At 37.3% G+C, this 144,179-nt stretch overlaps 1 protein-coding gene across 1 annotated transcript; it reads left to right on the top strand.

Annotated features, from left to right (window-relative positions):
- The first annotated feature begins 47,235 nt into the window (after positions 1-47,235).
- Positions 47,236-136,263, top strand: EMB1345 (Transducin/WD40 repeat-like superfamily protein). Its single transcript, XM_089384378.1, has 10 exons — positions 47,236-48,058; positions 62,290-62,436; positions 62,505-62,723; positions 62,871-62,935; positions 109,028-109,093; positions 109,230-109,301; positions 132,421-132,483; positions 132,814-132,892; positions 135,623-135,706; positions 135,840-136,263. Exons 1-10 carry the CDS (start codon positions 47,843-47,845, stop codon positions 135,927-135,929), a joined length of 1,101 nt encoding a protein of 366 aa, XP_089240504.1. The 5' UTR covers positions 47,236-47,842; the 3' UTR covers positions 135,930-136,263.
- The last annotated feature ends 7,916 nt before the right edge of the window (positions 136,264-144,179 follow it).

Raw genomic sequence — 144,179 nt, 5'->3', positions numbered from 1 at the left:
TATGGTTGTGCCTAGCGGCATCGGTAGTCTTTAATATTTCAAAAGAAACGACAACAAAGGGTTTAATGTCCGCATTGGCCAAACTATATGAAAAACCCTCAGCCTTAAATAAGGTATTTCTTATGAAGCGTTTACTTAATATGAAGATGTCAAAAGGTGGATCTGTTGCTAATCATTTAAATGAATTTAATATAGTTACGAGTTAGTTAAGTTCTGTAGGGGTGACTTTTGATGATGAAGTTAGGGCTCTGTTATTTCTATTCTCATTTCCAGAAAGTTGGAATGGTTTAATTATGGCCATTAGTAATTTTGTCTTTGGATCTAGTACTTTAAAATTTGATGATGTTGTCGGTGTAATCCTTAGCGAGGAAATGCAAAGACGGAAAAGCTCAGGTGAGACATTAGGTAACGCTTTAACTGCAGAGACTAGGGGAAGGAAAATGGAAAGAGGAAAGAGCCCAAGATATTGCAGTAAGTCAAGGAAAGATAGATCCAAGTCCAGATCGGGGATAGTGTGTTAGAAATGTGGGAAGAAAGGACACCTGAAGAAAGACTATAAGTCTTGGAAGGGAAAAGAAGGAGATGCACAACAAGCAAACAATCATGAAGCGAATGTGACAAGTGATCAGTTGCAAGATGCTTTGATTCTTTCATTAGAAAATATTATTGATGCCTAGGTGGTAGATTCAGGGGCCTCATTCCATGCCACACCTAATAGGACACATTTTCATGATTATGTTCAAGGATATTTTGGACAAGTTCGATTGGGTGATGATAAACCCTGTAAATAATTTGAATGGGTACAATTTTCATAAAACAATAGAATGGAAATCAATGGTTGTTGAAGGAGGTAATGCATGTTCCAGATATGAAGAAAAATCTAATTTTAACAAGGCAGTTGGGAAGTGAAGGATGTGTAACTACTTTTACAAAAAAACCTAGAAGGTCACTAAAGGAGCCCTCGTAATAGTAAAAGGAGAAAATGTTGGTACATTGTATTTATGCAATGCTATTTCTAATTATGTTAATGTTTTAACCTCTACATGAAAGATACGACATTATAGCATCATAAGTTCGAGCACATGAGTGAGAAGGGGGTGCATATTCTTCACTCAAGAAATTTTTTGCCAAGTTTGAAGCATGTTGGTTTGGAATTCTGTGAGAATTTTGTTTATGGAAAATAGAAGAAAGACAGATTCCTCAGAGTTGGGAAAGAAAAGAAGAGTGAAAAATTAGAGCTCGTGCATACAGATGTATGGGGACCTGCTCAAGTACCATCTCTCAGTGGCTCTCGTTATTATGTTACTTTTATTGATGATGCAACCATAAAAACCTGGATTTATTGTATTCGAAATGAATATGATGTATTTGATACTTTCAAGAAATGGAAAGCTTTGGTTGAAAACGAGAAGGAAAAAGGTTGAAGTGTCTCATATCAAACAATGGAGGTGAATATTGTAGTAAATAGTTTGATAGGTACTGTTTATAGAATGGGATTCGCAGAGAGAAGACAGTTCCAGGAACACCACAAAAAATGGTGTGTTAGAAAGGATGAATAGGACAATCATGGAGTGTGCAAGGTGCATGAGATTGCATGTAGGATTGCCTTTACAATTTTGGGCAAATGCAATAGATAATGTTGTTTATCTAATAAACATAGGGCCTTCAAGTTCCTTGGATGGTGGTATTCTAGAGGAGGCATGGATAGGTAAAAAGGTAGACTACTCATTTTTAAAGACTTTTGGTTGTGAAGCCTTTGTCCACATTAGTAAAGAAAATAGAACAAAGCTTGAGGTAAAATCAATGAAATGTACTTTTATTGGATATGGTGTTAATGATTTTGGTTATCGCTTTTATGATTATGAAAAACACAAAATCATTAGGAGTGAAGATGTCATTTTTAATGAAAAGGTTTTGTATAAGGATCATATGCAAGAAAAGAAACAGGAAAAATAAAACATAGAATACACAGTGCTTGATGAGATCACAGAAAAAGTGAAGGTGCTTGAAAATCATAATGATCAACAGCCAGAACAACAACATCAACCACAACAGCAAAAAGCACCTCAAACACCTGAAAGTGGTGTTAGAAGATCTACCAGGATAAGTAGACCCCCTGAACGATACTCTCCTTCATTATATTATGTATTGTTGACTTATTATGGTGAACCAGAATGTTATGAAGAAGCAATGCAAGTAGAAACCAGGAAGAAGTGGGAGCAAGCCATGAAAGAAGAGATGGACTCCTTAGTACATAACCAGACTTGGGACTTAGTCAGGTTTCCTGCAGGTAAAACAACATTGCAGAATAAATGGGTTTATAGGTTGAAGGAAGAAGATGGAGGTAGAAAAAGGTATAAAGGTAGACTTGTGGTGAAGGGGTTTGCACAGAAAAATGGTATAGACTTTGATGAGATATTTTCTCCTGTTATTAAAATGACTTCAATCAGAACTATTATAAGTCTATTAGCAGCTGAATATTTGCATCTTGAGCAGTTAGATGTAAAGACGACCCTTCTCCATGAGGATTTGGAGGAAGAGATGTATATGCAACAACCACAAGGATATGAGGTAAAAGGGAAGGAGAAACTAGTGTGCAGGTTAAAGAAGAGCTTGTATGGCTTAAAACAGGCTCCAAGGCAGTGGTATCTAAAATTTGACATGTTTATGTCTGAACAAGGTTATACTAGATGTCACTCTGATCATTGTGTTTATCTCAAAAGGAAAAATGATTGCAATTATATTATATTGTTATTGTATGTAGATGACATGCTTGTTGTAGGTTCTAACGTGCCGGAAATAAATGTGCTCAAAAGAAAATTGGCAAACTCATTTGCAATGAAGGATTTGGGTGTTGCAAAACAAAACCTTGTATGAGAATAACTAGAGAGAGGAAGAATAAAAAATTAACATTGTCTCAGAGTGAGTACATACGAAAGGTGTTGAAAAAAATTAATATGCAAATTGCAAAACTAGTTAGTATACCTTTGGATAGCCATTTCAAACTAGGTAAGGAGACGTGTCCCAAGACTCGGGAAGAAATGGCTTATATGTCTAAAGTTCCATATGCATCAACAATTGGAAGCTTAATGTATGCAATGGTCTGCACAAAGCCTGATATTGCACATGCAATGTGTTAGGATATTCCGACACATAGGAAATAGTTAAGTACAACTTAGTCTAGTATAGAGTTAGGTAAAGTGTGTTTCTTTACTATGTACATTTTGTAACTTACAATCCGACGGTCACGATATGTAGTGATCTGATGGTTCATTCTCTCCTCGGTATTACCGACACTTGATCCGTGGCTTAACACTCGATTGGTCCATGATCTATATTTAAAGATCATGGAGGGTCATTTGTAGGTTAACTATGCATGAGAGAAGCTTATATAAATTTTCATTCTTTTATTATAAATTGCCTGAAGTGGCCGCGTTGGCTCAGGCCGTGGACTGTTTCCCTCTTTGAGGGTTTTAACCACGTCAAAAGTACTGGTGTATTGATCTATGATCTGTTGTGAGCGGTGTCCTTTTGGTGTTCTATCTGAGGAACTTACCCTGTAAATTCCCACATGGTATCAGAGCTATTTGAGGGTCGCGTCCGTTGGTGATCCAAATCTGAAGCTGGTAGAACTGCATCCGACTGCCGTTTCCTAAATCTGCTATTTCTGACTGCTTTCGGGCCAAGAGGACTGCTCTGTTGTGTTGGGAGCATCTGTTCCAGTGAGGAACCCCTTTTGTTTCACGCGAAAAGGTTTCTGGTAGCCCTAGCTGTGTCATTTTTAAGATCTGGAGGTATACAGTGTTTATTTGCAGTTTACAGTTATTTTCTCTCTGTTTATTTCGGTTTCGGTTTATTTAGCTTTTTTTATTACCGGATCTATACCTTTCATTTCTGTGTATGCTCTTTGCCCTGCGACTCTGTGCGATCTGGGCAAATCAGAAACAGAAAGGAAGGATTTTTCTCATGCGTATGCTCTTTTCCGCTGCGCCTTAGTGTGATCTCGGAAAATCAGAAACATTGAGGAAAATATTTAGTTTCTGGCTAAAGCTAACTTCAAGCCGTAAGGTTCATTTTTTTTGTATGTCCGTGTTGGGTTTTGTGTTTTTTGTTTTGTAGGGAAAAAGATATTTCTCAAAGCAAGCACGCAACCCAAAGCATCAACCCCCCCCCCTCTCTCTCTCTCTCTCAAACTTTTTGTATAGCTCACTTGGTGCAAAGCTAATTTATGAGAGTAGAGGTCTTGGGTTCAAGTCTCCATTTTGTGGGGGCGGATTTTTCATTTCCGCACATTCCCGCACTTCGTCGGCGACTTCATCAAATTTTCTTCAAAAAGCCATAACTTCTTCATCCGGAAGCCGTTTTCAGAACCGTTTTTTTTTTTAAACAGCCTAATTTTTCGAGATCTTTCCATTGAAACACTTAGTTTCAGCATCTATAGCTTCAGTTTTTTTTTTTAAATGGAAATTCCATGCCAAGTTATTCTTGACAGCACCAACTACTTCCAATGGTGGTCCTACATTGTGGATTTACTTAGAAGTAAAGGTCTTTATAGAATAGCCATAGGCCAAGAGACCAAACTGAAAGATGAAGACAAGGCAGCTAAATGGGAAAATAGGCAAGACCAAGCACGTGGGTTGATAGGGATGTCTATTTCTCCAGATCTTATATTCCATATTGCAGAACTTGATACTCCTGATGAAGCAATGAAACAGATTACTAAAGTCTTTGGAATTAAAAATGAACTTAAAGCCCATCAACTTGAAAATGAATTGCTTACATTGGACCCCAATAATTTTTCTTGCATTGAATATTTTTTGTCCAAGTTCAAGACCCTTAGACTTCTCTTGGAAGGTGTCAAGATTAAGAAAGAAGATAGTAGCCTTATCTACTCCATTCTTACTAAGTTGGGACCAGCCTATTCTGTGTTTGTTTCTACCTTCCATTCTACAAGAGAAGCCTTCATTTCTCAAGGACAAACCTACAAGTCCCCTTCCTTTGATTCCTTTTGTGATTCTTTAATAAGAGAACAATAAAAACTCTTACACCTTGGTCTTCTTCATCTTGGAAACTCTTCTAAGAAAGCGTTAGCCGCCCAGCAGCAACCAAATTCAAAGAATCCTAAGAAGTTGTATCCTAAAAGGAATGGTCCTAAACCAAACAAGGGTCCTAAGCAATTTCCGCCTCAAAATGAAAAATCATTTCAACAAAATAATAAGACAAATAAAAACAAATGGAAGAAGACTGATAGACATTGCAACTTTTGTAATCGAGATGGCCACTCAGAATCCAAATGCTTTAAGAAAATGGAAGCCTTGGAAGCAGCAATGAAGAAGCATAACATCCATTTGGAGCAATCTTCAACTTCAACTTCATCTTCAGGAGCATGGCACTTATCTGCATGAGTGGCTCATTGATTTGGAGCTTCTTATCACATCAAGCCATCTCGGTGATGATGATCTCTTAGTGTTGTAACTGTTCATCTAGACAAGTCAATTTAATGATGTATTATGTGTTCCAACCTTATCCTGCAAATCTTCCCATTCAGGTGAAGGTAAAAGTCACGATGTTGTAATTTTCCTAGACATAATGATGAAATAAGACTTTGGGCAAACTGATTGAGCAAACTTTGGCATGAGCGATTTGGTCACTTAAATTACCGCTCTCTTCAGAATCTATGTAAAGAAAATATGGTGACAGGTCTTCCAATGGTATCTTGCAGAGATGGTGTTTGTTCCGGATGTGTACTCGGAAAACATCATCGGGACAGTTTTGAAAAACGTGCCTCTTGGCACGCCTAAGCCCTTTACAGCTCGTGCATAGTGATTTATGTGGTCCACTTCCAGTTGCTTCATTCTCTGGCTACAAGTATTTCTTAACTTTCATTGATGATTTCTCCAGACGCACTTGGGTATACTTCTTAAAACTCAAGAGTGAAGTATTTAACATGTTCTTGGCCTTTAAGGCCTTTGTTGAAAAACAGTCTGGACATCAAATTCTTAAGCTAAGATTTGATAATGGCGGAGAATATGTTAAAAACACATTCATCAAGTTTTGCACTGAGAATGGAATTCAAATGCAACATACTGTTCCATATACTCCACAACAGAATGGTGTAGCTGAAAGGAAGAATCGCACCTTAAAGGAAATGGCTAATTGTATGCTTCAATCTAAAGGACTTAGTCTTAATTATTGGGCAAAAGCAATTAACTGTGCAAATTACATAATAAATCGCACTCCTACTAAAGTTTTAAAGAATATCACTCCAGAAGAAGCATGGAGCTCAATCAAACCAGATGTAAGTCACTTTCGTGTTTTTGGAAGTGAAGCATGGGCCCATATTCCAGATGAGAAACATAAAGCTTTAGAACCTAAGAGTGAAAAATGTATTTTTGTTGGATATTCTAAAGATGTCAAAGGATATAGACTTATTCCACTTAAGTCCAAAAATGTTATCATTAGAAGAGATGTAAAGTTTGCTGAAAATATATCGGCCTGCGAGCCTAGTTCGGCGGATGTGCCACCTCTCCCTATCTCTTCTACTTTTGAAAATATTTCTTCTTCAGATGATGAAAGTGAGGATGAAAATCCTCCCCCACCTTCTCAGGATCCTCCTTCAGCTCCTCAGCTTCCAAAATGGGTCCGTGCTACTCGGGATGCAGCAGGTGATCTTGCCGGTGATCCTACAGATCAGCAACGTACACGTTCTCAGTTCAAGAGAGCCTCTTCTTTACTGGCTCAAGCTTCAGTGAATTATGATCCTGACACCTTTGCAGAAGCTTCAGGCCATCCAGATTGGGAAGCAGTTATGAATGAAGAATATCATTCATTATTGGCAAATGATACATGGGATCTTATTCCTCTACCAAAGGGACGAAAACTTGTTAGATGCAAATGGGTTTACAGAACCAAGTATGGACCAGATGGGAAAGTTGATAAACATAAAGCTCGTCTTGTTGCTAAGGGTTTTTCACAAGTTGAAGGCATTGAATATACTGAAACCTTCTCCCCTGTTGCCAAAATGAACTCTATCCGCCTTGTTCTTTCCCTTGTTGCCTCTTTCAAATGGGAAGTCCATCAGATGGATGTTAAATTCGCCTTCTTGCATGGGGACTTGCATGAAGAAATCTATATGGAACAACCTATTGGCTTTATACAAACAGACTCCAGCCTTGTATGTCGGCTTAAGAAATCCCTTTATGGTCTCAAGCAAGCTCCTCGAGCTTGGTATGCCAAAATGGATAACTTTCTCTTAGAAAATGGCTTTTCTTGGTGTCATTCTGACAATACTGTCTACACCAAGAAAGTGGGAAAGTCTCTTATCATTCTTGTTCTTTATGTTGATGATCTTATCCTGACTGGTAGTGATCCCAACCTTATAAACCATGTGAAGTCTAGCCTTAAAAGGAAGTTTGAAATGACAGACTTAGGACACTTACATTATTTTCTTGGTCTTCAAGTCTTGCAATCCAAGGAAGGTATTTCCCTTTCCCAATCCAAGTATGCCTGTGATATTCTACGCCATTTTCACATGGAAGACTGTAAGCCAGCCCCTTCTCCCTTTCAGTCTGGAGTCAAACTTTCAGTCACTTGTACTTCTCCTGAAGTTGATGCTACCTTATATCGTCAACTTGTAGGAAAACTTTTGTATCTAACCCATACTCGTCCTGACCTTTCCTTTGTTGTTGGCCTTGTTGCTCGGTTTATGCAAAACCCACATGAAAGTCATTGGAAAGCAGCTAAAAGAATACTTCGTTATGTTCGAGGTACAGTTCAGTTTGGGATTCATTACAGTGCCGAAGCAACTCCTCTATTGGTTGGTTTCACTGATTCCGATTGGGCTGGTGACCCTGATGAACGGAAGTCTACTGCAGGTTATGTGTTCACTCTTGGTTCAGGACCTATTACATGGGCTTGCAAGAAACAAGGTGCCATTTCTCTTTCTTCAGCAGAAGCAGAGTATTGTGGTGTCGTAGAAGCTAGTAAGGAAGCCTTGTGGCTTCGTCAAATCCTGTCAGAGTTTGGCTTTCAGCAGCAGCATCCGACTACACTTTGGTGTGATAATCAAAGTGCCATTCAACTATGCAAAGATCCAGTCAACATCAGCGCAGCAAACACATTGAACTGCACATGCACTTCATCAGAAAGCTCATTCATGACCATGTTCTTGAAGTGCAATATTGTTCAACAGATGATCAAGTTGCAGACATCTTTACAAAGGCTCTCACAGAGGCGAAGTTCACTAAACTTCGATTTATGGTTGGAGTTCAGGAAGTTGTCACTAAGGGGGGATAGGCTCTAGTGCCTCCTTCCTTCTCCTATTGTGTCATATTTTTAAATCCTTCAATCCTATCCCAAGTTGTTCTTAAGGGGGGATGTTAGGATATTCCGACACATAGGAAATAGTTAAGTACAACTTGGTCTAGTATACAGTTAGGTATAGAGTTAGGTAAAGTGTGTTTCTTTACTATGTACATTTTGTAACTTACAATCCGACGGTAACGATATGTAGTGATCCGACAGTTCATTCTCTCCTCGGTATTACCGACACTTGATCCGTGGCTTAACACCCGATTGGTCCATGATCTCTATTTAAAGAGCATGGAGGGTCATTTGTAGGTTAACCGTGCATGAGAGAAGCTTATGTAAATTTTCATTCTTTTATTAATAAATTGCCTGAAGTGGCCGCGTTGGCTCAGGCCGTGGACTGTTTCCCTCTTTGAGGGTTTTAACCACATCAAAAGTACTGGTGTATTGATCTGTGATCTGTTGTGAGCGGTGTCCTTTTGGTGTTCTGTCTGAGGAACTTACCCTGTAAATTCCCACACAATGGGAGTTGTAAGTAGCTACATGAAAAATCCAGGAAAAGAACATTGGATGGCAGTGAAGTGGATTATCAGGTATTCGAGAGGTACCACAAATAAAGAATTATACTTTGGTGGTTCAAACATTGCTCTACAAGGATATGTTGATGCAGATATGGTAGGTGATAGAGATAACAGGAGGAGCACCACAAGGTATGTGTTTACTGTAGGTGGAAAAATTGTCAGTTGAGTTTCAAAACTACAAAGTTTTGTTGCACTCTCAACGATAGAAGCAGAATATGTTGCTGCTACAGAGGCTTATAAAGAAATGATTTGGTTACAAAGGTTTCTGGATGAATTCGGTAAGAAGCAGGAATTGGGCAGGTTATACAATGACAACCAAAGTGCCATACATCTTTCAAAGAACTCTACATTTCATTCCAAGAATAAACATATACAACTCAAGTACCATTTCATACGATTAGTGTTGGAAGATGGACAGTTGAAGCTGGAAAAGAGATACACACTAGCCAGAATCCTGCAGATATGTTAACAAAAGTTGTAACTAGGGAGAAACTGAGATTTTGCTCGGCTTCAATCGGTATTCAAGTATGATTATGAAGTTGAGAAACATCCAGGTCCAAAGTGGAGTCATTGTCCAGCAAATGAAACATCGGTGGAGTTGCTATAATTAGTCTCCAAGTGGGAGATTATTGGGTGTGAAGCCTGATTATCTTCTTTATTCAAAGGTATCGCCGCATTGAACCCCAATTCATAATGGGGTGGCAACATCGCCCGTTATTTGCACTGCAAAGGGGGTCTGGGGGGGAAGCGATATTTAGGACCCCCGCTCCCCCTGCTAAAAATAGATGTAAAATTTCCTTGTAAAATGTTGTAATTTCGTAGTCAATCGGGGTCGTTCATTAGGCGGAAATCTGACGATAGAAGTTATGTTTAATTTATGGTTTTTTTTTTCCCTAAAATACAACCCTCGCTATATATGAGGGAATTATATTGTGGCCATGTAGATGTGTATTCTGAGCGAGGAAGAGAAAAGAGATTGAGAGCGAAAAGGGAATTACACTAGATCTGATGTAGGTTGTATCTCTTCATTTTGTTGGATAATATAAAAGGAAAGACTAGTTGTTTCTCTGTGGATGTAGCCCAAATTGGGTGAACCACGTATGTATGTGTCTCTCTTGTTTTATGGCTTTCCTGTGTTTATATTTCTACAATATATTTTATGTGTTCCATTACTCTGTAATATATAATTTTCTAACACCAAAAATACATACAACCTTATCATATATGATCCATCTTGAATAGTGTTAAACAAAAAAAAATAAACAGGATCCATTGTAATATGACATATTCCGTTAGTCAAACATCACCAATACTTGGGCAATCAAACTAAACAGGCCCAAAACTTCCTGTCCAAATTGGTCCATCATATATCGAGCATAGTATGACATAATATAACAAACATTAACAAGATCCCTTATTGTTCAACATATTCCCGTAGCTGAAACTACGTTGGCATGTATGAAATCAGAAGGAGCAGGTCCCATAATTTGAAGATACATGTGTAGTCGGTCTATATATGACGACCAAGTTGTTCGTAATAATGTGCATAAACAAATAATCAAAAATTAGTCTATATATCTTCCCTAATTACACAAGAAAGAAAAAGTTTACATCACCGAAACCATCTCGAGTGGCAGTGTCAAATAATGGAAAATTACTTGTCCTCTAGATAATGTTGTTGGCAATGTATGTGAAATGAATCTCTCTGAAGGGAAGTGTGAGTCTCTCCTTAGACAGATTTCTAGATGTACCATTCAGTTCCCTGTGTACATATGAAAAAGTCATTATTTGGAATTGTTCTATAAGCACCCTAATTCTCTTCAACCAATTAATTAATAGTGGAGGGTAGAAGGTTGCTTTCTCTAAGGTCCGGTCCACCACCACTTGTGAGTCACCATTAAGCCAACGAGCACAAAATAATACTCTCCATAGGGCCAATACCTTGGCTTTGGTGTTCTATCCATTACCTCCAAACCATTTGAAATGATATTGCGTTCCAGGTTGAAAAATAATAAAAGCATGGAAACCACACAATTCATTTTTTCAGATACGTTAAAAAAACGCCGAGGAGAGTAGTATGCTGATGATATAGGGCGGATCTGCCTCATCGAAGAAATACCACCATCATATCTAGCTTCACTATATAATGCCACAATCTGATTACATGTATCTATGATATTTGGTGATTCATCTTTAAATAAAAATGTGATATAACATTTCCATATGCCCCATTTTCTGTATAGTGGGAGTGGCCCATATTATTTCTAGTTATATATTCAATCTTGTAGATAGTCATCGAGTGATATGGGAATCGTGTCTGCGTTAAAATTTAGAAGATACATCACACCTACCCAAATGGATTTTGCGAAGGTGCACTGCAGAAAAAGATGTATTGAATCCTCAAGAGCATCTACACATAATACAGATTAACCAAGACCAATGAAGCCCCTATGAGAGAGATTGTCCCATGTCAATATCCTATTATTCTAGACCAACCAGCCAAATACCTTGAGCTTGGTCGGAATATTCCACCGCTAAATTTTGAAGAACCAATGACTTGACTTGAATGTATAGGGGAAGGAAATATATACCAATATGCATCCTTAACCTATATCTGCCCCCGTGCCAAATTAACATCCAAGAAAAAAATGTCATCTTGATCATATAAAGAAATGACAGTCAAAGATAGATCTTAGACATTATTATCCCATCGACTATTAAGATCTCCATATAAGTCAATGTCTGAAGCCTGCATCTAGATAAGATGGAGAAGGTCATTGTTGATAACAATCTAATTGATATAGTAGATTCCAAGATTGTGAATTTGTCTGAGAAGATCCACCGATAGAGTGAGGTCCCCCCTATAACCACATATGGGATTAGGTATGATCTCTACATTAATCTCATTTCCAACTTGCCATCTGATGCTACTCATAAGCCAAGGTTTAACTTTCATAAAACTTCTCCATGTATATGAAATGACACATGGAATATATGACCCCTGCTTGATCCACTGCAAACATGGTCTATTTTTTTTAGATACTTAGTCTTAATAATGTGGTTCCATATACCATCTCCATTTATTAGTCGCCATAATCTCTTCATAAGAAGTGCCTATCTTAATCTTTCAAGGTCCTTGATGCCCTAGCCACCCTATTCCTTCCTCTACATTAATACATCAAGGTAGGCCAAGTGGAACTTATGTTTATTAGATTTTCCAGCCCATATAAATCTAGAAATAATGGAGTTGACCCTATGGATAATGTGTTTTTGCAGATAATAGAGGTGTAGCCAATAGACAAATATGTTGTGTAATATTGCTTGTACCATAATTAACCGACCCCCAATTGAGATCCATTTGTGCAACCAAGTAGTCAATTAGTGTTGGAATTTCTCAATCATAAGACAATTAGGTTAAAAGTAATAAAATTATTAAAAATTTAAATCTAACCACTTCCCTTTAAACCCGCAATACCTCAATATTGAATTAAATTAGGGTTCGTTGAGGAATGAGAGTGGCTTGGGGCTCTTAAATGTCATTCATCATGAGTGTCTTAACCCAACTCACTATTAATATCCAATTTGTTCGTTCTCTTAATCTTACGTCGTTTTTATTCCAATAATCACAATGTGCTATCATTGAAATTGTATTGTGAATATAGAAGCAAAATGTCAAAGGGAGTAGTTTAATGGTTTTGTCATTGGAATTAGCTTTTGAGTACCAGAATAGTTCACCTTTTTTTTTAAAGTCCTTACAACATTTATCTAAAGTTACCCACTTAAACTTATAAAATTTCTAATTAAATTTTAAAAATCAATTAAATAATTTAAATAAATTATTACAATTCAAATACCAAATATCATTTTATTTATAAAACAAAAAAAAAAAACAAAACAAAACAAAACAAAACAAAAAAAAACAAACAAACAAACAAAACAAACCAAGGGTAGCATATCTCTCTAAAAAAATTAGTCAATAAAGAGAATCAAACATTTATTTATTTATTAAAAGTACTTGCAATACTAGTATTCCTTATCAAAAATAGTTGAATTTGTTCCATAAAACAAAGAGCGCTAATTTACTATCCAAAAAACAACAAAAATAAATTAACCAACTCTATATCTCTTGTACCAATTAACATACTTGATTTAGTATGGAATCTAAACAAAATGTATGTTGTTAACTTGGTAAATTGATTCAAGTTTATAATATGTAAAATCTTATACAAACTATCCATCTTTAAAATTTAGGTTAAACATCTACGAATTCCAAATCCACATTAGTTTATGTGAAGTTTTCTCTTCTTTTTTCCACAGTGGGAAAACCTATCATAAACTAACATTTGAATAGTCGTCATTTGCTTCTATCCACCAATACATGCTGACTCATCACTGAAATTTGTATTTAAAAGAAAAATTATAAAATGGGGTGTATTAACAAAGGGAAAATAATTAACAATATGTTATCAAAATCTTTAGAATTTACAAATTGCATAACTTGACTATGTATAATTAAATATAACCCTTTTTTTTCCCTAGTTTCTTGTTTTCCAATTTTACCTCTTTCTCTTCTAGTTCTAGTTTCTGATTTATGCATGCACTTATATATACTTCCATTTTGCCAAATCTTCATAGTCTTTTACTTTAATTTAGTTATATTTAAACTAAGTGGCAGGTACTTGCTACTATGTAGCTTGTTTATAACAAAGTAATGAGCTAAATGAATTGAAAAATAATAAAATATTAATAACCAAATCAAAATCTAGTCGTTATGAATACTTTATTATATTTCTTGGAGAGACAAAAGATATTCAAAATGGTCAAATATTTTTATTTAGGAAATGGTTGAAGTAATTGACAAAAAAATGATTTATTAATTATTTTGTGAGAATTAAGAAAAGTGTGAATTTGAAATAATTATTAAATAATGGTTTAACAATTATTCCAAAAATAAGAATAAGGAATAATAAATAAATAGTGATTTATTTAATTATTCCAAGGTGATTTAGTCAAATGTGACAAGGAATAATTATCAAATAATAATTTAATAATTATTCTTAGAGAATATTAAATAAATGTTGATTTATTTAAATATTCTTACGAGGTTTTTTAATTTTAATCAAAGATTAATAAAAATGGTTTACTAAATTATTTCTTATGGTGAAAGTGAATTTACTATGGTAAAATTAATCTTACATGGTGTATTTCGACCCACCTAATAAGAAATAGTTAAATAATCATTTTTAGGTGATAACACAATTGCTTCTCCAAAATGACTAATAATCTGTTGCATGTACCTCCATACATTCCACCATGGACATATTAAAGTAAAGTGCTTACTTTTATATGTAAAAGGTGTAAAGTTCAAATCTTTCTCCTTTATTACTAGATTGAGTATTTGTACCTAGTTGATGTGGAGTTGTTATTAATAATTTCGAACCAATCAAATGAAAAACAAATGATTGATCTAAAACTTTATGTTGTTACAAATAATTATTTTACATGTGAGACTTTGAAAATAAAAGTGGTGACCACTCAATCATGAATTGATGAAAGTTATTTGTTTAGAGGAGATATATGTTCAAACAACTTAAAATATGTGTTAAAGCAATAAGACCAAATAAATGTAATTTATACATTATTAATAGAGTGTGAAGTATATAACTTGTCTATATTGTAAAGGCTAGTGTGAATATCGTGGATGTACAAACTTAATGTGTCTTAATATATGGAGTGTTTACCTCCATTCCACCATGGACAAATTAAAGTAAAGTGCTTACTTTTATACGTAAAGTTCAAATTTTTCTCCTTTATTACTAGAGTGAGTATTAGTACCTAGTTGATGTGGAGTTGTTATTAATAATTTCGAACCAATCAATGAAAAACAAATGATTGATCTAAAACTTTATGTTGTTACAAATAATTATTTTACATGTGAGACTTTGAAAATAAAAGTGGTGAGCACTCAATCATGAATTGATGTGACGCAAGGCTACCTGGAACAGGGTTACCTGCGTGTATTAGTCTTCAAACCTTTACGGTTAAGGCCCCTTTAAATAAACCCCGACGGAATGAATTCATTACAATAGCCCAGTTTTATAAACCCTCATAAACCTTCCACTAACCCTTATGCCGCATATATAATCAGTTCCCACATTATCTTATGATAAGGTTGGACTTACACATAAAAACATGTATCGGCGCTTTGTTTCATTATAAACCCTTTATAAGGGAAATACACATAAACACATCTTTTATGCCTTCTTCCGCCTATTTCATGGCTCTTGCACAATTCTCGAGGCTCCTTTATCGCTAATCGCAGTCGCCGTCTCTCGTGGGTTCCTTTAACACATGCCTCTATCGCTTCGATATGTGATAACACAATAACAGATTTCAAATCCCATTAAACTGCGTCTATATATTATCGGGTCCACCTTATCGCTTGCATCAATACTCCTCCGCCGATAAACACCATTAAATGTTGCGATGTGATCACTCCGATGATCGCATCGGCATTCGCCGACTAAATCCCGTCAATTAAATCCCCGTCGTTGATCCTCCCCACAGATCCAACGGTCCTCGCTCTATCGCTTGATCGCAATCGGTGATCGCCTGAGGTCGGGGTTATTCACACCCTTTTGTGTTCCTCCGATGCGATAGTTAAAACTCCGCTCATTCTCCGCGATCAGATCTCAACCGTTGATCTGTTAGATCCAACGGTCCCTGAGCGCCACTTCCTCAATCTTTCGCTCCTCTATTATTCGGGTCTTATAACACTTTCCGCTATGCCGCGAGCAATTCTTCTCTATGTATTCAATCTCCTCTTTGAGTCCGCCGAATTCACCTGCACATATATATATGGTACAGAAGCTCTGATTCACATTGAATTCATCATTCAATCATTCGAAACACACATTTATATTGATTTGAATTTATCTTTGCACATAACAAATAAACAAAGGATACATATTGAGACTCTGTCTCTCTCTATGGCCTGCTCTCCTAATACCAGTGGCCTCTTTTACATTCTACCCGTAGGCTTACAATCATACTCTAATTCGGCTAACTCTCTACTCTTCTCTCTTGTTTTCCTTTTCAATACATCATTAGCAATTTCTTTTACAGTTCGAGGAACTGTTCCTCAGTTATGAAACAGTTGCTCAACAGTTTCTTCAAACAGTTCTTAACTAATCCTAACTTAATCTGTTTGCCTAATTTAAGAACTAACAATGGCTGAGTTAGCCTTAATTTTAAATAAAACAAATTAAAACAGAACAAAAATATTTCCCAGTTGTCGCTTCTTCATTCGGATGCTCCTGCATCATGATGAAAGTCATTTGTTTAGAGGAGATATATGTTCAAACAACATAAAATATGTGTTAAAGCAATAAGACCAAATAAATTAACCAACTCTATATCCCTTGTACCAATTAACATACTTGATTTATTATGGAATCTAAACAAAATGTATGTTGTTAACTTCGCAAATTGATTCAAATTTATAATCTGTAAAATCTTATACAAACTATCCATCTTTAAAATTTAGGTTAAACATCTACGAATTCCAAATCCACATTAGTTTATGTGAAGTTTTATCTTCTTTTTTTTCACAGTGGGAAAACCTATCATAAACTAACATTTGAATAGTCATCATTTGCTTCTATCCACGAATACATGTCGACTCATCACTGAAATTTGTATTTAAAAGAAAAATTATAAAATGGGGTGTATTAACAAGGGGAAAATAATTAACAATATGTTATCAAAATCTTTAGAAATTACAAATCGCATAACTTGACTATTTATAATTAAATATAACCCTTTTTTTCCTAGTTTCTTATTTTCCAATTTTTACCTCTTTCTCTTCTAGTTCTAGTTTCTCATTTATGCATGCACTTATATATACTTCCATTTTGCCACATCTTCATAGTCTTTTACTCTAATTTAGCTATATTTAAACTAAGTGGCAGGTACTTGCTACTATGTAGCTTGTTTATAACAAAATATTGAGCTAAATGAATTGAAAAATAATAAAATATTATTGACCAAATCAAAATCTAGTCATTAGCAATACTTTATTATATTTTTTGGAGAGACAAAAAATATTCAAAATGGTCAAATATTTTTATTTTAAAAATGATTGAAGTAATTGACAAATAAAATGATTTATTAATTATTTTGTGAGAATTAAGAAAAGTGTGAATTTGAAATAATTATTAAATAATGGTTTAACAGTTATTCCAAAAATAAGAATAATAAATAGTGATTTATTTAATTATTCCAAGGTGATTTAGTCAAATGTGACAAGGAATAATTATCAAATAATATTCTAATAATTATTCATAGAGAATATTTTTTTTTTCCCATGGAAAAAATTCGTGATTTCTATTAATATAAAGAAATTACATTTTGTAGATGCCAAATGCATATTAATATGGAGGCTAAGAAGCTTGACGAGTTCACAATCTATAGATCGTAAGGATTGTCTGTAATGTCTCCACGCAGGGAGTCCACAAAGTCTGTACTAGTTGTAACTGAAAAAGTAGATCAAAAATTAAGTCCTGCTCTACGCAGAGAGCAACAAAAAAACTGTACGTTACCAAAAAAAGAGTTGTTACTCATGTCCAAGTAGTGGATATATATACATGATAATACAAAAACAGTTATTGTTTATATGTGGGCCTTATAGCCCATTTTCTATAGGATCATCAAAAGGTCTATGATAATGCTGGTAGAAAGTTCTGTCTATCTCCTCCTATATCAACTAGTCATTTCCTTGTCTGTGCGCTGCCTCTTTGGATAGTTGATCTGCATCTGTGTTTTGTTCCCTGTAAATGTGTCGACAGACAAATGATTCAAAAGATGTAATCAGTCTTTTAGCTTCATCTAATATATGCCTCAATGAAAATGCATAGCAATGTGATGCATCATTCAGCCAGTTGCAAACAATTTTAGAATCTCCATAAAGTTGCAGGTGTCTGCACTGTTTTTGTAATGCAAAGTGAATAATATGTTTTGTTGTGCACAGTTCAGCAAAGTTATTGGTGCCTCTGCCTAAGTTAATTTGGATCTTGTAGCAGTGCGTTTCATTGAGGTAAAGGATGGCTCCACCCCCACAGCCTGCTTCCTGAGCAGAGCCATCAAAATATGCCCAGGGCTTAGATTTGTCTATGATTTCAGGTCTGATGGTGCGGGGGGGGGCACTGGTTTCCACATCTGGTAGCAAGTCAAAATCGGCGATCGTGTGGTGTAATATGACAGGCCAATGGGAGGTCTTTAAATTGAAGATGGCCTGGTTACGCGCAATCCATAATGCCCAGCATATAAGCAGTGGAATACTAATGAATTTTCCTGAGTGATTTTGACACCAAATGTTCCAAGCATCCATGAGATTGTGCCCTTGCCAGTTTTTAAGATAGGATAGTGAGTGGTGATGGATTGCCAAAATTCCTTAGTTGTATTACATTTTAGAAAAAGATGCTATGTACTTTCTTCTTCCTTGCGGCACAAGTGGCACCAGAAGGGACCATAAAATGATCTCTTCATTAGGTTGGTCCTGGTAGGGATCTTGTCGAAGAGGATGTTCCACATCAATAAGCGTGTGCGAGGAGCTGCCTTGAGCTTCCAGAGCGTTTTCCAGGTTGGGAGGATGTCCTGTGGCTTGTAAGATTCCATAAGCCTTATATAACCTTGTCTCGGGGTGTATACTCCATGTTTTGCAAAGGCCCAGATTATCTCATCCGGTCCATCTATGAGTCTGATATGTGCCTGGGTAAGGGCATCCGTGTAATCCTACCATTCGTGTTGCCACTGAACTGGTATCTCCAAAAATCGTGCTAATACCCATGCCTACTGAAGAAAGGAAGAATTGTCGTTGTCGCTGATGTGCTTGATGTGTGTTACTCCTCTGTTGTGTAGGTATCTTAAAAGGCTTGAAGATAGTCTATGGGCATTGCCAAAGCCTACCCATGGGTCCAAAGCGATTCGAACATCATTGCCTTCCTTGATGCGCCATGTAATGCCTTCACGCAGAAGTGGTAGTGAGCCGATAACCACTTTCCAGATATTAGATATGTTATGTCTTGATTCATGCTGCTGACGGAACCAGTCCATTAGATTCAATGGCTTGATGTATTTCACTTGTGCAACTCGGGACCAGAGACTATTGGTGGTGAGGATTTTCCAACCGAGCTTGGTCGATAATGCTCTGGAAAATAGATCAAGCCTCTTTATGCCCCACCCTCCCCAACTTTTGGGTTTTGCAATGGTGTCCCATTTAACCCAGGCAAATAGCTTCCCTGGTTGGTGTCCTTTCCATAGAAATCTACAGCATATACTTTGTAATCTACTCAAAATACCTTTAGGTATCCAGGCCAAGGTCATCCAGTAGACTAGAGTGGCTTCAATTACTGCTTTAATGAGAATCAATCTGCCTGCCCGAGAGAGATATTTATGATACCATACCTGTAGTCTTTTTTCCACTTTCCCAATGAGCCAAGTTCAATCCATAATCCTGTAACCGAGAGGCTTTAGTCTAAATCCCAGGTATTTTATACCTTCTGCCAAGTTCAAAGAGGTGAACGGGAAGCGTTGTGTTGCGAATGTGAACTCATGTTGTGTGCATCTGACAGTAGTAATCGTGGATTTACTGTCATTTATCATCATTCCTGTGGCTTGTTGAAAAAGAATGAATAAGTTCTGAAGGGTTGTGGTGTCCCCAATACTGCCATTTAAGAATATCAGAATATCATCAACAAATAATAGATGAGTGAGATAAAAAAATTCAGCGATTTTAATGCCAGTCAGCTAATTTCTATCTCGAGCAGATGTAATAATCCTACTTAATCCTTCCATAATAAGTAAGAATAGCAGGGGCGAGAGAGGGAATCCCTGTCTGAGGCCCCTCTCCGAATTGAAAAAGGATGTAGCTTCGCCATTGAGAAGCACATTGTAAGATACATCAGTTATACAGCTCATTATCCATTTGATATATTCATAGGGAAAGCCAAGATGAGTCAACAGTAGTCTGATGTAGAGCCAGTTTGTTCTATCGAACGCCTTGGATAGATCCACCTTTAGAATCATTCCTTTCTGCTTTTTGAGCTGCATTGAATGCATGAGTTCTTGTGCTGTAGCAATAGCTTCATGAATCTGTCTGTGATGAAGGAAGGCAAATTGCTCTGGAGATATATGACGAGAAAGAATAGGCTTCAGACGATTGGCTATGATCTTAGCAATGATCTTGTATAGGCAATTACAGAGGGATATGGGTCGGAAATCATTGAATGAGACAGGATTGTTCGATTTAGGGATAAGTGCTATGAAAGTGGATTTGATGGCTGAGGATATTCTGCCACTCCTTCTGCAGTTCTCCACAATCTTGAGAAGGTCATTCCCCAGGATTTCAAAAAAAGCAATGTAAAACTCAATGGTCCACCCATCTGGACCTGGGCTTTTATCTTTTTTAAACCATTTTATAGTTGCCTCCAATTCTTCCATAGTTACTTCCTTCAGTAGATCTTCCGAGTCTTCTTGTAGTACAAACCTGGGGAAATGTTTAGCCACCCGCATGATCTCCATGATGTTTACATCTCTAGGGGCTTTGTATATACCTCTGAAGTGCTCTGTTGCTAGCCTGGCCAGATTCTTCTGAGATGAAACTGTCTGTCCCCGCTCATCCCGCAATTCCCAAATAGTATTAATGGTTTTGCACCCATTGGCAAATTTATGATAAAACTTCGTGTTATCATCTCCCTCGGTGAGCCATATTGCCCTGCTCCTAAGCCTCCAACTTTCTTCTCTTTCCTTCAGAATATGTGAGCGCTTCACGATGAGGGAGGAGTAATGTTCTTTGCTCTCAGGAGTGGGGAAGGTGCCATCTGATGTGTCCTCATGCGTAGCGATGACCCTTTCAGCCTCCCTCAGAGTATTGTCATCACGGATACGCTTCTGATGTGCCCAGTTTTTAGAGATACTCTTAAGTTCAGATAATTTCCTTATGAAGCCTTCAGTATGACCCTCATCTTCCATAATAGGGTTGGTCTGCCAATAGTTAAATACCAACTGTATGTATGAAGGGTCCTTTAACCAAGAGAAATTAACTTTGAAGGGGCTCTTGATCTTATGATTAATGTCGGCCATTTCCAAGAAAATTGGTCGATGGTCGGATATGCCACCAGTTCCAATCCATTGACGAATGCGGGGAAGTCTGTTGAGTAGTGACTCCTTGATAAGGAACCTGTCAAGTCTTCTGGCTAAGCTTTGTTCTCCACTGCGGTTGTTTGTCCAAGTATACTGTAACCTGGCAGAAGGAATGTCCACCCACTGATGATCCTCGAGTAGATTGGAAATAGTGTCTGATAAGGAGTCTACCTGCGCCGAGTGCCCCCAAGATTCACAGAAACCCATTGAAAAGTTTAAGTCGCCTCCAAGTATAATGTTATCTGCCTGTAGAAGGTCAGATTCCAGTAAGGATCTCCAATAATTGGCCCTGTCTGCACAAGGGCCATAGACATTGATGATGCGAATGTCCATCTCAATGGAGTGAGAAAATATGTCCAACCCAATGAAGCCTCTACCTCCCCAAATATTTCTGATCTCCATTGCTTTGTTATTTATCCCAATAGCTGAACCTCCTGATCTCCCGGACGCATCCAATGCATGAAAGGTCCAATTGGGCAGCCAGGAGTTGAGAGTATGGATTAGAGGTTCAGCTGAACAGAGGGTTTCTTGAAGAAATATAATATCCGACTGTGACGAGATGAGCAATCTCCTGAGTGCTAGTTTTTTGGCCAAACTAGCAAACCCTCTGCAGTTAAAGGATATGATCTTCATGTAGGGTGAAAGAGGGGGCCATTCTTTGCTCTAAGGGCCCTGAAAATGGTTTGCTGTCGCCCAAGGGTGACTTCTTCGTCAGCAGTGTGTCTAGCTTTGGTGATGCGAGAGGGTCGGCCACGAGAGTTCTTATGAGTGACAGGGGCGGCTTCAGAGTCCAGACCAATGGCATCGAACCCTCTATCCTTCGATCGGGATCGAAGAGAGTACCGGGGAGATACAGGGGGGATGGGATGGGGAGAGATGCGAGAGAGGATGATATCAGAGATGGCAGGCAAGGGGATGTAGCGGGAGGGAGCAAATGAGGGAGGATGGAGGGGTATGGCCCTGGGGTCTATGCAAAACCACAGAGGTCAAATGTGCCGATAGTGGAGACGTGCAAATGATGTGATGAGATGCAATGCCATCAGATATGCAAGATACAGGAGGCAAAGGAGAGGGGGATGAAAACAACATACCCGTCGTCATGATGTCCTCCTGTTCAGTCGCTGAGTGTACTGGAGCTGGCGAAGGTGGGAGAGAAACTGAGGTTTCTTTAGCAGCTTCGGCATTATCGGGTGGACCTTGGGGTTCTCCAGCGACTTTTGCTTGCTCCTCTTGATTCTTCTCCGTATTCTGCCGAGGAGGATGGTCCAAGGGATGCTCGGACTCCCCTTCCTGAACATTTTCCCTGCTTTTTCGGAGGAGTGGACAATCCCTGTATAGATGTCCCACTTTGTGACATCTACGGCAACGATACGGGATACCTTCATAGTCGATAATTTGTTTGCGAGCCGTGTCCCTCCATTGAATGGTGATGTACTCTTGTAGTCCTCCCCTGGTATCCAGATTGATAAGAATCCGAGCGTAAGCCATCATGCCTGTGTGCTGGTAGGACTTATCATAGTCCATGTAGGAGCCAATCGCATTGCCAATCCGCCTGAAGATGTCTTCTGACCAGTACTGTAGTGGTAGGCCTGGGAGTCGAATCCAAACAGGTCCAATGCCAATCTGCTCTGTCTCGGGGTCGAATAAGGGAGTCCAACGCTTAAGGAGCACCGGGGCATGTTCAAAGTGCCAGTAAGAGGACAAGACCCAATTGGTATGATCAACACGAGCGAACCTCAACGCGAACCATCCCCTCACGAAAGTTTGCACGAAGGGGATGTCCACCAGATGTTGACCCCAAACTTCAGTTGCCCAGGTCTTCAAACGTGCTGCCGAGTAGTTCCGACCTCTGATACGCCCAACCAGTACCCTATCTGCAAATTCCATTGTCTCGCCCCACTGTATGTCCTCCTCTAGCCTGAGAAAGATGTTGTCCGCCTTTGATTTGAAACACCTGTACTTCTTTTTAGGGCCCAGTGGGGGAGGTAGGTTATGTGGCCGGCCCGGGGGAGGGGCAGTAACAATCGGGGGGGGAGGGTTAGGGTACGAGGAGGAAGGGTTTTCGATGCCGCCAGTAACAGGGGGGGGGGACCAGAGAGCAGTGGAACAGTGGTGAAGCTTCCCGACGGAGGACCGTGTGACTTGGTGAAACCGGCCGAGACAATGGGCAACGAAGGGGTAAAAACGGCCGGGAAATGGTACCAGACGCCGAGGTATCTAGTCCAGGGTTAGGGTTCAAACAGCCGGAAACGAAACCGAGGGTTGCCGGAGAGTGGGGGGGGGGGGTAGAAAACGCAGGCCAGGTAGGAGGCACATCCGGGAGGACCACATGATATGACCGCGACTGTTCCCCAAGAGAATACGAAGTGTAGTTCTCGGTGAGGCCAGAACTGTACATACCTTCTGATGTGGAGAAGGAGGAGCGCCAGATGGATACCCCCTCCAGCGGGTCTTCAGAGTAATCAACAGCTTCGAGGTCCTCCATGACGCCAGCTGCTTCTCGGAACGGCGGACACCTCAGATAGTAGTAAAACCGGAGAGAATGACAGTTCTCAGGAAAACGGACCGAGCTGGGTAGGTAAGTGAAACCGTCTGCGGGTTGTCAACCAGGAGATGTGGCACAGAAACCCTTCGTTCTCCCAAAAGGTCAACCAGCTCGAAAACGATGGAGAGGCGTCAGGCGGTAGATGGTAAACGGCAGATGTGCTGTGCGGGTGAACGGAGGTCCGGCGCGGTCTAAGTAAACTGCAGAGGGTTCCTGAAACCCTAACCCAAACCCTTACGTGCCTTCTCCCGTCCGGAATCCGCCATCCTCGTCATGTATCGTCTTAAAATATAGAAACTTACAAACAAGAAAGTCTCTATTCCTAGAGAATATTAAATAAATGTTGATTTATTTAAATATTCTTACGAGGTTTTTTAATTTTAATCAAAGATAATTTAATAAAAATGGTTTACTAAATTATTTCTTATGGTGAAAGTGAATTTACTATGGTAAAATTAATCTTACATGGTGTATTTCGACCCACCTAATAAGAAATAGCTAGATAATCATTTTTAGGTGATAACACAATTGCTTCTCCAAAATGACTAATAATCTGTTGCATGTACCTCCATACATTCCACCATGCACAAATTAAAGTAAAGTGCTTACTTTTATATGTAAAAGGTGTAAAGTTAAAATCGTTCTCCTTTATTACTAGAGTGAGTATTTGTACCTAGTTGATGTGGAGTTGTTATTAATAATTTCGAACCAATCAAATGAAATACAAATGATTGATCTAAAACTTTATGTTGTTACAAATAATTATTTTACATGTGAGACTTTGAAAATAAAAGTGGTCACCACTCAATCATGAATTGATGAAAGTTATTTGTTTAGAGGAGATATATGTTCAAACAACATAAAATATGTGTTAAAGCAATAAGACCAAATAAATGTAATTTATACATTATTAATAGAGTGTGAAGTATATAACTTGTCTATATTGTAAAGGCTAGTGTGAATATCTTGGATGTACAAACTTAATGTGTCTTAACATATGGAGTGTTTACCTCCATTCCACCATGGACAAATTAAAGTAAAGTGCTTACTTTTATACGTAAAGTTCAAATCTTTCTCCTTTATTACTAGAGTGAGTATTTGTACCTAGTTGATGTGGAGTTGTTATTAATAATTTCAAACCAATCAATGAAAAACAAATGATTGATCTAAAACTTTATGTTGTTACAAAAAATTATTTTACATGTGAGACTTTGAAAATAAAAGTAGTGAGCACTCAATCATGAATTGATGAAAGTCATTTGTTTAGAGGAGATATATGTTCAAACAACATAAAATATTTTTCAAATCATTGACCGGAGAATCCACAGTATGAGAATTTTTGTACCAACGTTTCAAATCCCAAATGGGATCCATCATCAGGGTTTGAGAATGATGATAAAAGAAGAGCAGAATGGATAGAATAAATTCTTAAGAGGACAAAATTTTTAAGGAATAAGACCAAATAAAGCAACATAAAGTTAAAATATGACCAAATAAGACCAAATAAATGTGTTAAAGCAATAAGACCAAATAAATTTAATTTATACATTATTAATAGAGTGTGAAGTATATAACTGGTCTATATTGTAAAGGCTAGTGTGAATATCGTGGATGTACAAACTTAATGTGTAGCAACATATGGAATGTTTATCCTTAGTTGAAGTATAGAGAATAAAGATAAGAAATTAAAGAATAGAAGTGGGTAAAATTAAGTTTGAAGTGGTAATTAAATAAAATCTAAAACTTGGTGAGGAAAAGTAGTGATTTGAGACAATGAAGAAGAATTAAAGGATATTTTCATAAAAAAATTAAAGTGAAGGATTTAATAGAGAAAATAATATTATATAATCTAACTTGGTTTCCATAATGTAGAAGTGGAAGGATATCTAAATTTATCATTTACGTACTCTTGAACAAGAGTAAGAAATATTTGTGGTACTTTAGATAAAACTGACTAGCTTAGACATGCAACAACAATATGAATGTGATCTATAAGCACACTACAAGAGTCACTCAAATTAGCTAATGTGATAATTGATACACATGTTGAATACATGATCGTTGATGTTAATGAGGACATCAAGGAATCTATCAAGTGGGGAGTTCTTTTGAACCCTTGTGTTAATGTCTAAGCTAATATTTTATTAAAGTTGGTCACCCTACCTTATCCCCCTTCCTCAACATTCTCTCCCATGTCATGTTCATGGCACATTAAATTTTCAACCTCTCGAAGATCCTAGAAAGTGATGTCAACCCCAATTGAGGTTTTATCAAACTACAACTAGACACGGGGTCTTCAGAGTCCATTGCATATCAATTGAACACACAAATTCTAAATAGTTAAACACAAGGGATGGAATTCTTCATAAAACCTCTAGCAAATCATGTTAAATCACAAAATATTGAATTCATGTAGTCTTAGTCTTAATGGAATTTCATCCTTTTGTTGCAAAAAAACAATTTCTTGGGCTTGCTAGTCTCAGTCTTAGTTGGGCTTTTCTAATCACACTCCCCTCCCAACAATGTTGAATAGCTCCTCGCAGATTCTATTTTTTATGCCTCGGGGGATAGTTGGAGTGCTACACTAGCTTGTAATTTTTTAAATCATGATAACCTAGCCCATTGACCATCATGTCATCTATGACAATCCATCAAAAAAAGGTTGATTAAGTCATGACCATCCATCCTCGCTTTGGTGATCTAATCGTTGTAGCTTCATACGAGGTCTACAATTTTCGATTTTAATGTAATCTCCCTCTCCAAATGGATTTTGAAGCAACAATCTTAATGATTTCCTGGCCATCCACATCAACATTTACTTTATTTATTGTTGATTGATTTTAATTAAGAAGGTAGGTGAGTTTGCATGAGAGGGAGAACTAGAAAAGACACAAGACAATTTCAAGAAAATGGATAAAAATATTATTACTCCTAAAGACAAGAGAAACTTAAAAAAGAAATAAGAGAGTAGTAGCAAAGAAGAATTGGGTGAAACTCAACATAAAGAAACTCTTGTTATAAATTTTGTCTTGAATTTGTGAATCATCACACTTCCCTCCCACCAACGTTGAAAAACTCCTTGCAAGTTTTATTGTTGATGTATCTAGGGATAGTTAGAGTGCCACCCTAGCTTGTTTTTTTTCAATCAGGATAGCCTAGTCCATTGACCATCATGTCATCTATGGTTTTCCATCAATCAAAAGGTCACGACCATCCATCCTCTCTTTGGGGATCTAATGGTTGTAGCTTCATAGGGGGTCTCCAATTTTTTACTCTAATGCAATCTCCCCCTCCAAATGGATTTTGATGTGACAATCTTAATGGTTGTCTGGCCATCCACATCAACATCTACATTGTAGAAATTCCCACTGTAGATCAACAGATTATGAAATATCCTAAAGCAAAATACAAGATCTACTTCTACAATAAACTTGCAGAAGCTTAATCGAATTTGAGCAAGATCAAATAGAACACATATAACTCAGAATGAGAAAGTAATCACACATGAACACAGAAGAATACTTTGGGGAAAGCCTCAGCCTAAAACCCCGATCTTTGTAATATCATACAAGTGGAAATATGTCTGGATTACACAAAGCATTAGCTCACAAGCTATCCTGCTCTCAGTACAATCCCTCTGTTGCTCATAGACAGTCAAAGGCTTCTCACAAACCTTCTCCTCTGCCCTCCAAGCCTCCTATTTCCTTGCGCAGTTTTTCCTGGGGTCCAGTGCTTCCACTTGTGTGAATTCCCACCTCACACTACTCACTTGGCTCAGTAGTAACTGCGCAATCCTAAAGGAGATCATTCCTTCTGCATGGATGAGTTTCCTATACAGGAAAAATCCTCCAACTGATAGTACATTGTCCCTTCCTCTGATCTCAACTGGGTCTCTGACTGAACTGCATGCATGAGTTATTTATGAGAGAATATCCAGTTATCTCAAGAGCAACTATTACATGCATGCAAGCATTAACTAACCGAACTCACAATTAATTCCAGAAACTGTTGGAACTAATCTAACTGGACTTAACTCAGTTAACTGAGCTAACTAATTACAACTCAAAGTACAACTCATCCTCATCTCCTTAACTAAGGGATAAATTCCTCAATCAATGGAGAAATTGTTGCATGTCTTCACATAGGCTTCATGTTTGATTTTCTCCAACTAATTAACTCAAGATGAATTAATTAATTATTAATCAAACAATTGCTAAGAACGAATTTGAATTTTACTTCTCAATTTTAGTTCAGGGACTAACTAAAATTGGAATCCATCCCGAAATGCTATTTATAGCAACACTATTTTTAGCACTTCCATTTTTTCATTCCTTGTTGCTATGTCCAACACTAGTACCCGAACTGCTATTTATAGCAATGCTAATTTTAGCATTTCTTGTTGCCATTTTCAACATACATTATTTATTGATGATAGATTTTAATTAAGAAGGTAAGTGAGGTTAAGTGGGAAGGAGGATTGGAAAAGCTAGTTCAATTTAAAGAAAATGGAGAAAATATTATTACTCCTAAAGAAGAGAGAAACATAGGGAAGAACTAAGAATTTAGTAGAGAAGAAAAATTGATTGCAACTCAACATAAGGCAACTTTTGTTCAAAACTTGTCTTGAATTTGTGAATCATCACACTCCCCTCCCACCAACGCTAAAGAACTCCTCATAGGTTCTATTTTTTATGCCTTGGGGCGATAAATGGAGTGCCACAATAGCTTGTGATTTTTTCAATCATGATAACCTAATCCATCGGCCATCATGTCATCTATGATCATCCATCAATCAAAATGTCAATTAAGTCAGGACCACCCATCCTCTCTTCGATGATCTAATGGTTGTAGCTTCATAGGGGGTCTCTAATTTTCGACTTTATTGTAATCTCCCCATCCAAATGGATTTTGATGCGACAATATCTATGGTAGCATGGCCATCCACATCAACATTTACTTTATTTATTGGTAATATTTCTAAATAAGAAGGTGGGTGAGTTTGTTTGAGAAGGAGGATTAGAAAAGACATTGGGAAATTTCAAGAAAATGGAGAAATATATTATTAATCCTAAATAATAAAGAAACTCATGGAAGAAATAAGAGAGGAGTAGAGAAGAAGAATTGGATGCAACTCAACATAAGGAAACTCTTGTTATAAAATTTGTCTTGAATTTGTGAATCATCATAAAGTTGTAGAATCCCATCTAAGATTGAGACCAATGAGCCCAAGAAATTATTTTTTTGAAGCAAGGAGGAAAGTCCATCGAGACTAAGATTATGTGAATTCAATATTTTGCCATTTAACATGATTTGCTATTGGTTTTATGAAGAAATTCACCCCTTGTGTTTAATTATTTAGAATTTGAGTGTTTGGGTGTTCAATTGTTGTGAAATGCACTTTGAAGACTCTATGCCCAATTGTAGTTTGATAGAACTCCTCACTGGTTCTATTTTTTATGCCTCGAGGGATAGTTGGAGTGCTACACTAGCTTGTGATTTTTTCAATCATGATAGCCTGATCCATTGACCATCATGTCATTTAAGATTATCCATTAATCAAAAGCTCGATTGAGTCAGGACCATCCATCTTCTCTTTGATAATCTAATTGTTGTAGGTTCATAGGGGGTCTCCAACCTTTGACTCTAATGCAATTTGCCCCTCCAAATGGATTTTGATGTGACAATCTGAATTGTATTCTGGCCATCCACATTAATATTTACTTTATTTATTGAGGATATTTTTTAATTAAGAAGGTAGGAAAGTTTGCATGAGGAGGATTGGAAATGCCATAGGACAATTTCAAGAAAATGGAGAAAAATGTTATTTCTCTTGAAGAAGAGATAAATCTAGGGAAGAAATAAGAGAGGAGTAGAGAAAAAAAAATTAGGTACAACTTATCATAAGGAAAGCCTTTTTCTAAATTTTGTCTTGAATTGTGAATCATCATACTTACCTCCCACCAACGTTGAAGAACTCTTCATAGGTTCTATTTTTTATGCCTCGAGGGATAGTTGGAGTGCCACAATAACTTGTAATTTTTTTAATCATGATAACCTAGTCCATTAATCATCATGTCATCTATGATCAATCATAAAAAATAAAAAGAAGAAGAAGAAGAAGAAGCTCAATTAAATTAGGACCATCCATGCTCTCTTTAATGATCTAATGGTTGTAGCTTCATAGGGGGTCGCCACTTTTCGACTCTAATGCAATCCCCCCCTCCAAATGGATTTTGAAGTGACAATGTTAATGATAGCCTAGCCATCCACATCAACATTTACTTTATTTATTGATGATAGTTTTTAATTAAGAAGGTAGGTGAGTTTGTGTGAGGAGGATTGGAAAAGATATAGACAATTTCAAGAAAATGGAGAAAAATATTATTACTCCGAAGTGAGAGAGAAACATAGGAAAGAAATAAGACATGAGTAGAGAAGAAGAATTGGGTGCAAAAGGAAACTCTTATTCTAAATTTTGTCTTAGATTTGTGAATCATCACACTCCCCTCCCACCAACATTAAAAAACTCCTCATAGGTTATATTTTTTATGTCTCGGGGATAGTTGGAGTCCCACACTAGCTTGTTATTTTTTCAATCATGATGACCTAATTGTTGAAAACACACAAGAAAATCTAGTTTTGACTTTACCTTGGTCAAACTAGATTAAAATTCGAATTTCTATTTCAACATACTTGGAGGTAGTTAAATGAGGTGACATGGATCTTGTCACTCGGTTAACTGAGTAAATTTGATTTGGAGACACTTGAGTTTAATTCTACATGATTGATTGCTAATTTGTAGCAATCTATTTCAGATAATTTGAGTTATTGTCAGCGTAACTAGTTTTAAATGTCATAAGAACTAGTGGAGTTCAAGTTGTGGATGTGGAACTTCAACCACACTGAGTGATCAACTAGTTAAATGATCAATCAGCCCAAAATAATTGTTGCATGCAAAGAATCTGAGTTACCCAGTTGAGATGGAGATTCCAAGGCAATGTATTATCAGTTGTAGCATATTGCCATGTGTACAGGTGGTGCATGCAGTCAGAGATTGACCTAAGGCTATTACACAATTCCTTGGTGTGAAATTCCTAAAAAATAGGGGAAATTCCCAAGGGAACTATTAGTGCCTGTCAGTCATGTCAGTCACCAGTGATCAAATATGCTCTTTCAAAGTTTTTTCTAGGGTCTTAGGTCAATTTTTTTAATGGTTTCAGTAGGTCCTCAAATAAAAATTTGATAATTGGTTGGTGTGTCTAGGTCATTACTACTCTCTCCATTTTCATGGTCAATAAATGCTATCACGGTCAGGTCATCATTTCTCAGTAGCGTGTCTTGGTCATCATCAAAAGTATCATGAGAAAATCTCATGGGTCTTTTGAGGTCATTTGTTGCACATAGGGACAATTTTACTTCAAAATCAGTTTTTGAAGTAATGGACATGAATTTTACAAGAGTGAAAGAATTTTTTGTTAGTCACAGAACAAAGAACAAAAACCTCCTTCAGTTTATGCACAGGAATTATGATTTGGGAGATATGCAGTGATATTTGAGGCTTATGTTCAAAAAATCAAATTTTGAATTTGTTTTATTGTTTTAGTAATTGTTTTTTGGCACGCTTTTCTAACAGCGGGAAAGGAATTTTAAGAACCCAAGGAGGTTTTTGTCAAGAACAATAAAATAGCAAAAACCTCTTTCAGTTTCTTCACAGGTGTCGTGGATTGGAATATTTGACTGGATCTTTACAACCTAGTTTTATAAATTTAAACATTTAATGATTTCATGTTTTAGACATGATTTAGACATGATTTTGAGGCACGTATTCCGAGGATATGGAGATGAATCTACGAACACTAAGAGAGGTTTCTCTAAAAAACAATCCAATCTACAAAAACCTCCTTCAATTTTGTAATAGATGTCATGATTGAAGAGATACGAGTTAATATTTGACCCCTATTTTCAGAAATTCAATCCCTATTCCTAGCAGGGAGTGCCAAATTTAATGCAACTGTTTCTATCTTTAGGGAGATGGTTGAGCTCGACTCCCTTAGTTCAAGGATGAGCTAATTGTATATGTTTCATGAATTTCATAGTACAAAAGGTTGGAAATGAGTGGGTAGAACTCTTGGAGCTTGTACGTCATCACTTTTTACAAGAAATCAAAGGACAGTTGCAACTATTATTCAGGAATTCTTGTGTTGTGAGTTTGTGATAATGTTTTCTCTCTGTTATAGTTTTATATGAATGATAAGTTCATCTTATTTCCATATCTATGCTTTTCAGTGACTTTCCTAAGAGGTTTTAAACATAATTCTTAAGTTTAAGCTATGTTTTGTTAGGAACTTCATGTTTACATATCCTCTGATAAATGAATTCATGCTTGCCATGCTCATTTTGAATCTTTTCTTTTCCACCCTACACTACATCGACAAAACCCCAAAGCATCACAAAGGCATACCTACCCTTCTCTTTTATATCTCTTGCAACTGAAACCTTTGATCTTTTGACCTAGTTCCCTGATTTTCACTCCTAATCCAACAAAACTCTAAAGCTGAAAATACCTAGCCTAATATCTTTTTCCCACTCTAGTCATCATTGGATGTGAGCTCATAGAGATATCCCTCTCTGGTTTGGCAGGGCTAGCTACTAAACCCTAAGTGGATTGAGGTTACCTCCGTTGATCTCCTTTCTCAGCCTTGGGATATTGTGGAGGATAATAATAACAATGCAAGGAAATAGGAGCTTGGGAAGGCTTGAAATTGGTTAAGTGTTGGGCCAGGTTCAGTCAGTCAAGTAGAGGGATAGACTATACACTTGCAGGGTGTGCTTAGGCTTGAGAAAGTATTATATTTCTTCTTTGTTCTCTGATTAATGAAATATAGATAGCAAGGGGTTTTGAGCAGTTGCTTTACCCTAGATAAATATTTGTGCATTTGTGATGTTTCCTTTTGCATGTCTATGATTCTTGTTTCAGATGGTGAATTAACTTTCATAGATGAGTAGAGTAGCTTCAAGTCTTGTGATTTAGTAAATTTCATGAGAAATATTGAATCTACATGTTATTAGAGAAGAGATTTCAAAGTTGTCATTGCAAGAGATTAAAATTTGAAGATCAATGTTGCAGGTTTTATTCAGGATTGAGAAGATGGCTTTCAATGGACTCCGGCTCGAGTATGCCTTGAAAGGCACCTCAAACTTTGTTACATGGTACGACCACATGGAGGCAATATTGGATGACAATGGGCTTCTTGAATACATCAAGACATATGTAGAAAAATGTAAAACAATCAAGGAGGATGTGGCCAAAGTGAGGAGAATCATATTGGAGGGAGTTCAAGGTCATATTGTCTTAAATCTCCATAGAAAAGAGACTTTATTTGCGATGTGGAAAGCACTGACAGAATTGTTCGAGAATAACAGTGACCACATGAAGCTAACACTCAAGGACAAGCTTCGAAGTATCAAGATGCAAAAGAATGACACAATTCCATAATACCTGAGCAAGTTTACACAGTGTCGTGATGAACTTGGTGGGGTCGGTGTTAATGTCCCTGAATAAGACTTGGTAGCTCTATCCCTTTTGGGCCTTCCCAAGAGCTGGCATAGCTATCAAGATTTAGTAAATGGTAGAGAGAAACTACCAAGTTGGGAGTGGTTATGGTATGATCTAGTGCAAGAAGAAATAAGGCGGAACACCAAAGGTGAGACCTCATCTGAGGGCGCAAGAAGAAAGACTTATCCAGAATCAAGTGCTTTCATTGTCATGAATTCAAGCACTATGCAACGAAGTGTCCACACAAGGAGGTAAACAAGAAGATCGTAGGAGGAACAACCGGTGAAGCTTTGGCTTCATAGTTCGAAATTGATTATACCCTCATTGCATGCATGGAAAACATAATGATGGGTAATGTATGGTATCTGGATAATGGTGTCTCATTCACATGACGAGGAATAGAGAATTTTTCGTGACTTGGAGGAGAAGGATCTCCAGATGCACATCGATATGGGAGATGATGGAAGTCATAACATGACTAGTATTGGTACAATTGCTTTTCAAAGGGAGTCTAGCTCCCCTCTCAGGCTTAAGGATGTGATGTTTGTACCAAGTCTGAAGAAGAATCTAGTTTCCATAGTTGTGTTGGAAGACCATGGCTACAATGTGATATTCATTAAAGGGAAGGCTTTCCTGAGACACATTGCCACAGACAAGTGAAGTAGATCGAGTTTCTAGTGAAGAACCTCTACCAATTAGATGTGGAAGACTATGCAACATTGAACACAAAAGCAGAGAAGGTGCAGAGCTGATATGTCAGTGAATTATGGCATAGAATACTTGGTCATTTGCATCATGGTTCTTTCAATATCATGCAGCAGATTTATACAGGCCTCCCCAAAGGAGCACTACAGTAACGAGATACATGCAAAGGGTGTATGTTGGGGAAGTACACAAAATCCACCTCCAATGATCATGACAACAAGGCGCGTGCAGTCCTTGAAAGGATCTACTCTAATGTCTGTGGACCTTTCTCGATAACCTCCAATACGAAGCACATGTATTATGTTGTATTTGTAGATGATTTCTAACAAAAGTGTTAGATCTACTTCATGCAAAAGAAAGACCAGAGATTCTCCAAATGTGTTGAATTTAAAGCACTTGTTGAGAAATACTCTTGAAAGAAAGTGAAGGCTCTCAGGAGTGATAACGAAGGTGAGTACGTGTCAAATGAGTTTTTTTTTGTGCAAATAAAGGAATTCGACGGGATTTGACAACACCCGATAACCCATAACCGAATGGGGTGGCTGAGAGGAAGAACAAAAGTATTACTGGAGCAACAAGGGTGATGTTGCATGACCAAGGCCTACCACTGCACTTGTGGGTTGAAGCATGCAACACAACGGTCTATTTGCAGAACAAGAGTCCTCACAAGATTCTTGGCATGAGTACACTAGAGGAAGCTTTTTCAAGGAAAAAGCCAGATGTGTCACACTTTGTTAGGTCCCTATAATACTAGTGTATCCCCCTTATTATTATGGAAAGTGCCATAATATCAAGCTAACCGTGGGGGAATATGTATTGAATAGTCCAGTGCTTTCCATTCCAATGGGTGGTGTTGATGTTGTACTAGGAGTCCAATGGTTACAATCTTTGGGGATGTTAGCTTTCAATTTTCAGGAACACTTCTTGATATTTTTTGGAAAGGAAAGGAAGTTGAATTAAGGGGTATCACAGGGAAACTAGGAAAGATAATCAACTCTAATGGCATGACAAAACATCTAAAGAAAGAACAACAGGGCGTAATTGCACAATTATGCTCATTAGGGTTTCAAACATCGAAATCATCTATTTCTCCAGATCTCCAAAAGGATTGGAAAATCATTCCAAGCTGTTTGGGACTCCCAAAGGCCTCCCACCTATTTGTGATCATGATCATGCGATTCACTTGATTCCAGGAAGTGTTCCTCCAAACATCAGGCCTTACAGATATCCTTATTCCCAAAAGAGTGAAATTGAATGTATGGTTGCAGAAATTCTAGAGCCTGGTATAATTCAACCTAGTCAAAATTCTTTCTCTGCTCTAGTAGTATTGGTGCAAAAGAAGGATGGATCATGGCGTATGTGTCCAAATTATAGGGAGCTCAACAAGCTCACTATTAAAGATAAATTTCCCATTCCTGTCATTGATGAATTGTTGGATGAATTACATGGAGCAATTTACTTCACCAAGCTAGATCTTCATTCAGGATATCATCAAATTATAATGAAGACTAAAGACATTCTAAAAACAACATTCATAACTCATGAGGGTCATTATGAATTTTTGGTCATGCCTTTTGGCCTTACTAATGCACCTTCCACATTTCAAGGTTTGATGAATTCCATTTTCAAACCCTTCCTTAGAAAATTTGTGTTAGTATTTTTTGATGATATACTAATCTACAACAAGTCTTGGAAGGATCATGTTCAACATGTTAACAAGGTGCTCAAACTATTGGAGGAGAAATAATTATATGCAAAAACCTCCAAATGTTTCTTTGGAGTACAGGAGGTGGAATATTTGGGTCATATTGTATCTCATGAGGGTGTTAAGGTAGACCCTAACAAAATTAAATCCATTAAGGAATGGAAAATCCCCACAACCATAAAGCATCTTCGAGGATTTCTCGAGTTGATGGGGTATTATCGCAATTTGTTAAGAATTATGGGAGAATAATAACACCTATAACATCATCACTAAAGAAAGATGCATTTTGTTGGACTCCAGAAGCAATGAAGGCCTTTGAACATCTTAAAGAGGCAATGTACCAAGGACCCGTCTTAGCTACACTAGACTTCACAAAAACTTTTATTGTGTAATGTGATGCTTTAGGAAATGGAATTGGTGTTGTTTTAATGCAAGCAGGAAGATCCATTGCTTTTCAAAGTCGTCCAATCAAAGGAAAGTGTTTACACAAACCTATATGAGAAGGAAATGTTGACAATACTACATGAACTAAAGCAATAACGATCTTACCTAATGGGAAGACACTTCAAGGTAAAAACAATTCATGATAGTCTTAAATACTTTTTGGAACAAAGATTATCTTCAAAAGAGCAACAAAAATGGGTGACAAAGATGTTGGGTTATGACATTGAAATCATCTACAAAAAAGGGAAGCAAAATGTTGTTGTTGATGCACTCTCAAGAAAGGATGAGGATGTGGAAGCATTGCTTTGTGCCCTTTCTATTATCCAACCTGAGTGGATACCTGAATCAACAGATGAATGGAAGAATGGTGAAGAGGTGTGGTCACTCATTCAAAATTTGCAGCAAGATCCCAATACATCTTATACATTTAGCTGGAAAAATGATTCATTACGGTACAAAGATCGCTTATATCTTTCTAAGAATTCCCAACTCAAACAAAAGATTATTTTGGAATTGCACACCTCTCCCTTAGGAGGGCACTCGGGATTTTTAAAACTTACCATAGGGTCAAGAAGGAGTTTTTTTGGGATGGCCTTAAATATGATATGCAGAAATTTGTAGCAAAATATTTGGTTTGCCAACAAAATAAATTTGAGACAATTAAGACCTGTTGCAACCTTTAGCCATTCCAAGTCAGCTTTAGGAGGAGGTCTCAATGGATTTTATCACAATTTTACCCAAGTATGAAGGAAAGAGTGTCATCATGGTAGTAGTTGATTGTTGAAAATGCAACAAGAAAATCCTAATTTAATTTGTCCTTGAATTAATTTGGGAATTAAATTGTAGTTCTACATCTAATGGCAACTTGTAATAGTTAACTAAGTTATTTTGACTTAGTTAGCTCAGTTAATTTGAGTTGAGGGTCTAACTAGAGTCATGTAGAGTGTCTCCTACAATTAGGAGCACTAGTTGAGTTTATTTTGAGTTGTAATTATTTAATTCAGTCTAACTGAGTTAAATTCAGTTAAACTAGTTCCAACTGATGGAGGAATTAGTGGGAGATCCAGTAGTGAGGTGTAACCAACAACAATGGGGTGTAACTTACTGTAGTGGGGTTTAAATTACTATAGTGGGGTGTAACTTACTGTAATGGGATGTAACCTGAAGTAGTGGGGTGTAACATACAATGATCAATAAATTGAAGATTCACTCATAATCAACTCATTCATGTCATATCAGAGAAAAACCGAGTTGAGATTGGAGTCTAGGGACAATGTAATATCAGTTGTATAATCATTCGAATTGTACAGGTGGTGCATGCAATCAGAGGAAGGCCTATAAGGATTATGCAATTCATAATTGTGGAACTTCCCAATTAAATATGGGCTAATTCCCAAGGGAACAATGCAAGGAAATAGGAGCTTGGCAAGCAAAAAAATTGGCTAAGTATTGGCTTGAGCTTGTATTGGAAGTAATGAGATAGATAGAGATAATGCAGAGGTTGCTTGGGTTTGTGCAAAGCATTGTAATCTTCTCATATTTTCTTATTAATGCAATATACAGATAGCATGGGTTTTTAGTTGTGACTTTCCCCAGAAAATCATTGTGTTATGTGTGATTGAATTCTTTCTCTTATATGCTTCGTGATTTCATCAATCGTTTATTGTTTCCGCTGATGAGTAGAGTAGATTCAAGTCTATTGTTTTAGCATATTATAATTAGCAGTTTGAATATATAAGGAATTTCTACATTCATAGACTTACCAAGTATGCACACTTTTGTGCATTGTCCCATTCTTTTAAATCTAGTACAGTTGCTATTGCATTTATGGAACTAATTCAAAAGCTTCATGGAAATCCAAAGATTATAGTAAGTGATAGAGATCCCATTTTCACTGGAAATTTTCGGATGAAATTAGTTTCTTGTCTTGGTACTCAATTAGCTCATAGCTCATCTTATCATCCTCATTATGATGGACAAACCAAGATAATGAAGAAATGTTTGGAAGGATATATTCGTTGCTTTGTATCTGATAAACAAACACATTGGGTCAAGTGGTTACCTCTAGTTGAATGGTGATATAACACTTCCTTCCATACTACAACAAAAATGACCCTATTTATCACACTTTATGAATATCATCCACCATCCATCACATCATCTTTAAGAGAAAATTCTAAGGTTTAAGCAATGGAAGATCACATCGAGCATGAACAACAAGTTATCCAACTCTTAAAGGATAACCTCACTCTAGCTCAAAATCGAATGAAACAATAGGCAGATCAACATCACAGTGAAAGAAGTTTTGAAGTAGGTGACTGGGTATTTTTATGGCTACAACCATACAAACAAATGTCTCTCAAGTAAGCTAAGAAGGATAATAAATTATCACCCAAGTACTTCGGTCCTTACAAGGTGTTGCAAAAGATTTGTACTATGGCATACAAATTGGAGTTGCCTACAACTTCCCGAGTACACCCAATTTTCCACGTTTCATGCTTAAAGAATCTTATCGGAGACAAGCTTCCAATTCAAACAATGTTGCTAGAACTTGACGAAGAAGGAAAAATCATATTTGAGCTTGAAGCAGTCACAGAAACAAGAACCCGACAACTACAAAATTGATCAATTTCAGAGTATCTCATTAAGTGGAAGAATTGCCCGTTGGAGATTCCACATGGGAAGAAGAGAATTTTATACAGAAGCATCCAAAACTACTCAAGCATTGACAACAACACTTTTTTTTAAGGAGAGGGACATTTTAGGTCCCTATAATACTAGTGTATCCCCCTTATTATTGTTGTTGTGCCCATGTAGCCCCCATATTGTTATTGTTGTGCGCCATAGAAGCCCACTATTGTTATTGTTGTTCCCTTGCATTATTATTGTTATGTAGGATCTGATTACATTGTGACCCCTTAGACTCCTATATATACAAAGGAGGTCTTGTCATTTGCATCATCAAAGAATTGTTCATTTGCATAATGTAAAGGAGGTCTCCCCCTCGAAGAGGATAATTTTTAAGTCATTGATCTATCTATTTGTGAGTTGGTTGCATAACACACTTCAGGATCTTTAGATCATCAATTTACTGCCATGTTTCCAAGGAAGCAAGGAAAAAGATAGAGTCGACAGTAGAGTTGGACATATTTGTGGGGTACATAGACACACCTCACAACTATCGTGTGTACTTGTCGTCTCTTAGGATGATAGTGGTCAAAAGGGATGTGAAATTTGATGAGGAGAATGAAATGAGGTGTTCTCTTGAGAGGGAGGTTCAGTTGTAGCCTAATCAAGAGCTTTTGGATCCAAAGGAAGAACCTCAGGAAGTTGTGGAGTAACCACAAGCAGAGGAGCAAAGAGTGGAGACATCCACTCAAGTAGAGGCATCCAAAGAAGGAAGGAAGTGAACCAAGGAAGCTAACAGATTATTACAAGATGCTAGAGAGAATGTGGGAGCACCCAGATCACAACACAGAAAGAGGAGGTCATTGGATTGGTACACTAGCTACATGGCTCTGATAAGTGACCTTATAGAGACTAAGTCATCCTCATTTGAGGAAGTTGTAGAATAACCAGTATGAGTTGATTCTATCGTAGAGGAATATGATTCCATTATTAGAAACAATGTTTGGGAAGTGGTCCTAAGACCAATAGACAAATGAGTGGTTGGTTTGAGATGGATTTACAAGGTAAATCATGTAGCAAATGAAAGCATAGAGAAACACAAGGCCAAATTTGTGGCCAAGTGGTTCTCTCAGGTTGAGGGAATTAACTATGAGGAGACCTTTGCTCTAGTATCAAGGTACTCATCCATCAAGTCAATTTTAGCATTGTCAGCACAAATGGGGTGGAAGATCCACTAAGACAACATTCCTCAACGAAGTTATTGAGGATGAGGTGTATATTGAGCAACTAGAGGGGTTTGAGACCTTTGACAGAGAGTCGCATGTGTGCAGACTCAAGCAAGCATTGTATGGACTCAAGCAAGCACCTTGTGCTTGGAATACCAGGATCAATAACTATCTCACTGGTTTGCGCTTCACCAAAACTGAAGCAGATGAAAACCTTTATCACAATATTTTAGAAGGTAAATGATTGATTATTGTGTTATATGTTGATGAATTGATCCTTACTGGTGATGAGCAACTGATTAGATCTTGCAAGGACGACCTTGCAAGAGAGTTCGAGATGAAGGACATGGGCCTCATGCATTACTTCCTTGGATTGGTGGAAAAGAGTCAGGGAACTGTTTTTCTCTTAGGGAAAGTATGCCAATGAGATACTTTAAAGGTTCCACATGGACTGTTGCAAACCCATGGAGACTCCTCTATCAGGAAACTAGAGGAACGAGGATGCTACATCAAGTGAAGTAGTGGAGGCTACCATTAACAAGTAACTGGTGGGTTCACTTATGTATTTGGTGAAAACATGACCATACGTGTTTTATGCAGTTAACCAACTTAGTCAAGCAATGGTGAAGCTAACCAAAGTGTATTGGAAGGCAACAAAGCATGTGTTGATATACCTCAGAGGCACTACTCAATTTGGTCTTTCATACACAGATGCAGATTGGGCAGAGAGTCCATCAGATAGGAAGAACACTCCAGGAGGAATTTTCAGTGTTGGGTCAACAATAGTTTCTTGGTACAATAGGAAGCAGAGATCTATGGCACTTATCTCAACAGAAGCAGAGTACATGGTTGCAAGTCAAACATCATGTGAGGCTATCTCGATGAGAAAGATTCTTGTTGAGTTATTTGGTTAGATATTGGATCCTACTATGATTTACTATGACAATAAGAGTTGTATCAAACTCTTTAAGAATCCTATATTTCATGATTGATCCAAGCATATCGACATCCACTATCACCATCTACATGATTGTGTGTAGAGGCAGATTATGTTGTTGCAGTACATTCCGATAGAGGAACAAGATGCATATATTTTGACAAAGGCTTTGTCAAGAGGCAAATTCGAGTTCCATAGAAGCAAGATTGGGGTATCTAATAATCCCTTTCTTGCTGTGAGGGAGTGTTGAAAATGCAACAATAAAATCTAGTTTTGACTTTGCCTTGGTCAAACTAGATTAAAAATCAATTTTTTATTTTAGCATAATATTTGGAGGTAGTTAAATGAGGTTACATGGCTCTTGTCACTTAGTTAACCCAGTAAATTCAAGCTGGAGACACTTGAGTTCAATTCTACATGATTGATTGCTAATTTGTAGCAATCCATTTCAATGAATTTGAGTTATTGCCAGGTTAACTAGTTCTAATTGTCGAAAGAACTAGTGGAGATCAAGTTGTGGATGTGGAACTTCAACCACATTGAGTGATCAACTAGTTAACTGATCAATCAACCCAAAATAATTGTTGCATGCAAAGAATTTGAGTTACCCAGTTGAGATGGAGATTCCAAGGCAGTGTACTATCAGTTGTAGCATATTCCCATGTGTATAGGTGGTGCATGCAGTCAGAGATTGACCTAAGGCTATTGCGCAATTCCTTGGTGTGAAATTCCTAAAAAATAGGGGCAATTTCCCAAGGGAACAACGCAAGGAAATAAGAGCTTGGGAAGGCTTGAAATTGGCTAAGTGTTGGGCCAGGTTTAGTCAGTTAGGCAGAGGGATAGACTATACACTTGCAGGGTGTGCTCAGGCTTGAGCAAGCATTGTATTTCTTCTCTATTCTCTGATTAATGTAATATAGATAGTAAGGGGTTTTGAGCAGTTGCTTTCCCCTAGATAAATCTTTGTGCATGTGTGATGTTTCCTTTTGCATGTTTATGATTCTTGTTTTAGATGGTGAATTAACTTTCGCAAATGAGTAGAGTAGCTTCAAGTCTTGTGATTTAGTAAATTTCATGAGCAATATTGAATCTACACATTAATTTCTACACTAACCCATTGACCATCATGTCATCTATGATCATCCAACAACCAAAAGGTTCATTAGTCAGGACCATCCATCCTCTTTTTGATGATCTAATGGTTGTAGCTTCACGGGGATCTCCAATTTTCAACTCTAATGCAATCTTCCCCTCCAAATGGATTTTTATGTGATAATCTTTATGTGAGCTTAACCATCCACATCGGCATTTGCTTTATTTATGGATGATAAGTTTTAATTAAGAAGGTAGGTGAGTTTGCATGAGAAGGAGGATTGGAAAAGACATTGGGTAATTTCAAGAGAATGGAGAAAAATATTATTACTCCTAAAGAAGAGAGAAACTAAGGAAGGAAACAAGAGAGGAGTAGAGAAGAAGAATTAGATGCAACTCAACATCATGCAACTCTTGTTCTAAGTTTTGTCTTGAATTTGTGAATCATCATAAAGGTGTAAAACACTAGCTAAGAATGAGACTAGCGAGCCCAATAAATTAATTTTTTGAGGCAAGGAGGAAATTACATCAAGACTAGGACCACGAGAATTCAATATTTTTCCATTTAACATAATTTGTTATCTGTTTTATGAATAATTTCATCCATTGTGTTTATTCTTTAGAATTGGAGTGTTTGGGTGTTTAATTGATGTGCAATGCACTCTGAAGACCTTGCGTCTAGATGTAGTTTGATAAAATCCCAACTAGGATTAACATCACTTTCTAGGATTTTCAAGAGGTTGAAAATTGAATGTGCCATAAACATGATATGGGAGAGAATGATGAAGAAGTGGGGTAAGGTAGGGTGACCACATTTAAGAAAAAAATAGCTTAGACATTAACACAAGGGTTCAAGATCACCTTAGATTTAGGTGCTCCAATGATGACCGATGATAATGATTACTCCCATGCTAGCTCACTCTAACACATTTAAGGTTGGAGAATGGTGTTGCACCCCATCTACCATTCTTACTAACTCCATTCAATGCATGGGACGGGGTGGCTGAACGTTAAGGATCTAACATTCAATACCGAATTGGGATGTGGAGCTCGACTTTACTCTACAAGTCATAGTTCATTCTAGAATTTGTAGATTTGAGGAAGACACGAAGCTTGGAAGTGACAGAAGGGGCAGTTCTCACCCAAAAGACATGGTTGGTGAACACGGTTGCTCCAGGAGAGGAGGGAGAGGAAGGGGTCGTCAGGATTATCCTCTATGGCATGGTCAAGGAGCATACCAGTTCAACGAGGACCTTCCACAACACTTCATGTGAATGGTTGCTACAATGGAAGTATAGGAGAAAAGAAATACAAGGGATGGTCATTGGGTAGTTAGAAATTTGCTTAGTCGACACTAGAGGGACTAGGAAGAAGTTTTGTGTATTGCAGAGGGTTGAATCATCAATTTAGATTTCCATCTAGTTCAATATCAGTCAACTTTGCATGTCTTGTTGGTGCTATGGGAATTCGGTTCCCTCCACCACCCCTGCCTCCCGCTTCCTCCAACTCCCTAGACAACTCAAAGCCCTCTTCTTCAAGTTCCCTAGATTCAATCTTTCAAGGTGCAAAGTCGCCCAGTCTTGAGAAGTTGGGGTCTTTGCAAAGGAGGGAAAGCAACCAAGAAAACTAGGCTCATTAGGCAATGAGGCGAAGGAGCAGGCCACACACAACAAGGTAGCAACAATTGATGATCCGATGGAAGAGATACTACAACAACATGCCAACATCGAGACTTGAGGGACACTTGTTGAATGGGAAAGACCACCATGGTTGTCGTAAGGTCAGGACGATCCCTTCAAGTAATTCTCAGCATGACTTGGATTGTCATTAATCACCAAGAAAGGCCTCCTTAGTCTCTATTGTTGTGTTGTCTTGTTTACATGATTATATGGTCATTTCATGATAAAAACTAGTCTCATGACACTCAAGGAGACCATTTGGTTTCCCACCTAAGGGCAGATGATCATCCCTAAGCCAACTCTCGGTTAGACAATTTTTTTTGTCTCCTGAACATATTCAATTCAAACACGATCCGTCAATGTTTCTACATACCTGTACTCTATGTAAATTCTCAGTGATCTAATGAAATTTTGCTTGCTTAGAAAAAAAGGGTTCAAGAGAACTTCCCACTTGATAGATTCCCTAATGTCCTCATCAACATCAACAATCATGGATTCAACATGTGTATCAAATACACATTAGCTAACTTGAGTGACTCTTCTAGTGTGCTTATAGATCACATTCCTATTTGTTGTTGCATATTTAAGCTAGTCAATTTTATTTAAGGTACCACAAATATTCCTTACCCTTGTTCTAGAGTATGTTAATGGTAAATTTAAATATCCTTCCACTTCTATATTCTGGTAGCCAAGTTATATTACATAATTTAATTATCTTTATTAAATCTTTCACTTTAGTTTTTTATGATTTTTTTTTTTTTTTTTCATTGTCTCAAATCACTAATTTTCCTTAGCATATTTTAGATTTCCTTTAATTGCGACTTCAAAATTAATGTTACCCAAATTTATCCAAGAAGCAATGTGCATGTTAACCTTTTGTTATCCTTTATTCTCTATCCTTCAACTAAGAATAAACACTCTTTAGTTTACAACCAGTTAAGTTTGTACATCCATGGTATTCACACTAGTCTTTATAATATATACAAGCTATATACTTCACATTATATTAATAATGTACAAATTACATTTTGTTTTGGCCTTATTACTTAAACATGTCTTTTATGTTGTTTGCACATATATCTCCCTTAAAAAAAAATTCATGGCTTTCATGGATTCGTGATTGACTGGTCACCACCTATTTTTTTTCACAGTGAAATGTTACTTTTTTGCTATTCAAACGAATACAAAAAATTACATTCCCATTATTGTAATATGATTTTCCAACTCTTTATAGATAGTTGCTAGAGAAGCAACACAACTCTATATAAATTCATATATGTCTGAAGAGGACAAAGATTTATATTTAACAAAAAGCTACTAGAGAAGCAACACAATTGTATATAAATTCATATCTATTTAAAGAGGACAAAGATCTACATCTAACATAAACTTACCAAATATTACTGAGAGATACATCATATGTAAAATATATTGTACTATGGAAATAAATTTTCGATATTGAGTCTTCAAAAGGTTTTGAAAATTTTGAATATTTAGTGAGATAGAAAACGTGGAGCCTACTATGATGATAATTTAGGTTAAATTTGATTTGGAGTATTGAAAGGTGCGGTTGCCAATGAATGTGTAGGGATTTCAAAGTTAGAACATGAAGTCTATAAGATTTGAATGAACACCTTGGACATAACAACTGTCAAGTTCCTCATAGAGGATGGTACCTGGGTCTAATGATAAAGCACTTTTTGAAAGTCTATCTGCAGTTTTATTAAATTATATGTATATATGTTGGAACTTGATCTCTTGAAAGTGGCTTTTTGTTTCTTCGATTTTGTTGTTTTAGGCAGCAAGATTTAGGACCTCCAATTTGGCATTACATATCAACCAATCAATAACACACTTAGAGTCACCAAGAATTTGGATGCATTTAATGTTTTTTAGCTTCGCTAAAATCATAAGGGCCCAAACTGCTATTAGTTATGCTTTGATGTTAGTCCCATTTCCAAGGCCTATTATGAAAAGTATAGATCTGTTCCCAGACAACTTAATCGATTCACCCCCTCCATAATTTTTCCCTAGCACAACTCCATTGGAAAATCCAATAGGTATATCAAAGGAGATAACATGGTATTGAATCCTTCTTGGGCTTTTTCTGATTTGAAGTGAGAGGTACTCCCTGAAGAGAGAAACATTATTGGAAGATTGATAGAGAATGCATATACTATCATTTTTGAAGATAATCTTGTTCCTGAGTAGCCATATGCCCCACTTTTATTTTCAAAGTCAGAGATATAAAATAATTATTTGTAACAACATAGCTTTTGAGATGAATCATTTGTTTTTCATTGATTAATTGGAAACTATTGATTCCAACTCCACATCAAAATGGTACAAATATCGACTCTAACAATAAAGATGCAAACTTTACACCTTTTTCATACAAAAGCAAAAACCTTACATATTAATATATGACATTGTCTCATTGATATATAAAGCTTACACTCCTCTCTCTACACATACCATTTTTAAACAATCTTTCATAAATCACACTTAAATAATATTTAATCTATCTAACTAAAAGTGTTTTCTTTTCGAATTTCATATAAATACAATATTTAATCTATCTATCTAAAAGTGTTTTCTTTTCAAATTTCATATAAAGAATATTTCATAAATTGTACATTACATAATATTTAATATATTTATCTAAAAATACTCTCTCTATATATCCACTTTTATTAAAAATAACACAAAAACACATATTCTATTACCATTCCCCTTAAATTATGAATACATTATCTCTAAATAAATGGCTTTTAGATTAATCACATTCATTAAACTTATGAATCACAGAAGCTTAAATTCAACAAAAGTAAAAATGTTTGGAAATGCTATTTTGAATGAATGTGTGTGTAAGTTTTTTTATTATTTTTAATAAAGTATAAAGGTTTGGGATTGTGATTTTGAATTTTAAAATTAGAAACATTTAAGAGTGATTTTCTTAGAAGAAAAAAATAATACTTATATAATTTAAATATAAAACAAAAACTTACGAACCATTACCATAACATAAACACAATGATTTTTTTTTTTAATATCACACACCACTCCTTTTTCAAACCACAAAACATTATAAACCCTTTTCCCTATCCTACTTTACCATGATCACATTGATAATTTTTTCCCTTCTTAAACGGAATTGGAACGAAAAGGCTTAAACAAGACTCCTTTTTCAAACCACAAAACATTATAAACCCTTTTCCCTATCCTACTTTACCATGATCACATTGATAATTTTTTCCCTTCTTAAACGGAATTGGAACGAAAAGGCTTAAACAAGAGGGAAGGAGTTTAACCAAACTAGGTTACCATGATCATATTGATAATTTTTTCCCCTTAAATGGAATTGTAACGAAAGGGCTTAAACCATAGGAAATGGAATTAAACAAGCGGGAAAGAGTTTGAACAAACTACGGAATCATGTAAATAATAATTTTCTTGAAACATGCCAAAAAAATGTATAAAAAATTGAATTGTGAATACGATAGGTGACTTTAACCGGATGTGGTCAAACTGGTGGAAAAAAAACTAATTGAATGTGGGATATAATAGGGCGTTGGAAGTGCAATTTATTGGAAGTAATTATTTAAATACTTCATAACTTTGTTCTTTTTCTTTCTTCTCTAACTGTTGAAGAGGATAGACCGAGGCACTGTCAATTGAACGGATTTTGGCCTTTGTGAAATCAGAACTCAAGTCTGCTCGTCCGGCATTGGCCAGATCATCTCCTGTCTTTCACCCACCTTTTGTTCCACTTTCTCATCTTCATTCTCGTCATTTAGTCTGAAAATTCATTTTCATGACACCCACATGCTAATTTACTTATTTGGACCATACCCACTTCATCTTCTGTCGTATGTCATTTAAGACATCACTCAAATGTCTTTCATGAGCATGCCGGCATATTATATCCGTCCTATAAGGTCTCTGGTTTGATTATTTCTTGGAGATGTGGTAATTTTGGTTTTTAGCTACAGGAGTTTAGGGTTCCCCGGTAACTCTCTACGTACTCGCTTTCTGTAGATGGGTTTGAGGGCTGCACATATTTCAATCATTGCGGATTCTCCTGCTAAAGATTTTGATCATAATAATTTTGGTGCCAAACACTCTCAAGATCAGTTTACCGCGTCGTTCATAATAAAAGCCTATTAGTTCACCTCTTCCGTCCAAGGGATAAGACAAACCCTAATCATATCGGGTGTCGGCTCATCCGGAACAGATATGCAATCGGAAAATAATTTGGATGAGTCATTGCAGCTAAGGGAGGTTCAAGAGTTGCAGGGGCATACTGACACTGTGTGGGCGGTGGCATGGAATCCTGTCACTGGAATTGATGGAGCTCCATCTATGCTGGCCTCTTGCAGTGGTGACAAGACTGTCAGGATTTGGGAGAATACACCCACCCTCAATTCAACATCTCCCTCGTGGGCGTGTAAGGTAAAGTTTTTCTATTTTTTAAAAACCTCTATGATTTGTGATCTCTGTTATTAGATTATAAATTCAAATATATTCTGTTGCAAGTCTTCTACCAAAGTGAATGGTTTCATGTGGATGCTGTATTCAAAATCCTTGGTAATCAACGAAGCTGGCAACTTTCCCCATTTAATCGTGATATTGAACCTGCCCCATATTTTTTTTTGAAAGAAAATGAGGAAGCTCCCATTGTAAAGCGTAAAAATAGAAAAAGATTTGAGTGAGTTACCATTGCCTGCACGCTTTTAAGGCCAAAACAAAGGTGAGCTAGTAGAACTTTTACAAGCCGATGTTATGACTTTTCAAAATAGGTTAGTATAAACATTGACATGTCACCGGTGAGGTTGTAATTGTATAGAGTGAGAGTTATAAGCAGTGCAGCTGAGTAAGGGTTTCGTTCTTGCTGTGTTTTGTCCCACTGGCATGGCATGAGTTAAAAGGGAATGAGGCAGGGGGCTAGTCTCGGGTGTTTTTGGCTCTTAAGCACGAGGAAGTCCATTATTTGTGGTGCAGCTCTTGAAGTATGTTTTTTGAAGCATCCCACCCCTACAAAAAAATCCTTTAGTTTCAGAGTCAGAATCTTGAAACCAACTAAGGGTAATGCTAGAAGAAAATCTAAATATCTGTTGGCCATGGATTTCATAAGTTGTGCTTTTTCTTTTCTACTACCTTGCCAGTCCCAAGGGAATTCACCCTTCTACCCTAAATTTTTCTGGATGGAGGATGACAATAATTGCCGGCTGAAATACTGTCCAGTAAATCCAATTGACTTGATAGGATTTAATCTCAAGACCTTTGTGAACTTTTGCACAAGAGAATCAACCAATTGAGCTAACCCTTGGGGCTGGGTTTTGTTTCACATATATGTGCTATGTATGCCACATGGTTTACCACTACTTCTGAGTGTCTGCATATCTTAATGTCCTGGGTAAATATATCTTTGACAAGTCTTAAGGAGAACATGGGGTTGGGTGTTGGTCTATATATATGTGTGTTCAGGTGGTGCTGTGAATGCGACATGTTCAACCATTACCTCCAAGCATTTCTACCTTAAGGTGCTAAAGAAAGCCCTCATGCCAGTGGAACCTTGGTCAATGGTGAGAAAGTCAATAGTGCTCCCCATTTGTGCCAAATCCTTGGGCATTTATATCTTATTGGGCCAACTTGATCAATATTGGAATAATTTTTTGTAAATTGTTTCCAGGGACACACATGAACAATTAGGTTGTCTGTTGTTTTATCTTAAGTTAATGTCTGATAGTAGGAATTAGCATCAGACTGTCATTGAGTTTCTCTGATTGGAAACTGGTGAAGTTGTTGGTGAGTTCCCTTCCTCAACTTCAACTTTGTGTTTCTATTTATTCAGATGTAGCATTGGACCTTTCTATTATATTTGCCTGGCGGAGTCTTTTGTATGGGTGCTGTCTTTGAATATTAGTTTATTTTGAGATCTAAGTTTCTGGAAGCCTAATTTTATAGTAACAAAATTATCTTTATTCAGCAGTTGGACTTTTGTTTAGTATAGCCCTCGGCTTTTCACCCTTTTTATGCCATTCCTAGCTCAAGAAATTATTCATAATTCTGTGCTGCTTGAAAATTCCAGTGCTTATAAAAGTGGTGCATGTATATGCCTACATCAGAGTCGCCGTACTTTATGATGTTAACCCACAGACAGATCTTATCATTTTTCTGTAGTGTCTGTGGCCTATCTGTCATGTTGGAATAGATAATCAATCAATGCTAATCTGTCACTTGAATGCTTATATCATGGACTTTATGCAAAATTTGTCATTTTATAACGTGACTTAACACTTGAACTAGTTTGGGTGCTTGAGGTGGTATGGAATTCTCATGCCTATCTATGGGACATGCTTGGCTGCTGGTCTCCACTTTTTCCTCATTTCAGATAAAGGCCATCTGAGTCTAACAAAATTTAGCATGTTCACGTGTATTGGGAGCATTTAATTGCTCAAGATTGTTTGTAGGTATTTTTTTCTAAGCACGTTCTCTTGTCTGTTACGTTCAAACTGCTCAAGATTGTTTTAGGTATTTTTTTTTGCTAATGACCTTGTCTTGTCTGTTAACTTTGAAGTGTCGCTCACTAGGTGTTAGAATGCTGGAATTATAGCACATCAAAATGGTTTTCACCTAATAAATGCCCCAACATTAATGTTTAACACTTGCATCAACAATAGCCGCAAAATATATGAAGCATCTGGTGGCAATACAAAATTTGGGATGACCACGAAAAACACTGCTAATAAATATCCTCTTATGTAACTCTGCAATTTTTGTAGATGATCAAATATAAGTGATCCGATAGTGAATATTATCAAGAGACAATAAAGGAATATGCCCCTTTGACATCAAAGGAATCTAAAAGCACAAGGTTAATAATATTTTGAAATGTTCCATAGCAGAATAGAACAATGAAAGGTGTCTATTTAAAAGTTCTATGATATCTATCTCTGTATGAGCTCTGAATGTACTACTTATATTAGACATATGTTAAACAGAAAATGTCAGGGGATGATACCTTGGTCACAAGTTCCTTTTTTTAACAAGAAACTCGGAAATTTATATTAATAAAAGAGGCTGTAGCAAAAGTTCACAGTAGAGTTGTACTAAAATGGCTTCCTGCCAGAGAGCTTTAGGTCAAAAGGCCAACAATTTCTGTTCTGATATGGCCATTTACAGACAGCTTCCAATACAACTGTAAACAAAAATATCTAGGTGTGAAGAGACATAGCATATCTGAGTATGGATCAGGGGTTAGGAAGGCTTCTCGCTACTTCTTTGTTTTCTTCAGTTGCATCCCTGGTTTGTATTGGTGAGTGCTGAGTGAGGCCTTCTGCTGTGGACAGCGCTGAGCTTGTGTCTGAGAAAAACTGTTTGGTGTTGGGCAGCTGGATACATTGTTGAGTGTGATTCCCACAGATTCGCTGCGATAGCTCTGTGTTGGAAGAATATTTGTTATTGATGTCAAAGGGAACACCAACTCGAGGATAATTACATAAGCTTGTAGAGGACTCCAGGCCCTTTCCAATTGTACGAACCTAAAGCCTTTGTTGAAGCAACCTTTAAGACATATTGAAGCAGATCTGAAGCTTTCTTGGAGCAGATTTGAGAGGATTTTGTAGACCTATTTTGGAGATATCTTGTAGAGGTAGTTGAAGTCTGTTTGATGTTTTGAAGTAGTGTTCTTTGGTCCTTGAAATTTTTGTTAAATTTCCATGAAACTAATCAACTACTTAGATGAATAATTGAAAACTGAAACTAATTAACTTTCACCAAGATACATAACCTCTTAACAACTCATAAGCTGCGGAATAAAAACACATTACACAATATGACACGGTTATTTTTCTCAGGGAACCCAACAGGGAAAACCTGCTTGTTTGATGTGGCTATTTTTAATTTTTATTGACTGTTTTTGGAGCAATTAAATCTATTACAAAGCAATCTGTCTCTCTTGAGAAAGCATTCTGCTTCTCCCACAATTCTCAGCTGATACAACTGATCTTGGCTGGCCTAGATCTTGCTTGATCTCGGCCCTCTAGCATACAATTGTTCCTTTGCTGCCTCCTTGACTTGCTCTGCAAAACCTCTTCACTTGTGCTTGATCTCTGCACACTAGAGGCTCCTTAATCCTTGCGCACTAGGTCCCTAATTCCTAGCGCACATCAGCGCCTATTCTCTAGCGCAGATCAGCTCCAATTTTATAGGGAAAAATCCCTATATCCTTGTTTACTTCGTGCCTCCTATTTCTTAAGACCTAGCTCGTCTTCTCTGCATACAACCAGCTCCTAAATCCTAGCGCACTTGTGCCTCCTATTACTTAGGACTCAATTCCCGCTCTCTCCACAATCAAGGCTCTTTGACAAACTTGTGAGCTTTGTCTTGTCACAAACCTTTGTGCACAAAGTGCTTTCGTCCTCTCTTTATAGGTGAACTTTGATCCATGCAAGGAGGCCCAACTTAATTTAGAACTCGAGCTCTAATAGCAAGTTAACTGAGAGTGTTACTCACTCTCCTTCCAATCATCACTATAATTGTTAACTCGTGCTCTCTCTAATCAACACTGGAGATCTAACTCGTTCTTCCTTCAGTCAACGCTAAAGACTAACTCTCTCTAACTGAACTGCTAACTGCCACCTCATTTTGTAGTCAAATTGATGAAGACTCCACTTAACTAAAGCTCCAACTCTACGCATGTTAACTTGATGATTATTCCAGTAAACTGGAAATAACTCATCTTGACTGAAGTCTAACTCATGAGGACAATTCGAGGTCTTCACTGGGGCACAAGCCAAAAGACCTTGCTTGATACTTTTTCAACACTCCCTCTTAGTGTGGAAGGTACTTTTAGAAGAACCGCATCCACATCACTGTCTTCAACACTACCACATTCTCCGCTGTTGCAACTACTCCCTCTGAAATAGAAGACTTCCCTACTTTCTTCTATAGAATCTGATTTGAAAATATGTTCTTTCCAACCATGCTTTGTGTGTCTATCACGTCAGTCATAAGTGTCATGTATCCCATGTATCTCTGCTGCTTACTTTCGCTGAAGGTGGTACTGGGAGGTCCAACTCTCTTCTGATCCTCCTTAAACAACTCTTCTACCCAATTTGCTAAAACTCTCCCTATATCGAGAATCACTGACTGAGTGGCTATGTCCACTCGCCTTGGGCTGTGCTCTTCATTATCTTGCTGGTCGATCCAACTGCCAACTCTTCGAGACCTTGAGATATTGGTTGGGGCTCCTTCTTGAGTAGCTTCTTCAGTTACTCTAACCTACTCTTGCTCTAAGGACTCTCTCAGAGCTTTGCTCTCTTCAACCATCACTTCACTACTTTGCACACTTCCTTCCTTGCTGCTCAAGGTTGCGCTTGTCTCTACCTGAAACTTGTAGAGATTCTTCATCCTCACATGTATCTGCTTCTTATGTCTAGAAGCTAAGTATTGGAGATAAGCCTTACCTCTGTTGAAGATGACATCATAACCGTTGTTGTCAAGGGTAGCTACTGAAACAAGAAGATTTTGCTTTAGGCCTGGAACATAGAGGACATCTCTCAAATGGAGAGGATTACCTGACTCCCTTTGAAAATTGACAATACCAACCCCTGTAGTCGCATACATGCCATCATCTCCTAGCTCAACCTGAAACTACATGTCCTTCTCCTTCATGTGGCTAAAATACTTCTTGTTCCCGGTCATGTGGAAGGATGCTCCTGTATCAATATACCATACACTACTGTTTGCTGAACTTGCCATGCAAGCTATCCATGAGAAATATTTCTCGAATTGGGTAGAAAACGCATCTGCCTCTGTTGATTAGGACACTTAGTGGCATAGTGTCCAAAATCATGGCAAAGGAAGCACTTGATTTTGCTCAGATCCTTCTTCTTCTTGTCGCCCTTCTGACTGGACTCGACCTCTCTTTGGCTCCTCTTGCCCTTGTCTCTGCTACCTTTGCCCGCCAGGGCAAAGTTCTCCTTGTCCTCTGCTAGAGCTTCTCTACCATCTCTCGTTCCTCTTCGAATTTCTCCTTGAACACAATCATTCCATAACCTTTCCCAACTGAGAATATTATCTCTGCCGCTTACTGCATCCTGGAAACTATACCAAGACTTATGGAGCCTTAGAAGCGCAAGATTCACAAGGTCTTTTTTTGCTACCATCTTGCCCACACCACCTAACTGATCTCGAACCTGAGTGAACTTTGAAAGGTATGCGATGATGGGCTCTCCTTTGCTCATCCATATGCTTCTTAGCTTCTCTTTGAGAGCAAGCTTCCTGGCATCACTAGAACCATGATACAAATCTAGATTGGATAAAGCTTAAACATCTCATATGCTGTCTTCTTCTCATAGAGACGAGGAATAATATGGTCTTTGATCCCCTTAAGAATGGTCCTCGTCTCCTTGGTGTCATTCTTATTATGCTGGGCCAAATGTTGGGCATTTGTAGGTGGCACTATTTGCTGCCTCACAAAGTCTAGCACCCCATTATATTCCAACACCACTGATATTTGCTCCTTACATGCACAGAAATTCGAGGCTCCCTCTAAACTATGATCTGACCTTAGTCCTAGGAATGCCATTCGGCTATCCAAAGAACTGCTCTACTTTGCTCTTCAAACTCTAGCGTGAGCTTTCTTGACTGATCTGCGCTATCTACTAACTGATCAACTTGGTGCTAGTCTTTAAATTGATCTCTGCTTTGATACCATGTTAAATTTCTATGGAACTCTGCAACTACTTAGATGGATAACTAAAAAATGAAACTAGTTAACTTTCACCAAGATACAAAGCCTCTTAACAACTTATAAGCAACAAAATAAAAACACATCACACAAATTGACACACTTATTTTTCTCAGGAAACCCAACAGGGAAAACTTGCTTGCTTGATGTGGCTATTTTATTGGTTGTTCTTGGAGCAATTGAATCTATTACAAAGCATTTTGTCTCTCTTGATAAAGCGTTCTGCTTCTCTCATAGTTCTCAATTGATACAATTGATCTTGGATGGCCTTTATCATGCTTGATCTCGGCCCTCTAACACACAATTGTTCCTTTGCTGACTCCTTGACTTGCTCTACAAAACCTGCCCACTTCTCCTTAATCTTTGCGCAGTAGGTCCCTATTTCCTAGCGCACATTAACCCCTATTCTCTAGTGCAGATCAACTCCTATTTTATAGGGAAAAATCCCTATATCCTTGCACACTTCCTGCCTCCTATTTCTTAGGACCTAGCTCCCCTTCTCTGTGCACAACCAACTCCTAAATCCTAGCCCACTTGTGCCTCCAATTTCTAAGGACACAATTCCTGTGCTCTCCACAATCAAGGTTCTCTCATAGACTTGTGAGCTCTGTGTTGTCACAAAGCTTTGTGCACAAAACAATTGTGATTTACTCGTGCCTTCATCCTCTCTTTATAGGTGAAGTTCGATCCATGCAAGGAGGCCTAGCTTAATTTAGAACTCGAGCTTTGATAGTAAGTTAACTGAGAGTGTCACTAGCTTTCCTTCCAATCATCATTGGAGTTGTTAATTTGTGCTCTCTCCTATAAACATTGGAGATCTAAACTCGCTCTTTCTTCAATCAAGACTGAAGACTAACTCGCTCTAACTGAACTGCTCACTGCAAGCTCATTCTGTAGTAAAACTGATGAAGACTCCACTTAATTGAACCTCCAACTCTATGCATGCTAACTTGATGATTGTTCCAGTAAATTGGAAATAACTCATCCTAACTAAAGTCTAACTCGTGAGGACAATTTGAGGTCTTGATTGGCTAAGGCATAAGGAACAAGACCTTGCTTGCTACATTTTCGAGAGTTTATGAAGGTTTGAGGCTTGTTGAAGATTTGTTCAAGGTTAGAGCCTTGTAAAAGACCAGGTTGGAGCTTGGATTTGTTGAGAGGATTGGTCTCCCCAATTTTGACCAAATTGGTTCTTGGATTTGTTCAATGTTGGAGTGTTAAAATTGGCAACTAGGGCCAAATTCCACTTTGGACAGCTCATTTGATGAAGATGATTATTGCATTAAATTCCTCTTTTCGAGAGGACTAAAGTCGACCTAAAGATCATCAAATTTGGGTAAGGAGAAATGTGTTTTTGAATTTATGCCCACTCATATGAAAATTGTCAAGGTCCAGCCTCACTTCCATGTAGGCTCATGAAGTCCAAACGTCATGTCTCTTGACCCTCTCCAATTTCGTGAAGCGAGGCACATTTCGTGAAGCTCTTTCTAATCCGTTTGCCTAGGGCTATGAACTAGTGGTTTAGGATGGACAGATCCAAGGACGAGAAGAGGCTCAGACTGCCAGGGCGAAATGAAGTGCACAAAGCCCAAGCCGAGCCCATGAGAGCGTGCACCTGGACTCACCAGGCCTCTCCCAGAAACTAACTTTTGAACTAGAGTACCCAATTCAAAAGAAAAGTGCAGAGTTGACAAAGGAATTACCTCCCCTTGCATTAGAAAATCTTTTAGAATTTCAAGTCCTAGGTGATTAATGTCCTTATGATCTCAATCAAACAAGCAGATTACTGAATTTTATTGATGTTGAAATTAAATTTTAGACCATAGTGTCAACCACACAATAGCTATAAGTTAAACAACGAAAGAAAAATCAATTTCTCACACACACAGATAATTACTCCAAATCAACTTTTCATTCCTTCTAAAACACTTTCAAGGAAACCTCCAGACTCTGCCCCAAATAAAAGCACTGCTCAGGGACCAAAATCACCTTGAATTTGAGCTTCTACAAGTTTGAGGTACAACTGCTAGAAAAAACAGCAACAACAGTTCTCTGTTATACAACACAATTGTACCTTTTGTACAACAACTATATGGGGGCTGTGTGGATTCTGTATGCCTGTAGGGATCCATACAGGCTGTTGTCTTGAACTGCATGTTACCCGGGAATGCCTTTTCCCTGGCTGCCTGCTCTCCCTCTCGCTCGGTCGCTCAACTGCTCAAATGTTTGTGTGTTTGTGTGTGTTAAAAGCATCTACCTTGCCCTATCTTTATAGTTTTAGCGGAAAATCTATTTTATTCTCCTAGTCTAAGTCATGCATGAGATACAATTTTAGATTCATAAGTCATGCATGAGATACAATTTTAGATTCATAGGTCATGCATGAGATACAATTTTAGGCTCAACTACTTAATATAAGACTTTCACTTTTTTTTACTGAAGTGAATTACAAATAGGATTACTTTTCTAAAAATAGAATTGCTTTTCGAAAATACTTCTCAAAAATATCTTGAACTACTTAAGGCATGTTCACACTAAACATGTGCTGAAGTTCTTGTTTGAGCTATAATTCTTAACACTTCCTCATAGTGAAAAAGGAATTCTGCACCAATCCAAGTTTGTCTCTAAATGCCTCAAACTTCCTTTTTTGAAGGGCTTGGTCAGAATATTGGCTACATGTTGATTTGTATGAATTTATTGGAGCTTCATAGCTACCTTTTGAACCTTGTATTGTATGAAGTGATATTTGATCTCTATATGCTTGGAGCCTTGGACCTATTATGATTGTGTTAAATTGGCAACTAGGGCCAAACTCCATGTGGGTCGGCTTATTTATGGCAGCTGATATTTTTATTGGATCTCTCTTGTTGAGAGGTGTAGGATTGATCCAAAGATCATCCAATTCCAATAAGTATTTATGGAGATACGAATTTATTTTGTTTATGTAATTATTATCAAGCCGACCAGCTCTTATGTAGGCTCTAGAAGCCCAAACGTCATGTCTATTCATCATATACATTTTAGTATAAATTGAAGAAGATTTGATGTCATTTGGGACACACAATTCTTGAGGGATCTCCTCCTCTCCACGTCTTGGGTTTTTGGAGGAGTGAGACACCAAGAGAATCACACGCTGGTCCAAAGATGATGCCCTACCAACTCATGATGATGCCCTAAATGATAACGCAGTCATGAACCCACATGCAATAGAGATAATACGTGAAGGGTAGCCACAGTTACGTGAAGGATAGCCGCAGGTAGCCGCAATGGAAACTCAATACGCTGACCACCTAACATTATACGCTCGTGAAGGATAGCTACAGGTAGCCGCAGTGGAAACTCAATACGCTGACCACATAACATTATACGCTCGTGAAGGATAGCCGCAGTGGAAACTCAATACGCTGACCACATAACATTATACGCTGGTCATTGATACACAGGTCCTGGAGATTCTTACACGCAGATAATGAAGAGCCGCATTCTTCATGGTTACGTTCATATGCGAGATATACGGAGCCGCAGTTAGGAAACGCAGTCATATATGGAACCCGCTGTCTATACGGGAAAAGCAGTTAGGTATGGAAATTCGCACAGCAATGAAGAAATGTAATACGCTGTTCTTGGTAGCCCTAGCCGCAGTAAGCCGCAGGCTTATGAGGATGCAAAACCTTGTACGTTGGACCCTATGCGCTGTCATGGAATGTTGATCATGACATTTATACGTTGGGAATAATTAACACGTTGTTCATATATATACACGCTGTTTCATATGACATATATCAACGTTGTCCAATGTTGAATATATACACGCTGACCACATGACATACCGCTGTTCATAAAAGTTCATGAAGAGAAAATTTTACGCAGCAACTCTACATAACATATACGCAGGTCATACGCAGATATGGTATATGTTGCAATGGATATAAGAAGCCGCAGTCACATAGAGAAGAGTTGCAGTAGGGTTTGACTGCACCTAGGGTTTAGGTGCAGTCACAACCTCAATGCCAAGAGCTATGAATAACGTCATCGCAGTGGAGAATAGTCTCAGCAACATAACAGTGACAAGGGTTACATAATAAAGCAGTAATAGATCATCGTTATAGGAGATGATCTATGCTCAGATCTAGATAAGTCAAAGTGTTGACTTCTGTTGTAAATGTATTATCTCTCTCTCTCTCTTTCTCTGTTGAACTTCAAGGGTTTCCCCACACACTATGGGGTTTGTCCCTGGCTCGCGCCACATCTTGTGTCCTCTTGTCTTGGCCTGTCTTCTGCGATTTATATTTATGTTCTATCTACAATTTACTTTATGCTGATGTGATTGCTGATATGGAAAAGAAATTAAATAAATTGCTCTAGCATAGAACATACCAAAAATTAACATTGAGTCAGAGCTGAGTGAAGACAATGCCCAAGCAAGAGTGAAAGAGCAATCACCGAAGACAGTTGGGACAAGACAGAAGCATCAATGGGTTCCTCATAATTCACTTAGAGTGAAGTTGAAGCAGAGAATGTTATCAAAATATCGCAGCGGAAGTTTCTGATGGCATACCTTAAGATCACTTCATTGGGTGGAAGGAAAGGCAGATGTCTTGGTTACAAGTTCGGCCCCTATGCGAAGGAGTGTCCGAATGGAAGAGAAGCACGACCAACTCTTCAAGGAAGCAAGGAACCCCAGGAATGGAAGTTGAAGGTTTTGAGGTGGCATTCGTCGATGAAAAGGTATGTGTTTGAAAATAGAATTTTCAAAGATGTTCTTGAGTTCAGGGTTGTATCAAGTTGTAGGAAGTCCACTGGGGACCATGTCCATTGACACAACACCGGAGGTCTGTGAGTCAGATGGTGACAGAGATGCCTGAATTCAAAAAGAGCATGAAGGTACATGTCTGAGATGTACTGAAGGAAAATCTTACAAGGGGACCATTCCCCCTCAAGTAGCAGGTCCACAAGTTTGGAACAACCCGAGGGGTTTGAGATTGATGATCAGGAATCTCGTGTATACATGTGGACGAAAGCTCTCTATGGCTTGAAGCAAAACACCCCGGGCGTAGTATGAGAGGACTGATAGCTGTTTGATGAAGCTGAGATTCACTAAGGGGTGAAACCGAACCAAACCATTATTCGAAGGTTGTGGATTATAGGCCTCTCATACTGGCACCTTATGCGGACGAACTATTTCTGACAGTTGTAGACCCTCTCATTTGCAGAAGACAGAGGGAGTTGGATTCCGGATGTGGAATGATAAACTGCAAGCATGTGACTACCTCGAGGATCGTAAGTTATATGGTAGTGATGTTGGACCAGATTTGGGAATGCCTCTGAGTTTCATAAACTCATTCACATTGATGTTCTTGGTGAACCTCCGTCCGGACATATGTTTTGCAGTTAGCATGGTGAGCTCATATTTGGTTGAGCCTCACTGGATTGGTGCCAAGAATCTTCTGAGATATCTACAGGGCACAATCTCTCATGGATTTCTGGAATAATTTCTTCTTCAGAGAGGATTACATAGCTGTTTCCAGAGGGCCTAAGGTCCTTCTTGTGATTCCTTCCATTTGGATTGTCATTATTATTGTGAGATGGTTCTGCTGTAGAACCAGTTTGCTGCGTTTGGTCCATTTCTTTTCTTGTTCTGTAAGGGTTTGGAGGAATTGTTCTATATGGTCCCTGTTTTGTTTGTGAGGAGGAAGCTGTCTGCCAATTGTTACTTCTTCTTGGCTGTTGTCATTGTTCTTTGTTGTTCACAGGTCCCTGTTCTGTAGAAGTGATTTTAGGGCAATTCTTGGTGAAATACCCATATTCATGGCATTGACAACATTTGAATGGGAGCCGCTCATAGTCAGCCGGTTGAATATGTTTCCAGTTCCTAAAGTTTAACTATATAGCCTCAGACAAGCCTTTTTCCAGATCTACTGTGCAGAGACAAGCACAGACAAACATTCGATCTTTTGGTGCTGCACATTCTATATCTGTGTTACTGGATTCATGGGGTCTCGATTCTGGATCTGCAGATCCGCGTTTCAGATACGGATCCACCTAGATCCGCATTGGATATGCCACGTAAATGGATCCTTCAAACCCGGAAATGGATCCCATGCTATTGAAACAGATCCTATGCCAACTAGCCCTCACACATAGCATCCCAAGGAAATAGCATTAGAGTTTTTGGTTTATTTTTTATGTTTTTAAGGATATTTGTCACCTATTTCAAAACCTAAAAGGCAAATATTCTATTTATATTTTTTGTTAGATTACTTATTAGTAATCTGTAGGCTGTATAGTTGTATAAGTAAGTTATTAATTAACTAAAGGCTGTATAGCACATGATAATGCTAGCAGGAGAGGTTTGACACATCATAATGCTAACAGGAAAGCTTTGAGACAATACATAGATAATAATATATAGTGGACAAAGGATGGCTGTGTCATTTATAATTTAATTAGATCAATCCCATTTAACTCGAGGTGGAGAGTACTCTTCGAACAATATGATACATAGACTATAGCATGTTCACGAACAATGTATAATATTCTTTTACCATTCTTACTAGATTGGAATTTTTAGATTTTTATGCAAATTTCAAGGGAGATTATAGGTTGATCATTGATGTAAAGTTGAAAAATTCAAATGATGAGCATGTAGACTCGTTTTTAGACATTTAGTTAGACCTACTCTATATCATCATATTAATAGAGTGATCATTGATAAGATGCTCAATTTTGTATTTACTGTTATCCCTTTTGCATAAAATACCATGCATCATGATTTCAGTCTTCAGATATACAATGATTTCAGTTCTAATGTAGTGATTCATGAATGGTTTTGATTTTTAACTTTGAATATGTTATTTAAAATTAAAAATATAGTATTGTATTTTTTGTACATGGTGTTTCCCCACCATATCTGGATCCTGACTTTTCAAATATCTGGTGGATCTGTATCTGCACCCATACCTGTTCCGTTTCCTGGTAAATTAGGTCTATATATTTTCCAAGGGCATTTCCCATAGATCTCATAACAGTGTCATTCCAGCAGTGCAATGGTAGGTGAGGTAGCCAGACCCAAACTGGGACTGTTGAAGGAATCTCATTTTTCAGATTGAAGTTAGGCATACATTGATTTAGATACATCCCTCTGGTCCCATAAAAGTACGGTCTGCTATGGAAAATGAGATCTCAATATTCTTTTGTTTTAAATACAAAGGCAGAAAAAGAATGAGTCATTTTACATTTGGTCAATGGTTCCCAGCTTTTCTGGATCGAGAATTCCATTGCTCTGCAAGATGGCGATAATCCTAAAAACTATCTGATTAGCACCCTACCTGCCATTTTTATAGCCATTTGGCATGAGATTGAGGGCAAAGGCACTTTGACGATTTCCTGTAGTTCCTTTACGAACTGAATTGGCTCTGATTTCACAGATGTGCCCTGAGAAACAACTAGTGATCTGAAGGATTCATTGTTAGAAAGAGGAGAGAAGCGGCCTCCCCCCTCTGCAGCCTCCACCATTGCTGTAGTCAGACCCTCAGACAGGCAAGGCTAGGGTTTTGGCGAGTGCTTTGCGTGATTGTGTGGCTCCAAAATTAGTAGCTAGTTCCTTTTTCAGTTGATACAAATTCAATTACAATGTGTTTATTCACAAAGCATAAGTGGTTTTTGATTAATATAACTCAAACCTGATTTGTCTAAATTAATCTTAACATGAACCTGCTTGGTGTTTAAAATTAAGCAATCAAAGAGTGAGCTTTTGACTCACACAAATAATGTTGTTGGCATCGAACTGCTTTTTCTATGCTCTTGTATTAATGTGTCTTCTTATCAAAGTAAAGCTGGTGTAAGATGTTGTGGTCCATTTTTAATCTTTGTTTTCATTGACACTAGTCATACTGATTTTACTCTGGTGTATGTCTTTACTTATCAGGCTGTTCTGGAAGAAACACATACAAGAACTGTTAGATCATGTGCCTGGTCACCTAATGGGAAGTTACTTGCAACAGCAAGTTTTGATGCAACTACTGCAATCTGGGAAAATGTTGGTGGTGAATTTGAATGCATTGCCTCCTTAGAGGTGAGCTTGCGCTAATTCAAGAATCTCTGTGATTTGGAATTGTATAGTATCTGATATCTTCATTTCAGGGCCATGAGAATGAAGTCAAAAGTGTTTCTTGGAGCGCGTCTGGTATGCTACTTGCCACATGTGGTCGTGATAAGTCTGTCTGGATTTGGGATGTTCAACCAGGGAATGAGTTTGAGTGTGTTTCAGTACTGCAAGGCCATACACAGGATGTCAAGATGGTCCAGTGGCACCCTAATCGTGACATTTTGGTCTCTGCTAGTTATGATAATTCTATCAAGGTTGGTGGCATTTTATGGAATTAACATAACAGTTCTGAGAAAATATAAATGCGAAAGCTTTTTTTAACATCAGTAGTTGCATATATGCTGTCAGTAATTACTTATATCTATGATGTGACCTAAAAGCCCTCACGGTGCGTGTTTCAGGTTTGGGCAGAGGATGGAGATGGTGATGACTGGGCATGCATGCAAACATTGGGCAATTCTGTCAGGTAAAATGATTTTTTGTATTGTTTTCTAAGTTTCTATCAGCTATTGCTTCCATGACAATTTTGTCTTGGGCTTGGTATATATGAAGTTTAGCGTCAATAGAGGCTTTATAGAGGAACGAACATAAAGAGATTATATTTTAAATTGCTCTAAGACAGCAGACATCTACTGAGTAATATCAAATCGAATACCATAGAAAACAACAAGTCCATAGGCTGCCAAATTATTAAACAAAGTTATATAAATATCTCATGCATCTAAAAAATGCCTTTTATGGCAGACATGTTATATGTCTTTATATAAATAGAAAAATAAAAATCATACGGCTGTTTGCAGGGATACCAAGCAGATCATCAACATGACAGAAAGCCCTGTAAAAAAAGAGTTTACCGAAGAGAATGTCTCTGTTTCCTCCTTTGTAATTTGTTCTCCTTGCAAGAGTAGAAAGTCAACAATCATTACAATAAATGATGTGAGAAGTCTACGGAATAAATAATCTTGAAATGAGATTCCTGGGTCTCTATATATGCATGTTTTGGCCGAGTAATGAGTGTTGCAAATGGAATATCCTCTTAAGATACCCATAATCCAAGTATGATTTCCAGCAGTTTTCGGTGCTGAGAGACCACAAGTAGAATTGCAAAAGTGAAGGTGCCATAGGGCCTCCTTGCAGGCTCACCAAAAAGGGGTTGATGGAGATGGAAGTCAAATAGATCATAAAAGATGAGGAAGTATAAGAAGATGATCAACAAATTGTAGGGTTGTAATAAATGATTTGATCTACTTGAGCTCTAAAGGAATTAGTGTGAGAGCCAAGTGCGAATGAGAGTCCTTATCTATCTATACAGAGATTTATTTAAATCCAAATATAAAATAAAAGGGTTGCATTTGCAATCCAGTAAATTGCATGATATTCTGTGAATGCATAGTATTTTCAGTGCTCGATGTTGTGTAGTTACCTGATTCCCTAATTGCGCTAATATTATGTTAGCTATTGTAGGACTTGTTGCCTAAAAATCTAGCAGGCCTTGTAAGAGGCCTCACAAGGCAAGAGCCAAACCAAGATAAAACAATGAGGTGGTTGCCACTGTCACCTTAGAACTCCACTCCCTCCTCTTTAGTGGAATTTCACCACATTGGAGGCTTCGCAGTTTCTCTAAGTCAGTTAGCTCAAGGTGATATACGTGAGAGGCTGAGCAAGATACTTTTTTATGGATTAGGTCACGATTCTCTATGTAAAAGGAGCAGTGTACCATAAGATATGCCTTGAAGAGTAGTTGATACCTAGGGTTTCAGAATATTGTTCAACAAGAGTGTATCTAGGCATGCAAGCACAAGGAAAATGTTTACTTAAAGATAAAATCAACAATAGGAGATGGAAAACCTTCAAATAAGCCCTAAGTTGAAGCCTTGTATAAGATTAGGGTTTATTAGGGCACTAATTACCTAGGGTTGATGATGTCAGCCCTACAAAGGCAAATTTTCACCATGAAAGAGGCTAGATTTTGAGTGTGTGAGGTCAATCAAGGTGAAAACAAGCTAAAGTAGCTCCAATAACTTGATTCCTCAAGCCCTAGTTGAATTCGACCCTTGCCCTAGCCCTAGTGGCTTGCCTTAAGGGCTTAGGAAATTAAAAAATAAAGAAAATGATAAATTTTTCGAAGAGTTTTGATCATCAAAGGGGATCCTAGTGCCTTTTCTACTTGGGTGATAGAGTCTTAGGGGCTAAATTTAATAGATACCAAATTCATGCATGGAGTAAGGGGAAAACCCTAGTTTTCAATTGCAAACCCCAACTATCTTTTTATGAGGGGAGAAATTAGCTAGAAGAAAAGCTCTCTAGAAGGTCTTCTAGGGAATTCAAGGAAAATATATTTAACATGCAATAATTTACGAAGATTTTCCACAAAAAAATGCATTTAGACAAGGAAACATAGAAAAACCCTAGCAATATTTTATCACATGTAAAACCATAAAAGATATGCAATAAATGCTCACAAATCTTCCAAGAAATTGCCTTTTTTGAATCTCAAAAAGATGTCTTCAATACCCGAACTAATCTCCAATAGCAATAGCTCCACAAAAGATCACATCTCCTCAAGTAGCGAGTAGCAAAGACTAAGTCGAACTCTCTCTAAGGAGGCCAAAATCCACAAAGATGATGATGAACAAATGAATGGAATGATCCTCCTTTTACATGAGGTCTATCACTTTCATTAATCTAACTAAAAACCCCTACACAAGTTTAGTTTTTAGTATACACAAAGTAAATGGGTTACACGCCAACCCAATAGATCAACAAAATAGAATATGCCAACATTTTGCCCACATGTGTGAGCTATAAGGCCTCTCTAAGCATAATGTCAAGCCCTTTTAGGGCTAAATATGCTCCAAAAGTGCAATGCAAGGGCTAGATGTGTCTCTAAGCTTCATGATCAACCCCAATTTGAGGAATGGACCTCAAATTTTCCAAGAAATTGCCTTCTTTCAATCCCAAAAAGATGTCTCCAATACACAAACTATAGTCTCCAATAAAATAGCTCCACAAATGATCGCATCTTCACAAGTAGTGAGTAGCAAAGGCTAAGTCGACAAAATAAATTATGCCAACATTTGCTCGCATGTGTGAGTTGTAAGGCCTCTCTAAGCATGATATCATGCCCTTTTAGGATTAAAGATGCTCCAAAAGTGCAATGCAAAGGTTGGATGTGTCTCTAAGCATCATGATCAACCTCAATTTGAAGAAGGATCCTCAAATCAAGCCTCAAAACATCTCCATGTGTCCAAAATTTAACTTTAGGTGCCTTGCGTCATCTCCATGGGTGTCATCTAGACAATGTAGTGTACTCTCTCTCCAACTTTTGGGGCTTCATGAGGTAATACAAGCCCTCCCTAATCATCCACGGGATGATCATCATCATCTGGGCTCAAGATCAGGGCATGTCCATCAAGTAGTGTCAAGGTGAGCCAAAGGGCATGTTGGGCAAGAATCCTCAATGCCAAGCAAGATGAGCTCAATGTTTTGGCATCTGAGGGTGCTCTGGGGTGTCAATCATTTGTCAGGGTCATCAAAGTGCTTGATGCTCTATTGGAGAAGGGCAAGGTTGCATCTGCAAGGTCATCATGCTCTCTGGAAGTGAAGTGTGGCTTGGGCATCATGTGGAGTAGGAGTGGAGAAGTGTGCCCTCAAGGTCTTAGTTGCTCTATGCAAAAACTCCTTGACACAATCATCTCAAACTCAATTGAAAGCAACCACTCATTAGAAACAAGAGCCATAGATGCATCCAAGTTGACCATACTTAATTGTTAAGGTCATAATAATACTTCAAACTTGGATCACCTTCAAATATCTAACAAGACCAAGTCCTCTAAAAGTGTTCCCTACCTTTGTGGAGGCGGTTAGGTAATCAACCCTGTTAGGTGCTTCTAACCCTAAGCAGAAGTGGCATTAACATGGTCAACCTTTCAATTCATAGGTGTTAGTGACAATAGGTGGCAACAAAGGAGAATGAGGTCATGGCTAAGTGCCATGGCCAGGGGACCAACTGATGGAGGTCCCAATCCCGAGTGTATAGATGTAATGGAGGGAGAAATCGTGTAATGGAGGGAGCAATCATGGAGGCATGAGTTACCCCTTTCATCAACCTACGTTTTCCACCCTTTTGGTGTGCCTTTTACTTCTTATTGATAATGCTTTTATATGGTGCATAGCTCAAGAATCAAAGCTTTCTCTTTACAATATAGCATATATTTTACCCTTTAAGATGAGCTGGTTTCTCGGTCATGAGGGTTGGGACCTACAAGGGTTCCTTATGATATAATGGAGCATCTAGTGCACATGAATTAGGTGATGGCTAGTGAGGGGAGGTAGAGCTTATGCTAGGCTTTTGCCCATGCGCAAATAATGTCCTGGACACCTTTTGCTTTTTAACATTTTCTTTTGTTGTGGCCATCTTATGCTTTTTCATTCTTGTAGTTGCATCAACCTCCAGGGCAAATTTATTCAGCCCTACTCAAGGATATGCATTTGTGAGTGCCAAATTCTAATGAACCAATGAGAGTTAACCCGAAGGATGAATGTTGTAGAAGGGAATGACAAAAAATGTTATGTATGGGATGGTTATGGACATGCTACTTCAATCCAAGTTTCCCATGTAGTGCCCCCTATATAACCCTAAGGTCTTAGAGGCGGTCCCATTGGACTAAGACCAAAGACTAACCCCCTTGGTAAGGTGAGAGGACAAGTTTATAGTCAAGGTTGGTCAATCATCTAGATCACCCCTCTATCCATGTTAAAATTGCCCAAAACATTAAGTAAAAGCACTTGATTGCAAAATGGTTAAAGTACTTGCTAAGTGGTAACCCAACTTCCTTCAGGAGGAATGCCAGATGGTGAGAGGTGAATGACCCGTGCAAATGGCAGAGGAATGTGACATATCATCATCACTAACCAATGTGTAGGGTTGTTGGCTGTCTAATATAGGAGCAAAGTTTTCTCCTATAGGGTTACCTATTTTGGTAGGTAACATTTGGCTCCAACATGGGGACATGTGCTCACTATAGAGTGCATGATCCATATGCTCGAATAGGTAGTTCATGAGAACCACAACAATCCTTGGGCTCACAGACTTGTTACATGCACACTAAAATCAAATTGTTTGCTAGCATGTGTATGGGGTGCTGATTGTCACCCTTGCATTTGTATGATATAATAAATCCATACTAAAGAGAAAAGAGTTAGCTAAATGAAATTTAATCTAGAATGCAACACAATAACATGAATAATGAATATAGTAAAATGTAATGCAACTACTTACTCTACCCGATACTATCATACAATACATCACCTGAGTATAGTCATATAATTAATGTAGCCAACATATCATAAGATCAATATCATACCTCTTACCCCTATGACCAATTATGATATAAAACAAGGAAGCATCATAGCCATCATAATACTCACATGCTGGATCATGAGGGTGGGAGGTGAGAAAATAAATGAACCAGGGATCAATTTTGCTACCATGAGATGGAACATAGTAGGATGAAAAGGGAGAATCCAAATTTTGCCTACACTTGCTATTTATTTCTTGTACCTTGAATATAGAGTAATCAATGATCAATTTCAGGAATTCTTGTTCAACAACTACCTCAGGCATACAACTCTCGTTGATGTCATTAGGGACATGTTGTGAGTGATATGAGGACGAGGATGGTTGGAGGCCAAGCTCTCAACAATTCGATTGTTCGTCACAACAATCAAATTGAAAAGGGTTATCCAAAGGAGGTTCATTATGTTAAAAAATTTCGTGACTTAAATGTGATTGGAGATTTAAAGGTAGCTCAAACACATCAATAAGCATATCTTCCTGATCAATGCATGGGGTGCAAAGTAGGGTAAAATCATCATATTTTGGGAAGAACCACAATCCTTCACCTTCATGTGGGGGAATTGGGTCTTCCTTCAAATCATGTTGACAGATATCTTCAGAATAATAAATAAATGCACTAGCCTCCTTTTCTTCGTCACATATAGGGTTTCCCTGGGCAAGCATGAAGAAAAGTCCCTTTTCAAAGAAACCAAGGGGTTGAGAATATCCCCTCCCGTTCCTGCTCTTTCATGGATGTTAGCATTCTTGCAAAGATCTAGCCTGAGTAAATTGTCGTCGGTCTTATCCTTGGTATTTTGATCTTCAATAGATTCTTCTAGACATGCATTATTTTCATTGTCAATCTCTTCTTGGGCATTTGTGAAATCTTTTTTGATATGTTGGAAATAATCATTGTGAAACATGTAGAAGAGGCCCTTCCATTCATTGGGATAACATTCATGATTTGATGCGGGTAGGAATGTGTCACGTTGATTTTCGATGACATGCTTATACTATTAATCATCCCTTGCCATTATTTTGCATTTTAATATTTAGCATATGCTATTTTATTCTTTCTTGCAACGACAACAACCTTTGGGCATTTCCAAGCCCTTTCCTCTCATAGTATGAGGCAAATAGCAAACTCGTACAAGCCACTAACAACAACCAACCAAAATGAAGGATAACGAAGAACAAGATGGATGGAATATGAAAGGATATGAATGCACAAACTCTATCAAGGCCTCCTATTTGTGCCCCTCCTACATAGTGAAAGGGAAGCCCTGTGGTGGTTACACTTTATTAGAAGTAAATGATGGCCAATAGGGTGAAATGAAGCAACGAGTAGAACTGCTAAGCGCCATGATCCATTCTTTGACTTCAACTCATGATCCTTACTTAAACGCTTAAACATTAAATGTAAGCAATTTGTATGAAACAATGGCTAATGTACCTCATGGTTATTAAGTCACCTTTATCAGAGGAGCATGATAATCAAGTGAATGAATTAACCAATGAGTGAGAGGCTACTATGTTAGTTTGTGTAGCTGGGACATGTATTCTAGTCTTAGATTGTGTCTATGAGGCTAAGGAACACATTTTCTCCAATACTCTAAAAAGGTTTCGTGAGAAAAGGCCTTGATTAGATTTAATTAAGCAGTTAATTAATTTTCCCAAGTCTAACTTAAGGAAACAAGCTTAATTAATCAATATTAATTGGGGTAAATCGATTTTCCTCTAGAGACTTGCAGAAAAGTCATGAGGAGTCAAGATGATCTTAGCCATTGATTGAGATTAGATCATGGTTGTTGATTTGTCAATGAGAGATTACAAGAGGAAATTGATGGGCATTTGGAAAACACATTGAGACACAAAGTTGCAGTGATAGCAAGGGCACAAAGGCAACATGTAGATATCAACACCAGGGGTTTCAAACTTTAAACAGAGATTGTCAAAGAGATTCTTCGCAATGATTTTTAGGGTGAGTTTTGATTTTTTTGCAGAGAGGTTGATTTTCCAATGGTGCGAATTGCTTCAGCAAGGGGTGCGAATTACCGTAGCAGGCAATGTGAATTTCTCAAAGAGAAATTTTGGAGCAAGGAAAATTCTCAGGAGAGATCGATTTGCATAGGAGGATTGATTTGCTAGTTGAGGTCAAGATTTTCTAGTGGAGGCCGAGTTAATTTTCCCAGCTAGTGCGAGTTGCCAGGAGGGTCAAATTTATTTGCCAGGCCACATGTGTGAGCCATAACTAGCTTCAAAGGGAGGCCGAATTTGTTCTGGTGGGTCGAATAGCTTCCAAGAGGTCAGAGAGACTTGCAAAAGTGATTAGGATGATTTTTCAAAGGTTTGCCATTTTACAACAACCAATTGTAATATTATTGCTGAAGAATTTAAATAATAAAACCCTCATTTGCAGACTAGTTTTCCCTTTGGGGTTTTCCCAGGGACATGTCCAAAATTACTGGTGTTCATAATTTGTGTGTGCACATAACTTTCTTATTCCCTGTGGTTAGTTATTTTTCAGTGAAGTTGCAGTATTCTTTTATTCATATTTCAAGTTAATTGCAAAAGACAAATAATCTAAATAGATAGGTGAATAATTACCAATAACTGCAATAATAATTAAAATTTCACATGGTATTAGAGCGAATTTGAGGGCAAAAGGAAGATATGTGTAGAGCACAAGGAGAGAAAGCAAGGGTTTTTACCCAGATTGAATTCTTCAGTTTATTTCTCTATTTTATTTGAGTTCGCAAAATTTCTAGAGATGGCCGCAACAGGATTGAGAGATCAGGACAGGTTGGATGGAGCCTCCATCTTTGGCATTTGGAAGGCCAAGATGTCGTTCTTCCTGGGCGAGTAGCCTCCATCTTTGGCATTTGGAAGCCCAGGATGTCGTTCTTCCTGGGCGAGTATGGCCTGAAGGAGTTTGTGAAGAACGTTATTGCCGTACCGACATATCCACAATAGCTGGCCACCTATAAGGAGAATGCCAAAGCAAAGAGAATGATTCTTGATGGAGTCAAGGATCATATTGTTCCACATATCGCAGAGAAAGGGACAATGAAGGAAATGTGGGATGCCATCATAAAACTGTACCAGGATCCTACAAAAAATAGGAAGTTGATTCTCAGAGAGAGGCTGAGGACCATCAAAATGCAGAAGGGTGAAGACGTAACTTCATATCTCACTAGAGTTCGACTTGCCAGAGACGAACTTGTTGTAGTGGGTGATAAGCCTAGTGATGAGGAGGTGGTGCGAATAACACTCAATGGATTTACCAAGGAGTGGAGTGTTTTCATCTAAGTGATCAATGGGTGAGACAAACTTCCAAATTGGGAATGCCTTTGGAGCGACTTCACTTAGGAAGAGCTTAGGCTCAGCTTGGTTAGTGGTAGTAGCAACAACGGTGAGACACTGAAGGTTGAGAGGGAGCAGGAAAACATTGCCCTAGCACGAAAAGGGAATGCGAAGAAGGGTTCTAGTAAGGGACCAAGCTCAAAAGGGGACAAGAAGAAGAAGGACCTATCAAAGGTAAAGTGCTATGGCTATCACGAGTTTGGCCACTATGTCAGCAATTGCCCATAGAGGAAGAAGGGCAAGAAGCAAGTTGTAGCTTTAGCAGATACAAATGAGCTCTCTAGCAGGATGGATTAGGAGTTCGCATTGATTGCTTACTTGACTTGCTCGACTTCACATGGTGTTTGGTACATAGATAGTGGATTGTCATTTCATATGACGAGAGTTAGAGAATAATTCTCCATTTACAGGGAGGAGGATATCGAGTTCTAGATTCAGGTGGGGAAGAAGTCCAAGTGAAACCCAGTTGCTAAAGGGACTATTCTATTTTAGAGGGAGAATGGCAAGCAAATACCTGTTCATGATGTGTTGCATGTGCCAGGCTTGGGCATGAATTTGATCTCCGTATCAGTCCTTTTGGACAAAGGTTACAATTTCATCTTTAGAGGGGCTAGAGTGTTGTTACAACACAAGGATTGGAGGTCACCTATAGTAGTTGGGGTGAGGAGTGACCGATTATACAGGTTGTAGATGGACACGCCCAAGGCACTAGTTAGCAGTAGCAGTTCGAGAGACCAGGGGGAGCTATGGCATAAGAGGATGGGCCATATTCATCATGGAGCACTTAGATTGCTTCGTGAGACAGTGACAGGTGTTCTAAAGGTGAGCATAGAGCACGGTGATGTATATAGAGGATGTGTGTGGGGAAATTTGTGAAAGCATCTTTTCCAAGGAGTGACAGTAGATCCGGGGGATTCTAGACCTTGTGCATTCAAATATGTGGGTTGATGTCAACGAAGTCTCTTAGAGGGTATGAGTACTTTTGTACTTTTATCGACGATTTCTCTAGGAAGACCTGGATCTATTTCTTGAAGACCAAGGATGTGGTATTCAATCGCTTTCAAGAGTTCAAGGCCCTAGTAGAAATTGTGACAGGTAGAAAGATCCAAACTCTTCGATTAGATAGTGGTGAGTACACTAGTAAGGAGTTCTCTACTAGGGTAGGAATCATGAGAGAGTGGATGGTTCCTTACAACCCATAGTAGAATGGGGTTGCTGAGAGGAAGAACCAGTCTATTTCAGAGGCAGCAAGAGTGATGTTGTATGACCAGGATCTCCCACACTATTTATGGGAAGAGGCATGCAGTACAACGGTTTATATTCAAAACAGGGTCCCACATAGAGCGCTTGGCAAGATGACTCTTGAGGAGGTTTTCACTAGGAAGAGGCCAGATGTCAGCCACTTCAGGATATTTGGATGCCTAGTGTATTGTCACATTCTAGGGGAAACATGTTCAAAGTTAGATTAGACTGTGGAGCGAGGTTACTTTGTTGGTTATAGTGAAACCTTGAATGCATATAGGATCTTCATCCCAAGGGCCAGGAGGATTATAGTCAGGTGGGATGTCAAGTTCATGGAGGACAAGGCATACAAAAAGTCCAGAGTGTTGGGAACAATTGGAGAACAAAGTGAGCAACCAACAAAAGCTCCTAGAGTAGAGCAACAAAAGCTTCCAGAGTAGAGAGTAGAATTAGGGGCAACACTAGAGCACAAGTACAATGACTAGTACGAGCACCAGTTCAGGTGCAAGTGCTTCTAAGGCTTCACAGAGTATGGAGTAGCATATCTGGGATATGCATCAAGAGGACATGGAGGTGGATATTCCCAACTCCAAAGTTAGTAGGAGGAATCGTGAGGTTCAAGCTACACTCAGAGATGCTTAAGAGTTTGTGGGGACTCTTAGGACAAGCAGGAGAGAGTGGAGACAACCAGAGAGGTACACTGGCTACATGGCATTAGTCAATCAGTTAGTAGATAATGAGCCTTCTAGCTATCAAGAGGCCGCACAACAACAGGTGTGGCAGGATGCTATGGTTGAGGAGTATTCTTCAATCATGCAAAACGATGTTTGGGAGGTTGTACCGAGACCGACAGATAGGGTGGTATCTGGATCATGCTGGATCTACATGATCAAGCACAGTGCAAATGGTAACATTGAAAAATACAAAGCTAGGTTCATGGCCAAGGGGTTTTCTCAAAAGGATGAAATAGATTATGAGGAGGTATTTGCTCCTGTGGCCAGGTAACACTTCTATACGAGTTGTGATCTCATTAGCATCACAAATGGGGTGGCAGTTCTATTAGATGGATGTCAAGACAATGTTCCTAAATGGTGAACTAGAGGAGGAGGTGTACATTGGACGACTAGAGGGCTTTGTGGCACACAATAGAGAGACGCACATGTGCAGATTGAAGAGGGCCTTGTACGGGCTCAAGCATGCTCCCGGGGCATGGTATAAGTGCATTGATAGATACTTGCCAGGGATGGGATTTGTGAACAGTGAGTCAGATTCAAACCTCTACTACTTGGTGGTTGGGGGAGATGTTCTCATTCTTGCCCTAGATGTGGACAACTTGTTCTTGACAGGTTCACTGGGGTGCATTGAGGAGGGTAAGAGGGATTTTGGAATAGAGTTCGAGATCAAGGATTTGTGGCTTATGCATTATTTTCTAGGCGGTATGGCAGATAGATGGTGATATTTCCTTGGTCAAGGGAAATACTGCATAGAGATCATAAGGAGATTTGGGATGGAGGATTGTAGGGCCATGTCTACTCCCATGATCACAAATTGGAGGAAGATAGATGCATCTAGAGAAAAGGAGGTTGACCCCACCATATACAGTTAGTTGATAGGCTCGCTCATGTATCTGGTCAACACTAGGCCAAACATATCCTGTGCAACAAACTCTGAGTCAGTTCATGGTGGAGCCGAGGAGAGTGCATTGGACAACAACAAAACACGTGTTGAGGTATTTGTGTTGCACGATCGAGTATGGGATCATATATGCTCGAGGTGATGGTGTCAGGTTAGTGGGCTATACTGATGCAGACTAGGCAAGTATTACATTGGATTAGAATAGCACTTCTGGGTGTTGCATTAGCATGGGATCAGGAGTTGTTTCTTTGTACAACAGGAAGCAGAAGCCCGTGGCACTGAGTTCAGCAGAGGCAAAGTACTTAGAAGCGAGCATGGCTACATGCGAGGCCATTGGGCTTCGGAAGTTGCTGGTAGCCTTGTATGGTCAGAGGGTGATACATTGTGACAATCCGAGTTGCATTGGGTTGTCAGAGAATCCAGTGTTTCACGATAGGTCCAAGCATATAGACATCATATCGACATCAGATACCACTTCATTAGGGATTGTGTGCAATACAAGATTGTCTAGTTACAACATATACCTACAAATGAGCTGGTAGCAAATATTCTAACGAAGGCTTTGGGCAAGGAAAGGTTCATCTTCTTTAGAGACAAGTTGAGTGTTATGTAGAACACATTCTTTGCTAAGAGGGAGTGTTAGTTTGTGTAGCTCAGACAAGTGTTCTAGTCTCAAATTGTGTGTATGAGGCTAAGGAACACATTTTCTCCAACATCCAAAAAAGGTTTCGTGAGAAAAAGCCTTGATTAGATTTAATTAAGCAGTTAATTAATTTTCTTAAGTCTAACATAGGGAAATAAGCTTAATTAATCAATATCAATTGGAGCAAATCGATTTTCTTCTAGAGATTTCCGGAAAAGTCAGGAGGAGGAATCAAGATGATCTTAGCCATTGACTTAGATTAGATCATGGTTGTTGATTTGTCAACAAGAGATTATAAGAGGAAATTGATGGACATTTGGAGAACACATTGAGACACAAAGTTGCAGTGATAGCAAGGGTGCAGAGGCAACACAGGGACATCAACAATAGGGGTTTCAGTAGAGATTGTTGGAGAGATTCTTCACAACAATTTCCAAGGAGAGTTGGAGATCGAATTTTCTACAGAGAGAGGTTGATTTTCCAGTGGTGCGAATTACCTTAGCAGGCAATGCGAATTACTCGTAGTGGGAGAAATTTCGGAGAAATGAAAATTCATAGGAGATCGATTTGCATAGGAGGATTGATTTGCCAATTGAGGTCGATATTTTCTAGTGGAGGCTGAGTTAATTTTCCTAGCCAATGCGAATGGCCATGAGGGAAAACATTATCTGCCAAGCTGCACGTGTGAGCCAAAACTAGTTTCAGAGGGAGGCCGAATTTGTTCAGGTGGGTCGAATAGCTTCCAGGATGTCTGGGAGACTTGCAAAAGTGATTAGAATTTTCTGGAGGTTCGCCATTTTATCACAACTAGTTGTAATATTTTTGCTGAAGAATTTTAATAATAAAACCCTCATTTGCAAATTGGTTTTCCGTTCGGGGTTTTTCCCGTGGTTTTTATTTTTTTATTTTTTAATTGTTGTCTTTTTTTTTAAATTCGTTCTTCCTTATATTAGTTTCTTCATTTTTAGTAAAGTTGCAGTAGTGTTTTATTTAGTATTTTCCACAATATAATTGCAGAAGCCAAATAATCTAAATAGATAGGCGAATAATAACTAGTAACTGCAACAATAATTAAAATTTCGCATATTATATAAGGAGTATGAGGTTGTTTGTTCGGAAATCAATGTCATGGGAGGAAATATTTCTGCTATGGTTACCCTTACATATGCACAGGTAACAATGCTCTAATCTTGTGAACTATAAAGAGGTTGAAAATTATAATCTTGCCTTGGTTGTGAGCTATGTAACCCAACTAGAACTACCTCTTGAACTCTACGGTGGATGAGACACAAACACACTAGCTAGGCTTGTGCATCAACCTCCTTGGCCACTTGGTTATAACCAACTAATGACAACACTTGTTGCATGGGGCAATCACTGTTGTAGCTCTTGTAGTATGAGAACTTATTGAAGGTGGCTTTTGATGAGGATATTCATATTAGAAATGAGGTGGTCTTGAGCTTGATAGGCAAAATAAGCATTGGGTCGATTTAGATAGTACACAATTTATTGACAAATTTCATCCAGTGTCATAACTAAAATAAAATGGGGCAACTTCTTCTTTAGATCATTATCATCCATTTAATGTGGCATATGTCTTGATGTTAATGTTACTTTTATTTTACTCAAATAATTATAAACAACTAGGGAAGGTCTAGTTGGTTGTTGTCTTTACTCTAGTGGAGGCTTTGTTTCCCTTACATAGTATTTTCCTGATCCTATTTAAGCCATAAAGGAATCAATCATCGCAATATTTTGGAGTCAAAGCAAGTGTGAATATGTTAAACATGGAGTCAAATTTGTTCCACCTACTAGTGTGCATACTTATTATTTTTTACTAATTTTTATTTTTTTGTCTTCTAAAGTTAAAGAACTTTTATCAACTTGAAATACAAAATAGGACATAATATTATGGTTAGCTCTAGATACCTTTGCTTGCATAGACTCGTTATGATCCTTCATGTTTGTCATGTTGTGGCATACTGGCAACTTCGAACAATTGTTGCGACGATGACTTAGATTCAATTCTTGGTGGGCATGATGTTTCCCTGTGTGTGGTTTGCCGAATGTGGCTATTGATTATATTGAGTATTGTTGATGTAGCCTTTAGGCATATTATTATATGGCATTGGAAAGGTACTAACAAACCTGTTCCTCACTTGAGGGTGAGGGTAGGTTGAACTTCTGTTTGGGTTTATTGTCCATCAAAATATGAGTTACTATTTTAAAATAAATACTTGTGTGTGTTGGAAAATCGGGACCTGTAGCTTAATTTAGATTTTCCTTTCATAGTAATTGCTTGTGAATTTAATTTTCTTCTTTATTAATCTTAATTCTGATTCTTTCATCAAACAATTACCATAACATGAATATGAAGATCACATAAATAAGAGAACACAAGATATAGGCTCCAAGCAAGGGCAAAACCCAAAAAAATTCTCTTTTTATAGAATCAAATCAAATAAGACATCCAAGACCCATAACCACATAAAACTTCACCCTCTAGATGTGTTAAAATTGGCAAATAGGGCCAAAGTCCACATGGGTCATCTTATTTATGACAACTGATTTTTTTTGGGTTCCTCTCTTCGAGAGGTGTAGGATTGATCTAAAGATCATATCCGATTCTGACATGCACAAATTAAGTTATGAATTTATTTTGATTATGGTCAAAGTGTCAAGGTTGGCCAAGAAACTTATGTAGGCTCAGAAGCCCAACAACCACGTCTGTTCATCCTCAACGTTGCATATAAATAGAAGGTGACTTAACCTCATTTGGACACACTCATCTTCACACTTCTCTCTCTCTCTCTCCTCATTGATTGGGTACGGATTTCTGGGCCTCTCTCTCTCCACACGTCCGAAATTTTAGGAGAGCGAAATTTCAGGAGTTCAAGAGGCCAAAATTTCAGGAGGCTGAAATTTCAGGAGAGCGAAATTTCAGAGGGACGAAATTTCAAGAGACTGAATTTCTATACAGTTTGACCAAGTGTTGACTGTAGCTAGGGCTGACGCAGGTGCGCTGTTTGACCAGATTTTGATTGGGCTGAATTTGACTGTTTTGAGGGTTGTTTTATCCAATGTTTTTAAAACCGGAACTGGTGACCGGACTGGTCCACCTAATGAACCGGTTTACCGACCGGAACCGGTCTAACCGGGACTGGTTTGGTCTAAACGAACCGGTTTTTAAAAAATACATTAAATAATTAATTTTTAATGAAACAAAACTATTTTTAAGATGTAAAACCATGATTCCAAGCCAATAGAGACAAAATATGCAAAGTTTGCTCATTTATATACCATGTAAAGGTGAATATATCAAAATGGCACCGAGTACAATACATATCATCGACAAAATAGCAAAATACATAAGAAATGAGGCTCTAAATGGCCTATAAAGTCCAAAAAAATGCTGCAAGCTATGAGGCCATTGGCCTACTACAAGTCTACAGTGTACACATGATCAATCATCAAGTCCATCACCACTACTAGACACAGGATCATCATCAGGAGCTACATAGACATCATCTGGTTCAGAGTCTGAGGATGCCTCAACCTGATCTGCAACCTCAGTATCAATGCCACCAATGACAATAGAAGTGGACCTAATGGAAGCACGAGTTTGTTGACCTGCACGACTAGTGCCTTCCATTGGTTCTTTGCCTTTCGTTGATGCCGCTACTGATCTTGGTTCTGATGCTGCCACATAATCTGCCTCATCCCCCGCTAAAGCCATGTCGATATCAAAATCAGCCTCAAACACAGGATCTTCAGTCTCCTCCACCCATTTTGATGTTGGATCAATATCGTCCAACACAATGGGATCTAGATCAGGTGATTTGCTCATCATTTGGTTCCTCCTCAGTCGAAGGTTGTATTGCACAAAAACAAGATCATTTAACCGTTTTTGTTCCAAACGGTTTCTCTTCTTCGTGTGTATGCGCTCAAAAACAGACCAATTGTGCTCACAACCTGAAGCACTGCAAGTTTGACTGAGGACTCTAATTGCAAACCTTTGCAATTGAGGACACTGGCCACCAAATGACTCCCACCAATGTGCTGCAAAGAAAAAGACATTAATTAGTAACTTAGTTTATAATTTGAATTGTAAAGAACGTAAACAATTTTAACTTGAAAAGAAAAACAAAATGGAAATTGGAATTGCTTACCTGGTTGGTCCACATCTCTTGCCATCTTTGCCAAGTTTTTGCCAATGATCTCCCATATACGGCCATATTTAGCTAACTTGTCCTTGTAAGCTGCCCGTATCTGCTGCTTTGCCTGATCCATAGCTTCATAAATGTAGCCCATGGCCAATCTTTCCCCATCCACCAACCTTAGCACCTTAAGAAGGGGCTCGGTAATTTTCACAAGCTCTACAGACCTTTTCCAAAAATAAGTGTCTAACACTTTCTTTTTGGTGTCTTTTCCATCTGGTCTACGAGCCCACCGAGATTCAGACCATTCTTCAGAGGAAAACATTTTTTGCAAGTTTTTATGTTGACCATTGAGACATTGCAACGTGAGGAAGTGAGTTGCAAATCTCGTAATTGCAGGCCTGACAAGCTCTTTGCCACCAGTGTGTTTCCTCATTAGGTTCAATACCCATGAGTGGTTGTAAATGTATTTTGTAATGCACTTGGCATGCTCTACAGTGTTTTTTACCCACTCCACTTTGCCTATATCCTCAAGCATGAGGTCTATGCAATGTGCAGCACATGGAGTCCAAAATATGGTCTTATATTTGGCCTCAACCATCTTTCCAGCAAGAACATAGTTTGAGGCATTATCAGTGATGACCTGCACAACATGCTGCTCCCCAACTTCCTGAATAACGTTATCCAAAAGTTCAAATAGAAGGATTGCATCCTTTACCTTATCAGATGCATCAACTGATTTCAAAAACATGGTTCCTTGAGGGCAAGAAACAAGGAAATTAATGATAGTGCAGTTCTTTCCATCGGACCATCCATCTGACATAATGGAACAACCTGTTTTGAGCCATGAATCTTTAAAATCAACCAAATACTCATCAATGGAAGATATCTCTTTTTGCAAAAGAGCTCCCCTCAAGTCATGCATACTAGGGCCTTTGAAGCCCTTTCCTGCAGCTATAACAGAGTCCCACATAGCTTGGTAATAAGGTGAGCGAGCAACATTAAATGGGATATCTGAATCATACCACCATCTAGCAATGTATTGGTGAGAAGTTTCTTTGCATTGTCTTTTCCAATGTTGATCCAAAGTGGGTTGAGGACTTGGCTGGGAGGAAGTGGGATTAGAAGAGGCAATGTTGGCAGAAGATGAGAAATAACTTTGGATGTTTGTTCTCTTTGTTCCTTTTGATGGTTGGCCAATAGAAGGATGAACATAGTGAAAGGGGTCATTGGTGGAAGGGATAGAAGTGGAGTCTTGAATCTCATAATCATCATACCCACTCTCTTTCATGGCTTCTAATAAGTCCCTCTTCCTTGCAATGTCATCTTGGATGGCCTTCTCCCTAGCCTTATCCTCATAAAATTTTTCAAGCTTGGAAATGTATTCTGCCCTAATAGGACCTAACGATGCATTTGGTGCATCACATGGCTTTACTTGGCCTCTTATCCCAGCCAAGTGTTTTTTCAACCTAAGAATACCCCCACCTCCAATAGATTTATGGCATAATTTGCATATCATTTTTCCATCAATTACATCACAATGAGCCCATGCATTGTCCTTTCCTTTTGGAGCCATGTTTGCTTGAAATAATAACAATTTGCAAAGAAATCTGCCATTTAAAAAAAAAATTGCAGCTAAGCAACATGGAAAACCAAAGATAAATGTAGGAAAACAAATGCACATGCAAGGCTCAAGCTACAAAATTTGATAGCATAGAGTTAGAGAGTTTATAGCATACATGATAGATCATAGAAGTGAGAAGTTTATAACACGTAAAAAAAAATTCATGGACAACAGACTCAAATGAGGAATTATCAAGTGCAAACCCTTACTTGGAAATGCAAACTAGCTCCCTTAGACTCCTCTTGAAGATGGCAACTCCACTGACAGCTACACACTATCTCCAAAATAGCTCCAACTCCAACTCCAAGATGACTACTTCAGCAAAAACTCCACACTCTCCAAGCTCACAAACAAACTCACAAACACTCACAAACACTCCAAATCAGTTGTGTGAGACAAATGAGAGTGAGAGGGGTCTCTTATAGCGTGGAGAGGGTGTTTTTGGAGGGAAAACACCTTTACCCCCCCCCCCAAAACCCCTAAACCACAGTCAAAATCCGCCTTTTTGCATGGTTCGGTGGGCATGCCAAAAACCGGCCGGTTTACACCGGTTGGGGCCAAAAAAAGGTGAAATGCCATATAGAACCGGGTTTTTTGGCCGGTTCGGACCGGCCGCCTTGCTAACCGGTTTTTCAAAACAGTTTTAAAAACACTAGTTTTATCTAGCTGTTTGGAGGATGAAGTTGACGGAAGTTGACCAATTTGTTGAGGGTCAAATCTGCCCTGTTGACCAACGTTGACTTTTTTGGTTAGGACTCTTTTGTTGCTGTTATAAATTATCAGATTTGTAAATTGTTCTATCTCTCTCTGCTGAACTATTGAAGACTAAAAGAAGATTTGATCAAGGGTTTCCTCACATTGGGGTTTGTCCTTGACTGGTGCCACATCTTGTGTCCTCTTGTCTTGGCTTGTCTTCTACTGTTTATGTTTATGTTCTATTTGCATTTTACTATCACGCTGATGTGATTGATAATCTGAATATTGATACTGGGCTAATAAAGAAATTGAAGTAAAATTGCTCTAAGGCATAGAACATACCATTGTTGCCTAAAATTAACTAGATGCCAAGTCAAACCTTCCTTTTTGCACAACAAATCCATCCTCAAGAGACCAGCAACAAGAAATGTATCAAGGTAGAACTTCCACAAACTTTATGCTTAGAAGAAACTTTTTTTCTCATACTTCGGCCGTTCCCTTCATCTCTGTGATATTTCAGACCAAAATCATCCAAGTGTGAGTACAAATGAGCTCCATCTTCCCTCTATTTATACAGTCCAAAGGGGTGCGAATAGACATGTCCATTGGGGCAAGGACGACTTGACATGTACGCTGACTTGGCTCCTAGAGGGGTTTCTGACCCAAAATTACATATTTGAAAATTATTTTTCTTTTACAATAGGTCCAAATAGGACTTTGACTCTTCGACTCGAAAACCTAGAAGCTTGAAGAACATGGTTGTCTTGAAAAATATTAAAAATAATTTTTCTTTTTCTTTTCTTTTGCCTTTTACATAAAATACATAATGGAACAAATTATGAAGACTGAACTTAGTTACGTTCTCCAACACTCCCTTTTAATTAGGGAGGTATTCATAATTGTACATTTGGTACAAGGATACTCTCAAACTGAAATATTCTCATAAGAGGAGTTGGATTGATAAGCCATTTTTCAACATCATCATCATAACCAACATTGTCAACATAGTAAGGCCTTTAACTGACAAGCTCTTCTTATTTCAGAGCATAATGCTGGGAGGCTTTACGTGAAACGCCGCACTACCTCTTAAGGCACACCCCCCATCTGGATGTTCACTAGATATTTCCTTTTAGGACTATTCTTATCTTGGAATGCCCATCCTCAAAGAGTATGAATCCTCTTCGAGCACTCTTGTCTTGGATACCTGTCCAATCCTCAAAGAGTGTCGGTCTACTTCCTATCTTCAATTCTCTATCCTCAAGGAAATCTCAGATGCTTAACCAATCCTCTGGACCCCATTCTCCCTCTATGGCCTTCATTAGACGTACGACTATTAGTCGTGGCCTAGTGCATGACACATGAAGAAGAGAATAAATGTCCATCATCACTCCCTCTCAACTAGGGAGGAGATTCCTTACTTCCTTTCAATTTGGAAGTCATAACCATAAGTTCTTTAGCGTGTCTTCATTAATACATCAACTACTAGTTCTTCATGGAGATCTTCAAGTAGCTGTATGGCTCCTCCTTTCCTTTTTATCATATAGAGCTTTTATCTTTTTGGATATGATGGAGCTAACCTTTTTCTATGGCAGGGTTCAAGCTATCAACCTTTCGTATCACTTTCCTCTAGTCATCATAGACAAAGGCATTATATTGAGCCAATCGAGGTAGAGCTAATCCTAGCTCCCTCTAATCATGAAAGTGATTGTCATTGAAACATACATGTTAGGTTATCTTCTTGTACTGCTATCTTTTAATCCCAGGATGATGTAGACATCTTGACCACATAATCCTCCAAGGATTAACCAAGCCATCCACTCAATCCATGTATTCAATGAATTGAGTTCAAAACAAATACTTGTCTCAAATGCCAAAAGCCATATACCAACAAGATAACCAATACCAAAACATCAATATCATAATTACCTCAACATAATGACCTCTTGTTAATCATCAACCAACTTTATCATCACCTGGTTCATCTGTTCTTATTCTAAGGAGTCATTCTTTCTCATAGTTGCTTGCACATGTCGAGTTCTGCCTCATACTCTTTCAAAGAGTCATATCAGTTCCTCATGCTTATTTAAGTCATCAGCAATGCAATCCACATAATTTATGTGTTCATGATCAAATCGCGTAGCTATAGGTACAATATCATCATGTAAACTCTCCTACCAGCTATTTTACAAGCTTTTGCAATATGTCATCCTAGGGAGCCAAGTCATATTCCAAGCGGATCATCGATATCAGAGTTACGAGATCATAATAGTTTCTTAGTTAAGGCATCATGTCAAATTTCTGTTACTAGCTCCCTCTAAAGTCAACATTCCTTTGCATGTTCTATCTCCATATTGCAACAAGGTTTTGCTTCATCTTTCAATCATGAATGAACTCATTCGCTGGAAGCTTGAACATTATGTCCATCAGGGTCCTTACAGTTCACTCTTTCCATCATGCTCATCATTTTCAAGGAGTCATCAACAAGAAAGAGTGCTGCTTTGCTTTGTTCTTTCGTCCTTCTCATCTTGCTTCCATAATTTTGACAACCTTCATTATTTGCCTGCAATTCTCAGCAACAAGTACAACCAAGCAAAATATACAAAGGCAAGAGCATGATGTCAATTCTATCAATCTAGGGTTTCTATGGTTTCTTTGAAGGTGCACTCCTAGGGCTCTAGTTACAAACCCTATATTTCTTGATCTAACCCTTATTAGGGTTTTTACTTATAGCAGAAACATTAGCCCTAGGGTTTTGATCTAGGTTTCATTTTTACTTCAATCCTTGTGAGGGTTTTACCATATACCCTAGATTCTTCTTGCAAACCCTAGATATCAAGAGCTATGGCTTCTTTGAGGGAACAAACAATTAGGGTTAGGGTTTTCATACCTAGGGTTAGTCCAATCTAGGGTTTAGAAACCCTAAATATCAAGGGTCTTCAAAACTTCACAAATTTACGAGCCATAACAAATTCATAGTCATCAAGGCCTATTATAAAGGAATTGAAAAATGTTAGGGACCCTCTATGCAAAGCCTTACAAATGATCGTACAACATAATATACACGTAGAGATCATACGTATCTTTTTGCAACCTTTCTTTATCCTTTCTTGCAAAGGTCTGGTCTCCTGTTGACTTCATTCGAAAGAGACTGCTTCCCAAAGATGCGCTTCGCAAAGTCTTGATATCATAACTGTAGTTGTACTTCAATATTATTGTTATTTCCATTTATGGTCACTATATATGCCATTGTTGATACAAGCTCAGAGAACCGCTATACAGACCTTTGTTATATCTTTATTCATTATTGTCTCTTACTGCAGTAAGGTTACTGTCACCCTCTTCAATTCACTGTCATTTTCGGTTATGTGAACCTTTATCATTCCTTCAAAACCAAAGCAAATAGGTGCAAGCTATATGGGTGTGCCATACAACTATCCAAAGGGTAGTATAACAAGCCTCCTTGAAATGTAAATATGAGCTATAGTTGACATAGCCATTCTTATTGTTTCACTAAATTATATTTGTAGGACGACTTCATTTTGATGCCATATCCAATAACAACTTAACTGGCGTATACATAATATATATATTGTTTGTTGTATCAATTCGTTACATGAACCATGCGTAGCTAGTTCAATCCGACATGTTAATGCTTGGGAATGTTAAGTCTGCTTCCATTCTTGGACTTGCATTATATCATAATCGAAGGTTTAATTTTTTTTTTCTCCGCCAAATATAGTCAGATTTCTGTGCGTCAAAGCTTAAAACCAAGATCATTGTGTTCGAATGGCAATGTTCCTCATCATATGATAATTAAACCATCCTACCAATAATGCGCTCAGAGGAACTATACCTTCCACAGAGATTTGTGGGATATATTAATCAAATTTCATTGTTATGGTCACGTAACGACGAAACCAACTAGACTAAGCATAGAGTATTACTCGTTGTCTCCTCAGCGAGACTTCCACAGATTACAAGAGAAAGCCTCTAATATAGATCACAATGCATAATATTAGCCTACCTTAGTGTTAGCGAAATTGGTGAGTCATTATAGTTAAAGAAAGCAATTTCAAAACTATAGGGATCTATGCGAGATCCCACGAGGTTTTAGTTAACTATAAGTGTGAGCCATTGCAGTCACACTGTATCATAGCAAGGTCATAGATGGGAGCCCTCATCATGACTATATGTGAATTACAGAAGTGTAATATGAGTCTTTGGGTCATATATATTACTAATATCAAGCCACAACGATGTGCAAACCATTTGAGAACAAAACCATAGAAGAACAGTGAGCCAAAATTGAGCCATACAATACACTGTAATAATGCCATTGATACCACAGAGCATGGGTTATTTCACAGAAAGAGCTATTATGACCTTTTACAACGATATTTGAGCACAAAGTGGATATGTGATCCTTATGATCCTTCATTTTGCATTACTATCCACACTACTTAAAAAATATGTATCTCATACTCTTATCACATACTCACATTTGGTAAAGGAAATACTTTGTATTCATCTTAGAGAAAGAACTTCGACTTACTTGGTATGCCTAGAACTCAAGAATGAATTCTTATGTTAAGGAGGATCAATTATCTTTGGATTGCATCGTAATCAATTCTATACAGAAGGAACTCGAATCCCATAGTTTATTAATTTCAAAAAAGACACCTGAATTATACTTCCTTAGAAATTTCACATTGTGTTAGAAGATGTCACAACTAGTCAATTGCTTCAGAATTCTTCCATAGAGGATCCACTGAATTGATTTAGATATATGCCAACTTGAGAGTGATCTCTAGGTCTCCAACTTCAAGCCACCTTAGCTTTGATACCATGTTGGAAAATCAGGGGGCTTGTAGTTCAATTTAGATTTTACTTCCATAGTAATTGCTTGTGAATTTAATTTTCTTATTTATTATTCTTAATTTTGATTCTTTTATCAAACAATTACCATAACATGAGTATGAAGATCATAGAAACAAGAGAGCACAAGATATATGCTCCAAGCCAGGGAAAACCCTTCCAAGGGGAAAACCCAAAAAAAACTCTCTTGTCATAGAATCAGATCAAATGAGATATACAAGACCCATAACCGCATAAAGCTTCACCGTCTGGATGCCAAGTCAAACCTTCCTTTTTGCACAAAATGTATCAAGGCAAAACTTCCACAAACTTTATGCTCAAGTAGAAACTCTTTTTCTCATACTTCGGCCCTCCTCTTCATCTTTGTCCTCTCTGTGATATTTCAAACCAAAATCATCTAATTGTGTGAGTATAAATGAGCTCCATCTTCCCTCTATTTATACAGTCCAAAGGGGTGCAAATAGACATGTCCATTGGGGTAGGGCCGATTTGATATGTAGGCTGACTTGGCACCTAGAGGGGTTTTTGACCCAAAATTACATATTTGAAAATTCTTTTTTTCTTTTTCTTTTACAATAGGTCTTGTTGACCACTACGTGTCAATGACCCATACCAATACACCCCTTTTTTTCGCAAAAGGGATAGCGCCCGATCGATGTGTTCGTGCCGTCCAGCTATCATCATCAGCCTTATCATTATGTTATAATGTAAATCCATTCTGCATGTGTAAAATGTAAATAATCTCAGCAGATCCGTGTCGTGTATGTAATTGCCTAAGTAAACCTACTTTTTTGGTGATGATCTACATTTCGGGAGGTTTTTTGTCTTACCGATTCATTCTCAAATGGCCGGTAGAGTTTTCCTTTAGCCTTACCCCAAAGCCGGAATGAATTTTGTCACTCGGATCTTAGGCGAGTGCTACTGTTATAGATCGAGTCTATGTAAAAGTGATTTGGAAATAATCCTAACTATTTGTTTAGGTTATTTTATTACAAATTGCTTGGTTTGTTGGATTATATTTGTGTCGCAGAAATGGGTAGTCTGTGAGGGTTTGCTTCAGATGGGTTTTCTCTCTTATGATGTAAAGTGTCTTGAGGGTTGGAAAAAATAATTTATCCCCTCATAGGTTGGATTGCAGGTTTCTGTGGAGAGGTTTTTGAGAGATTGTATTCGGATAATCCACAGTATTCATCATTTTCCTTTTGTCGACGTTTCGAGCCTAGCGCAAGGCTCATCATCAGGGCTTTGATGTATAGAGAAGAGAGAAAAAGATCTGAGATAAATAAGGATAAGGTTGATCGTTTAGGGTTTTTTTTTTTTTTTTTTTTTTTTAGGCCGACCTAGAGATTATATCAGTAAACTAAAATTTTATTTATTATTTTAATAATTCAATTAACCCTAAAAACCTAGCCTAAAATTTTTAATGTATTAATTATAAATATATTATTTTTAAATGTATTAGTTTTTATTCTTTAATGTATTAATATTAAATGTATTATTTTTAATTGTATTATTTATAATGTATTTTTAATGCATTAATTTTAAATGTATTATTTTTAAAATTTTTAATGTATTATTTTTTTTTTTTTTTAATGTATTAATTTTAAATGTATTATTTTAGATTCAATTAATAATAAAATTTTAAGGTATTATTTTTAATGTATTAATATTAAATGTATTATTTTTAAATGTATTATTTTTAATTGTATTATTATTGATTCAATTTTTAATGTATTAATTTTCAATATATTATTTTTATTTTTAATGTAATTCTTTAATGTATTAATATTAAATGTATTATTTCTAATTGTATTATTTTTAATGTATTCTTAATGCATTAATTTTATATGTATTATTTTTAAAATTTTTAATGTATTAATTTTAATTTTAAATGTATTATTTTTGATTCAATTAATAATAATGTATTATTTTTAATGTATTAATTTTAATTGTATTATTTTTAAATGTATTATTTTTTTATTCTTTTTAAATTAATGTATTAGTTTTATGTGGATTTCAATTGTTACACTGATTAGTTATATTTCTCTTTAAATTTTTTATTGATAAGAATTAGGTTTATTTATGAGCTCTATTTTTTATTTTATATATACTCAGATTCATGTATTGTTAATTTTTAACTTATTATTTTTATTTTTAAGCAGGCAGTTCCAGTTTTTACTAATGTCCCATCCCCCATCCCTATTAAGGTTACCAGGATGTTTTATGATTTCAATTGCTTCACGAATTTTACGCTTGAAATGGTGTTCTTCTCTGGCAACGATTCTGGTTTCTTCAAGGCATATGTGATGGTTTGTTTTACCTACATGCTCAGCAAGAGCTGAAGAGCGAGTTCTTTCTTTACGGATATCAGCGCTATGCTCTTTGAGTCTTATTCTTACAGACCTGCCAGTTTCCCCTATATAATGTTTTCCACAAGAGCAGTTTATGATATAAACTCCTTTCTGCTGAAGTTGATCCTGGCTGTCTTTAACAGACCTCATACCTTGCTTGATAGTTGACAAGGGTTTGAATGAAGTTTTGATGTCTTTTTTCCTGAGAATTTTGGCAATTTTGTCAGTGATACCTTGAATGTATGGAAGGTATGCATTAGAAGTTGAGGGGTCTTTTGTTTTGTTTATATTGTTTCCAGATTTTGCCTTTTTAATGGCTTTGAGGATGCTCTTACTATTGTATCCTAAGCTGGCAAAAGTTCTTTTCAGGTAAGCAATTTCTTCATCAGCGTGGTTGTCATCTGAGATTCTACAAGCTCTAGTGAAGAGTGTTTGCAGAACCCCGGTCTTTTGCGCTGGGTGGTGATGTGAATCAGCATGGAGGTAGTTGTCCGTGTGAGCTTTCTTTCTGAAAACTTTATGGCCTATGGAGCCATCATTGTTTCTAATGAGGAGAATGTCAAGGAAAGGGATGCAGTTATTTTCTTCGGTTTCCATTGTAAACTTTATGTCTTTAGATATGCTGTTGAGGTGGTTCAAAAAGTTTTTAAGTTCTATATCACCATGAGGCCAATTTACACTAGTGTCGTCTACAAACCTGACCCAAAACTTAGGTTTTAATGGGTAAGAATCAAGAGCCTTGGTTTCAAATTTTTCCATGAAGAGATTGGCCACAATGGGTGAAAGAGGCGATCCCATAGCCACACCCGACGTTTGTTCAAAGATTTCCCCTTGGAAAGAGAAGAACGTTGAGCGGAGACAAATTTCAGCTAATTTTGCAGTTTGGGGGTCAGCCACTTCCTTAACCACTTGAATTGCTTCATCTAGGGGGATTTTGGTGAATAGCTGGACTACGTCAAAACTAACCAGTTTATCTTCAGGATCTAGGGTTGTATTTTTAATGAAATTGACAAATTGATTGGAGTCTTTTATGTAAGAGCTGGTTTTGCCAACTAGCGGAGCTAAAATACTAGCGACATATTTTGCTAATTCATAAGTAGGAGAACCTATAGTGTTGACTATAGGTCTTAGGGGAACTTCTTTCTTGTGCACTTTAGGGGCTCCATAAATCCGGGGAGTGATTTCACTATCAGGGGTGAGGCGTTTTTTTATTTTATCGTCAAGATCGGTTTCTTTAATGGCTTTCTTTACAAGTCTAGTGATTTTGGAGATGGGGTTTTCTTCCAGTTTTTTGTAGCTGCCACTATTATATAAGTGGTCCCTCATCTTGCTAACATAATCCTCATAATTCATAATGACAGTGGCTCCACCCTTGTCTGCTTTCAGAATGACAATGTCACTATTCTTCCTGAGATTCCTTATGGCCCTGAGCTGTTCAGGGTTTAGGTTTCTTTTAGGAGGTTTTGCTTTCCTTAAGATGACAGCGCATTCTTGTCTGACCAGCTCTTTGTCTTCATTGCTGAGAGTCTTGATACCATCTTCCAAACTGCATATAATTTCCTCATTAGGAATTCTGCTGGGAGCTAAGGCGAAGTTTAGACCCTTATTCAAAACCTCAGCTTCCTCCTTCTTTAGCTCATAAGACGAGATATTCACCACTTTTTTGTTTATTGCCTTAGTTTCTATAGTTCCAGCGCTGCCCTTAACAACTTCGTTCACCGAGCTTGCTGCTTCATCATCTGCTGCTCCCATTCTGGCTGCGTCAATGCTATTAGTTCCAGCACTGCTCCTACCCACCAATAATTCTTCCTGAGGACTACGCAGTGTATTAAAGTTCTCTTCTGCGTTTTTCTTAGAAAGGGCTGTAGCTTTGCTTGAATCAGCTATCGCACACGCGAAAACATTTTTAGTACCAGCGCTGTTCCTACCACCGTATGATCTCTCATGATGTCTGCGCAGAGTTTTAGAGTTCGTTCCTGCGTTTGCCTCAGACATGTTTGCTGCTTTATTATTGGGTGTGCTCTCATTAACGTCTGCTAAAACATTATGATCTTCTGTGTATATTCTGCGTTTTCTTCTGAATGGATTATTGCTGTAGCTGCTGCGTTTGCTTAATCCTGATCTATTCTCAAGCTGTAAGACGTTATCTTCATAGTACGTATGCTGCTTCAGCTTCCGGAGTTTGTTCAAATGTCTCAGCTCTACGGTTTGTCTTTCTTTGCTGGCTTTTAGTGCTGCGGAGGCGTCTACGATTTTCCAGAGGTTTTCTTCGATAGAAGCTGCAAGTTTCAGGTGGGTTCTGAAAGCTGCTGAGGATAATTTACCCAAAGAGGTTCTGGTTCTGCGAATTTCTAAGCGAATTAGGGATTTACTGAGACGGTCAAATATTTTATGGTTTTTGCGGTTGTGTAACCTGTGCTTTATGCAGGCAAAGGGTGGGGTGAGATTAGAATCCCGACACTGTTTGAGGAAATGCAGATCCGATTCTTTTCTCTGTATTTTGACCCTTGTTTTTTCGAGATTTCGTATCTCTTTCCAAGTATCCCCTCCGTACAGGGTAACTATTTTGGATTGCAGGTTTCTGTGGAGAGGTTTTTGAGAGATTGTATTCGGATAATCCACAGTATTCATCATTTTCTTTTTGTCGACGTTTCGAGCCTAGAGCAAGGCTCATCATCAGGACTTTGATGTACAGAGAAGAGAGAAAAAGATCTGAGATAAATAAGGATAAGGTTGATCGTTTAGGGTTTTTTAGGCCGACCTAGAGATTATATTAGTAAACTAAAATTTTATTTATTATTTTAATAATTCAATTAACCCTAAAAACCTAGCCTAAAATTTTTAATGTATTAATTATAAATATATTATTTTTAAATGTATTAGTTTTTATTCTTTAATGTATTAATATTAAATGTATTATTTTTAATTGTATTATTTATAATGTATTTTTAATGCATTAATTTTAAATGTATTATTTTTAAAATTTTTAATGTATTATTTATTTATTTATTTTTAATGTATTAATTTTAAATGTATTATTTTAGATTCAATTAATAATAAAATTTTAAGGTATTATTTTTAATGTATTAATATTAAATGTATTATTTTTAAATGTATTATTTTTAATTGTATTATTATTGATTCAATTTTTAATGTATTAATTTTCAATATATTATTTTTATTTTTAATGTAATTCTTTAATGTATTAATATTAAATGTATTATTTCTAATTGTATTATTTTTAATGTATTCTTAATGCATTAATTTTATATGTATTATTTTTAAAATTTTTAATGTATTAATTTTAATTTTAAATGTATTATTTTTGATTCAATTAATAATAATGTATTATTTTTAATGTATTAATTTTAATTGTATTATTTTTAAATGTATTATTTTTTTATTCTTTTTAAATTAATGTATTAGTTTTATGTGGATTTCAATTGTTAAACTGATTAGTTATATTTCTCTTTAAATTTTTTATTGATAAGAATTAGGTTTATTTATGAGCTCTATTTTTTATTTTATATATACTCAGATTCATGTATTGTTAATTTTTAACTTATTATTTTTATTTTTAAGCAGGCAGTTCCAGTTTTTACTAATGTCCCATCCCCCATCCCTATTAAGGTTACCAGGATGTTTTATGATTTCAATTGCTTCACGAATTTTACTCTTGAAATGGTGTTCTTCTCTGGCAACGATTCTGGTTTCTTCAAGGCATATGTGATGGTTTGTTTTACCTACATGCTCAGCAAGAGCTGAAGAGCGAGTTCTTTCTTTACGGATATCAGCGCTATGCTCTTTGAGTCTTATTCTTACAGACCTGCCAGTTTCCCCTATATAATGTTTTCCACAAGAGCAGTTTATGATATAAACTCCTTTCTGCTGAAGTTGATCCTGGCTATCTTTAACAGACCTCATACCTTGCTTGATAGTTGACAAGGGTTTGAATGAAGTTTTGATGTCTTTTTTCCTGAGAATTTTGGCAATTTTGTCAGTGATACCTTGAATGTATGGAAGGTATGCATTAGAAGTTGAGGGGTCTTTTGTTTTGTTTATATTGTTTCCAGATTTTGCCTTTTTAATGGCTTTGAGGATGCTCTTACTATTGTATCCTAAGCTGGCAAAAGTTCTTTTCAGGTAAGCAATTTCTTCATCAGCGTGGTTGTCATCTGAGATTCTACAAGCTCTAGTGAAGAGTGTTTGCAGAACCCCGGTCTTTTGCGCTGGGTGGTGATATGAATCAGCGTGGAGGTAGTTGTCCGTGTGAGCTTTCTTTCTGAAAACTTTATGGCCTATGGAGCCATCATTGTTTCTAATGAGGAGAATGTCAAGGAAAGGGATGCAGTTATTTTCTTCGGTTTCCATTGTAAACTTTATGTCTTTAGATATGCTGTTGAGGTGGTTCAAAAAGTTTTTAAGTTCTATATCACCATGAGGCCAATTTACACTAGTGTCGTCTACAAACCTGACCCAAAACTTAGGTTTTAATGGGTAAGAATCAAGAGCCTTGGTTTCAAATTTTTCCATGAAGAGATTGGCCACAATGGGTGAAAGAGGCGATCCCATAGCCACACCCGACGTTTGTTCAAAGATTTCCCCTTGGAAAGAGAAGAACGTTGAGCGGAGACAAATTTCAGCTAATTTTGCAGTTTGGGGGTCAGCCACTTCCTTAACCACTTGAATTGCTTCATCTAGGGGGATTTTGGTGAATAGCTGGACTACGTCAAAACTAACCAGTTTATCTTCAGGATCTAGGGTTGTATTTTTAATGAAATTGACAAATTGATTGGAGTCTTTTATGTAAGAGCTGGTTTTGCCAACTAGCGGAGCTAAAATACTAGCGACATATTTTGCTAATTCATAAGTAGGAGAACCTATAGTGTTGACTATAGGTCTTAGGGGAACTTCTTTCTTGTGCACTTTAGGGGCTCCATAAATCCGGGGCGTGATTTCACTATCAGGGGTGAGGCGTTTTTTTAATTTATCGTCTAGATCGGTTTCTTTAATGGCTTTCTTTACAAGTCTAGTGATTTTGGAGATGGGGTTTTCTTCCAGTTTTTTGTAGCTACCACTATTATATAAGTGGTCCTTCATCTTGCTTACATAATCCTCATAATTCATAATGACAGTGGCTCCACCCTTGTCTGCTTTCAGAATGACAATGTCACTATTCTTCCTGAGATTCCTTATGGCCTTGAGCTGTTCAGGGTTTAGGTTTCTTTTAGGAGGTTTTGCTTTCCTTAGGATGACAGCGCATTCTTGTCTGACCAGCTCTTTGTCTTCATTGCTGAGAGTCTTGATACCATCTTCCAAACTGCATATAATTTCTTCATTAGGAATTCTGCTGGGAGCTAAGGCGAAATTTAGACCCTTATTCAGGACCTCAGCTTCTTCCTTCTTTAGCTCATAAGAAGAGATATTCACCACTTTTTTGTTTATTGACTTAGTTTCTATAGTTCCAGCGCTGCCCTTAACAACTTCGTTCACCGAGCTTGCTGCTTCATCATCTGCTGCTCCCATTCTGGCTGCGTCAATGCTATTAGTTCCAGCACTGCTCCTACCCACGAGATATTCACCACTTTTTTGTTTATTGCCTTAGTTTCTATAGTTCCAGCGCTGCCCTTAACAACTTCGTTCACCGAGCTTGCTGCTTCATCATCTGCTGCTCCCATTCTGGTTGCGTCAATGCTATTAGTTCCAGATCAAATTTTCTGGTCAAAAAATTAATAATCATAAGCCAGAAATTTAATTAATTCTAGATCCTAGGTAAATTTAAATTCTCCAAAGGGAGAATTCGTCGGTCCTTAAAAATCAAAATTTTGAAGGTCCTGGGACTAAGGTAAATTAATTATTTTGCTAAATTTTAAGCCTTTGGTCCCTGGGGTTAAGTCAAAGTCAAAATTTTGGGGAAATTAATTCAAAAATTTAATTTTTGAATTAATTAAAATGCATTTAGGTGAAAATTTCGAATTATCTCAAGAATTTAAAATTTTGACGGAGGAAATTAAAATAAATTTTGATCCTCATCAACGGTCGAGATTGCTTTGACAAGGATCAGTTGAACTAACCGTTGGAAGATTTATCTTTAAATGGGAAGTCATTTGTTAGTCAATTCATCTGATCTTTGGATCGTGTACTAAGCTCTCAAGCTTTCCTGTATATTTTTTTGAATTAATGCAAAAATCTTTGGGGTTTCAACGTGTTGTAGTGTTCCTCTTCATGAATTTATGGTAACATTGTTTTAATTTCTGCTTAATATTATGTGAAAACTATTAATCAATAACTCTCTTATAATACTCTGAATACAGGTATCTTATTCAGTTTGTTGGATCTAGGGTAACATTTTTAATTTTGATTGAAGTAGCAGATATCTCTATTTTTTCAGAATTTTATTGTTGTTCTATTTCTCTACTTAATTTGATGGTTGATCTAGTGTTTGCAAAAGATCTCTCAGTTTCCAATTGAGTGTTTGGGGATAGTCCTTGGTTGGACCAACCAACTCTCAACACAAATTTTCTAAAGAGCCTACATATAAGCCTCAGGATTTATCTAACGATAATGTTTTTTTCTGCAAGGTGTTTTTGGGCTAGTACCTCTCTAAAATTTCAAAATCTTTTAAATATTTTGTGGAAATTTTGATAGATCTGGCTATTAAGAACCTTAGATTATTAGATCTGGAAGCGGAGTTGGACTCATACTTCTCAGATCTGATAGATCTGTAAATTATTTGTATAGATCTATTATTTATTTGTGTATATCTGAAATTTTGTAACATAATTTTGAATTTTAACACTTGGGTTTTTGGGATTTTCTCTATTTTTGTACATATTGGGTATTGGGTTTTTTTCTTTTCACTTGTGCAGGAATAGATTTGAGAAATCAGCCAAGAAAATCTTCAGATCTGAACTAGATCTAGACCCTGGAGGGCAAGATCTGGGCTCAAAGATTGTGTGCAAGAATAGATCTGAGAAATTAGCCAAGAAAATCTTCAGATCTGAGTTAGATCTAGACTTTGGAGCGCAAGATCTGGGCTCAAAGATTGTTTGCAGGAATAGATCTGGGAAATCAGCCAAGTAAATCTTCAGATTTGAGATTTTTTTCAAGTAGATCTGAGTGCTTTAAGATAGTTCTAGGCCCTGGAGGGCAATATCTTGTCCCAAATATATTCAGTGTTCCACGGGGCCTCGCCCCCCCCTAGGGGTCTAGTTTCCTCGCTTCCTTGCGCTCCGGGGACTTGGGGACTAGAAGGGGACGTTTCCCCATGCTCCCAAAAATGAGGAAACTCAGGGGGACGTGCCAGGGGGGCGTTTTCCTTCCCTGAGGGGGCGTTTCCTTGCTGTACAAGATGTTTGTACTAGCACTAAGATTTTACCGAGATATCCCAGGACTGCTGTGTATAACACAGTCCCTTCGTCCGAGATTTTCATCTTCTAATCACTGTTATATTATGCTGTCCAACATGCTTAAATTGCTACAGAAGAACCACCGAGATCAGATGTCAAGACTGTTATAGACAGCCTTGGATTTACCACGCTGTCATCTACAGCTACGTGCCATTAATGTGGGACCTTGTACCTGAGTTTATAACTTTGACTGTGGCTGCCACACCTGTCATTTTTCAGCGTGAACAGTTCTTCTTTTGGCTGTAAGTTACATGTCTCTTAGACTGCGTAGAAGTTTCCCTGATCTGCGTGTAATTTCCCTTCATGACTGTGTTTTAAATTTCTTTCCTTACTGCGGCTATATGACAACGGATCTGCGTGGCTGCCATCTATGCCTGCGGCTGTATCATGTCAATGGATCTATTGTGTGGTTCATCCTCATCAGCAGCGTGGATATCCTCATGACTGTGTATGGCGTGGTGTATTATATGAATGCCCAGCATATATATTCAATGTATATATTTCCAGCGTATATGCCATGTATGGACTCCATATTGCATTAACGTGGTTCCATATTCATATGACATGAACAACATTTGACATGTGAATAGCGTCTAATATATGAACATTGTTTGTATACATATCACACCATGAACAACCTCATGAACATTGTTTAATATATGTATTATGAACAACGTTTGATATATGGACAGCGTCTAATACATATCTCACCATGAACAGTTTAATGCATATCTCACCATGAACAGGCCTACACTATGCTTTGCAACTTTTCAATTCAAACCAAATTGGCAAATTGTCATAGTGGACTCAATTAATAAATTATATTTTATATTTATAAATTTTTAAGATCCTGACGCTCCCCCACGTTTCCTAAAAAATGGTAGGGAGCTTTTGCATAGGCCGCTCCCGCGCCCCCTCGCTCCCTCGCCCCCTCGTCCCGAAACCTTGGTGGAACACTGAATATATTTGCAGGGCCAGCCATTAAAGATTTTGCAATAAATCTGAAGATCTGAAGCAAAATAATTTTTTCAGAGCAAGGGTTTCAAGTTTTGGGGCTCCTAAGCCCGGATCTGCCTTCTCCTAGACCAAATGCTAGCTCTCATTGGCCCTAGATTTTCTTTGCTCCATTTTTGATCTGAATATTTAATTTTTTGAAGTTAATCATTGGTGGGTTTTTGCAAAAAATTTGGTAAAAATTTGTGTTTTAGGTATTGAATTTTTTTGGCAACTTGGGCAAGTAATCTTCAAGGCCTAGGGCCTAAGGGTTTGATCTCTAAAGCATCTTTTTCCTTACTGTTTGCTACAACAGTCATATACCTTTCTAATCGTGATGAAAAACACATCTAAGTGGTTTGAAAAAATTGCTAAATACATTAATAAGTCATTTATGTTTGATGTGTATCAAGAATTTGGCCTAGATCTACATTTTGGATGACTGTTATCTCTGAATAATTCTGTTTCTGAAGTCTGAAATATAACAGTGGTAAAATTTCATGTGGGTTAGCCTAAAATCAGTTCCTAAGTTGTCTAATACATTAAAGAATTAATTTATTGAGTTGGACATTCATCATTAGGCTTATTTGATGTTTTAATTGCTAGCTGTAATAAGTATATCAGATCTGATATAATTCTGGAAATCACATCATAACAGGCTAAATTTTGTTGATAATTCATGTGGGCAAGTTTGGAAACTTTTCAGTAATTTTTGGCAGAAATATATCATTGATAACTTACTATTTTCCTTGTCATATTGCTGCTGTCATAAAGTTTTTCTTACCGCTGTCCTAAAAGTTAGTTTCTGAAAATTAAGTACTCTGTCATGGAATTGTGATAAAATGCATATCTTCTGTTTCATAAACTAAGTATTTTTGAGCATCCGTTGACATTGATTGCAAAGAATTTTTTGTTCTCTTTGAGCTATAATTGTATCGAAAAAGATTTTGAAATAAGCTTGTGGTTTAATTGTAATATTTTCAAGGGTTTATTTTCAAGTCTTCATGCAATAAAGCGAACGTTTTATTTTGGTGATTAAGGGCTTTTGCAACACAAGTGTTTCTAATCCTCAGGGCTAACTTCTTCTCATCATCTGGTGCATTTTCATATAAGTTATTTTTACATAAATAAAATTTACTTCAAAGCATAAGCTTGCTTGATAGAGAGATAGTTACCTATCAATCTTTGCTTGAGAACCTTGTTTTTAATAGTACTTAAAACGGTGACTTTACAGTCGTTAGAGCCACAACTCTCTGCAGCGCTAGAGGCACCGGGTATTTTAGATTTTCAGGAGAGGTATCGTTAATCACACCTTAGTGTGCTTCTCCTTATCTTCTCTCTGCCAATTACTACGAAATTAGATTCAACACAGAAAAGATTGAAGGACTCACATTTAAATAGGCATTTAACTAAAATTAACCAAGATTCTTGCATCTCACATTAGTTTTAGGAGATGCATTTCATATAAGATAGTCATTCATCTAAGCATCAATTGCTAATCGATTACTTGGTCTTAATTTCCCTAGCAAGATCGTTGACTCCATAAGGCATTGGTATCAATCGTTTAAAATCTAATCAAATCCTATAAGTCTTGCTAAATCTTAATCAAGTACTTGATCGCTTCACTGTGTCTCCCGAACTGGTTGGTTCTCGACTAGTTCTTCTTCATTCCATTTTTCCATAGGGTCTACCCCCCTTAGTCGTTGTAGGGAGACAACTTAAATGGAGAGATTGAGGATCAGGGTGACAACCCCCAATCTGAGCATTGTCGCGCTGCCTAGACACTTTGTGCGACAACAGGTCCAAATAGGACTTTGATTCTGACACAAGAACTTAGAGGCATGAAGAACATGCTTGTCTAGAAAATAATAATAATATTTTTTCTTTTTCTTTTCTTTTGCTTTTTACATAAAATACATAATGGTACAAATTATGAAGACCAAACTTAGTTACATTCTCCAAAAATTTGTACTTTTCAGATAAAACACAAGTTCAAGGATAAATTGAGACATACATTAGATAAAGAGATAATAGTGAAATTATAATGTACGATTTACAAAATATAAACTTTGTAACAATATTTCAAACAAGCACCCACTACACAACAACTTTGTCGTTAAAAATGGTGACTTGGAAATCTTCGATGAAGGTCCCAATTTATCTTTTTATATTCGCTGAAATCAAATAAAGTTTATTGAGACCCACTGGCATGGGTAACTTGATCTTTCTTATTTGTCAATTTTTGGATTTGAAGAGCACTATTTATCACATCAATTAAATTGTTCTAATATTCTCAGGAACTTGTTGTGGCCAAAATTTGTTGTTGATAAAGCTTTTCTTTTTTGATCTTAGATCTTTGAAAGCATGGTGTCTACACCTTCATAATTTCCTACAATGACCTTCTTTGTTGGATTTCGTATCCTTAGGGTGCATTGTTGATTGACTGGACTCCTCCATTTCATTCCAATAAAGTGAGCACATCACATTGAATTGGATGTCACATGCAAAGATGTCGCCAACCACTCTATTGTCAAGTTTCAACTTTTTCTCTTTAATGCTAAGCATGGCCTCAAAAGAGCCATAATTACTAGACTCTCTTGATTTCTGTCTAGCCTCCATAAGAAGAGGTTCTCGTAAGTTTGTTGAAACCCTTGAATCACTATGGGGTTTTCTCTTGCAAGATGTTCTCATTTACTTTCTTTGCTAAACTTCCATTTGATTTGTTGTGGGGGGTTTGCTCTCACTAGTTGTAGTTTTGAGACAAACCATGATATTCCGCGTGGCAAGAGTGTCTGCCATCTTTGCTCTATGTTACTCCTCATATAGCATGAGAATTATTCTGTGATGAAGACCTTGCCCAAGCAGGTTGCATTTAGAGGTTGATGATATAGGAGCCATATTTTTGTGGTTGTGGATGCATGCTGTTCATAGATTATCATCTATCTTTGGCATCATCGTCTCACTTTTCTGAGGTTTGCGGTGTTTGAAATTAGTTGGTGATTTTGGCACATGGTTTCTATGTACAACACATGGTTTTAATTATTTTATCAGGAGAACATCCCCTTTATTTCCATTCTCCTATGTTGTTCCACTTATGGTTCATGGTTTTGTTACAAACAAAGTTCATAGACGTAGTAGAATACTGAAAAGATCTGAAACATATAAATATCCATGATAGGACAATAGTATATTATATAAGAAATGTACAGAAGATATTAGATGATGATTGATGTTTCAAATGAGGGCCCGCTTATATACCTAGGCAAGTGCCCTTTTATGAATGGTCATGTCCTTAAGACATGCTTTTTCTATACTAATCACTAGTTAATTAATCATTATTATAATTATCATTATCATTTTTTTATTTATATTTTATTCATAACATTGCCTTCCTATTCAAAAAGCTTTGTCCTCAAAGCTTATTGCTGACAAGGTGTCTCATCTGTTTCTTTTTCTAATCTTTTCGTATCTTTCAGAGTTCTTCAAGTTGTTATCTTTGTTGATACATGATGATAGGATTATCTGGGTGATAAACAAAATTGTTGTACTGAGAAGAGATCTGACCATCCTAATTCAATCTTCTGTGGAATCTTGCGGTTGCTGGAAACATGTGATGAATTGTTATAACAAGGTTGGATTTTTCAAACTTCAGTGTTTTTTGGAACATAAGTTTGTTGTTTATGTTTTGAAGGCTACAAATTTGTAGATTGATTGAGATGTTTGTTCTTGTTTCAAATGTAGGTAAGGAGTTCTTTTGGTTTGTCTTCCCCTTATAATGTGTGTGGCAATACGCTGATTTACTTTGGGTATTGATGTTGTTGAGTTAGTTACAAAATCTTCACTTGGAATTTTCATCGTTTGAACTGCAACATCTGAGCATGTTTTTTCTTCAGCTGACTTGTTTTCTTCTTGAGTTGTGATATTCACTGCATCGATATTCATTTCTTACTCTTCAATTTGAATTTCTACATTTGAAGTTTTCGATGCTTCCTTCTCAATAAGGTGTTGTACCTTGTTTTCCAACGACTTCTTGTCCTTCATAAGCGTCTTAATTTGCATTAGTAATTTTTCACTATAGTCTTTAAGTCGAGAAACTTCTTTTTTGTCAGCGATAATTTTGTCAACTTCTCTTTGCATATTTTGTAGTATTTACCTTCTTGAAAAGATACGTTTGAAATATCTTGTATGTCTTTTGGTATTATTGAATTTGGCTTCAATGTAACATCCTATGGTGTTATTTTTTTCTTTTTGTAAGAAAATGTCATTTTTGTTTTGTTTTGTTTCGTTTCGTATTTAGGATGAAAGACCCTAGAGTTTCTATCTAGGGTGAACCCAAAATAATGTCACCTTGATAGCTCCATAGGTATCAAAATAAGAATTGTGATATAAATGTATAATCCCTAATGTTTAATTGTAAATTGGTTATGTCATATTGTTTTCTATTCAGCAAGTTTAATTTTTCAGTTGCATTTGACTTGGAAATCACCAATTGGTTAGCAAGGTTAGGATTTATATAATTTTTTTCTTCGGTGGGAGAGATAGAAATAGTAATATCTTTTCCTGCAAGAGTACCCTTAATTCTAAATAGCACTGGAGTATAGCTGAGTGAGGTTTCTAAAAATCTTCCACTGCTAGTCCCCATTTTACTTTTTTGAGTGTGAGCTTAAGGTTTAAAAGCTTGTCAACTTCTCTTTGCATATTTTGTAGTATTTTTTTACTTTCTTGAAAAATTACTTTTGAGATATCTTGTATGTCTTTTGGTATTATTGAATTTGGCTTCAGTGTAACATCCTATAGTGTTATTTTTTTCTTTTTGTATTGAAATGTCATTTTTGTTTTGTTTCGTATTTAGGATGAAAGACCCTAGAGTTTCTATCTAGGGTGAACCCAAAATAATGTCACCTTGATAGCTCCATAGGTATCGAAATAAGAATTGCGATATAAAAGTATAATCTCCAATGTTTAATTGTAAATTGGTTATGTCATATTGTTTTTTATTTAGCAAGTTTATTTTCAGTTACATTTGACTTGGAAATCACCAATTGGTTAGCAAGGTTAGGGTTCATATAATTTTTTTCTTCAGTGGGAGAGATAGAAATAGTAGTATCTTTTCCTGTAAGAGCACCCTTAATTCTAAATAGCACTGGAGTATAGCTGAGTGAGGTTTCTAAAAATCTTCCATTGTTAGTCTCCATTTTATTTTTTTGAGTGTGAGCTTAAGGTTTAAAAGCAATCCCTCTAATCCTTATAATAATATATATTTTTTTCATATATATATATATATAATCACTTGATATGACCCTCTTTCTTGATTTTATAAAGCTTTTATAAAAATTATGACCACTTTTCAATATTGAATACTTTATTGGACTTCTCTTTCAATAATAATAATAAATCAAAATATTTTATTTGCTTTTTAATTCAATAACCTTGTTTCCTTTTCGTACAATGATGACTTTTAATTCCTTTCACTAAATTGCAACTCCAAACTTTGACGATTTTGGTTTAAAATCATTAAATAAAAGTTTATTTTACTTATCAAAGGTCACAATGTTTCGACCTTCATTGTTGTTCTTCTTCGGGTTTGATTTCAGAAAGACTTAGTCTACAAATTTTGCAAGGCTAGGTAATGCACAATGTAGGAATGCAGGTGTTTGGACAGGAGACAACCTTGGTGGTGGGGACTCGCGATAATCGACTAGAAAAGGGCAACAAAAGGTGGTGATTGTATGACAAATGATACAGATCAAGGATGGAGGCGGGGATATGGGAGTCTATTGACTGCAAGAGTGGACGACGGAGCGGGGGTGTACCCTAGAAGGGCTGACGTGGTTTGAATCGGTGGTTGTTGTCAGATTGTGGCTTCTGCGGTGACTGCATTGGTGATCTGTTTGTTTTGTAGGATTGTGGTGACTCGGAATGCTACAACTGAGGTAAACGACGATTGCGACTGTGTGGTTCTCTGGGTTTTTCTTGTTTTATTATTATTTTATTATTTGATTTTTTTCTTTGATTTTTTTTTCAAATGTATATGTAGATATATTTTCCCTTTTTATAATATATATATTTTTATAATAATCTATTATTTTTTTATTTTACTAACACTTTTTTTTGGTTGATGACCTTGTTTTTGTTCTTTTTCTTTTAAATGGCCAAGGGTCTAATGACGGAATGGAGAATCTCCAAAAACTTGAGTAGTGTATCGCTTCGATCATGACGGTAACAAAGTTAACGAAAATTAATGGCCAAAGGCTCTGTGCAGTGGTTGAGCGACCAGAGGATTGAACAACTATGATATCAATGTTATAAACAAAGTTCATAAATGTAGTAGAATACTCAAAATATTTGAAATATATAAATATCCATGATAGGACAATAATATATTATATAAGAAATGTACAAAATATATGAGATGATGATTGATGTTACAAATGAGGGCCCGCTTATATACCTAGGTAGGTGCCCTTTTATGAATGGTTGTGTCCTTAAGACATGCCTTTTCTATACTAATCACTAGTTAATTAATCATTATTATATATATTTATATATATATTTTATTCATAACAGGTTTGGGGAGATTGATGGTATTTGCACGCGGATCTATGCGTTAACACACTTATTGAGGTTTCCATATGTTTGAGGAGTTGTTATAATAACTAATGGACCACTAATTGCACACTTATTTCTGAGATCCATACTTATTTCTGAGATCCATTTTTGGAGGAGTTTGATAAGTTTATTGTAGGGCTATTGTAGCTCCTAAATAGATATCTTTTGACAAAGGGTCCATGGTTGCTAGATCAATGCTAGCTGATGTAGAATGGCTATGGGATTTCAAACTTGTGGTCATAATTGAAATTTCGACAAATATTGAGGGAGTTATGGTGGTTGCAAATATGTTGCACTAAAACCCTCGACACATTTTGACCATATTTTTGAGAATTTCCCTACCTCTGTTGCTTGAAAATGTTGGTTAATTGGGAAAAGTGAGATTAATGAATGCACATCGTAGAGAATGCCTTTTATAAAGGGCTAAGCTTTGCGTGTTTTGAGGCTATCTTTCAATGGGTATGCCAAAGGAGAATATGACATGTGGCATTCCCCTCATTCGTTTCACTATTTTGTTGTCTTTGAGGGCGCTTTGGCTTGGAGAGCCTCATTGGTATTTTATTCTAGTATTTTCCTTGGAGAAATGTATGGATTTGGAATATTTTATCGTTATCCCTTAGTGAAGGCAGTGGATCTAGATTACACATATGGCATTCCCCTCATCATCGTTTCACTATTTTGTTGTCTTTGAGGGCACTTTGGCTTGGAGAACCTCGTTGGTATTTTATTCTAGTATTTTCCTTGGGGAAAAGTATGGATTTGGAATATTTTATCGTTATCCCTTAGTGAAGGCAGTGGATCTAGATTCCACTCGATAATATTTTATTGTAAGGGTGATTGAACACAAATCTATATAATAATATGCTGTCTCCAATATTTTGCATGGTTGAATTTGGGGAGATTTCTCGCTTTATTTTACTTTAACATATTGAAGGCAATGAAAATTAAGGGTTTCTCTTGTTGAGGCACATTTTATTTTGGATTCGATATTGCTGAATATAAAGTTTGGAATTTGCTTGCATCAAATGTGTTATGAACGCCTAATCGGGTAACATCATTCTTTTACTTGGAAGGATTAATTTGTTGTTCATCTCCGTTCTAAATGTCTTTGTTGGTTATTGCTGGAAATGAAAATGAATGTCTTTCTTCTTCATAGAATGTGTTGCCATTTACATCATCTAGTTGGACATATTTGAAGTTACTCTTTCATTAGGGTTATGAAATCAATTCTAGATTTGTCGACAACAAGATAGGATTGCTACAACATGTTTATTTATTTTAACCTCGTGCTCTCCTTATCACATAAGAAAACAACCTCCTAGCTTTATCCTTTGACTCCACTTGCCCAATGAATTGGCACCAGTCTAGGTCCATGCATCACTTTATAAAACCTATACAACAACAATAACTCCATTGTGTCTTGAGCTTATTTTGGATTAGCTTTGGTAATCCTATTCTAGGGATACTCCCCTTATGTTGGAGGAGAGCCGGCCAAAAGTGAGAGAGGGAGCTACTATGGTGACAAAGGGTAGCACCTCTTAGTTGCTCAAAAGTCTTACTTGTGCTTTAGAATTTTATCTAGTAAAAAGTGAGGGTTTGAGTGGTTGTCGCCCAAATTGTACACCAGAATGCGACAACGCTCATGGAAGGGGCTGTCACTCTAATCCCTTCCCTCTCCGTTTACGTTGTCTCCTAATTGCTAGTTAAGGGGGTAGTCCCTATGGAATGCAATGATGGACAACTTGCTGGGACCCAACAAGCCTAAGGATACCCGACTGAATGGCCTAACAACTTTGGTAAGGATAATTGACAAGTTTAATTATTTAGCACAGTTTGATTAGATTTTCCAAGATTTTAAAGTTAGAGACCAATGTCTTAGGATTTTTTACTTGCTCAAATTAGGTTTAGATTCCAAGTTACCGAATGAACAATCGCTGTAGGTATGCAAATCTATCCTAAATGAAGTGCAAGCCCTAGATCCAAGTGAAATGCAAAATCTTGGTAGATTTTAATTAAATACCCTGTCTAGGTGGATCCTTTCTGTCAACTGTTTTGAAGTTAGTCCCAAATGTTGGTTGTAGAGAGAAACCCACAAGAAGGAGGCTATGGCCTCATTAATGATACCTCTCGTGAGGTTCTAACCACCCAAGTGCTTCCGTTCCTACAAGGGATTGTCCACAAGAGAACTGCAAGGTCACTTGTGTTGACCACAAATGAGGGTCTAGACTTTGCAAGTTGGATGAGAAAGGTTTGTCCTATCTTCTTACAACCAAGCTTATGCTTGGAGGTAAATTTTAAATATGCACTTTTAGTCGTAGAATGAAATACAAGATGTGAGTGAATGCTTCAATGAGATAATTAATTAGATTAAGTACTCCAATAAGGCAAGTTATTTTAGATATTCAATATGAGAGCAATTTAGGTGAAGCAATTTAAAGGTAAATTGACAACTATCTCAAATGAAGCAATGTGGAACATAAGAGAGATCACAATTAGCCAAAGGACTTGTGACAAGATTAGCACTTAAAGAGACAAGATTAGCCAATGATTCCAAGGACTTATATTGTGATTAGCAATATTATGAAATCAGGATTTACTAATACAATTAATAAGAGAAACCTTGAATTAACAATATTGTAAGATATGATGCCCAAAGTAACAAGATCTCTCAAAGAAAAACACTTTGAATTACTCAAATGATTCAATGCTCATCAATGATATCAAATTATTTAGCAATCCAACAAATGAAACAAATGACAAGATATACTATGAGCTCAATAACAAGATCAATTATCAACAAAGAGAGAGTGATAACATCCACAACAATGATTATGCCAATTATGTTACCAATGCTTATTATGATGATGATTAATTGAAGGACAATTATCTTGAGATGAGATTGCCAACAATGATTTTCCAATGAAATTACCAGTTAGAAAATAAACCACTTCTTATACAAGCGATCACTTTAACACTTCATTATTAGCTTAGAAGAACCTAGATATGAGTTCTTATTAGTATCAAGCCTTAACAAAATGATTATTTACTGTTGCAACCTTGCATATCAGACTTTTGGACATGTTGACCACTCTGTGTCAACGACCCCATAACAATACACCCATTTTTCCGCAAAAGGGATCTATCATGTTCGAGTATTTGCGCCTTTCAAATTTCATCATCAACAGACAATTTTGTTAAAGATGTAAACCCATTTTGCATGGTTATAATGTAAATGATCTTAGTAAGCCCATTATGTATGTAACAACCTCGGTAAGCATAGTATTTTGATGACGATTTCGGCCGTAGGAGGTTTCTTGTCTCACTGACTCATTTGTGTCTCTAGACACAAATGATCGACAAAGTTTTTTCCTCCAACCTCACCCCAAAGCTAGGGTGGATTTTGTCGTCAAGATTTTAAGTAAGTCCCTAAGTGTTTTCTATCGAGTCTTTGTAAAAGTAATTTGGAAATAATCTTAGCTAATTGGCTAGATTATTTTATTACATATTACTTGGTCTACTAGATCATATTTTGTGTCACAGAAATGGGTAAATGTTGAGGGTCTATAGCAAACGGGTGTGTTCCCCCTTCATGTATTAAATTGTAAAATCTTCATGTAAAAAATATTTAGTGCATGGTTCCTCATAGTTAGACACCATGGTTAAATATTAGAGGGTTGTAAAAATTATTAATCCCCTCATCAGTGGATTAATTAAATTTTCTGGCAAAAATTAAATTAAATCCTAAGCTAGAAATTTAATTAATTTTGTGTCCCAAGTAAAATTAAATTCTCCAATGGTGAAATTCATGGGTTTTAAAGAAGTTAATTTTTGGAAGCCCCCGACTTAGGGAATATCGAGGAAATCAAGAAATTTTGGACCCTTGTGCCTTGATGGTCAAGTCAAAGTCAAAGTCAAATTTTTGAGGAAATTAACTCAAAATAATTAATTTTGAGTTAAGTAAAAATCAATTAAATGATAAATTCGATTTTTCCTTAAAAATTAAATAATTTCGACGATGATGATTAAAGATTAATTAAAGCTTTATGAACAATTGAGATTAATTTGATAGGGATCAAGCCGACTAGCCATTGGAGATCTTACCTATAACTTAGAGGTCAATGTCAGTTTGTCTTTTCATTTGATCTTTGAATTGTGTACTAAGCTCTCAAGCTCTCTTGTATACTTTTTTGATTTAATGCAAAAGTCTTTGGGGTTTCAACATGCGGTGGTGTTCCTCTTCATGAATTTATGGTAATATTGTTTTAATTCCTGCTTAATCTTATGTGAAAACTATCAATAAATAGCTCTTTTAGAATGATCTGAATACAAGTATCTTGTTCAATTTGTTGGATTTAGGGTAACTTTTTAAATTTTGATCGAAGTATCAGGTATCTCTATTTCTTCAGAATTTCATTGTTGTTCTATTTTTCTACTTGGTTTGATGGTTGATCTAGTGCTTGCAAGAGATCTCGTAGGTCTTTTGTTGAGCATTTGGGGATAGTCTTCGGTTGGACAAACCAACTCTCAACATGTATTTTCTGAAGAGCCTACTTTATATAAGCTCAGGGACTTATCTAAAGATTATTTTTTTATTTTATTTTTTATTCTGCAGGGTGTTTTTGGGCTAGTACCTCTCTAAAATTTCAAAATCTTTTAAATATTTGTGGAAAAATGATAGATCTGGCTATTGAGAGCTTTAGATTATTGGATCTGGGAGCAGAGTTGGACTCATATTCCTCAGATTTGATAGATCTACCATCTTTGTGCATAGATTTGTAAATTTTTTATATAAATTTAGAAATTTTTTCTAACTTGGGTTTATAGGTTTTTATTCATTTTGTTTTATATCTGGATTCTGGGTATTTTTGTTTTCGTTTTTGCAGGTGTAGATTTGAAGGGATTTTTTTTATTATTTGAAGCCAGATCTAGACCCTTGAGGGTAAGATTTGGCCTCAATACCATTTTGCAGGGACATTATTGAAGGTTTTTTACAGTCTGAGGGTTTTGAAATTTAGATCTGGGGATTTCATGAGTTTTCCTGAGAAGATTTGAAGTAGGAATATATCATTTTAAAAATATAATTTTTTGGAAAGATTTTTAAGGTTGTTGGGCTACTGTCTGCTACTTTGAAGCCCTTTAAAATTTTGTCCCTCTGTTTGCGTTTTCTTTCTTTTCTTTGAAATTTCTCCTCTTTTTTCTGTTGCCAAACCACAACCCTCTCCAACTATGTTTTTGAGTGCAGAAACTTTTCCTGGTGGTTTCTGCACTGAAAATGTATGAGAAATGTTTCTCAAGCATATCCATGATGTTTTGGCCCTGTTTCTGGACACAAAATATTTGTTCTACAGAAACTGAGGGGGATGGAAGTTTAATTACATAATTCTGAGGAGATATCTTACATCAGTTGGCCCAGGGACTCTTTATGCTTGCACATCTTGTCTGGGCATGGATGGAAATTAAATATTTGCCGAGTTCATATATTGATTTTATATGATATGTGACTTCATTTTCTCGAGGCAATGCATTATTGAAGTACTGAGAATGAAGATGATTGTTTTTGGTTCTCTTAAAAAAGTAAGCTGTTAATTTATCTGTACCATGTTCTTTTTGTGTGACATTGCAGTGGTCATACATCAACAGTGTGGGCGGTATCTTTTAATGCTTCCGGAGACAGAATGGTCTCCTGCAGGTATGCATTGGTTTCCTGTGGTTATACTGGTGGGAAGTAAATTGTAAGGTTCCTGGTTTCATCTTCTCACTATATAAATTCTAAATGGACAGACTTTTGTTAAAAGTGAAATAATGATGGGATTAAACTTTTGCAGCGATGACTTAACGTTGATGGTTTGGGATACAAGCATAAACCCAGCGGAGAGAAGTGGAAATGGTGGGCCCTGGTGAGAGTCTGTACTTAGAGTTTTCTTTCTCTTAGATTTGATTAAAGAGAAATGATTCTGTCAAACTTTTTAGTTCTTTGTAATAATGTTTAGAGCTGGTTTTAAATGTCTTTGCAAATTAACCATTCAGGAACAAAGAATTTTGAAACTCAAAAGATGAATTGTACTATAACTAGCAATGGGTTGAGAGCATTCAACAACTAAAGTCCATCATTCTATTTTTGACTGTGCACAAGATTTTATAGCTTAAAACTGGATTTGTGTACTACTTTGTTTAAATCGTTGTGCAAATGCTGGCTCTGTTTTGTTACACTCCATGCAAATCTATGATTTAGCTGGTTCATCAGCAGGGGATAGGAGCTCATACAATTCATTCTTGTTACAGAATCATGCCATTGTAGAGGCTGTTCCACGCCTATGGACTTGTTCAACCTTTCTCAACTGTAACATTGAAAACCCGTGCATAATAGTTAATGGATACGGTTATTTTTCAACTAAACTGTTGCAAGTCAGCCGATGCACAGAAAAATCACTCGTGTTATCATGTGGATAGTTAATTAAATCGTAATTTCAATATTAAAGTCCATTGGTTGGCTGTGATGAACAACGAGGACCATTAAATCAAGCCATCACATAAAAAAGAGATTGAAAGGTAGACAAGAAGACTTGTTATATAGTGTGCAAGGGACATGTCCATGCTAAAGGATGCAATCCTAGGTCATAATAACTGTTATAATTACTAATGTAATTTATGTTCATTACATGTGAGTCATGATGGATTGTTGAACTTTATGATTTGTGAGCTGATGCTCTTGAGGGTTTCTTTCTGATTGGTTTTGGTGAATAAATGGTGAAAGATTCCAACCCTAGCCAATCTCGTTCTCTCTACTCTGTCTGGCATAATATTCTGAGGCATCTTTCATCTAATTTTGGCAACCAAGGAGGATTTCTATGGGTTGATTGGTCTGGGCAACGAAGGAGCAATTTTGTGGCACCAAATTTTGTCGAAGACAATTCCGGGGTAGCGAAGGTCATAACTGGGCATGCAGACAACTCTTTCTGTGTAAGACTGTTAGGGCAATTACAAGGGCAACGAGGTGCTAGACAGTCCTGAAACCCCAATTCCAAGGCATGTGTTTAACCTGAGGGAATTTCTCTACAACAATGAGGTCATTTAAGGATAGATTTTGGGCAGCAAATTCCCCTAGGAGACCTTCGTTTGAGGCAATGACCTTCTTGAAAAAGGTTTCTCTGTGACAACGAAGATAATTGGAGCAACGAAGCATTCCTAGTGCCCTACTTGAGGTAGCGAGGGCCTCTGAGGCTGTTTTCCTGTAGCAGTGGGATCATCTGAGTTGTTCTGGCAGTGAGGGCTTATTTTGTGGTTGCGGGCCACGTCTGAGGGTTTTGTAGTGGCAACGTCTTCTCACTGAAGCACGCTTGAGGTAGCCAAGTGAAGGCCTGGTTGGAGAAAGTGGATACAGCAATCAGTGTGCCATTCTAGGACAACAACAGGCTCTGCTAGTTCCTTTGATGATAACATGCAATGGAGTTGTGAAGGCAAGCTGGGCAGTGACGGAAAGAACTAGTAAGTTGGTTAGTTGGTTTAAGGTAATTAGAATTGTAGTCCTGGTAAAAAGAGTGCTACTGCTTCTTAATTGTTGAGTGTTGTACAACAAACTTTGCTTGTGTAACAGCCATAGGAAGTGAATCTCTGGGAATTATAACTTGTTATGTATTGTTGGTATTGTTAAAGATCATCTACTTGTTTATATTGTTGTGTATTCAGTGCCATCTTTGTTGAATTGAAAAGGGATACTGTGACACCGATACAATATTGTCTTATGCTCCTAATAACTCTTAAGGGTAAATTTTCCCTAGGAATACTACATAATGGTTGAGGTCATCCCAATGATAAGATCAATGGGGGCACACTAGTCTGCAACTTCTGCAAAAAAGATGAACACCTTAGCGGAGGCAATGTTGTAAATGGCTAAGATTTTCCTTGATTGCCAGAGAGATATCTAGCTTGAGCCCACAACATATTGGGAAAATATGGAGGGTTGATACAGGAAATGCCTCAAATGACTATGATCTTCCTTGCCTACTGGAATAACGATTAGCTTGGGCTCGCAACACTTTTGAAACGATGGAAGGGCCGATGGGGGGAAATGCCATGAACATTGAGGATCCTAAGAGCAGATCAATGGTTGGGAAATGATCACAACTTTGGGGAAAGGGGAATTACTTAATAGGGAAGCACTGTGAACAATCATGATTCTGCTTGCCAACCAGATTAGTGGTCAACTTTGGTCTACAACTCTTTGAAAAAAGGGGGGAGGATTGATGGGAGAAATACCATGAATGATCATGATCATTATAATTGAGTGGATTGGTGACAAAGGATGACTTGTGGGATTTTGTTTGCTTTGTGTTAAAAAGTGTGTCATGATTATCTTAAATATTCCACAATTGAAAATCTACATGGGTAGTGAAGATGCAAATTCCATTGCAGTTCTGTTGAGGTAGATCTCTGTGACCTATCCCATTCCTCGTATACCAATTGAAAATTAAGGGTGGCATGCTCATCAAGTTTCTAATTAATATGCCTTGTGATAGTCAATATTGCACAAGAACTACCATATCCGAAGAAAGACATCCGTAATTTTATTCATCATAAAAGAAAGAACAAAATTACATTTTGTATATGTTGAATGCATTTAGGAGATACGCCTAACATCATTGAGCTAGAGAAAAAAAAAACTATAAAATGAGAATACAAAGAAAACAATCAAAGTTAAGTGTGGAAATAATCACTTCTCTTTTTTGCCTTTCTTGTTTTGCACTGTCTGCCAAACCTCAAAGTTTGATTCAACGAGAACCTATGCTAGTTCCCTTCCTGTTGTCTTTGGTGAGGTTTCATTGTCCGAGTCTAAACTCTTAGATACATGTGCTCTTTTTGTGCCCCCCACCCCATCAACTACCTGGATCTTAACTCAATCGTTGCCCTTCTTATATGGGTTGTGATTTTGGACCAAGCCTTTGCACCCCCTTTTGCTTGGTTACCTTGTTGTGCCTGTACATCCTATTCTGCTTGGATTGGTTGGATCTCCATGGTTTCTTCCTCTTCTTCACGTGAGAGATGAGGATCTAATACCTACCATCCTTTTGGCTTATGTGCCTGCCACTTTTTCTTTTTTGGATTTTTTTTCCCTAAGGGCATGTGCTTTGCAGGTGACTTGTTTTGAAAGCATGTTCGACATCTGAATGTCGTGTTCTCGTAATCTATTATTTGGGTCCACTGAAAGTTTAGGTGATTCAATTGAATGTGGTCAAGTAGACCTTTGCTAAGGTCTATCTCTACATAGATTATTATGGCAAAAGAAAATAGACCTTTCTCTATTCTTTCTAGGTCCATCTTTTTGAATTTTCCCAAAGTGTTTCCAATGTCCTCTAGGACCTTATAGTGCCAAAAAGGAAGAGGAAGATTTGGGAGTCTCACCCAAATCGACATAGTTGTAACTTGTGAGTGACCACCATATTAGTAGCATCAAAATCTGGGAACCATGGAGTAATGAAGAGCCCTGCTCTACACCAAAACCATGGTCCTTCATTTACAACATATTCCCAGTCTTTCTGGGTATCAAATTGAACAATGATGAAGCCTTTTGAACATAAATAAATATCACGGTTGGGTGTCCAAGAAGGAAAAACCCATTGGTGTAATGCTTAAGATCTAGGCCAAAAACCATTAAATCTATATATAACAAACTTGCATTGGAGCGTAGAAAGTAGGAAATTTACCTTTGGAAGATTAACTTCCATGATTGGTGCTTGTTCCATTTTTTCTACAATGTAGGGACCTGGTATGTTTTGGATCTGTTCTGCTAGGATGGATGCCTTCCCTTTGATTGCATCCTTGAAAGAGATAGATGCATTGGAGTTTCTGGAGCTCGAAGCTCCGCCACATAGCGTTAGATTCAAAATAATGCTGTCGTTCTTGGGGATGCAATAGTCCTTCATTTGGAAGGAGTCCTGTAGCGGTTTCCGTTCAAATAAAAGGCATTGAAAAGTTGCAGGGATGCCTTGACTAGTTTGAATGCACTGTTTCAAGTTTTCCACCTGGTTCGAATCCTCGATTTAGAAGATGGAGGTCTTTCCATTTAGAGTTTTAAGGAAAATCTGAAAGGATTTATTTTCTGTCTCTACACTTTGTGAAAATGTCTCCCATTTTTGCCCAAATGGTAGATCCCACATATTCCTTACAACTCTCAAGGCAGAGCGAGGTTATAATCCCTAAACAGGGAAGTAGGGAAATCAATATATAGCCTTGGAGGGCTTTCCGACCGCATTCGCTCCACTCGAACCAAAAAGTAGCCAATGACGACCGTTGTGGGGATTGTTGTTGATCCACGGTCCTTGACAGTGATCGCATAACACATATAGCTGGATGAGGATTTTGACAACTACAGTGGGGTGACCGTTCTTCCACAGACAAAACCTTGTTCAACCAATTGTCTATGCTTGAGAGACTTCTAGGGTTTGCGACTCCAGACCATGGCACTCCCTTGAAGCCATACATAGACCCATGGCTCGTGGCAGTGGATGAGTGGAAACCCTTGCAGAAGCTAGACCTAAAACTCAGTGTGAACTACATCCTTCTTCCCTTCACTTTATGAATGTTAGTTAAATATCACCACCATCTTTGCATTAAATTAAAGAAGTTTCTATTTTCCCATGAATTTCATACAAACCTCCAAAGAGAAAGAAGTGTAACGACAAAGTTGAAATTGCACATCACGAGGAGAATACTTTTTTTTTTACCACTGCTAATTTTGGTTGCTCAAGCCATCCATTGAGTCACCTTGAATTATTCAACGCCACCCTTATTCCATATTTCATTTCTTGTTTGTTGAGTAGTCTGTTCCCCATGTAGAGTAATTATAAATATGCTTTCTAGGACACTTTTGGTCCATCTACTTTGTTGTTAGTGACGTCTCGTCCCCATTATCTCATCATTTTGTAGATAACCTTGCCCATTTCTCTTGCTCTAAATTCAATGAATGTCCCCAAACTCATTAGCCATTGCTACAACAAATTCCTAAGTAGTGATGACAAAAGTTTGCACTTATCGCCAAGTTATTGGAATTATCATGATAATATCACCGAAACCAACCTTGTTGATAATACCGACAATAAATATCACCATAATTAGCCCTTTTGTATTTCCATGCTTCTCTTTTTTTCGCAGTTGAAGTTGTCGGTTTGAGTTTTTCAACCTCATTTTGCAAATATTACTAAGGGGAATTGAGCTCTCAACTTAGTTTGACTATTTTCCATCAAGAAAACAAGGGGAGATCTATAGTTTTCTGCATCAACTAAACATTTGTGGAATGGGGATCCACTCCAATCTAACATATCGATATTTTCAGGAATGTAAAAAATTATGTCTTTATTTTCTTTGTTTTTCAAGATTTAGTATGGGGTTTGCAATGCCCATTAGATATGCATCTTCTCGCCCTTTTTGAATTGTGGATTTAACATTCATGTAGCTAGGGCATTCTAATTGTGGATTCTTGAAGATCTTTTTGTATTTGGATTCTAAATTCCCCCACCATTTTTTGTCTCATAGGTTTACAAATTTAATGTGTTCTACACATTTCAAAATTCCAAATCAAATGGACCCAAGGTGGGAGTATGGTCTACCATATTATGGTCTTAATAGGGTGAGGTTGAATTGCAATTTATGTGGTATTAAAATGTTTGGTGGTTTCAATTGCATGAAACCAGTGTTGAAAATGTTGGTATCGGCAAAATATCAGCGAGGGTCCAGAAAACATCTTATCAGCAATATCGATGAAAATATGGGCAAAATATCAGCAAATATTGACAAACATAAAAAATGCTTGATATATTCATTTTTTTCATATTTTTAAACATATAAAGCAATAATAACATGAAATAAACACATTGGCACATAAATATGAAGAAAACACTGATATATATGATGTAGTGGATGTAAAATAAAAATGATACATCAAAGGTGATACCAAATCCTCTTGATCCCTGATAATTGTCCAATCAAAGACACAAATGTGGAGAACCAATACAAAATAACATCACATATATAAAAGTATCTCAGCGTCATGAGTTATATGTAGCAAAACGAATAAAACTAGCAACTATCCATTTGAGATCAGTGCTCTCTCCCTAGCGACTATCTTTCTATCTTTTTCATCAATTGCCTCGAGCTTTTTGTATAAGCTCCGCACTAGAAACCGTAAAAAGCATTACATCATGTCCAGGGAATCTAGCTAGATGGTATTTCAATCGTGTAACCCTTCCTGCCATCTTGGTCCCACACAATTTGCATGGTAGATATGCCCGATTTGTCCCACCATCATTCTCCCCATACTCCCAAAATGGGTCCAAGGCTCTTGGCATATTTGTAGTGAACTAATTCAAACCTAGGGAACCAAAAAACAAAAAAATGGCATTAAACACCCCAGTGCAAAAAATAACAAGTAATAACCACCTCATTTAATTTTTTTTTAAACTAAGAAAAAGAAAGATAAAAAAAATGAAGCTTGCTCTCCCAAATATGGAGAAAACCCTTGCATTGGCTCATGGGCATGAAAATCATAGCAAATGGAAAAAAACAAAGAAGCAAAATGTTGGTAGGCAAAGAGGCAAGCAAGCATAGACCTAAATCTATGAAAAAAATCATTAACATAGGGGATTTTAAGAACAACCTGTTAATCGAAGAAATGAAGTTTGTTTTACTGATCTTCAATCTTTGATACCAAAAAAAAATTAGTTTGTGGTGATAATGGCTTTTTGATCCTCAATCCCTCCTTCAGAACTACCACAAAGCTCTTCCCCTTCCTTCTCCAAGACTAAGAATCCAAAATGAGCAAATAAAACTACCAAAATCGCTTTTCTAGCCGTGACCCACTTTGCCCGACGATATTTGATGTCGCAGTGTGATATTTTGTCGAAATATCAACGATATTTCTGAAATATCGCGATATTTCAGAAATATCGCAATATTTCAGAGAATAAAATATAGCGATATTTTCTTGGCGATATTTCGGCTTGCTGAAAATATCGATTATATTTTGGTGATATTATCAACACTGCTTGAAATACCACTTTGCCAAAATTCCAGAGAATGAAGTAGAGATTTTCCCAACATCCACCCCAAAAATTGTCCACATTTGAAGTCAATCCATTATTGAAATACATAGGAAGAATAATCAAAGGGAATAAATGAAGCTCTAAGCTTCCAAATAAATCTACAAGCATCTCAGAGGTGGGGGAAAGCCAATCCTTGGGCTTGCATTCCACAATGCCCAAGCTCTCAATTGCACGACCTTTCTTTGTGCTAAGTTTAGGGCCTGGGGACCAACCTTCTATTCAGTTTATGGTGGAAAGTTGGAAACAAAGGGGAAAGAGGTCGACAAGTGTGTGGCAAGATGTTTTCTATGATGTATAACTCAACATTTCCAAGAACAACCCATTCTACCATTCCATGGTTGAAGTTGATGTTTTTGGTTTTAAGTTAGATGGTTGGATGGATGGGAAGTGCATGTCCATTCGCGAATTCATGGTTATTTGTCAGAGGAGGACAATGTTCATCAAATCTATCGATGCATCTACATATGTTAAAGATATAAAGTTATTATGTGAGTTGTTGGATATCATCCAAGAGATAAGGTTCATAGCTTGTTGTCCAAGTCATTATGATTAATGTTTCTAATTATGTGGTCACTGGCAAGTTGCTCATGGACAAGTATCAGAGCATATATTGGACTCCTTGTGCCACCCATTGCATTGATTTTATGCCAGAGGACCTAGGAAAAATTCCTTGGATCATTGAGTTGGTTATGAGTGTGATAATATATATATATATATATATATATATATATATATATATATATATAATGATAGTTCATAGGGGGCAAGGAGTTGGTCCATCCTGTTATCACGTGTTCTACAACTAGCTTCATTTCTCCTCAATCTCTCCTCAACTTTGTGTTGGAGTTGCATAGGATGCTTCTTTGAGATGAGTGGAATGTTTGTGTCTATAGCACTGAAGTGGATTGGCAAGCCATAAACCAACTTGCGAGACACAATCAAAATTCTTGGATGGGAGTGGAGGAGTTTTGTGTTATCAAGGAACCTTTGGTAAAGGTTCTTTGCTTGGTTGATAGTGAGAAAACCACAATGAGCTACTTGTATGAGGCCATGGATAGGGCCAATGAAGCAGTCCATTGGTATTGTTACCCACCAAAAAGTGTGTAACCCTTAGGATAAATTTTTCTTCTCCTTGGACACTTGGTGAACCAGTAGTCGTATTGATCAATACATGGCATGATACCATAGATCCTCCACTTATTGCTCTAGGTATATTGATATTTCCTTAACCCATCCGACATTCCTTCATGAAGGAAGGTGGGTCATCCGTTGGTAGGTGCTTTAACCATTTTGTAATCATGTGCTTTGACTTAAAGTTTTGAGGCATACTAATATGAATCAAGGGGTGATCCAAATGATTACCGAGCATGACTATATTCTTGTTCCCTCACTTCATTGGGAGTTTAGTTTTTGACTTTAGTCTAGTGGGACCTCCTCTAAGGCCTTAGGGTTATAAGAAGGACAATACTTGGGAGGCTCTAATTGAAATAGCGCGCCCATGATATTCCATATGTACCACTTTCCATCATTCCTGCTATTCCATATCCATTCTTCGGGTTTGTGGTCATTGGTCATGGGGATCAACCCCTTCTCATCCTCATCCTTGAGTCTAGGTTGAAAATTTTTTCCCTAGACATTGATGCAACTAAAAGGAAGATAACAACAAAGTAAAGCCAGAATGAAAAAAAAAGGATAAAATGCACAAGATGGCTGGGACATGTTACCACTCAAACTAGTAGGGGTCTTAGGAGGGGTTCCTATAGAGCAACTACTAGGTCAAGTGGAAACAATGGAGCAATAACCTATTGTCACCTCAGCGAAAGCTTCTTGCTCTTTATGAACTTTCACTGATGGGAGGAGTCTCAGTATTAAGGAAATCACTAAGAGAAATATATCAATGGTGTAAAGGAGGTGATTCCAAGAGCCTGTTCCAAGGAGAGTCTCTAATGATAGTGATTGCTTGCTTTAGAAGCAAGATGAATGGGTCTCCAAGAAGGGCTAGAAGGAATTCTAGACTTAGGGTTGAGGGGTATTTCTTGATAAGAAGCCCTAGACCAAAGAAATCCTAGAAGAATAGGGTTTCTAAGCAATCCTTGTGAAATTGGAGTGTCAAGGTTGCAGGACCACAAGAAAGCCCTAGTGGACCCAAACAAGGTCAAGGATTTGGAGTGAAACTTCAAACAAAGGGGCTTGACCAAGTGAGAGAGAAGAAAAGGACCAAGGTGATAAAATTTGATTTTAATATTTAATGCTATGATTCTCGATGAAGCCACTAACTAAAGGCAAACTAGGGAAATGGTTTCCGAGCTAAGGCTTGGGCTATCTCGAGATTCAATTGTCGGAATAGCCTCAAATTTGGAGGACCTCTTGAGGACTCACCAGTGCAACTCAAGACCAATGTTCATCAACTTTTGATGGCTACAATAGAATTCGTATGATGCCCTAGGGAGCCTACTAGGGTTAGGGCTTAGAAAGAAAAGAAAGGAGGTGAGAATGATTTTCATTTTGTGATCACCTAGGACTAGACCAGTGCCTAGCCTATTGGGAGAAATGGAGTCAATGAAATTTAATGTTTAGAGACCTTTATATTTGATCCTAGTAACTTTACATGGCCTTAGAAGCAACAACTAGGTCAGTAGGAAAATTTACCCTTTTTTGATGCTGTAATTGATGACTTATCAAGGTAACTATGAACATTCACGTACCCCTCGGATATTTGTTCAACATACTTTGCATGAAACATATGAAAAAGCCCTCACAGAGACAAGATTAACAAATTCACATTTCATTAAGGCAACTTCACCAGCTTCATGAGCGAAAATTTTCATACATTACATAAGTGACAAAACATGAGACATAAACCATGAAATTACACTTACAAGTATAGCGAAAATCTTCCAATCATCAATAGACAAGAAAATCAAAGCTCCAAGATCAAAAACAAGCTCTTCCAAACATTAAAATGTATCAATATCCAAATTCGTCCATCAATAAGGCTAGCAAAATTCTCAAGAAGAGATACAAGTACAAATCCAAGTGATGATCAAATGAAATGATCATCACATCAATATATATCCTCCCTAAGGGGTTCAATTTACCTAATTAGGCCTAATAATGCCCCCTAAGGGGTTCAATTTACCTAATTAGGCCTAATAATGCCCCAATTATTAAAATAATGTGCAAAAGTGACATTCCTTGGAGACAAGCCCATCAAGATACCTCCATAATACAAAAATAAGCCTCCGAAGAGGGAAATATAGTAAATACAATGGGTCTAAGGGCCAATGAGGAGGCCTAGTGGAGTCCAAAGTGTGACAAGATGAATGAATGAGCTCCAAACATAGTGATCAAGGGGTTGGCCCCTTGATATCCAAGCAAGGAACCTGTGGTGTCCCCAAGTGGCTATGGGGGCACAAGACATCCTCATGGGTCTCCAAATTGATCGAGCAAGCCTATATCCCATTTGTAAGGGCCAAAAGAACGATGCAAGCCCTCCTAGTGTCTCCCATGACAAGACACATCCTCATCTAAGCCCTGGATCAGCTGCTAAGTGTGGTGCAGGAGTGGAGCCGACTGGGCAAGGTGGTCTAGGTGCATCAACTTCATCCAATATGTGGAACATGAGCAAGCAGTAAGTGGAACTAAAGGATCCCAGGAAGTGGCAATCTGCTCTCTGTTATGGTGGAGAATCGTGGCTCTCAATGCTCACCGTATAAATGCCAATATGACCCTTTGGAGGGCTTGGACCCAGATGAAGACCCACTTGCAATATTGTATAAGATCCAATGCATCTCCTCACCTTCTAGTACAACCAATCATTAGTGCAATTGAGTAAATGAGCTTACAAATCATGGAACCAAGTGGACACTTCATAGTGGCATGCCCTTCCATAATGGGCTTCAGAACATACAAGTGTCTCCATGTTAAAAAGAAGGTTAACCAAGGACCCTATTAGGTGGTTTCAGCCTCTAAGGGGGTGACATGTCCATGGTACATCCATCAAATGGCAGGTGGTATGTGAAATAATGATGGAATGGAGTGGGGCATTAGGGGAAGGCTCTAAGCCACATGCCACAGTACAAGGGTAGCTAAGATAAGGGAAGCCCACACTTGGGTATATGAGTGTAGGAGGGAACAATCGTGTTACATGAGTTACCCCAACCATTGTTTTTCCACCCTTCTTCACATGTCTTTTTCCTTTTATAGATTTTTCTTTTGTAACTGCTCGGGGCTTCAGGGGATGAGAGCATGATATGTAGGACATAACAGTGAATACCCCCTTAAGGCGGGGCAATTCATTGCCCACCAGGGTTGGGATAGTCATGGGTTCTTAAATGATGTAAGGGGCCAATGTGAGGGACCCAAGGAACCGGGGTGATGGCCATAATGAAAGGGGTAGAGCTCATGTTTGGATTTTGCGCATTTGCTAAATTTGTATATCCCATCCATCTTTTGCATTTGATGGTACATTTCCTGTTGAGAGTGGCCAAATTATGCTTTTTCTTTTCTTTTAGCTGTATCGAGCTCCGTGTTGGAAAATGTAACTAGTTTCGGTCTTCATTTAATGTATTTGATTCATCTTGTAATGTACTTGTCAAAAGAATAAAGAAAATAATAATAATAATTATTATTATTGTGACTTATTAAAGCATGAGTTTCATGTTTGGGTCACCATGTTTTAGCTCTAAGTCCCCATTGAGGACTTCTAGGATCTATTCTGAGTCAATAGAGTCATTGTACTTCTAAAGAGACCCTTCTTGGGCTTTTGAATCATGTAAAAAGGTTAAGTATTGAGTCAAATATAATTTATGTATTCTCCACACCAAGTCGGCCTAGAAGAGATCAAGTCAGCCTAAGGACCCTATTCGACCTCACATGGAGCCTATAAATACAAGCACATCGAATTCATTTGGAACACACTCTCACAAGAAGTTCGATATCTCTTGTAGCTGGGAAAAGTGCGAAGTCTGTTGTCGGGAAGTCGAAGTAAGTGCAAGTTTGGGGAAGTCTAAGGAGAAAGGAAAAATCGAAATTTGGTGCCTCTCTCTCTCTCTTTCGTGCCCTGGATTGGGAGATCGAAGTCTTCCAAGTTTCACTGTTGCCGAAAGCTGCCAGTTGCTGAAAGCTGCTGCCTAGTCGAAGTTGCTGGAAAGGGGTCGAAATTCTGGGAGGCTGACTTGGTGTGGAGGGAAGGTCTGGTCTTGGTCTAGGGTGAAGAGTCTCAAAGAATACTATTGAAAGGAATAATTTCTTGACTGGGTTTTCCCCTCGAGGGGGGTTTTTCCCTGGCATAGTGCCTACATCTGGTGTCTATTGTTTTATGTGTTGCTGCTTTGGTAATTGCTTGATGAACTAAAAGAAAGAAGATATAAAGAATCGTAATAACAAGAAACATCACAAGTAATTATCAAGAATAAGAAAATCTTTCTGCCTTTCTAATTTTCTAACACTCTAGGGCATCGTTCCAAGCCTCAACTCAAAGTGTGGACAAGGGGAAGAGGAGGCTAACTCCCTGTGCATCCAATGGACAAATGTGGACCCGAATGGGAAATATGGTGAATGGGGTTATAATGAGCGGAGGGGAGTGATGTATATGGTGTCGGGAAGTGGGACCACGCAACCAAAATTGGGATTTCTCATGTAGTGCCACCCCTAAAGCTAGTAGCCAATAAAGGAGATCCCATAGGACTAGGATACAAGGTTAACCATCAAATTGGACAGAGGAGACAAGAGTACAAACTAAGTCCACTCTTTCCGCCGAATCCCACTAATTCATGCCTAAAAGTGTCCATGATAAGTAAACAAAAATACCCAACTACACAATGAAAAGCCATACCTTCGGGGTTGGAAGGCCCACCTTCAAACATATGATCATAACAGATGGGCGAGGGAGCATATGGTTGGCTCGAGTGGTGGAGATAGTGGCACATTGAACTATCTGGTCGCTGCAAGGGGCTAGTGGCTGTCGGTTAAGGACCATCTAGGAGGAAATTTTTCTCCTATGGATACTACCCACTGGTGGTGGGTAATAGGAAAAAAATTAATGCATGGGAAAAATCTTGGCATGAGCTCTACCCCCCTCATTAGCCATCACCCAATTCCTAGAGGACTTGATGCTTCATCTATAAAAGCGAACCCTTGTGTTCTCCCAACTCTGACGAGTGATAAACTGCCTCATCATTAAGGGGTAAAAAATGCCAAATCTCTCGAAAGCAACCTTTTTCCCCTGAGCTATGCACCCATATCAAAGCATTATCATTCTGAGCTATGCACCCATATCAAAGCATTATCATAAATAAGTAAAAGGCGCACTAGAGGGGGTAGAAAATGAAGATCGAGGAAATGGGTAACTCATGCATACATGATTTCTCACTCCTTATATCTGTACACTTAGGATGATGGACCACCATTCGCTAGTCGCTTGACTATGGCACCTTGCTCCGAAGTCATGCCCATCCCATTACCACCATCTTCATTTCCACCTATGGATTGAAGGGTTAACTCGAGACCTATGACTTGCCCTTGGGGGCTGGAAACACCTAATAGAGGTATCCATCTAGCCAACCCTAACATAAGAGAGAGAACGCCTATACAAGATTTAGTTTGTTTAGATATTGAAGGTGATCTTTGTGTGAAGTATTGGTTGTGCCCCTAGCATTAAGTATGGTCCATTATGATGCATCCATGGTTTTTGTTTCCCAATGATTGTTGATTTACACTTGATCTCAAGGAGGGTTTTTCAGGTGGTTCTCATCACAACAACAAAGGATTTTCGAGGTGATTGCCCACTTCCTCAGCAGATTAGTAGAGGTTGTACTACCCAGTGTAGAGGGAGAGAGATTGACTTTGATGAAGTAGCATTGCCTACCCAGTTGAGCTATTTAATGACTTCATGTGATGCTTGATACCTTGAGGCACACCTAGATGCTGAAACGCTAAGCCCATGAAGCTTGGTGTTGGAGATACTGATGATGTGCTTAGTGGACACAAGATACCCCTAGGCTGGCCTTGACACTGTTTGATGGGCATCGCTTGTTCCAAAGCCTAGATGATGATGGTCATCCTTGAGATGAGAAGGGAGGGGTTGTACATCAGCTTGGATCCCCAACACTTGAGTTATTTAATGCCATGGCATCCATTTTCCTTTGTTGAAGGTGATGTAGGGCACCTTGCACATGATGTGTTGGCATGGAGTGACTTTGGACATCTTGCACATGACCCTTGAGATGCATCTTGGAGTATGGAGCACTCAGTATCCCTTATCTCAACTTTTGGATGCTTATTGAGTTCATTTGGAGGATGACATCATGCTTTTGAAGCATTTATTCCCACATGTGTGGACTTTTATGGCACTTATGTTTTTGAGCTATAAGGTTTGCTTGTAACCTCTTTCTTGTGGAACACTTAAAGTAAACTTGTCAATAGGGCTTTTTAGTTGTTTTATTTGTAAAATGAGTGGGAGAAGGCTCATATAAATAGAGCGCCCCCCTCTTTTGTCTTTTCATCATCACATACACAACTTGACCCCTCCTAAAGATAGCACAAACATGTCTCATTTTGCTCATTGGGCATAATGTGATCTTTTTGGTGCAACTTGCTATTGGAAGAGATTTTTGCTTGGCAACATTACTTTGGGATTGAGAGAAGTGCTCTTGTGGAAGATTTTTGTAAGTTTATTGTTTATCATTGATTTTTTGCCTGCTTTCACATTTAAAGTAAAGTTTCTCTTGTTCCATGACTAATTGCTTATCATTGTTGAAACTTTGCTTCATACTTGCATGTAAAATTGTCTTCTTCAAAGCCTATAAGGCAACTCTACATGTGCATGCCTTATACTTAATTTATCCCATCACAAGCATAATAATTAAGGTTTTAAGAAGTGGATGCCCTAGAGCATCCCTTCGTACTCCTTCATTGTCTTTTCTTGGTGTTTTGTGACGTAAAGACTCCATTAGCCCTTATAGGTTAAGGCACTGTTCTTAAAGTGTGTTGGTCACCTCAAAACTAAATAAAACCCTTTCTAATTTTCTCTCTCCTAAATGGCTAGGATAGTTTCTAGGGTTTAGGGATTGATTTATGTGTAAAAGTTGTTTTATTGGTTAAAGGTGGCCTCAAATTATAGGTTAGTCTTTATAAACCCTTTAAAAGCAAAATCTAGCATAGTGAGTAGCCTTACAAGGCCTAGAAGAGCTTATGTCACCCTCTTTTCTTGTTGTTTATGCATATCTAACAACCTTAAATCTGTTTGCCTTAGTTCAGCCCTAGTCTCTATTTGAAATCCTTGCTCCTTTCCTATTGAAGATTATTTGGAGGGTTTTTCTTGGGTTGTTATATGCCATCGCATGCCCTAATTTTGAAGATCATTCAAACCCTAACTTATATCAACCCTCTTATTGGTCTAACTTTAGAGTGTTTGAACCCTAGCGTTGAATACCTTGGTAATCTTTGGTCTTTGCCAAGTACTCTATCCATCCATAGACCTTCAAAAACAAGTCACATTAAGCGCTAGTATTAGAGTATCTTGTAGATGATATCGGGAAGCCTCCCTTATGGTTGAAATCCTACTAAAGAGCAGGAGAAAGCTTATTGAGGTGACAATGGCAACCTGTCCTCATTGTTGCCATAAGGTCTGACCCCTCATCTGGTGAGGCCTTGCACTGATCTTGCTAGATTTTGCGGCAACAGGTACTATGAGAACAAGGGACAAGAGGGATTCACTAGACAAGCTGAGATATGAAGAGTGATTGATGAGCAATGGAACAACATTGCATCATTCATTTCATGCAATATTGCTCTGCCTCAACCCCACTTACCCTTATGCATGTGGATTTAGGTTTTGATGCAGAGGTTATGGATGGGATTTTCCGACGTGCTTAGATGATGGTGTTGACTCCCATTGAATGCTTCTAGATTTCGAAACAAATTGAGATATATAGTTGAGTGCTAGGACATTTGGGTATGAAATGGCTATCTAAGACAAGATCGCTAGGATGCCAAATAAACTGCAACAAAATTTGTTTCGAACTTTCAAGTTTCATTATCTTTCCTTTCCATCTATTTTTTACTCAAAGGAAATATAACTGGTTTCTTTCCTTTCCATTTATTTGTTGTAGATGTTTGGTGGGCAAACTATGCCAAAAGAGTGACAAAATTGCAAAAAAATTATATTCGGGTGTTGAGTGGTAGAACATTTGGGTATGAAATGGCTATCTAAGACAAGACCGATAGGATGCCAGATAAGATACAACTATGGCAAAAGAGTGACAAAATTGCAAAAAGTTGCTATTTGGGTGTTGAGTGCTAGAACATTTGAGTGCTGAGTGCTAGGACAAATTGAGTTATATAAGATGAGTGCAAGGACATTTGGGTATGAATTGGCTATCCAAGACAACATCGCTAGGATGCTAGATAAGCTACAATTAAAGTGTGTTTCAAGTGTTCAAATTTCATTGTCTTTCCTTTCTATCTATTTGTTACTCAAAGAAAATATAATTGGTTGTTTTTCCTTTCCATTTATTTGTCATAGATGTTTGGCGGGCAAATTTTTTTTTGCTTGGAATGAAAGCATGTGAAACCTTGGAGTACTTCCCCACATTTTGTGGATGTTAAACTAGGTAAACTGTTGGCCTTGATTATGGGCCCTTGGCCCAAGGGAATTGTAAAGAGTCAAACCTGTGATCAGCAACAACCAACAACAATATCAAAGAACTTCACGTCGGGCTTTAGATCACTCGAGGTAACCCTTGGGGTTGTGTTTGGTGAGAAAACTATGGCAAAAGAGTGACAAAATTGCAAAAACTTGCTATTCGGGTGTTGAGTGAAACTTGTAGCTCTTCAGGGTGTGAGTGCAATTGGATTGTCTTTGGAAAGATACACTCCAAGAAGCGTGATAGTTTAGAAATGTTCAAATAATTTCCTTTTTTCTGTTTTAATTTCATTACTTTAATTTATGCCCACTAGACGTCATCCTCTAATTATAAAATGGTGCTCATGGAGGTTAGATGTCCATCGCTTCAATGGCATGGTCTATGTCTACTATAATCTCAGATTGTGGGTGAGGCAGATAGACAAAGTACCCCACACATATGCCATTTTATTGGATGCACTTGACACCGTGAGTCTGTCAAGGGTGGAGACCAAGAAGCCTTTCATGGTGGAGGCACTTGACTGGTTGGAGCATGATGCTGAGGAGTTGGATGAAGATATATAATAAGATGTTCCACTTATAGGAGAGACAAATTCAGAGTAGGTGGAGGATATTGAAAGTGTGTTGCAACCAATGCCACCACCTCCACAGAGACTAACAACTAGGGAAGAGGTGGAAGACATCCCACTTCATCTTCTAGCTTATCCCCAATAGTGGCACCTTCCACCATAGGCTCAGCCTCATCATGTCCACATATCGCTTCTAGAGGAAGAATGCTAGTGGTGACCTTTTGCTTGTAAAAGGGTTGATGTAATTATTGATATCTTAATGCATCAAGATTAACCTTGTAGTATCTAGATGCCTCATGATGATCATCTGTTATGACTAAAATATACTAAATATAAGTAATGATGATAATTGTAATAATGACTAGTTAATTAGTAATTAGTGTTGAAGCGGTATGTCTAAATGGGACATGACTTTCCATGAAGAGGCACCTGCCTAGTATATAAGCAAGCCCCTCACTCTCATTTGTAATATCATTCTCACTCATAAATTTTAATATATATTCTTGTATTTCAATGGAGATCTTTATATTCCAATTTCCAAGTCTTCTGGAGTATTTAACTTGAAGAACGAACTTTGTTCGTTCCATTTGGTATAAGAGTTGTTCGATCTTCTGGCTGCTCAACTGCTGCACAAGAGCCTCATTCTTTGATCCAGGTCTTTGACCATCATATTCGTCAACATCGTTGCCATTGAAGTGTTTCGCTATCAGAATTTGGAGTTTCTCGAAATTGCCATTTTGGCCTTTGGCCATTTACAAAAATTATTAAAAAAAAAATAAGTCAATATATAATAAAAAAATATGAGAAAAAAATTAGAAAAAAATTGGGAAGGAAAAAATATATTTAAAAAGAAAGAAAAAAGACTTTAGAAAAAAAGAGAGAAATTAGAAAAAAATTGCAAAAAAAAAGGATCTAAAAAAGGAATAGAGCCACATATTTTTATAACGGTAAAAGGGGATTGCTTGGAAAAAAAGGGCATAAATTCCAATTCAAAATTTTAAAGGAGTTATATTTCAAAAGGGGTTTGAAGGAATAACGTTCGAAGCTTTAAAAAAAGAAAGAGGGAAATTAATATAAAAAAATAAATTAAGAAGTGGATATTTGAAGAGAATTATAAAGGTAGTAAAAAGAGAATATATTTGTATATTATCAAAGCTCATATAAGAAGAAAAGGAAGCAGTCAAGATGAGTTCTACACAACAATCATTATTTTGGACTAAATGTCCACAATGTATAACATACATTGTTATCTGTGGATTCATAGAAATTGCGAATTATGTTGTCCAATAGGTGGAAAACTATTTAATGCAAAAGAATGTCAAGCTGATGTACTAATGCAAATGACAGAATGAGAGGAAAAACTTGCAAAATTGGAACAAAAATTATTAGAAAAAGACGAGGAAATTTTGTGTCTAAGGGACATTAGCCAAAAATTACTTGTGAAGGTCAAGAAGTCCAAAGAAAAAAAAATGAGAAGAAGAAAAGGGATGTGTCGAGAAGAAATTCAACGATTTGCTATCAGAGAAGGAAGAAGAAAATTTGTGCTTAAAAGACTTGAACCAGAGGTTATTGGAACAAATAAGAGATTTAAAAGATGAGAAACTTAAAAGTCAAGACATTGAAAATAAGGTTGATGAATCAGAAACCAAAGAACTCTTTTGTCTTAGAAACCATAATCAAAGTCTACTCACTCAAATTAAGAAACTTAATGATGATAAGCAATCATTAAAAAACAAGTTAGAAGAATTACTCACAAAAGAATTATCGAAGTCTTTAGACGTAACAGTCCAAGTCGAAGAAAAGGAAACAAACACAGATCCCATTAATCTCACAATTCAGACAAATCCAAACCCAACTGAAGTAAGGACATACTCAGAATTTGCAGTTCAAATGATGAAAAACCCAGGTGAAGAGTTTGTAACCAACTCGAAAACATCAGAACCTGAAGTAAGTCTAAATCTTGCCACACACATGATAAGGGAAAGACAAACTCCTTATCTACATCCGAATCACAAGAGCATACATTCCAATCAGTCTGCGTATCTGTATCTCTCAAAACAAAAACAACAAACTTATGTTCAGAAGGATAATGAAGTGCGCACAATTCAGTGCAGTGATAATGATTCATCACAAGTTTCTAGTAATAGAAAGATTCCACAAAAGATTAATCTAGGATGGTCAGATCCTTTTTCCGTGCAACAATTTTATATATCACTCCAAGGATCATATCAACTTGTATCAATGAAGATGACAGTTCTGAGACAAGAAGACATTCGAAACAGAAAAAGAGATCAAGCCTTTTCATCAGCGAGCTTTGAGAACAAAGCTTTTTGAAGAGGAAGACAATGTTATGAATAAAAATAATTAAATATAAATAATGGTGATAATTGTAATAATGATTAGTTAATTAGTAATTAGTGTTGAAGAGGTATGTCTAAATGGGACATGACTTTCCACGAAGCAGGCCTCTCACTCTCATTTGTAATATCATTCTCACTCATACATTTTAATATATATTCTTGTATCTCAATGGAGATCTTTATATTCCAAGTCTTCTCGAGTATTTAACTTGCAGAACGAACTTTGTTCATTCCATCATTTCATGAGATACATTATTTTTTGTTTTGATGAGATTTTGTATTATCCTTTAAGGACTTATGACTCATGACATATATCCATAGTTTTAAAAACCGGCCACAAAAACTGGTTACCGGTCAAACCGGCCGGTTAGATAGCTGGCCGGTCCGAACCGGCCTAATAAACCCGGTTAGCTCCCTCCTGTGCCCAAAATCTGGCCCTAACCGGTCAAAACCGGCCGGTTTAGGACGGAATACAAACCGGCCGGTTTATGGACAGCACAGTTCACTAGTCGACGCACAGGTTCTCAATTTTCAACATATACAACAATCTGCTCATCTACAACAGCTCGTGGACTTCAACAATCTGCTCATCTACAAGTTACACTCATAGGATCAATCTACAGTGACAGAGAATATGCCTCAACAAGTCTTCTCTTCGATATGGTCGTAGCTCTATAGACTCACGGCTTTCTAATCAACGACAGTGTTCTGGAATGGCTATCTACCTCTTCTTTATTCAAGGGAACATAAGCATATGAATCCTTGAGACAAGAAATTGAGGGAACAACGTTCCCTCAAAATAACGCTCAGCGGAGTTTGGCCACTGATCAATCTAGCATTGATAACGCAACAAGAAAATATACGATGGGATTGTGATTTAAAACGTATACTTTAATTTAAGCTCAAATTCATGTAATGATAAATTGAGACACAATTATAATCTCACAATATCGAAGACTAATTGCATATATTTCACTGATTGCAATTATGTAGCATTCTGGTTTTGTTTAAACATTTGAAAAACAAAGCGTAGAAAATAATATAAAGGCAGAACGGCTCACAATAATGGTGGTTGTGACTTATGGCATTGACCAGAAATATATATATGCAGCTACAATTGCGTCACAACTACATCGGAAATAAGCTTTCAAATTATCTATATAAAACCATGAACATGCATTTTCTATCTTAAACATTAGAGATTATAAAACAATTATTATCAAAGATTAAACTTTTGCAAAAGTATTTTATTTGCAAAAATTACATTGAAAATCATAGGTTGACTTAAATTCATAAATGTAAAATTTACAGCGGAAAAGGCTAAGCCTGCAATAAGCTTTCAAATTACCAATATGAAAAGATAAACTTGCATTTTCTTTCTTAGACATTATAGATTATAAAAAAAATATTATCACGACTTGAGCTAATAACAGGTCAACGATCAATTGATTCCTATAGTATTGACCTTCGATGGGAATTAATTAAAAAAATTAATGACATGGAAAACATGCGCATTCTGTGTTTTGGCTTCAATAATACTTCCAATCTAAAAATTTTAGATTGTCTTCTTTTAACACTATTTGAACATTTGAACTCTGCTGATAATGTATTTAATTGGGTGCTAGTGTATTGTTTCATTGCGTTTTTCTGTTTTTAGTATCATAATTGAGAATTCATTTGTTGCGATATTCAAGATACAATTAGGTCGACAAACTCGTGCTTCCATTAGGTCCACTTCTATTGTCATTGGTGGCATTGATACTGATGTTGCAGATGAGGCAGAGGCATCCTCAGACTCTGAACCAGATGATGTCTATGTAGCTCCTGATGATGATCCTTTGTCTAGTAGTGGTGATGGACTTGATGATTGATCATGTGTACACTGTAGACTTGTAGTAGGCCAATGGCCTCATAGCTTGCAGCATTGTTTTTGGACTTTATAGGCCATTTAGAGCCTCATTTCTTATGTATTTTGCTATTTTGTCAATGATATGTATTGCACTCGGTGCCATTTTGATATATTCACCTTTGCATGGTATATAAATGAGCAAACTTTGCATATTTTGTCTCTATTGGCTTGGAATCATGGTTTTACATCTTAAAAATAGTTTTGTTTCATTAAAAATTAATTATTTAATGTATTTTTTAAAAACCGGTTCGTTTAGACCAAACCAGTCCCGGTTAGACCGGTTCCGGTTGGTAAACCGGTTCATTAGGTGGACCGGTCCGGTCACCGGTTCCGGTTTTAAAAACTATGCATATATCATATTTCAGTATTGATGTCTGACGTACCACTTGACATCTTATACATTTTATATTGCAGTTTTATCTTCATATTAATGTGGCAATGTGTTTCTTTGATGTTGAGGTTGCTTTAGAAGTTTTAAAAATTGAATATATATATATATATATATATATATATATATTTGTATTCTTCTCAAGCTTCCTGAAATTAACAATATTTTTCCTGATATTGCTGATAATTTAGATATCGGAACCACAGTGATAAATTGCTGATAACGATAAATGCTACATTGGTGTTTTCGCTTTGTCAACCGTGGATGTTAGTAGTGCTCCCATTTCCTCTTTCCTTTTTAGTCTGTAGCTAAATCACCAACAGAGGTGTTTTGATGCTTCTTAGGAATGTTCTCTAGAGGACATTATTTTGCAGGCACTTGGTATTGACAACTGCACTTCTGATTTGGATGATGAGCGAGGCCAACTTCCTCCTCCCAACGAGACAGATGCATTTCTTTCTCTGGAATATGCATCTTCTTTACCTTCTAGGGTTTACCTTTTTGAAATAACCCACTTGCATGATGTCCTTTCAGGCTTCTTTCTTGTACTCGTTGTTTCCTTTTAAGGATTGCTTTCTGGACACTTCTGTTTATTTGGCTACATATGCCTCTTGTACTTTTTAGTCCCTTTGACATATCTTGGTATTTTGAGGACAATAATATAAATTTCAGTTTTAATTTCTTAGTGTTTTGCCTTCTGTGAAGCTTGTATATTCTTTCTTTCCTCAAGCATCCTCTTTTCTCAGTCTGGACTCTGTGAGTCTGTGCACAATTCCAGAAAAATGGGAAACATATGATATTAGTTGAGGGAGCAGAGGTTTTAGGGAACTTTATATTATGAAGGTCAAATTCATCTGTTGTACACTATATACATATGTTCACTAGTAATTCTCACACTATATTTGGCTGTCTTGATGTCACATGCATTTTTTAGCCCAACAACGAAACACTGTATGGAGATTCTATTATGGATGTTATTTTTCTAATAAGTATTTCAATTATATTTTGTCTATATCTGATATCCAATATCTATTTTGCTAATGTTTGCAGGAAACATCTTTGCACCATTTCTGGATATCATGATCGAACAATATTCTCAGTTCACTGGTCAAGGTAGATTATATCTTTCTTTGACACTTCCATTCATTTTTCTAATATCAATCCAATGGAATGCTACGATATCTTTCTATGCATGATAAGACTGTGGCTTGATTGTAGTTTACACTCGTGAACTGCTCTATTTTTATAAATAGGATACATAACCAACATACACAAACACTTTTGCATTACACTAAAACCTTGATAGAGGTGAAAATTTTCTTTTACAGATATTGCTTTTCTCATGTTTCCTGTTTTCTTTGTAGCTAATGATAGGAAGAGAAGTTTCTTACAAGGGTTCTGCTGAATCAACAACTTATTGACTGTTTATACTTTTTCTGCCAGGAGCGGTCTTATTGCTAGTGGAGCATCCGATGATTGTATCAGGCTCTTTAGTGAGAGCACTGATGATTCTGTGACACCGGTCTCTCTTATTCTTTTTATTTAATCTTCTCCAATTAAAATAATAAAATAAAATGCTGAAATTTTATACGTACTTGTCAGTAGTATAATGCTATAAGTAGTGATTCATTGGAGCATAACTGCATAAAAGAATATTGAGCATTGTGGTTATTTAGAGAAAGTCCCATGTCTGTTTTACGAGAAAATGATGTTCACTTATTAACATCAAAGAAAATATCTAAGTCAAGCTATTCAAAATCATTGCTTCACTGTGATTGAAGCTAAACCAGGATGAAACTAACTTGTGATATTGATCACAATCAGAATGATAGACAATGTACATGGTATTTTCCAGTGAAAGTAGGGTTGTAGGGTAAACTATTGTTCAATTTCGGAGGATTGGTTGAAGCTGTTTGAAATTGCTATATCAATACTCAAATTATTGCTCCACTATGATTGTAGGTAAGCTAAAGGCAGAAACTAGGTCGTGATATTGACAACAAATTAAGTGATGCAAAATAATATTTTTACCTTTCTAAAGACTGGTTGAAGCTATTTGTCTAATAAAATGCCTGTGCTAGAATACAAGACACAAGGCACCAGGCTCATAAATATTTAACATAATTCATCTTCCCTTTTATAACGTTTTTCTGAAGAAAAATGGGATTCCCTTGTCTTCCTCAGAATATCTGGATGGAGGATGGTGTCAACTGCTAGATGCTATTAGGGACTTTACCATATTTGAACCTGTGACCTATGGCCTCCACATTGGCAACATGCCTCTGGCTGATGGTTGAATTGATTGAGCTAACCCTTGGGGCTAACAGATTTCATTGTCATATGCACATAAGATTAAGATTCTTGCTCCTAGATTTTTGAAATTTAAGCTTCATCAGGTCTGGAGAAAATTAAGCTGCTGTCTGAACAGTGTAGATGCCTTTGGGCTAGCATATGATATTTGAGCGTGTAATGCTTCTTCTAGCATGTTCCTCTCTGACACACCAAATTTCATCTTTAATTCAAATATTTTGAGAAAATAACATCATGTAGAAACTTCATGAATTTTGGTTTCTTTTGCAAATTTAGAAATTTTACCCCTTTAGGTTCAACAGATCTAATCTCTAGAATTATCAGCCTTAGGACTGAACTGAACTATAAATTATGGCAGCAAACAGTGGAAAATATTTCACTTCCCATCAGCCCCAATACACCAGATAATCTAAGAGAGAAAATGCCAAATATATGACCAACAAGTTTTAGCCCTCTAGAGCAGTTTTTCATGCATAAATCAGATCTGAAATCACTGAAATTGATGCAGATTTACAGTAAATCTGTCATGTTATCATCAATATAAATGTTAAATCCCTTAACAATTTCAGCCTCGACTATGTCAAATCAGTAGGACATAAGTGCTGGAAATTACCAAACCATGAAGAGTCAAGACAATGATAGCTGGAAATCAAATCTGTAATACAAACAATATCTTTAAACTGCTGAAAACTTCATATATATAGATAAGGATGAAATTTAAGTACATACACAGTGTATCACAAGTTGGTACAACCCTCCATGTTCCCCAAAACCATAGTTAGGGAAAACCAAGAAAAACGCTAGCACCACCAAGGAGACTTCAACAAGTTAGATTCAACACTATCAAATCCTTTTTGGTCTCATACAGGCGCTGCCTCTTGTCTTCTTCCTCAACGGGTACAATTTAGGGTTTATCACCAAACCCCAACTGTCATGCCTACTTAGAGATCAACCGAAGTCCTAGATTTCAGGAATGTCCTAGGAAACCATAGGGCCTTATTACAGAGAGATAAGATACAAAGAAGATTAAATGAGAGAGAGAGTGAGTAGCACTGCTCATACATCTCTAACCCAAGTGTGAAGAAGAATAAGAACAAGTGCATGATTGATTACAATAATGACTCCTTCCTCTATTTATATGAGAGGTCAGGGAGGTCTAGAATGACAAGCAGACTTATCCACTACAAGCAACCTACAAGACACAAGTAGTTCCACACATGTTAAACTCTCTACTCCCAAGTGACACATGTCAAGCTCCAAGGTGATGAAGATCAACGAGTAAGTCTCCAAGGCATGAGCACTACTTTCTATGGTCCAATGCTTCTCCTCCAAGGTCTGAAGTTTCAATTCATTTCCAACGTCGTGCCTTTTTAAGGACTATCACACCTAGATGTCCACTCCATCAACTCAATTGTCCTAAAGTCAAGTGCAAGTCTCCATGCAAGCTTCCTAGCAACCCAATGGTGTCCAGAGCCCAATGCCTCCTTCAACATGGTTGGTGCTCCTCCAAGGCAAGGCATCCTCCAAGCAAGCAACCTCCCTCCATCTGCCCACTGTTGGTTACATGAAGAAGTCACCAAGCGCCATAGGTCTCCAATGCTCCAAGGAAGAATGTCATACAGGCATCCATACAAGGTCTAGCAACTCAAGAGAAAATCACCTCCAATGTGCAAGTCCATCATGAATCCCCAAGGATCAACCATACACCCCATGCCCCATATCTCATGAAGCACTCCCAAACATGGTGTAAACTCTTTTGAAGTAACCTCGAAAGCTAACACCACTTCATCCCCATCCCTTGTGAAAAAATCTGGATTGGCTTATTTTATTGGGCTGCCAAGTTCTCTTTTGGTATTATATTGTTCTTACATAAACTCTAGTTCCTGGAGTCATTGTGCAATTATTTTAGGCTCACATTTTTGTAATTTATATTATGTGGCAGGTTGATGGCACATCGTATAAGTTGATTTTAAAAAAGGAAAAGGCTCACTCAATGGATGTGAATTCAGTCCAATGGCATCCCTCAGTATGTGCTTGAATACCCCTTGAGAATTTATTGCAATTTACTCGTACATTTCCAGGTCTCATAAGAACCATCTGATTTTAGCAGACTGACAATTTGAGTTTTCTTGTTGTGTGGGTTTCTTATTCATGTTCAGGAGCCTCAGCTACTGGCTTCAGCAAGTGATGATGGTCGTATTAAGATATGGGAAGTTACTCGGATAAATGGACTAGCAAACAGCCATTGACATAGCATCATTCCACATGACATCTAAAGGATGGGAGACTGGTATATATTACCTAGAGGGGAAGCAAATTTTTTAATTGTTGCTTCTTGTTGACTCTCAGCTTCTCTGTGGGTTTGCTTTTGGGGGGTACTTTAGTCAATAAAAGTGAAGTGAATCATGATATAAAGGGTTTAAGTAAAGAGTTGAGAATAAACAGATTTTAGTGAAATACAACTGGTATGGCATTTATTGTGGCTGATTTTCCCTGTATAAGCTCTGAAGTAGATTTCATGACTAAATTTTCATTAGGTTTTTCTGGAGCTTAACATAAATCAACATCAAGTCTGATTTGGAATTAATTTGATTTCTCAGATAATGCCCTTGGTCTGGTATTGTAGATATTGTATACTGAGTAGTAATGGAATGTAAATTATAACTGCCATGAAGCAATGGAACACTATAATGAAGCACCAAGAGCTTGTTTATAATGAAGCTCTTATCCTTTCTTTCTTTAACATTCGAAGAATGGAATTTAGAACTCTTATTGGTAAGTAAAAAGTTTTAACACAGTTTGATGTTCTGTTTACACAGTACTATTTTCTGACAAATGTGCTTCTCATCAAATGAACGATGAATGTTCACGAGAAGATGGGATGGCTTCAAATGTGTAGAAGATATGATGAAATGTGTAGTTGAAGATTTAAAAGATGAAATACTAGCTGTTTTGTCGAAGGTTTAAGTTTTGGGCAGCAATCTTCATGGCTAGTTATATAAAGTGCCTCGTCTTTTGTTCTTGTAGAATTAGTTTTGACAGCGATGTAAGCTATTTTCATATATTATCTGAAAACGTTAATACTAGGAAGGCATAGGTTACTCCTACTGCTCTGTATATTGGTGCAAATGAGTTTGGAGAATTGAGTTATTGTAAGCTTCTTGGAATACCTGTTTATTTTATTGAAGAAATTATGAAATTGTCTTAGATATTAGTTTGTTTCAGTAAGTTCACTCCCATGAATATACAAGGATGTCACATTTCCAGATCAGTTTTAGTATATTTTTCTGTTGAAAGTCTTGTCTATTCTTGATTAATCTCTGATACAAGTATATTGCAAGACTTGTACTTTAATAAGTTAGTTAGGTTGGAGGGTTTTGCATTTTAAGAGATACTCTGAAAGATCTCTTGATAGAATTTCAACATAGATGACTGCATTTAGGGTTTGTGGTGTCCTTGTAAGTACTGTTTTTGAGGTGCTGTGTATCTTATCAACTTTGCTCCTAGGGTTCATCTAACAGCCTAGAGTGGCGCATGCTACTTTATTGGGTCCTTTATGCCTGAAAGATGCAAACAAGAATCCCTGCAACTATAGGAACCATTTCATGCAATTCCCCTACTACAAGACCACTTGGAGTGGGGTTTACTTTGTAGATTATTAGAGATCTGGCCATCCTTGGAAGGTTCCTCAAAATGGGAAAAACATCCAAGATAATTTGGCTGCATGCATTACAACTTGTTATTTGTGCACCAGAGGTTTTATTAGCATCATTTTCCCCGGCTAGAGTAAATAAATCAAGTCATTATCAGATGCGCCTAGTTTTGGGGAAAGCTCATTTCTCCGACTGAAATTACGGCATCCAAAACTGCGTTACTTTGCCAATCTGAGTGAGGTTTGCAAATCCATGTTTGTTTCCATAGAATTATGAAGTCTTACAAATTATTGAGATTCATTTGAGATATGTTCTTTTTATTTGTTTATGGCATATGATACTTAAAATGTGCTAGAATCTGTGTATATGTGGATGTTAACATAGGTGAACATAAATGACCATAAATATTAGACGTTTGCAAAATCCTAGATTTCCATTGTAGTATTTGCAAAAGATCGTCATTTCCATTATATGCTATAGCCCAGAAAGAAGGTGTACAAATAGCGAGGAAGAAAATGTGGGGCTAATTGAGGAAAAATAAAGGAAAAGGATTACAATTTCACCTCATCCGCAATGACAAAATCAAGTGAAGGACTACTCAAGGAAGCAGAGGATTCAAGACCCATATCAAGGACAAGGTGCATATTCATGAAAACATGCAAGCAAAGGAAAGAGTTAGAGGTACAGGGACTAGCCAGTCTAGCCAGTAGGAAACAAAGGTGCCAAAAAATCCTGCAAATGAGATCAAACACCAGAGTGCAATGGAAATAGAACTGGTATATCTAATCGCCAAGGACTTTGAAGAAGAAGAATGTAAGAGTTTCAATACCTATAGAGAATAAAAAAGGAAAAGGGGAGAAAAAGCAACTGATAAAACAAGATATACCTATTCTATGTAAAAAGGAAAAGGGGAGACATAAAAAGCAACCGAAAGGAACAATATGTCTATTCTGTAAGTGTTAAATAGGCATTATTGTTGTAAGATGATGCAAGAAGCCTTACAAGGATAGCTGATATATTGCACTTTTGGTTGCATCTAATACATGTCTTTGAAGAGGTAGCTTCAGTTTGTGGGTATCGGTGTGTACAAAGATGTCATTTTTTGAAATTATAGGTAAACATTTGTAATGTTGCGTAGTGGCAACTTACATGACATAATTTTGGATGTAAGCCTTAATAGCATTGTTTGGGAGTTCGAGTAAATATTACCTCCATAGTGGATGTTTTATGTAGCCTGAGGAGTGTTTTATAAAGATGGTTATGTGGGTTCATAATATTTTATTATATTTTTTAGAACGTCCATTATAGGTCTATTAATATTTTGCTGATGCATCAGTTATGTGGGTTCATAATATTTTATTATATTTTTTAGAACGTCCATTATAGGTCTATTAATATTTTGCTGATGCATCTAGTTGAGTAGTGCGTAAATACAAGGCTTATTTCCTTCATTTGTACTTACGGCGATATATATACATGTGAGTACTTGAGATGGGAGATGATGATGCATGAGTGCAATTTGGCACGGAGTCTACCATTAAATATTTTTGTAAGTTTTATTGCTCTTTTATTTGACTTAATTTTGCTAAATCATTGCTCGTTTGCATAGAATAAACCATTAAAGTTCTTGTGTAAGTTTTATTGCTGGACTAATCTTTGCTAAATTATTATCATTGCTCGTCGAGTGAAGGTTTAATTATGGTGATTTTTGTGCATAAATTCTAGATGTTATCGTATGTGTAATGAGTTTCACTACCAAGTAGTGAAGGATTCCTCAAAAATATTTTGTTTCAACAGGGAGGCCTCATCACTGTGATGGGAAATATTGGTAAAACTATAACACAATTGAATCAAGAGAAGTCAATTCAAGTCGTCTGTCTTTCTTTCTTTTTTGTTTTGTTTTGTTTTTTTGTTTTTTGTTTATCATAATCCAAGCTTATTCTATATTTGCTTTTATGGCTTATATTGATGAAAATAATTAGCGGTGGCATGAATTAAAGAAAATTTCACATCATGTCTAGAGTAATATGTCAAGTGTTTCTCTAATATCTCTCTTACTTGAAATTCATCTTCCAGATCCATCACATTGACATTATTTTTTCCAATGTTTCGAACCATCAAGTGTGGAAATAATCTCAATGTAATGGATCCATAAGATGAATTTCAAGTTAATTCTAATCACAGAGGCCTCCATTCTGAAATCTCTTACTAAAGATGTGAGATGGGTGTTGTGCTAGGAAAGCATTTGAGAGAAATTGGATAATGATGTGTTCATGGTGACATTTGTGTGGATCATTGAATACTTAGATAATTAAAGGCTCTAAGGCTTGCTAACTCCATTAACGATTGTACAAGAATTAGACAAGTCTATTTCTATGCACGTTAGAGTGAGGTTGTTGAGATAGTTAAAAGAGTTTAAATATTTGTTTGCAAATGAAAGTAAAAAGACGATAAAATGTTTGAGGTGATAAGGAGGTGAATATAGTAAGAATGAATTTCAAATTATTGTGTTAATATGAGAATGCATTGAAGAATGAATAGAATTTTGTTTAAAATCACTATACATGTTGTATTTGAAGGTTTTGATTTATAACTTTTGAGGGTTGAGTTGGATTATAATAGAGTAGTGAGGGTGCTTTTGAATAAAAACAACAAAGTGGCAGAGAATCTACAATAACTTATTTTAGGCTAATTGGTATTGTCTTTTCAATGCATAGACCTTGAAAGAAAAGAACTAAACTTTGAATATAATAAAAATAAATTAAAGTTTGATGGTTATAGTGTGGAGTTTCGCTGATGTTTTGGGTAGAATTGAGAGCTTTTTCACATATGGGGCAAGTTAGCTAAGTGATGGGGCTTTGCACCCATAGACCCGTGGCATTGCACCCTTTGGAAAATTATAATGATTCATTCTTATTTCTTGGTAAGAGTGTCTATAGAGGGTCGGGCAAGGCACAAAGACGTGCAGGAGCATGAGACATTAAGAGAGATGCTCATGTAAGCAAGATGTTTGCATGGGTAATATTGTAGGTTTGTTGCGAGATACTTAGTTGTGTTGGGTCCGAGGAAAGAGCACGATGCAACAAAGGAGCTATGCATTAGTAATATTGTAGGTTTATGTGTGAGATACTTAATTTTGCAAGGTCCGAGGAAAGAGCACGGAGTAGCAAAGGAGATTTGCATGAGTAATATGCCAGGTTTGTTGTGAGTGAGATACTTAGTTGTGTCGGGTCCAAGGAAAGAACATGTGCAACAAATGAGATCTACATGAGGAATATTGTAGGTCTGTTAATTGAGATACTTAGTTGTGTTGGGTTCGAGTAAAGAACATGAAGCAACAAAGGAGATCTGCATCAGCAATATTTCGAGTTTGTTGTGAGTGAGATACTCAGTTGTGTCGAGTTTGAGGAAAGAGCATAGAACAACAAAGGAGATCTAGATTAACCAGATTAAGGACAGATCTAGGACTTGATAAGCTAGATTAGATTTGGGGTAATTGTTGTATATGTAATTTTCTCAAGGGCCATTAGTAGGTTATGAAAAGAATTTAATGAAGAATTGTTGATTGGGAAAAACTTGTGTGCAATGTCACTGTGAATGATTTGATTGTTGGTTTTATAAGTTCTGTTGTGCAAAATTTGTTTATGGGTAGGCACCTTAGTTTGTTTCAGTTAGATGGGTTAAAGTTTATGAGATTGTTACCAAATCTTGTGTGTGTGTGTGTGTGCGCAGCAAGTCTAGTGTCCAAAAATCTAACACGGTATCAAAGCTTGGCCTTTGAGAAGGGTAGTTGGATCTAAGATTTGCATGAGTGACAATTTTGACAGGGAGCTGTAAGAATTGTTGCAGGTAGCAACAATGTTTTGAAGAATCATGCTGAGAGAGTTGGCTAAGTATGGCAAACTGCTTGTATGGGCCGAGAAGGCAAGATCAAGATGGTTAAAGGGTTGAGATAGCCAGTGCAAATCCAAGTGAGAAACTTGGAGTGAAGGTCAAGAAGAGACGTTGAGGACCAAGAAGGCCTGTGATCTAGAGTTAGAGGGAGTGAGGATGCTTAGGAAGGAGTTAATCTTCAGAGGGAGTGAACAAGCTCTGGAGGGAGTCAACAAGCTCAAAGGAAAACAACCTTCAGGTTTAGGAAGACATTGTACAAGATGGCCATGGAGGATGCCCAGGAGTGGGAGGCTTCTACGAGTAGGATGTCTTCGAAGAAGGGTCCCTATCATACAACGTGAATTGCTTGTGTGTCATATGGAGTAGTTGTGGTAGCGGACCAAGGGTGGAAATGTGTTCCAGGTTCAAAGGCAAAGCCAATTTTAGGTGGCGTTGGGAGAATACATCCCTTGATAAGAGGGAGTGTTGATGTTTTCAGTAACATCACGAGTATTCTCACATGTGGGGCAAGTGGGCTAAGTGATGGGGCTTTGCAACCATAGACCCACGGTATTGCACCCTTTGGAAAAGTATAAGTACAAGAGTGTGTGATTCATTCTTGTTGTTTGGAAAGAGGGCTTGGAGAGGGTTGAGAGGGTTTGTGGAGGGTTGAGAGAGTCGAGCAGGGTCGAGAGTGTCATGCAGGGCACAGAGACGTGCAAGAGCACAAGACATTGAGAGAGAGATTCTCTCAAGTAAGTGAGGGATCTACATGAGTAGTATTGTAGGTTTGTCATGAGATACTTAGTTGTTTTGGGTCTAAGGAAAGAGCACACTGCAACAAAAGATATTTGCATGAGTAATATTGTAGGTTTGTTGTAAGTGAGATAGTTGTGTCAGGTCCAAGGAAAGAGCACATAGCAGCAAAGGAGATCTGCGTGAGTAATGTTGCAGGTTTGATGTGAGTGAGATACTTAGTTGTGTTGGGTCTTACAAAAAAAACATAGTGTAACAAAGGAGATATGCATGAGTAATATTGCAGGTTTGTTGTGAGTGAGATACTCAGTTGTGTCAGGTTCATGGAAAGAGCACAAAACAACAAAGAAGATTTGCATGAGTAATATTGCAGGGTTGTTGTGAGAGGTGTTGGGTGCAAGGAAAGAACATGGAGCAATAGAGGACGTCAAATTCAACCAGATTGAGGACAAATCTAGGGTAATTGTTGTATACGTAATTTCCTCGAGGGCCATTGTCCCAGTGAAGGAGCCTGAGTAGGTTCACAGAAGAATTTAATGAAGAACTGTTCTTTGGGTAAAACTTGTGTACTATGTTACTATGCACGATCTGATTGTTGGTTTTATTAGTTCCACTATGCAAAATTTGTTTCTTGTTAGGCACATTAGTGTGTTTCAGTTAATTAGTTGAGTTAAAGTTAATTTGAGACTATTACTAGATTTGGTGTGTGTGTGCATGCACTGAGTTTAGTGCCCAAAAATGTAGCAAGTTCTAAGCTTACATTGTTGAATGATCTAGATATTAATTCCTCTCTTTTTGAGGCTTCAACTAGCCCAAAGTCCATAAACTTGGGGACCCCCTTATTTTTATAGTAAAGCTTTGTTATCAAGTCTTTCTTGTTCATCCACTTAATGATTTTGATGATATTTTGATGCTCTAGGGCTTATGAGTTTCTATGCGTTTTATGAGCTAAGTGAAACCCTGAATTAGGATGCTACAATGTTGGTCTATTGGCTTTGCCTTTGAATGTAGTTATGTTGGATTTGCATTCTCCTCCTGTTGCATGATGAATGGTGATTGAAGTTATCTTTCATACTCTTATTGGAGGCACTGTTTAGGGTCATTCACTTCAAGATTATTCTATAACATTAAAGGAAGCTTCTTAGTGTCTAAAGGTATACGTTTCTTAGGAACGACATCTTTTCAAATATTATGTGATGCCTATAGACTTTATTAGATCATTGGGCACTTTTGGGTTTTGAAGAAATCACACATCTGAAGTTTGCTTGAAGCTTACGGTTGGATATTTGTGTAGAGCCCAATGGCATGTTCATTGGGTTCTTTCTTTGAGCTTGTTGAATGGTTCAAAGAGAAGTTCCAATGCGAAGCGATGTAGTGCTTTACTTCAAGTCCTTGTTCACCCTTGAAATGCAACCTCAATGATGAACTTTAATTCACTTGAAATATGATTTTGCAAATCTGTTTTCATGTCCACTTTCCGAAGTTTTAATACCACTAGGAAGACAGGGCATGGGACCCTTTCATAGTTTCAATATTTGAAAATTTTAATGCCTTCGAGTTATGATGCCCTATGAATACTAGTTTTGTCAAGATTTTTTCATGTTTATTTTTTGAAGTTTAAATATCACCTAATAGTTAGGGTATATTCTAATGAGGTGACTCTTTGCTCCTTGTATGGTTAGATTTTTAAGTTTGCTCGAAGTCTAGCTAAAAATTGAGAAAATTGTAGTTTTAAGTTGTTGAGCTTGCATAATCTAAATATCCAAAGGGTTTTTATAGGGCTTCAAATCCATTTTGCATTTGAAAATGTAATTCAAACAACAAAACGTTGTGATCTGACTAAGAATCGTGTTGCTAGATTTTAGTGAAAAGGGACAAAAAAATGTCTCATTAGAGTATGCCAACGGCTAGCCTTGTGAGCCCTTTCAGAAATTTAGAGATCTAAACAGTAGCTAATCTTGTGTCCCCTTGTTGAACATCAAATGAGTCATATATTCCCTTGTTGAACTTCAAACGAGTCATGCAATCAAAAGGACCCAATGTGATTTTCACCCAAAGCTCTATATTGCTATCATGGAGGTAGGCCTGTTGTCCATTTCGTTAAAGCACTTAATATATGTCATTAAAATTTAGCACACAAGATGCATACAAAGCATTGTTGGTGGTTTTAAACTATGTTTGTTTAAAGATTGCTTGATACCTGATTTCTTGGTGATG

This window comes from Pinus tabuliformis, chromosome Q, assembly GCF_031772625.1.
Source record: "Pinus tabuliformis cultivar Carrire ecotype Pingquan chromosome Q, CPIR1, whole genome shotgun sequence".
Lineage (NCBI taxonomy): Eukaryota > Viridiplantae > Streptophyta > Pinopsida > Pinales > Pinaceae > Pinus > Pinus tabuliformis.
This window is presented reverse-complemented; position numbering and strand designations above follow the sequence as displayed.

Coding starts and splice junctions, on each gene's coding strand:
- EMB1345 (XM_089384378.1), top strand. CDS start 47,843: ATGCAATCGGAAAATAATTTGGATGAGTCATTGCAGCTAAGGGAGGTT. Junction 109,302..132,420: donor AGTGGAAATGGTGGGCCCTG/GTGAGAGTCTGT, acceptor TAATGTTTGCAG/GAAACATCTTTGCACCATTT. Junction 135,707..135,839: donor CAGTCCAATGGCATCCCTCA/GTATGTGCTTGA, acceptor ATTCATGTTCAG/GAGCCTCAGCTACTGGCTTC.